General features: G+C 46.4%; 3 protein-coding genes across 7 annotated transcripts in view; all 3 read left to right on the top strand.

Moving 5' to 3' along the window:
- Positions 1-10,291, top strand: part of HMGN5 (high mobility group nucleosome binding domain 5) — a 13,694-nt gene extending 3,403 nt beyond the window's left edge. The window contains exons 5-6 of one of the 2 annotated variants that reach the window (XM_082323176.1): positions 3,524-3,667; positions 9,300-10,291. In XM_082323176.1, coding sequence (XP_082179302.1) covers positions 3,524-3,667; positions 9,300-9,323 — 168 coding nt within the window. In that variant the 3' untranslated portion in view covers positions 9,324-10,291. Of the gene's footprint in view, positions 1-3,523; positions 3,668-4,971; positions 5,641-9,299 lie in introns of those variants that run through there. The other variant, XM_082323175.1, reaches the window with a different exon arrangement.
- Positions 10,292-34,345: 24,054 nt separating this feature from the next.
- On the top strand, positions 34,346-96,837 carry BRWD3 (bromodomain and WD repeat domain containing 3). Of its 4 annotated transcripts, none has more exons than XM_082323482.1 (40): positions 34,346-34,611; positions 34,709-34,767; positions 34,913-34,942; positions 35,236-35,295; positions 43,995-44,145; positions 46,652-46,750; positions 53,516-53,676; positions 55,514-55,735; positions 57,357-57,457; positions 58,167-58,237; positions 59,410-59,510; positions 61,304-61,344; positions 65,470-65,574; positions 67,055-67,208; positions 67,686-67,820; positions 68,663-68,791; positions 69,200-69,425; positions 70,122-70,292; positions 72,148-72,331; positions 72,848-72,941; positions 73,587-73,736; positions 74,563-74,639; positions 75,639-75,816; positions 76,418-76,534; positions 76,993-77,100; positions 78,638-78,762; positions 78,963-79,045; positions 79,472-79,583; positions 79,947-80,008; positions 80,099-80,254; positions 81,561-81,681; positions 82,423-82,548; positions 82,638-82,719; positions 84,284-84,340; positions 84,851-84,991; positions 85,254-85,406; positions 87,413-87,576; positions 88,139-88,236; positions 88,768-88,920; positions 90,137-96,837. In XM_082323482.1, the coding sequence occupies exons 1-40, from the start codon at positions 34,575-34,577 to the stop codon at positions 90,919-90,921; spliced, it is 5,379 nt and encodes a 1,792-aa protein (XP_082179608.1). In that variant the 5' UTR covers positions 34,346-34,574; the 3' UTR covers positions 90,922-96,837. The 4 variants fall into 4 exon arrangements, with proteins under 4 accessions (XP_082179608.1, XP_082179607.1, XP_082179609.1 ...); XM_082323481.1 differs by having other exon boundaries at positions 88,762-88,920; XM_082323483.1 differs by lacking the exon at positions 35,236-35,295 and having other exon boundaries at positions 88,762-88,920.
- A 3,120-nt stretch (positions 96,838-99,957) lies between these two features.
- Positions 99,958-100,839, top strand: LOC309595649 (syntaxin-1B-like; the record flags this gene model as incomplete). The annotated part of the gene is made up of 1 exon (XM_082322882.1): positions 99,958-100,839. The coding sequence occupies one exon, from the start codon at positions 99,958-99,960 to the stop codon at positions 100,837-100,839; it is 882 nt and encodes a 293-aa protein (XP_082179008.1).
- Positions 100,840-142,528: the final 41,689 nt, after the last annotated feature.

The raw sequence follows: 142,528 nt of genomic DNA, 5'->3' as shown, positions 1-142,528 counted from the left end.
AACAGTTTGAAATTTAAAAGGGGACAGTTCTGCAATCCATGAGGTATTTCTTTATACTCCCTTCCTGCCACAAACTTCCCCAGCAGTCACAGTTTGCAGTGCTTTTTTTTTAGATGGATCTGTAAATCTTCAGGTTGTATTAGGATTTTGCAGCTGGGAAAAAAAAAAACAAACCAACAAAACTTCAGTGTTCTTTTTAACCTGTTCCCATCATACATTTTCCGTTGTGGTTTTGGATGGTCATTTGAGCAAAGCACAGGTGCGAGAGATGCTTTAGCTACCGAAGGCGATGACGGGCTGGGGACCAGGAACTCTTTTCTGTACGTTTGGAAGGCCTTGCAATTGCATATGGCACAGCAGACTTCCAGGTGATGAAAACTGTTCTGCCTCCCAAGTCTTGCTGTATGGAGCAGCAGAGATGTCACGAGAAATGGCCAAGAAGGAGAACCCTGCTTGTTGTTTTAGGGACCCCGCATCTCAGCTCTGGAATCTCAGTGGTGTGCAGAGCAGATTTTTCACATCTGCGTCTTGGTCGTGCAGCCGGATTTCTAGATCCCATTCCGGAGCGGCAGGGGAACCTAGGACCCCTGCTGCTCCACATTCCTGTGGTGCGAGCGGCTGGCACACTCTGGATTGCATCTCCCTCTAAGTGGCCGCTCCCCTGGGAAGAGGAGAGCCTACCGCTGGTGGTTGCTCTTCCAGCCCAAGTGCCAGAGAGCTGGCTTGGGGACCTAAAAGCCCCGAGTTCAGCCTCTGCTGATGGCCCGTACAGAGGTCAGTGCAGTTGCATGCAATGCACGTTGTTGGTATTTTCTTTCTTTCAAGTTTGCTTTTTTATTTTTATGGAAATATCTCGGGGTTTATACACAAAATCTGTGTTAACTTAATCTTAAAAGTTGTGAAAATAAGCGTTCCAAAGTTAAGGACTGTAAGCGACTGTCAAAACTTGGTCCCTTACTGCACAAGCGGTATGGTGCGGTCTCCCTCTGGGATCATACACGGCTTAGTTCTGCTCGGAGTGGTGCCTTGGTCATTGCCCCGCACGTTTCCCCCCCAGCGGGATTTGGAAAGCGTTGGTCCTCTTGCTTCTAAGGCGCTGGTTTGAGGCCGGGATACCTGAGCTGCATTTTGGGTTCTCCAGAGCTCCTAATACTGGATCAATATCTGTTCAAACGGGGATGTAATAAGAATTGCACAGGCATCTTTAATTCTTGTTTCCCCTGAATGCTTAACTTCACAGCCTTCAGGTTCTTTGAATGTTTTTTGAGTGTCAGGATAGATTTCACCTTTTAAACTTAGCCATGTTGAAAAACTTAGAGCTGGGAAAAAAGTTCTGTCACTTTATAAACCACGTGACCTTACTACTGAATTGATGTTGCCACCTGTATAGAAAACGTATTCAGGAAAATTAATACAACGGTATTAGCTCAGAACTAGCTGAGAGGATGGAAGAAGCTTGGAAATTGAAAAATAACATTGTCTCCTTGTGTATTTTTTTTTTCCTGGACTCACTCGGTTGTAGAAGGGGGCTTGATGCCTCACAGAATAGCCATTAGCTTATCCCCAGAAGCCACGGATCTCTCAGGACAGAGCAGAGATCCCGGGATCCTTGCTCGCAGCTGTGTGCTGCGAGACCCTTTCTCTCCGGTCAGTCCAGCCATGAAAGCCAGTTTCTGTGGATTCTCCACAAATGCTTTCTTAATTGGGACTTTACCAGCAAAGAGCGGGCTACAGAGAATCACAGTTTTAGCTCTGTTAATACTTGGTTGTCTTTTTTTAATGGGGTAAGGGGAAAGATACCCTTCTTCAAACAGCCCCAAGTCTTTAAAAATCCTTTATGGCTTACATTGGAAGAGCAAGCGACTAACGCGCCCGTGCCCGTCAGCTTGGAGCACACTGGTGCTGCTGGAGGGAGGAACCCTTCACAGCGGACTCCTTAGGTGTGCTTCAGAGGTGTGATGAAGTCCGTTCAAGGGATAGAGAGCAAACCAGTACCATAGCACTACTGCGATTCTAAATCTTACTGCCAAACACTACCAGAATACTTTGGTGCTGATATTACTGTGATATTCATCTTTTTTCTGCCTCTCTTGAAAGTTGGAGGACTGTTCAGCCAACAGAGGGGAAAAAGAGTGAGTGGAGGCATATTCTTCTCTTTCCTGCTCTGGTGACTCTCTTCCTTCTCTGGGAAAGAGCCACTCCATGTCGCTGATAAGTCAGTCCCCAGAGAGGAGGAGAGGTTTGTTGTGAGCGGGCACAGCCCAGGAGAAGGGGGCTCCTAACACCGTGCTGCGGAAGAGTTTCCAGCTGGGCTGAAATCCCCCAGCAGGGTCAGACTGGGGAGTGGGAGGTCAGAGAGGAAAGAGACCCTCACCCACTCAAATGCTGCTAACCTCCTGTCTTAAATTTTCTGCGTTATTATAGGAGTTGGTGTTAATTTTGGTGAATTTTTAAGCATCGGTATCATTGAAGAATCAGGTGACTTTGCCCCTTATACTCTGTATCTGAGTTTACCCTTAGCAAGCAGCTCATTTTTAATGTGAATTAGTTTTGTACACTAATGAGCGAGGTGTTGAAATAAGAACGTATACTTCTTGTAACTTCTAGTCACTGAGACAACTCTCATCTTCTGAGTAGATACATATGTATATATTCAGTAATTATCTGTTTGTCTTCACTTACGTAGTGAAGATACACAGATCACAGAGTATTATACATACAGAGTAGTAATTTTGCAGATATTTATGGTTCCTGTGTTGGAACTAGGTTAATCAAGCGAGAAACTAAGCTAGTTTGCTTAGTGTAGTTACTTATTGGCAGCAAGGGGCAGATCCTCGGAAGTGAAACTAATGAGAGTCGGGCTAGTTACTGTGTTGGGGTTGGGATCTGACCTCGCCATATAGAAAACTGTTAGTACAGAAGCTGTAGCATCAAGTTTTGTTTTGATTTAGCCTGATCCATGTGTAAGAAACAGCGCTTAAATCACAAATGCAAACTTCTCGTCGTTATTGAAGTGATGCTGTTGAGCCCCCGACTTGTTTATCACACCAATGGTTTATTACAGTGAGGAATATTTCTGGCAGGGAAGGGGGAAAGTCCTTTGACTACAGCTTTGTTACAGTTTTCTAAATAGGCATTAGTAGCACATCTGAAGTATTCTGGTATTTCCACTAGTGGTACATGTTCTTTTTGTTCTGTGGTATGCCTTTCAGCAGCACAGCAGAAATACAGGCCAGTTCAACTCCAACATTTTTTAGCTAATTTAATTGAATGCCTATTTAAAATAGGAATTCTTTTAACCCCAGCCACGGCTGCTTTTATATTATGCGCTTCCCAGTAGCACATTCAGGAGAGAACAGAAGGAAAGCACTTCTCCGTAGAAACTTTCATCTCATCGCTGTCAATAGGAGGTTCTGTGTGTAGAAGCAGGTTGTGTAGACGGTTTTAGAGTTGAGAATGTGCTTATGCAGATGTAGGAGGTGGAAATCAGCATTTACCGTATCACGGTCTGTTTTCTTAACAGAAGGAAAAGGCAGCAAATGATAAAAAGGAGGACAAAAAGGCAGCAACAAAAGGGAAGAAAGGAGCCAAAGGCAAAGATGAAACTAAACAAGAGGATGCTAAAGAAGAAAACCACTCTGAAAACGGAGATACCAAAACTAATGAGGTACTTTAGCTACTGTAAACACGGGAATAAACACAGATGTATTGGTAATAACGTCCGCAGGAGCTAACGATTGGGCCTCCGTGTCAGAAGGGGGTGTGTTTCACTGCCATCCTGTAAAGACAGACCCGCTGCAGTATCTGCACAGGGCAGCTCCCAGGGAGAGCCTGAAAGAATAGCATTCTCCTTCAAACTCCTTCCTGCTCTGTGCTAGAGCCCTGCCACAGGTGGTCTGTGCTATCGTAGTGTCCCTCTCAGGGCTGGCACAGGAGCAATGCCGAATATTTGGGGAACAATAGAGCTCAGTGAGATTGCTATCCAACCCTGAGCTGACTTTGCATAGCCTCTCTGGACTGCGGGATTGCCTCTTCTGCTCAGCACGGGTTGGTACTGTGCCACAAATCTGGTTCTAAGTTTTACACAATTCTTTAAAACAATTCTTCGCCTCAGAACAATTCAACAAGAGATCTGCAAAATAAACTTGGTCTTGTCTCTTGATCTGCGAGCCTCTTTCTTACAGGTTCTTACAGCTCCTTACCTGAGAGCTGCCGTTTGCTAGGACTAGCTACAAGCTTCAGTCAGCTCCTGATGGCCTTTTCCTAGCAGATTTCTTGCTGATAGTAGAAGCGCAACGTTTGCTCCGGGCTCCCTTGGCCCCTGTAGGCACAGACTAGCCTGTTGTGTTCTCTGTTGCTTTTGATTTACAGTGATCTCTCTTCGTGTGTTGAGTATCATTATCCAGTTAATGGGTCGTTTATTCTTTCATTTTTAAAACTAATTCAGGAGCTTCTTTGCTAGAGGTTAATATGGGGCTAATGTACTTCAAAGGATCTTTGATAGGAGCTTTGCAATTTTGATGCGTTGACTTACAAAGTAAGAGCAGACATGTTTATAGAAAGCAGGTGAGAACCAATTTCCCCAAAGTTTGGACAACAGACAAGTATGGCGGTTTTATGTGTAATTCTTACGCTTCCCTGTGACTTAGGGAGATGAGGAGTTGAACTTTCCCTAGCGTATGATTGATCCTAATCTAAAATACGTTCCACACTTCTGCCTCTTTGGGGGCACTTAACATTCCAAAATTAACTCGATCATCGATTGACGCTCATCTGTGTTGTAATTTTTAGAACTATCAGCCGACGTGGTGTTGTGTTGGTATTTTCCGTAGTAGCTGTGCGTTCTTGTCTATCTACGCAAACTGTTGTCCGTGTCTGTGCTAACAAACTAGTCTCTCTTTGATGCTTGTTAGAATGGAATCCGATTAGCATTACGAATAATATTTCTATTCTTCCCAAACACTTTTATAGGCACCAGCTGCTGAAGCATCTGATGATAAGGAAGCCAAGTCCGAGTAATGTTAACCCTGCCCTATATCTCCATCATTTGGTATCCGTACCTCCATGCTGTATTGTTAACAGAGAGGAATATTTTTATCAACTATTTTATAAATGCAGGTTTTTTTAGCATGAATTTAATTATGGAACATCTTCATCTCGGTTACTTGGGAATTAAATCCCTAACAAACAAAACAAAACAAAAAAAAAAAATCATTGTTTTTAAATTTTGTGATTGTAATAGTTTGTATGGTACATGGAAAGAATAAGTGGTGGTAGCTTTTGACTTCTGTCAGTGTGTCCCTTTTTGTGTAAGTCATGCTTACAGACTTCAGATTTTAATTTTTCCCTTGTATGTGTTGTATGGTTTCTTAAAGTGGGGAGGTCTCAAAACAAATAACCGTGTTAAACATTCCAGTGGTTCTGTGGGTTGCTTTTATAAAGAAGGTGAGCTATTTTCATGAAAAACCTAAGAGCTGGAAATCTGTTGTTTCCCAAATGTAATTTTATTTTGTCAGTTTTGAAAAAATAAATAAATAAAAGTGTAATCATGTTTTTAAATGAAATACAAACATTTCTTTTAAAAGGGCAGGTTGGTTGTATGTACCCACTGTTAGGAATTTTGCTGGATTTATCTTAATAAAAAAGACTCCTCAAAAGCTGATTGTGGTTTGTTGCTTGTGCTGCAAGCGTACTGCTGGAAAGCTACCAAATTCCAGAAGAGCGGCAGTAGCGCAGAGCTTCAGGCCGAGAGAACCTGTGCGGCCGGAGAGCTTTGGGCCGTGGCCTGGCCGGGGCTTGGGCCCCGGTCGTCTGCAGTCGTGTCAGCAAAAATGGCTTCGTGGGCCAGCCTCTCGGTGGCCAACGTGGGAGTGGATGATTTCGGTGCTGGCTTACGGCAGCGCTTTCAGGTGAAGGCTGACCTTGTAAGCTCGTGTTACTTACTCGAGTGCAGGTGGGAGCCTCGGTGTTGTCCAACGCGCCTTAAGCTTTATAGATGGTGTTATAAATTCTGAAGGGTATCACCTGGTTTTCTTTTCTGTGCCTGTTGGATTATGATTTAAAGGGGGGTTCTTTCCTCTTAGAAATATCGCAGAAGCTTGGAGACTACCACGTTTACATCAAACCCTAAATAGTATAAAACAGTTTGCTGTTGATGTAGGAACGTCCGTAGTCCTGGTTAAAGAGCATCCTTCCATAACTGTTGTTTGTAGTTTTCTTCTTGGAAACATGTATTGCTCACAAAATATTTTCTTGGACTCACTTAGCTTCTCCTAGCATGATAACATATAAGTGTACAGAAGTGCTTTCCGTTAATGCAAGCTTCGTTATTCTGGGAAGCGGCAGCTAGGCTAGGCAGTCGTTAACTGGGGGGTTAGTATTGGTTTTACCTAGCCTCATTTTTGTTGCTACAGCTGTTCTGTGCAACTTTTTCAAGGACACTTCAAATTTTCCTCTTAAAGCCTCCTGTTATATAAAGTCTCTTCACATCGACGACCAAATACATTATATATTTAATAAGAAGAAAAATGTCTGCAATGCAGGAACCTTATCTTTTGCATTAAATTGTTTCGCAGCCCAGAAATGTGAAATTCCAAGAGCTTGCATATTTTATCTCCTATCCAAAAGCTAACCCAGCATCTCAATGCATAGTGTCTCGTGTTAAATGTGTGTTTCAGGATCAGTACCCCGGGGCACTGGCTACTAGATGATGTTTAATGTGGGTTTAATTTCCAAGACCTAGAGCACCAGGGATTTTTATTCCTGCTGCAGCACCGTTCGTTGTGTAGGACTGCTCTGTGAAAGCGTCCGGGTTAACTGAGCTAGATCTTCCTCAGCAGTGAAGGTGAGGGAGTGTTTAGGGGCCTTTCCCTTTGCAGTATATTCCCTTCATCCAGCGCAGCCTAGATACGGTGACTTTTTGGCGTACTCTATAGTCCGTCCTGCGGCAAAAACGGAGGGAGAGAAGCAGCTGGAACCCCTTGCCTGGTGGAAGTGTGGTGAGATGTGGGTAAAACCCGGGAGATGCCCAGTGTCCCAGCTTGAAGACGATCCAACAATAGTTCAAATGTCATCCTGACACTTCTACATGTAAAAATTATTTACTGAATTTAGCCTGCTTTTGAATAATGGAAGATGACATAGAAGCACAGCGGCGTGCTTTGGACACGTGGTACGATCGTTTTTAGGGTCTGACTGAGTGCTGCTTGAAGTCGATGAGAAACGCCAACGGGCCTGTATTGCTTCAGGGAGAAAATGCCTATCGGAATGAAATGTTTCGTACTTGCGTATTCCCCCCGCCTCCGGTGGTTTCTCTAAAAGGGCTTAAAATAGCAAATGCAGTTCTGCAAGGAAGGTGAGCGCCTTCTCCAAATCTTGGTACCGTTGAACTGTTTCTCTTTGGCTTTAGCCTCCAGTCACGGAGCGTCTCAAGCACTGTTATTGAAATAACGGCAGACACTACGAACACGGTTGATGTTTTCTTCTTAGCAAAGGGCTCATCCATATGCCGAGGTATAACCAGCCCCTCGGACGCTGACTGAGGTCGTTCTGTATGGCGAGTCGTGCTTCTCCGTTTTAACATGGAGGTTGTTACGCAGAAACATACAATTGAGTGTTTGGTTTTGTTTATTTCTTCCTCTCCTAGTGCCAGGGCGAGAGTTGTTCTTAATTCTATAACTATTGTTATAATCAGATTCCTGTTTCAAATGAGTACAGAAAATTGCTTAAGAACTTTTCAGACAAACCTCCTTGCTCAAATCCATAACTTCTCGGAGCAATGGGGTATTGAGCGAGTTGCACAACCGAATAGATCGCCTGCCTTCTGCCAAACCCTCCTCATCTGTTGGTCCTGAACCAAAAGCTAGCTCCACATCAGCTCCCAAGCTTTGCTTAGTTTATGGTTGTCCGAAAAGCAGAGGTTTCGAAGGGAGAACACTTTCTCGCTGAGCAGGCAGCTGGGTGTACCTGCCTTCGGGTTTAGTTGGACTATGTGGAGAAGCTGCCTTCGCCGGCAGCGCTCTGGGTGCAAGCGGTGCACGTTTGCCTATTCCGATGCTGGTTATGAGAGATTGGTACAATTGCTGGGCAGGCCAATGGGCTGCGGGAGTTTGATTATCATTATTAATTGTAACAATTACAGACCTTAGATATGCGACGTGGCAAACAGGTTCATGGGGCTGTTTAGCCTGGAGAAGAGGAGGCTGAGGGGAGCCCTCATCGCTCTCTGCAACGGCCTGAAAGGAGGCTGGAGCGAGGTGGGGGTCGGTCTCTTCTCCCCAGGAACAAGCGATGGGATGAGAGGGAACGGCCTCAAGCTGCGCCAGGGCAGGTTTAGGTTGGATATTAGGAAAAACTTCTTCCCCCAAGGGCTGTCAGGGCCTGGCCCAGGCTGCCCAGGGCAGGGGCTGAGTCCCCATCCCTGGAGGTATTTAAAAGATGGGTAGATGTGGTGCTGAGGGACATGGTTTAGTGGTGGCCTTGGCAGTGCTGGGTTAACGGTTGGACTTGATGAGCTTAAGGGTCTTTTCCAACCTTAACGATTCTGTGATTCTACGATTCTATGAGTCTAAAGACAGCGATGGTTCTGAGGTGGCATAGTGATAGGGGGAAGAGATTTAAAGCGAGGCTGGGAACAGCTCGCGATGGTGAGATGCCCGTATGGCTCGTCAGTTATTGGACAAGATACACGTTCAACTGTTGACTTGGATTTTGCAGTGAAATTTGGTGAAAGGAGGCGATAGTGCTGGTTATAATGCTTTAGAGATTCCTTGTCGTCTGAGGTAGCTTGACAAACTGTCCTGCTTAGCAAGCAGACAGTGAGCACTAGCGATGCTGTTACCTGCTAAGCTTAATGAACCTACGCATCGTTAAACCTCGCACGCAGAGAGAACCGCTGTGTCAAGGCGAGCGCGGCCCGTCGGCGCGGCCCGCTGCGCTAAGGAGCGTTGGGCATTTGAGTGACCAGGTGGTGGGGTGCCGAGAGGACAGCAGGGTGGTTTGGGTGGGAAGCGGTGTCCGGGGCCACATTATCCCCTCCAAATAGCAGCGCTGATGGCGCAGAGCTATGGCGTCGAGGTTAATATAGCGAGGTGACAGTGAACGACGACCCAATTTTAGTGCAACACTGGAGGGATCACGTTAATGCTTCAGACCCGTCTTATTGCTAAGGAGGTTCATCATAATGGCTTTATTTAGCAGCAATCATTGGACAAAGCAAGGCTCTTCACTAGGATTTTTGTTTGGTCGTTCTCGCCAGGCTTGGTGCGTTAATACGACTCACGATGTAACTTCTGGTGCAGGCTCCCAGTGCAGCACAGGGCTGAGGTCACTCCGGGATGCCTCTAAGAGAAGGTACCGAGACGTCCCGTGGCTCACAACGATGCGTGTTCTTACAGGACCTTCAGCAGAACTTGGGCAAGCCTTTGCTTATTGCTTTGTCAGAACAACGAAAGGCTCAGAGAAGCACTGCTCGCCCTCCTGGAAAGGGAGGTTTGAAATGAAAGGAAGCACCTCTAGGCTTCTCCCTGGTGTCCATCAGGAGCGATGGGCTGGAGCAGCACCGGCGGAGGAACGGGAGAGAAAAAGCACGGCTGCCATCAGCAAGTGGATAAAGAAAATCACAGGGAGGTCCTTGGGATTTTAAAAAAAGAGGGGAACTGGGGGAAAGAAAACAAACCCCAACCCCCCCAACCCACGTACAAGGAAGGCTTTTGTAGGTACGCCCTACATCCACCTTCGCTCCTTTGCATGAAGCGGCTGCACGCAAAAGCCAGAAAATCTGACGGGTCTGATTTTCAGATCAAGAGCAACTCCCTGGTAGTTAATGGAGTTACATTGGTGTTAATCTGATGAAGTAGAAAGAAAATTGAATCCCCTGAATAGAAACGGATGGCTCTTCTTTCTAATTGTCCCAGTGGTGATGTTCCTTCCCCATGCAGCTGGCGTGGGAGCCCCTGCTCTGAAACCTGATGCCCTGGACGGGCTCCGGAGAGCCGAGAACACCCCTCGGGGCCCTGCACGGCTTTCCAGGAGCCTCTCGTTTTGAGAGAACAACGTTAACGTGGCTTCTGGCCAGAGACCGTCCCGGTGCCCGAAAGAGAGGAGAGCCGGTCACAAGCCAGCGCGGAGGTGGGTGACAGAAGTCCTTGGTGTCTCCTTTGGCCACCGGCCTCTGCTTTTGAAGGAGTGTGATTAGGATTGGGCCTGGGGCGACTCGAGGGGGAGGGGAGAGGACCAGCGTGCTGCTCCCGCATCCTTCATCCGCCCCGATTGAGCTACCTCTGCCAATGCCGCCGGGAGAGGACAGCCAGGGGCCGGCGGGAGAGGGTCTCGGCGGAATGAAACGCTGCCTTCCTCCTGTGGCACCAGCCGGGGAATTGCTCGAAACGTGTCGAATGGAAATATGGAAGTGATGTCCAAATGCATTAGCCTGAACTTCAGATTGACGTAACACCTGAAAGCAGTGGAATGAAGTAGGTGCTTATGGGATATAAAAGGAATAAAATCGCGAATTAGAAAGCTCTGTTTCTAAAAGAGTGGAAATCAAATTGACACCATAAAGCTCTCAAAGGCATGTTAATACAATTGGACACATCTTAAACGTTTCCAGACGTTCTTAAAAAAAGGGGGGAAGCATAAATAACGCAGGCAAAAATGCTGTATTGAAACCTAAAAATAGAGTGGTCAAGATTTAAACCAGGTTCATCTCACTGGAAATAGGAAATTCGTCTCTCCCTCGGAGAGCCCAGCTTGGTGGCACCCCTCAGCCGGGCTCCCCCGGCGCAGCGCTGGGGCCGAAGTCCCTCTGAGAGCAGAAGCGAGGAGCGTGCAAGGCGGAGGCTGCCCCGGAGAGGTGCGAGAGCTCCGCCAGAGCGCTCCCGCGGGGACATTTCTAAGGAATCGTCCCAAATTGGAAATGCCTGCCAGTGCCGAGGCGCAAACCGCTTCTCCCCGCCAGCGTCGGCCTCCCCGGCGCGCGCCGGTGGGCGCCGGTACCCGCGTGCCGTCCCAGGGCACGGCTCTTCGGTTTGCCTCCCTCCCGGCCAGGCGCGGTGCGTTGCTCTCGTTAGGCATGAAGGGTAGCGCAAGCCTGGAATTCGCAGTCAAAGCTGTTTCTAAGTTATCTGAGAGCCGAAATCCAGAAAAATCGCCGGGGTTTTGTTTGTTTAACATTAACGATTCGGGGAGGGGGTGGAACTACATTTCTTGGAGCTAAAACCAGATGTGAGACATCTTAGCCACAAAGCTTTCTGGTTCTCTTCTGTTTGTTTTCCCCCTGGTAAGATAAAAGCAACTGCAGAGGAGGTTTAGATTGCGGCAACTCTCGGATTTCATCCTGGCTACAAGGGTGCTGGCAGATGCTGCTCTGCGAGACCACGACTGATCTTTTTGTGTTGCAGTGATTCGGGGGCTGCCGCTCCCCGAGGCACACGTCCTGTAGTTAGAGGGAGGCTGTCGCTGAGCCGAGGACTGAGCCAAGGACTGAGCCGAGGCCTGAGCCTCGGCTTTCCAGCCGGGCTGAAAGTTTGCTTGATTTGATTTCTTCCTTCATATAACCGGATCTACCGGAGGATCTACCTCTACAGAGGTGCCGGCCATAGCTGCACCGCCAAGTCGCGGTTCCATTTTGCACTGGAAGCATCGTCTCTGCCAAGGAGGGAGAGGCTGGAGTCGCCCCCCCAAGCCTCGGCAGCCCCGTCCAAGGGAAGTCCTGCAAGATCTGCCTTCCCCTACGGCCGCCTCCTATAAATCTTTCCATGCTGCAAACAGAAATTTGCAAATCTAGGCCAAGCTTTCCCCGCTCCGGTTTCACCACCCATGCTGTTATAGACTGGTTGTATCAACGCAGCTCTGTGGAGTAAACACTGACTTTTCTGCTCGCTGTTTATGCCTATGTAGCCCAGTGGGGTCCTCCTCTATACCTGGAACGTTACCCTGGGAGTAATTAAAATAATTAACAAGTGTAATTAACTGTTGGAGGCTAAAGGAGAGTTTTAGCACATTATATCAGCAACAATTAAATAAATTACCCTTTTTGTCTTGCAAAGAATTGACAGACGGGGGGGAAAAAAGGAGGAGGGAGATGTATAGACTCATGCGGTGGCACGGAGAAAGTGAATAGGGGTCGATGGCTCTTGTGCTGGAAGACAAAGCGAACAAAGAGGCACCAAATGAAATTACCGAGTGGCAGATGCAAAACGAACGTATTTCACACAATGTGTAATTAAGCCGCGGAACTCATTGCCCAAATGGATCCCAAAAATCGTAATGATTTAGTAAGTGATTAGACAAATTCTTGGAAGAGGACCCGGTGGGGCTGTCTAACACAAAGACGCGTCCCCGGTGCAGGACGAGCCCAAGTCGCAAACCGTGGGAGGCTGGGAGAGGACCTGGGGCCGTCCCCTGGCTCTGCCCTTCCCCGTCACCTCCGGCACGGGGACACAGGCTCGTACACACCTTCGGTCTGAGCCCCGCCGCCGCGCTCCTGGCACCTCGAAAGGAGGAAACCTTGCCCGCTGTCAGACTGCGCACGTCTCTGGCTGTCGGTGGGGACGGACGCACAGCGGTGACTCCAGCGTGGATGTAACCGAGGAGCCGCAGAGTGGCGAGCTGCCGTGCGCGTCCCTGCCGAGCCCTGTGCTGCTGGACCGTGGCTCCTCGGCAGCCGACGCCGAGGAACGCAGCTGCCCCGTACGTCCCCCCTGCCAGCGTGTGCCCAGGAATCCGGTTCTCCGTTGGAGCTGCGTCACGGGCTCCTCCTTAACCCCCCTCGCGCAGGGGAGGAGGCACGGGAGGAAAAGGGCACCCCATTCCTCTGCCCTCTGCAAAACTCCTTCCCTACCTGCGTCCCCCCGGGGTGGCGGGGTTGCTTGGTGCTGCCGCTGGCCGCTGTTGCGTAGGCTGAAGGTGAGGTGAGGGCCACCACGGGGTTGGAGGAAGGTGGTCCAGACACCCAGCTCTCAGCATGGCTGAATTTGGGCTCATGAAATATGTCTAACCCTCTTTTTGGCCCATCTTGACGATAAATCTTTCTAGCTTCATTTAGTGCTCTAGCCTCTAGGTGGTGGTCATGTCTGAATATTCTTGGATAACTGCACTGCAAACATAACTTGATCATCAGGGAGGACCCCGAGAGTGGGGGTTAATCGGCTGGTTGGGGGGTTGCCGGCACTGTGAGCCGGAGCGGGCACCACAGCTCGCGACGGCTGCTGCCGGGGCATCGGCGTATTTAGCACCGTGCCACCGGGGAGGCTGCTCACAGGGCTGGGTGCGTGGTGGGAGCACCCGTGTCCCAGCTCCCGCAGCAGAAACGCCCGGTGAGGCTGCACAAGGGCAGCAGACGCCACCGGGCCAGCCATGGCCTGCACCGGGGCTGCAAAGCAAAATGCAGCCGTGAGTCTCCTCCATCACTCGGAAGCACGACGTCCCTGCGAGAGCCTGAACCCTGCGGGGTGACGGGCGCTCCTCCCTGCCCTGCCCTGCAGCCTCTTCGGCGCGGAGGCTTCGGCTCTGCGTGTCCCCATCCTCCGGTCCCCACCGTCAGGGGCCAGAGGCTGAGTTTTGGGCAGCCAGCCTGCTCTCCCTCGGGATGCCGGCGGGATGCCCACGCTTTCCTGCTGCTCCGGTGACGGGGACGGTGGCTTGTGCCAGTCCTGCGATGGATAAGACGCAAGCAGGTACCCTTGGTTCATTTTGCACGTCCTGCTTACTGAAGGACGTGAGCTTGGAGCAAAAGAAACAGCGGTTTGTAGAAATCCAAGCGGACACGAAGATGAGGTCATCTCGTGATGGCAGTCAACAGAAGTTTCTCCATCGGGTTTAACACGGTGAGGATTTCATTCTCTAACTCTTTGTATAAATTTAATGCGGTGGATAAATGGTGATAGGAGAGAACTGTGGGAAGCAGGGCCGCTGACCAGCGAGGCGGCAGGGTCACCCATGGAGGGTATGGAAGGCAAAGCATGACAAAGCCCCCCTGGTGCCCCGCTCCTCTTCCGGAGGTTTTCCACCTATGGCAGGGGGAAAGCAGCACCTATAACTTGCTATAGGCTGAAATCTAGGGAGGATCATTGGGGATCATCCTACATCTACCGCTTCTGCGTCAAGTGCGCCAGTTCGGCTCAGCTGCCTTTTCTGATTGAAATCTAATGCCTCTCATATGCTCCAGGCCTCATAAATAGATGGGCTTTCTTTTAATTTCTTCCTTGGACTTCTCCGTCAACGGGCAGCTGGAACCGACAGCGTCAAGGCGGAAAACTCGGCCCTGCCCGGGCTGGTTAAACTTCGGTAGCACCAAACCCTCGGCCATCCCGGGACTCTGGCTGCAGAGCCCATCCGTTGTAACACAGCCATTATAGCACTCGCTGATTTATTTTTATTTAGTATACCTCAAATTTATCTTCTAGGATTTGCATAAAAGAAACTTCTTTAATAAAACAGAGTGACCATACAGGAGCTAGAAGAGAAAAACATGAGACAAAGGGCTGTTGCAGAACGGTCTCTTGCACATCCAGCCCCGCGGCCTCGCGTGTCACGGGAAATTCGTCCGTCTGACATGAAAATGGGTTCGGAATCATTCAAAGAGGAGACTATAGCTCGTCTTTCACTAGAGATTTATTTTAAAGATCCCTATCTTGGCCTTAAATGAACTGCAGGTGCCAACTTGCCGAGCTGTCCTTTGATCTTGGGAGTCAGCTTTGTCCCATTTTCTGCAGAAGGAGCCTCTGTTTTCACGGCCACGGTGAGGAGCTGGGACGCACACGAGTACGCGGGCGCTCGGCTCCGTAACGGGAGATGCGCAGCCCGGTGTCGCAGCGTTCAAAGCTGCAATTAATGGGAACGAGGGAGCCTCGCCTCGCACCGGGAAGAGCCTGACGTTACGAAAACCAGGCTGGAAATGATCTGCGCTGAAATACCACGAGAACAAGGTCCTGCAAGAGCAGCCTAATGAAACCCAGAGCAGTGAGCCCTGGGAGTCCTAGCGCTGTTCGCTATGAACAACCGAAACAAAACAACCAGATTTCTTTCATAACTCTCTCGGCGTGCAGCTGCGAGCCCGGCGGTGAATTCGGGGCAGACGGCGTCCTGCCGGCGCTGGGCTCCGTCAGCCGGGTCCGACACGCCGCCGCGGTCTGTACGAACACGGTGTGGAAACGTTACCTCGAAACAACTGGTTTACAGGCGCTGGGGGACACGCGCCGGTGACTGGAAGGAGTCTTGCTTTGGGTTTGCAGAAGAGGCCCCGGTTTGTGCAGAGGGCGGTGGCGGTTGCTTGGGCCATGGTCAGCTCCCGGGGACGTCGGTGGTGGCCGCGGCGCCAGTCGATAAATGAAGAGGGCTCTACGAAGGCCTCTCACCAGCACATTTTCTAAAGGCCACATATATTTTATGGAGCGGATAATAATTGCTCCATATATCTTCTACAGCCCATGGGGTAGGCCATGCACATCTTAAAAATGATTTTTTTAAGTGCATGTTTGGACAGCCGGCAGCGTGAATTGGCTTCGAGCCATCGCGGGCCATCAGATGAGGAATACGTGCCGCAGCAGCTCCCCAGTTAGTGCCCGGGTTGGTTAGAGCGAGTGGTTGCAACCTACGGTCCCCACACACCGCCTTTCCAGCGGCTCCGGCTTTGCAGCCGGGTTCATGCCAGGGCTGGAGCCGTGCCTGCAGCCTGCAGAGCCGCGTGCGGGTCACAGACCCCTCAGCGCTACGTAGATTGGCAATGCTTCGCCTTTTACCCATGGAAAGCTCCAGTCATAACTTAAAATCACTTTATAAACACGATTCAGTGCTATCACCCCTGGTTTTAACCCAGGAGAAGTGCCCGCGTGCTGCGCAGGTCGGGAGCCGCCTCGGCTGCGCGCGTGAGCCGGCCGGGAGGGACGCGCCTGTGCCCGGGGCTCTGCGGGCCGGCCCGCGCAGCGGCTGACTTCAAAACTTTCCGTCGACACAGATATTTTGTTGGGGCAAAAAAATCGCCTTTTCAATTTCCCCTCCCGTGTTTCCGTGTTCCCCGCTTGGCCTCGGCTCATCCCATCGGGAGCATCGGCGCTGCGGGAACAGCGAAGCCCCGCCGCCACGTGGGCTCCCAGCCCGGGGTCTCACTTCCAGCCCCATCCGTAATGCCCTTATTTTAATATAAGTGTATAGAAATATAATATGTATAAAAAGATATTAAAATGTATATAATGTGGTCGTAGGCCACATAGTTTAAAACAGGAGTGACTCCCCGGTGGATGCCGACAGCCGCGGCTGATGTCCCAGCCCGCAGCAGCCCTGGGGGCGTCCCTCGCCGCGGGTGCCACCGGGTGCCCCGCCGCCGCCGCGGCCTCTCCCCCGGCCCGGTTCTCCTCGCCCGCGGCGAGGCCGGCGGGTGCAAAACCCGGCCCGTTTGGGGATCGCCCAGTTCGAGCCCTCGACCCTCCGGCTCGCTTCAGTCCAGATCTGCATGACAAAACCAGTGGCTCGAGCTCATTTGGGTGATCGCTGGCACCGGGAACCTCACGAGTTTCATCCAAAGCTTGGACGATTTTAGGGTCTGGGTTTGTATTCATTAGAGCATTGGCTGACAAAGCCCATGACATCATCCCTTTGGAAGAGCAATTCTCTGCAGCTGCTTGTGTGGCGCGAGGGGTTTTGTTTAAAAATAAGACAGATTTTTGTTTCTTTCTTTGAGGGCAATTTCCCTCCCAATTGCTGGAAAACTGCATGCTGAAAGGCTTAAAAAGTGGCAAGGAAAAGGGCAGCGCGCAGCGGTTCGAACCATTCATTTTCTTTTTTTTTAATTTCCTTCCCAAAGGGCTGGGGGGAAGGAGCCCCGTTGCCCCGCGCATCCAGCGCGCCCGGCCAGGCGTGAAAGGCGCAGCCAGCGCCGTGGCGATGGCAGATGGCACGGAGCGGGAGGCAGGGCTCCGTCCCCGACTCCGGACCGACCGCGCTCCTAATTAGCCGGGGAGCAGAGAGTAATTAAACGCGGAGGTAAGGCGAGTGATTACTTTTCCTGGGTGGGTGTTTGCGGGGAGAGCGGGCAGGGACGGGGCGCGGGAGCGGGGCTGCCCCACGGCCGGACGGCGCCGGAGCCGCGTTAATGCCGGGAAATGATTTTCATCTCGCTCAGCCCTCCCGCACTGCCGGGGAGCGGGGAAACCGCGCCAGCTTCTCCTCCTTCTTCTCCAAATGACCAGGGGCTGCATAAAATGAAATAAAACGTGGCGTTGCGAGGAAATGCCGATGGAAGGGAGAGAGGCGGCGTCTGGACTCTGTGCCGCGGACATTAAAACGTGACACGCTCAATTATTTAGCATTGCGACGGCACCTAACTATTCGATGCACCGACTTGAACTAGCCCGATGGCAGAGCTGTACCTTTTCTTTCCTTCTCATCAGTTGTTCTGGAGTATTTTCTTAGGCTAGATAACCTCACTGCTTTTAATCCACTTTCCTTGGTTTGCTATGAAAGAAGCAGTTGGAAGTAACTGATTTTTGTTGCTGTCGAAACAGGTGCAAAGCTCTCACAGAGCGAGATTCATAGGGTAAACTGCACACGCAGTACTACGGAAAATATTTAAGTTCTTCATTCACTGTAATGCAAAGGGAAGATCCATAACTCGATAGCCGTGCGTGGCTGGGTATCGCCTCGAAAAAGGCAGTTAATGACGGCAGGACGCCGCTCCCGGGGCGAGGCACCAGCCGGTGGCTCGGGCCCGGGGCTGGGGTGCCCTGCCCGCAGCTTGGCCGCCCCGGCCTGCGTTTCGCCGGGTGCCGAGCCTGGGGCCGGCCAGCGGCAGGGCCATCACGCGCGTCCCCCTCCGGCTCGCAGCCAGGCGGGGGCTGAGCTCGTCCTCCCTGGGCGCCCGCGTCCCAGCGGCTCCCACCTTCCCTCGCCTCACCCCGGCCCTCCTCTGCTCCCTCCCTGCAGCATCCCCGCATCCCGGGCTGCGGGGCGTCGCGCGGGTGGGCCCCGCGTCCCCGGGGACCGGGCAGATCCGCTGCCCCCATCCCGGTGACCCCAGAGCGGGGCGGACAAGCGACGTGGTCCCACATCCAGCCCCAGCACGGTATTTTCTCCGGAGTCATCCTTGGGAAGAGCCTTTTTTGCAGCAGCGCCGGCAGAGCTTGCAGCAGCTGCGCAGCCCCTGGGCTTTGCAGCCCGGGACGGGGCAGGGGCTCCGTGCGGCCCCGGGGCCGCGGTGCGGGCGAGGAGGGTGGCAGAGCGGGCGGCAGCGGCGAGGCGATGCTGCTCCTCCTACGGCTGCCCCAGCCGGGGCCGGGGCCTTCACGCTGCACGGGACCCGCTGCGGCTCCCTCCGGCTCGGTGCCGCTGCCAAAGCTCGGGGAGGTTCTTGCTTCAGGAGTTCGGGTTCCATTCGAAAAAGACACCGTGTTTATAGTCCTCAGCGGAAACTCTGACAACGGAGTATGCCCAAAGCTCAGGGAGCAAATAAAAAAGGGAATGGGACTTTTTTTCTTTTTTTTTTTTTTTTAACCCAAAGTATGGCTTAAAATCCACGACTGGAAGGAGCTCACGATTTGGCTCCGAAGGCCGGGGCCGGTCTGGCGGAGGGGCAATGCTCCAGCCGGGAAGGGCCCAGGGCTGCCGCCGGCCACGGCCCCGGCATCCCGCAGGGAGCTGCGCCCCGCAGCCGCATCCCGCGGCAGCCTGCCCCCCCGCCGCGCGTCCCCCGCCGCGCGTCCCCCGCCATGGGGGGAAAGGCTTTTCTCAGAAATTATGGCTGTGCTCCGAAAGCAGGGTGGGTGCTGGGGAATTTTTATTCCAGAATGAGAGTGTGAATTGCCGTAGAGGAGTCAAAGAGGAAGAGTTCTTCTGCGGCCCCCAGCGCCCTGAGCCGCACCTTCAGACACATCTCTTCCCCAGAGATCAAACCCGCTCGTTTGGAAAAATCCCTTTCCAAAAGCGTCTGGAGCTCGGTGGGGGAAGCTGGGTGTCCCGCGGCGGCGGCGGGGCTGCCGGCACTGGCCCTCGCCCGGGCTGCGGTGGCGGCGGCCTTGGCAGCACAGACAGACGGCAGCGGCCCCTCCGTCCCTGCCGCCCTCCCACGAGCCTCGGCGCTGAACCGACAAGCAAGGGCTTGTCTGAGAGGCCTGAACGCCGCTGGGAAAGAGCCCGGCGCTTCGGTTTCCCTCGCTGGGTTAGTCCCGGCCCCCGCCATCGCAGCCGACCCTGGGGACGCTCCCAGCTGCCGTTCACGCCGAGCGCCCCAAAGCCAGGAGCCGGGCTGCTCGGGGCTGGGAACCCCCGGGGCTTCGGGGCGCTGGGACGCATCCTGCGCCCGCCCGGGCAGTGGCGAGGACGGAGGACGGCGAGGGGCCGTGACGAAGGAGGAGGATCGCGGCGAGCTCTGCAAAAGGAGCTGGATTTACCGTGGGAGGCGGGCAGGGAAGCGGGGGAGAGCGATGGCTTTTTGGGGAGGAGAGGTGACAGTAGGAGTCTCACCGTGCCCCGGGAGGAGCCGAGTGAAGCAGCAGAGCATCAGGGAAGCGCTTCATTACTTTAATTGTATTTATTTTTGCGGCAGCTCATCGCTGCACAAACTAGAAGTCCAGACTTGCTTACACAGCTGCATCTGCCAGCGATTCCTGCCGGGCCGTGCTGAGGGTCCTCGGGTTTTATGAACGGGCTGAACTTTGCCAAACGAATGGGAAAAATCGTGGCCCTGCAGAGCCTTCAGCTCTATTTACGCATTTAAAGTCAGATGCCCTGTACCCAACGCACACGGCGCGGCTGGGTTTTGCGTAACGCCGGCTGCCGTTTTGCTTGGCTTAAACCAGCTCCGGCTCCGGCCCCCCGGCGCCGCCGGCGCACCGGGTACGCCGCTCCGCCCGAACCACCATCGAAGTCCCCGGGGATACGTGTGATTTCCAGGCTAACACCCACCTCTTGCAGCTTATCGTCCAGATGATCTCAACACCAAATGTCACCAGATCTCTGCTTCCTTGCCGAAAACGCCGGATGATTTTCATTTCTTTTTTGTACTGGCTTAGTCAAGGCTGGCTGCGGGGCAGAAACAGGGGCGCCGTGCTTCCCCCGGCCGTGTGTGTTACCCCGTAAATGCTCTTTGCCTTTGAGAAGCAGGAGAGGAGCCCGACGGGACAACTCCTGCTTGCTGCCAGGCTTTGACCCACCAAGGAGCTGCCGGCGCTGCTCGGGCCGGCCGGGCGCGCAGCCTTGCCCGCGCCACGGCGCGTTTCCCAGCACGCTGCCCCCGACACGGAGCCGGTCACGGCTCTTCCCTCCGGTTTAAAACTGGCCAGGACTATGGGAAAACTCGGGAGCGTTTCACCAGCAGCGGCTGAACCACCGCGGTCCCAGCCCGGCCGGGATGCTCGTGGGATGGAAAGAGCCCGGGAGAGTTTGGCATTCCCAGATAAACCACTGGCTTTCCACCCATTGCTCCTATTTAATGCGGACACGATGGCAAAACAAACCTGGCTGGAGGGAACAAACGCAGAAACGGCGTTTGGGACTGTTTGAAAGAGATTAACGCTATGTCCATGAAAAATATTTAACAATAATTACTCCCTGCTCATTGCCTTGGGCTTCAGGTGTGAACACTCCGGATCTCGCATCTGTCGGAGTAACTTCTAGGTATCAGCTACTACAGGGTTTTCCTGCTCCACAGCAAGTGCGTATTCACGTCTGTCTGTAATGGTGTCCGTGATTTTTAATAAAAGCGAATAAGGACGGAGGCGAGGGGCAGCGGCGCGGAGGGCCGGGGCCGGGGCCGAGCGCGGCACGGCAGGCGGGGAGCAGCGCAGCTCCTCGCTAGCCCCAAAGCAGCCTGCATCTGCGCCTACCGACGGCTGTAAGGGCCCGCGCTACTTCAGCTGCTAGAGCAGGGAATCTCGGCAAATTATGTCAGACGAGTGGGCTCTTTCTTTCCCTGAAAAATAACCCCCAAAAGGAGGGGGGCAGGCAGGCTGATTGGCACCGCCGCACTAAGCCTATTTACTGTACAAAGGGGATTTAACTCCGAATTTCAAGCGCAATTTAAGGGTAATGCTGAATACGAAAATGGTCCTAACATCACGCTATTAGAAATGGGTATAAAATGCATTGGAAGTCTAAGCCGCTGATTTCTTTTCCCTCCTTACATTGCAAAACCCGCCCTGTAATTGTCGTGTGCGCGAGGTTATTTTTTTTCAAATCCAAACAAATAAGAAAAGACCCAGAAAACGGAGGCAGAGCTCAGCTGCCAGCCTTGCCCTCGGAGCCGGCTCGGGCGTGCTCCCCGACCAGCGCGGGCCCCAGCGGTGGCCGTGAAGGAGCAGAAGCCCTCACCCGGGGTGCTGCCGGCCGGGGAGCACCCACAGCTTCTCCCCGGCTCTCCCGCTTTGCCGCTGCTTCAGCGAAGCCAGCAGAGCAATTAGCTCAATCATCCCCTTTTTGGGTTTCGCGATCAGAGGCAGTGCCCCACTCAGTTCCTAATAATGATATTAATTTTTGGTTGAACGCGGTGCTTCTACCGCTCACCTTTCCTTTAGGAAAGGCGTAAAACAGCAACCAGGCTTCTTCATGGGACCGGCTTGCACCGAGGTTGGGCTGGGCCCGAACGGAGCCGGGAGCTGCAGGAGAAAGGCAGAGCCAGGGGAAGGCAAGCAGAACGGCTCGGGAAGAAAGCGTTGGCTTGGGAAGGGATGCTTAGGAGAGAGGCTTGTCGAGGGATGTCGGACTTCGGGCGCAGGGCCTCCTGCAGCCCGTGCAGCATCTGTCCCCTTTCTTCCCCTGATGTAAGAAACCCTCAAGGCTCGATTGCCGCCATCCAAAAGGGACACGGCTGGCGTCAGCAGGGGAATCCCGTCTGCAGGGGGACCGGCGGAGCGAGCGGTCCGATGGCAGCAGACTGGAGCGCGCCGGGCAAGGGCCGCGCAGGCACGGATGACCTGAAGGACTGCAGAGATACGGGGAAACGTGGCGGCTGCTTTCCAGGAGGAATGCAGGGGAGGCTTCCCCAGGCGGGGTGGGAGATGTCCCACCAGGGAGGTCACAATCTCCGCTGGAGATGAGGTGCGCCAGGAGACGCAGCTGCAGCCCCTCCGACTGGGACGGGCGGGATGCGGGGCGCGGGTCACGGAGAGCATCGCCGCCCGGGCATGGGCACCACCACGGGTGATCATCCCCCATAACCCGAAGGCGACAGGGAGGCCCCAGGGGCTCGGGCGGACGGACACAGCACCCATCTTCAAAAATGAGGAGCGGGAGATTACAGACCAGTCAGCCCAGCTCCGATATCTGGGAAGGCAGTGGGAAAAAATATTAAACAGTCGACTTACAGAGATCCTGGAGATGAACAAAATGATAAAATAGCAGGTGGTATGGATTTGCCAAGAACAAACCCCGTCAAAGCAAACTAATTTATTTTTTGACAGGATAGTGGGCCTAGTAGGGACGGGAGCAGCAGCGAATGCGTCGTGTCTTTTGAACAGTGTCTGACAGCATCTTATGCGCATTCTGATAAGCAAAGTAAAGACAGAGCATATATTTCTATATAAATATATAGGGCGTATCTTATAAATCCATAGAGCGTATTTATATATAAATATATAGGGCATATTTTATAAATACATAGAGCATATATTTATATATAACTATATAGGGCATATCTTATAAATACGTTGAGCATGTATTTAGAAAGAGGTGACAGGTCAAGAAGGAGAAAATCACTGAAATCGGTGCAACGTGCTCCTCCGAAGGGGAAGAAACGCAAGGGGCGTGGACGGAGCCGCTGCGGTGAGGCTGCGGTGAGGCTGCGGTGACGTTGCGGTGACGTTACGGTGACGCTGCGGTGACGTTACGGTGACGCTGTGGCGGTGGAGCACAAGGTGCAGGACTCGGGAGGGTAACGTTTGGGCAAATGTTTCCAGCCGCTGAAGATGCAAACGGCCCCAGAGAAGAGGAGCGTGCCTCTCGGTCGCACTCCGGGGCTGGAAACTCTGCGTTTGTGGCGAAGTCGCAAAAACCCTCCCACCTGCTCTTTTTTATTCCCTGGCTTATCAGGTACCTTGGGCAAGTTGGCTTTGTACCACACGCTCTACACAAGTAAGATCAGCCTCTTCTGAGCCATAGAGATGTTCTTCTCCACTGAAAGACAACGAAGAAAGTGCTCGGAGACACTGCTGTGTCCATTTATTAAGAAAAACTGAGATTTTCTTCACTTCGTCTTAATTGAAAATCATCCACATCAGCAAGGGAGGGGATCTTCTACCCCAGCCTGGGAGGAAAAGGAAGGTGAAGAGGCCCGCACAGATCATTAGCGGGTTCGCTCTCGTCCTGGCTCAATTTCAGGCCAGGACACCACGCTGTTCCTGGTAATTGCAGAGTGGCGACCGAAGGCCATGAGCCATCTCCCCCAGAAACGTGCCCCCGTGTGCTTCATCAGAAGAGCCCGCCGAGGCAGCGCTTCGCTCCTTCAGGGACGCCCGGCTCCCGTGCCCGGCCCCGCTCGGCGGCGGACCCCGCTCACCCCCTTCACGGAGAGCGCCGGGCATCGGGCCCTCATAAACCGACCCAGTCTGTAGCGCCGCTGGCATCGCTTGGGGCGGTCCGTGTGGCACTGGCGGTTTGGTTGTGTTCCCTTTCATGTCATTGCTGAGGGAAATGCAATTTTTCTATCTGCATCAGCGTCTGGTAATAGGTCAAAAGTTCAGGAAGCTAAAAAAAAACCCTAAGATCTTTCCTTTCCCGTTCCCTGAACACGTAAGGTTGCTTTCCAATGCACATTTTATTTTAAGGTGAGTTATTTTGTTGCCATAGTAATATTATTCAGGTTTTGAACGGCTACCGTTGTGGTTTTCTTCCAGGCCAGACTTGTCACAAGCAGCCAGCATCCCGAGCCCCTTCCCAGCGAGCGGCTTCCCACGCTGCCGCAGAGCAGCCCGAGACGTCGGCTCCAGCCCGCACGAGGCTGCACGGCCGGTCCCTGCTGCGGCCCGGGGCGCGGGGACCCCAGGCAGCCGGAGGGGACGGCCGCGCGGGCGAGGAGGCCGGGGCAAAGCATTCCTCTCCTCGTTTCTCACCCTTTCCCCCCAGGCCCTCCCCATAAGACTTTGAGAAGGTCACAGATAACGCGGGGGCTTTACTAATTAGCGCTTATTAACGACGCTCATCGGGCTGGGGTGCAGTTGCGCTGGGCTCTGACGCGGGCAAGAACAAACCCGTGTTTGCCCCAAAGAGCTCCAAATCTCTGCAAATCCTATTTGTCGCTACGCAGGTGTCTCATTTCTTTACTCCAAGCCTAATGAATTAATGTCATTATCAAGAGGACTGTACTAAAATAAAGACTTTATGTACGAGGGTCTGTGATGATGTTAAGAACGGCGCAAAGAAAAGGGATTCCCTGGTAAGGAAATATTTCTGTGGTCATTTGGGTGAAAAGGGTTCTGTAAATGTATTGGGAATTAATATTTAATTTTCTATATTTAAGTATTTAAACAAATTGTATAATTAAGATATTAAAATATTTAAATTTAAGTTGGAAATGCTTTTTTTGCTATAATTCATTTAATTAAAGCAGGCACAGCGTCCCACATCTTAGCCTAAAACCTATTACATGGGTGCCAGACCATATACATGACCGAGAGCCTGGGCGCTTGCTCCACCGCGCAGTCAAAGCAGTTCAAGCAAAGCCCTTTTAAAGGACTGTTTGTTATTTTTTTTTCTCTTTTCAATTTTGAATAAACCATTTCCAGATTAACAAATCAAGGCTACGTGCACGTAGAAGACCTGAGACCCATGTAAGCCTTCCAGAGATTGATGCATCTGGATAAATCCAGCACGGATTAAAGCAAAGCTTTCACTGCACAAACTCTCCCTCGAAAGGAGGAGGATGCCGGCGACACTGCTGTCCCTGGGAAAGGGACGGAGCCGGGAATAGCGGGCAGTAAATACCGAGCGCCGAAGTCAGGCAGAACGGTTTGGTGGCGGAGGCGTGGAGGCAGGGGTCCTGCGCCGTACGCGGTTCTGTCGCGCCGCTCGTCGCCGGGGGAATTACCGACGCAGAGCCGCTCGGGAGCGCTCCAGCCGCGGCAGCTCCTGCCGTTCCTAAGATCACCCCCGGCTCCCCGACAGAAAACCCTCCGACACGACGCCGTGCCTGAACACAATAGCAGTCTAGAATAAAGCAACAGCCTTAACAATGAGTTTCTTTGCTTTTATAGGTTTTAGCGAAGCCCATTGTGTTGTTTTAACACCCTTTTTTGTATTTAGATTTCTAATGGCTTTGACGGGGGGAAGGGTGGAAGGGGCGACCAATTTAATTCGATAATCCCCCTAAGCCTCGCTTAATGCAGTCACTCTGGTTTGCGTCCGTGAATTTTATAGTGGTATTTTGGGTGGTTGCAGCATTGCACTGGAAAATATCCCATCATTTATTTTGCAGCTATTCGAGGGAAATGGTTCCCAGTGCCGGGCAGCCCGTTCATTAAATCCATATTGTCAAACGAAACAAACTCTGCCACCCCAGATGGGGCTGGACCTCAGGGCTGCCACGCTGATTCCTGCGTAAGGTGGCTCAGAGTCTGGGTGCAACTTGCCAAAATGAAGATTAAACCACGAGCAGGAGACTTTTGCGGTTGGTGAAAAATCTCATTTTTGGCTGAGGCGGCGGCTGGGGCTGCAGGGAACAAAGCCAAGTCCCCGGCTCGGGGATGCCTGCGTCCCCCGGGACGGTGCTGGTGCAGCAGGATGGGTCCTCCTGGCTCCCCGAACGCGACCGGGGCTCAGGCCGCTTGCCCTCAGGGTGGAGGGGATGAAACTGCTGCGGGAGGAAAGGTCCAGCAAGAGATTTTGTCCTGTTGCTTTCTTCTCCCGCCAGGGAGGGAGGGCTGCAGTGTGGGTTGTTTTTCCCCATGCTCGTAAGAAAGACAAGACGAGACTCTTAAAGAGTATCGAAGCATCCCACGAGCCTCCGTTCTCCTTAAATTCCTCCGCCGGTGCTCAGCTCCCAGCATTTCTCTGATGTTTGCTGGAACCCGATGCGTTCAGCCAGCAGTGAATAAAAACGGGTGCCAAGAGGTTAGCATCACTCCCGATGGGATTTCTCGAGGCCCCATTGAAGGGTGTGCACTGTATCTCCCAAGGAAATGTTCCTCGGTCGTTCTAGAAGCATCTCAGAAAGAGTTGTAGTAAAGACAAGATGGAGAAGTCACCTCAAAGTGAAGATCACTAGAAGAGGCTTTAAACTGAATAAATAAAAATAACAGGAACAAAATTCCTGGCTGGGACAGCATTTTGAGAGTTCCAGAAAAGTGCTCAAATATGAAATTGTCAGCCTACTTAAGCCAATTTGAAACCCCCTGTCTAAATCAGGCCCGAGATTTAAGGACAAGAACGACAAAGCACAAATAGAAGGGCATGGGGGGCTGGTATAGTCGATAGCAGCAGCAAGAAAGTCAAGGTGGGAAGAAGGGTTTGGAAGAAAGGTCAAGGTCTGAAAGATGTTACCTGTAGCAAACGAAGTCACCCAAACGTGTGGAAGGAGCAAAGAAAGGAAAAGATTAAGAGACTGAGATCTGCTGGACTGCCACAGAAACAGAAGGGAGAAAGGTGTCCAGAGAGACATCGGAAAACACGCGGAGAGAAGAGGATCTCCAACAGGAAAATGGCAGGATCCTCGAGACCTAATGAACTGCCCAAGAGTGCGGCGAATCAACAGGAGACGGTTTTTTTTTCACCTCTACAGTCTGTGCAATTGCCTTCCATGCTTACCTCGTTATAATCCAGCAATAAGAACGAAACACCTCGGGAAAACGAAGGCCGATGACGGAATTCTGTCCTTTGGGCCACCACTTGCCTTTACATCTTCACCCCTCATCTGCCGGCCTTGCCTGTTATTTTCCATCCGCCACCAGCCCAGCACTCAGCCACGCAGAACTCGGGACTTCACAAACCCCAAAGCAAAGCTCTTTTTATTGGTGTAAAAGACATGAACGGGAACAGCCAAAAGGGCAAGTACTTGCAGGGGTTGAAAAACACTTCACTGAGATTAAATTAAATTAGTCCTTCTATCAAGAAAAGCTTGACGGGACCTTCCAAGAATGTAAGTCATCTCCAAATGGAGATGACAGAGAAAATGTACGTTCTAGAGGGCTATATCTCAAGCCCTAATAAGTTAAGGCCAAATAATTAGAAAAAAAAGGGAGATTCTGAAAATCAATCTCTTGAGGATATCAGAGGGAAGACTTTTCCCAAAGATAAGAAGCTGGAAGGCTACAGGAGAATGTATTTGTCCACTAAATGATGGAAGTACGAGAACTAAATGAAATATGTGGGTCACTCTTTACTACAGAGGAATTTATGGAGGTTTCCACGTTGAAATCTTTCTTTATGAGGGACAAGATGGAGAAGTCACCTCAAAGTGAAGATCACTAAAAGAGGCTTTAAACTGAATAAATAAAAATAACGGGAACAAAATTCCTGGCTGAGACAGCGTTTTGAGAGTTCCAGAAAAGTGCTCAAATATGAAATTGTCAGCCTACTTACGCCTAGTTTGAAACCCCCAGTCTAAATCAGGCCTGAGATTTAAGGACTAGAACGACAAGTGAAACTAAACTTTGGTGGATGCAAAACCATGCAAATCACTACAAACAGACAGGAGCGGGCTCTGACCTGCTATCGCTCGCTGAGGAGGTCTTGGCATCGCCGCGCCGACGTTTCCATAGAGCTAGGCGCAGCGCTCAGGGGCAGTTGGAAGGCAAACAGACCATAAGGAATTATTAGAGAGGACACGGAGAACAAATAAAACCAAGTGTTGTTACGGCACTGCGCGAGCCCGTGGTGTGCCCATGTGTTTCAGCCTTCTCTTCGCAGGATGGATAACCCAGAAAAGGTGGAAAAACACAAGGGGAGTGGTCTGCAAAAATCACCTTGTGGGGTTAAATAGAGTAGGGCTTTCTTATTTGGAAGAGACGCCTTAAAGAGAATATGACAGGGGTACCCAAAGAGCATGGTGAGGGGGGACGGCTGCTCCTTGAATTGGTTTTGGTTTTGTCACCTGGGTGTTACGGCGTGACTCACAGAGCCCGTTTCGTTCTCCTCATCGTCAAACTGGAGCATTAGTTTCATTACTGACCTAGAAAGTTCACGATAAACTCACACTCCTGTGGGCAAACTTATACAAGACAGTTTTCTAATCCATCACCTCATGCAGTAATTCATATTTAATGTCTATTTTTTATAAGATGGTGTTTAAAAAGTATTAACAAGCTTATTTACAATGCCTACATGTTATGGATATCAAGAAATATAAATAATACCTCAGATCATTTTTAAAATTATTTTTATTTTAAAAAAGCAGCACTTTAAAAAACTCTCGCAAACGCTGTGCGCTCCTTCAGAAAAGTAGCTGATATTTCTGTGAAACTGATAAACAGAAATAAAACACATAAAAATCCTCACACCTTAACAGAGAAAGGGTATGGGATATGCAGGGACATAATTCTGTTTAAACGATATACTTAGCTGAGAGAGTTCCAGTAAAATTTGCAGGCCCAGCTATGCGGGGAGAGAGGCGGTGAATTCGCAGTCGCAGTCTGTGTGCCCAGGCTGTAAGGCTCGCGGGCGCTTCCAGGCGAAGTCAAAAATGCAGGATTGGGCCCTAACCCCCCCCCAAATCACAAACCAAACATTAACTGATTATTTAAAAAAAAATTTAGCAAGATTTGAAGTTGCTGAATTAGCCCCACCAGGAAATATCAGGGGGGATTTCTGGGGCGAGAGCCCCTGTAGGCATCACGACCCCCAGGCGGGCAGCAGCCGTGGCCATCCCACCAGAAGGGCCGTGCCAGGCAGCTGGGAAAGGCTGGGGACGGGGGGCTCGACCCCAGCCGGGGGCTCCTGGGGGCACGGGATCAGAATCAGGCCCTTAGGGATAGAGCCGGCCACAGTCGTAATACCAACAATAACAAAAATTACCTGGTCACGTACGACCAATAGTAATTTTCCTGCTTATAAACTCGAGGTGTTAGAAGCACTTTCAGGTATAATGTTGAAATTCAGTGACGCTGGGGTAGATTTCCCTGGAATACTGACATTATTTACCCGGTCCTCCTGCTTACAGAGCTAGGAGCGTACAGGTACACAGATCACTGTTGCCCATTTTCATATGCATTTCACCCGTATTTGAAATTTTGCATTTCTACGTAAAACACAGATAGATGTTTACATACTATTCAGAGAGAATTAATTTATTTGAAAACTAGGCAAAGACTAAGTTCCCGCAACTGCAGCGGGGATGTACATACCGTCTGGCCGATCAACAGCTAACACCAGTTAATGGCTGCCATAAGAAATATGAGATATGGATCGGTCCGCGGAGTAACAGATGATACTGGTCCAGGCAGGTGGCATTTTAGGCTCTAGCGAACGGATTTTAAGATTCCTAAGAGGAAGAAACACCGTATTTACATCATGCAGAACAAGTAATCTATCAACTGAGATGAACTAATATAAGAGAGAATTTAGAAACAAAGGAGAGTGGCGTCCTGACTATTTCTCAATAGCCTTTCCTATGGGATAGTATTGCACCCGACTCCCGGGTATGGGGCACCATCTAGAGGAAAGAAGGGTATGATGCAGCAGGGAAATTAAATATTAAATTTTTAAAAATAGCAAAAAACCTAGAGCAGATCTTGTATAATATCTAACAGCTATTTAGTTATTATTTAACAGCTGTTATCAAGGGAAAAAATGTAGGAAGGAGTGGAAATTGGGAGAGTTCTCCCACAAGACAGGAGGCTGGTTTGCAGACAAGACTGCGCTTAAGCAAAACCCGGGACTGGTATTATTGCTCATTATTTTGCACCTCATCTTTATTTAGAATAAATAAGCTATGACAACAAAAGTTAGTTTTGAGGTTGCTGCATTTAGAGATCGTCTTAAAGTAAACCTTGACTTTTCAGTATCCGTATTTGCTTACAGCTGCATAGTACAAGGCACCAATTCCTAAGATCCTTCTAAATAGCGCTTATTTTTGTATTGGTTAAGCAAAACCTCGGATTTAAGTTCTGACACAATTACTATCCTTGTTTACCATTTAGCTGCAAATGAAAGGCCCAGGGTGAGCAGGATGTACATAGAAATGCGCATGGAAAACACTCAAAAAAAAAAAAAAAGCTGAAAATGCTTCACTTGCTCTAGTGTTTAAATCCCAACGGATTCAGACATACGCACTCCCACCGACGCTTACTGAAAAGGAAAGGTACAATCCAGGTACAACCCAGCACACCTGCACGACTCCACTCTAAACTTTCTTTTTTTGATTCGCAACTGTACCTTTCTGCCTGGTTGTGAAAACCTGCCATCACGTTTTTACACTATGTTAAAGGAGAAGTCAGGATTTGACTCACTGGGACAGCAGAACGATAAATAGAGACGCATTTACCTGGTGTTACAAGCTGACTATAGGGAAGTTGATTTAATTTTGTAGTCAAATTAAACAGGGGTAAACTCTGCTGGCTCGCATTTACCCTCAACTACAGTGATAGGATGGGATGGACCATTTCGCAGAGGAGGTACAGGCTGCCAGCGGCTAAGGTATGGCTTATTGTTAAGTGCCGAGAGGTTTCTACAATAGCAAAGGGGTGGAAACGATGGGTGTTTGAACATTGCCGGCAAGAGTTGGCAGAACGGGGCTTCTCAGAGGGATGAGGCGCACCAGGTTAATCACATTTACTTAATGTTGCAAGTGGGTTGGGCACGTTAGTGGTGCAACGGCAGAAGAATGAAGCAGTTTTTCCGAGGGCTTTTTTCCACGCAGGTGTAACACGCATACACGGAGGTGCTACGCCGAGGAACCAGGGACTTCATGGTAACAAGAGATAGCAATAAGAAGGAAGAAAGGCAGAATCAAGCGAGCCTATGGAAGTATGCAAAATGCATATACACGCATGAAATGAAAATCTCCCAAATCAGCCTCACCTGTGACCCGCCTCCATAACCTCAGCAAGATCTCTTTCAGAGAGATATTCTCCGAGATATTCTCCCCGTTCAGCACTTGTTATCCACCTCGCAGGCTTTCTGCGGATCAGACAGGTTTCTGATAATCTGCTCGCTGCCTTGCCAGGAGGCGTGGGGCAGAGGCAGGTAACCCTGCGAGGCCTGACAAGTTTGGCCACGGCAGAATGGGATTGGTTCCACTCTGCGGGACGGCGTGTGAGCACGCATCTATCTAAAGGTTTCTACTCCTAAAATCCTTTAAAGGCTTTAATTTTTGGGTATTTATTTTTTAAAGAACGGTATGGAAAGAAACTGTTACAATCCAGCTTCTTCCTTAAAGCGTCTCTACTTCTGAATACCTCCGTTGTTCATTAGCAGAGATTACCACGCCAGTTAGTACGCTCTTCTTGGCTACTCGCTGCCGCTGCTGCTGCTGGCATTTACATAACAGACTTCTGCTTTGGAGAAAGATGAATAAGCACAACCATAAAATCTTGCTTTCACTAGGAGATTTACTATCATCCCCCAGCGTGCTGCCTCTTGGATGCAGAGGATCCAGAAAGAGATGAGTCACGGAGCTGCAAGATCCGCGTGCGGCTGCAGTGTGCTCCCGGGAATGAAAGCTACGCTTGAGGATGGGCATTACTCACCAGTCGGATGATTCCGTAAGGGGAAAACCTAGGAAAAGTGGGAAGAGGTATCGATCACAGTCCCTACAGCAGCCTTAGGGAATAATAAAGCGACTGGGACGACGTTAACGATAGGAAGCCAAGGTGCCAGGGAACCAGCAACACGGGTTGAGGCTTGGGAGTCACCGCAGAGCCGTGAACCACAGCCGTGATCGCCGAAGGGCTCCGGCCAAGTTACGCAGCGGCTGTTTCGGGCATGACTAACGTGTTTGTACAACGCAGGATGCCCTCGTCGGCGTACCTGTACTCTGCAACGCATCCGTAACAAATAGCTGGGTGATTACTAACGCGCTCCTCTCTCGTCGGTGCGTGAATCCAACCGAGCTGCGATGAGGGTGCAGCGTTTGCAACGCGGAGCGCTTCTCAGCGTGCAGCTGGGAGGTCGTGTATTTGTAAGCACTGAGGCAAACGGCACGTGGCGAGATGTCCGGGTGGAACGGCGTGGGAAGGACGCGAGCGAGGGACAGAGGAGCTCACTTTGGGAGCATTTTCTGTCCCAGGCTTTCAATTTGAGAGCCCGTTTTTGTTACTGTAGGCATTCCCAGCAGCTCTAGATAGGCCCTAAAAGAATAATCCTGCCTATTGTGGGGCTGCAGCTTCACGTGTTGCCACCCCCAAGCTCAAACAAAAGCAAATCATGAGTACAGAGGTTCAGTAAGGCGCTGACCGAAAGGTGCCACAGAAACACACCATATTCATAAAGAAGTAAATCAGGTAGCTGTTAGCACTAGAGTACACCAGGATGTGGTGCTACACAATATTTATGGTGCTGTGTTTTCTCTCGACACAGAATTCTATTTAGCTCACAAAGACTGAGATGTACTTTTGGGGCATGTGATAAAACATCATCCGTGGTTTTTTCTTTGCATTCCCGTCATGCATAAAAAGATGAGCTTGCAATTCTCAGTTTTGAAGACAGGTGGGAGAAAGATTACCTTTAAAGATAGTGAATATCGGCATGCTCTTTTCCTAGCTGACAGCTTATTCTGAGGACTGCAGTTTTACACTGCCTCTCTCAGAGGAGGCACCCGTGCTGGAGCTTCGGAGGCTCCAGCGTAACGCTGGGAAGGTGGGAGAGTTGTTACTATCGGAACGCCGCTAGAAGTGAGGTCTGCAGCTTGGTAAGGCGGCCCCTCGCGTCTCTGCTAGCGATGAGCTGATCACTGAACCTGCCTTGAAACAGATTCCGAGAGCTACCATGGCGAGGGACTTTTTTTTAATATTTAAACACTCATTAGCAGCTTGAGAACGTTAGAGGATGAAGAAGAAATGCGGTCTACGCATCACCCAGTTCATCCGAGCTCCTGGCACAAAATAAACAACCTGCACAGCCGTATGAAGGGGCAGGCGAATGCAGGCGACTCATGCGGAGCAGCTGAACGCCAGGTACCCGACTCCTTCCCCAGAGAGCTGCTGGCGCTTGGTCGGGTACCCTGAAGCGTCCCGAGAAGAGGCTGCCAGCAGGAAGGACCGCATCCCGACGGCACCAGCAGGAAGCACTCTGAAACAGCGCTTCACAGAAAGCCTAGTCATGAGTAGGTGCTATAAATACATGCTAAAAATGTATTTATTCTTAATGTTTCAACGGCATCGATTTACGATGATTCAGCTCCTGGTATTCAAAGCAGGAAGATGAGTTGTCTTTTTTTATTTTCCAGTTATGACAGCGATTGTTACACTGCCAAGGCTCAGGGAGTCCTAATACCAAATGCCAGGTATCTATGGTGGCAAAACCCAATTTTACACTAAAGAATGCTGTCAGTTTGCTTAATATGTTAATATTTTCGCTTAATAAACTTACTGCTAAAGTGACATAAATTTCTGGAGCTTTGACAGGACGCTTCCCATGGAAAAACTATTTGTTTCCCTGAAGAGTATCTACAGTGACTGACATTGAACGCTTTTTTCCTTGAAGAGAACAGGTGCCCCACCCATCATATTTTCATTTCCCGGACACTGGGAGCAAACACTTTTAATTTGGCTCCTCAAGCCGCCCAAGACCCTCCGTTCCGTACCCCTGGCAGGCCGTGCGTGTAGGCGTGGGTAACCCGCGCCCCTCGGGGCGCCTCGCTGACCGGGCCCGCCGAGGCGACAGCTAAACACCGAGACGCTTCCCGAGTCACCAAACACCAGGTGTCTGTCCCCCAACGCTTCCTCTTGCGCACCTTCGCCTACATTTACGGCGGGTTAAGCAATTTCACGAACACGGCCCGAGAAATGTGTGTTTTTGTACCTCCGGCACGTCGCCGTCCGGCTGTTCCCTACCTAATGGATTGCCTCCTGCGCCTACGGCTGGGCCGGTCTCCGGGGGAGCCAGCGTGGCCGCCTTCCCCCCGCCCTCCTGCGTCCCCCTGCACCCAGCACGCGTGGGCTCCCCGCTCGCGGCGGCCCTACCCGCCTGACGAAAACCTAAAGGCTCCCGAACCCCTGCCTTGTTTGTTTGCTTGTTTGCTTGTTTGTTTGTTTAAAAAACCCACTTATTTCAGGAGGCCGCCCCGGGGCTGCAGAGCCGCGCTGCGGGGAGGGCGCAAGGCCCGGCCGCCGCCTCACCGAGCCGCCGCCCGGAAGCGCGGCCTGACGCCACCAGCGCCGCCTCCGTTGCGTCACCGCCCCTCCCTTCCGGCCGGGCGCTTCCGCCCCGTCGCGTCCCCGCCCCGCGCCTGCCGGCGCCGCTTCCCCCTCGCCCGAAGCCGCGCACCGCCCCCGTGCGGCCGGCGGCGCGCCCTGCACCCCGCTCGGCGGCTGCCGCTCGGGCCGGGATATCTATGGGGCGAGCGGCGATGCGATGAGATGAGCCCGGGCGGGAGCCGGAGCGGGGCCAGCGCCGCGGACGGGCAGCGGGGCTCCTCCATGGGGGCTCGGCCGCAGTAGGAGCGGCGTCTCCCCGGGGCGCGATCCGCCATCCTCCCCTCTCCCTCGGGCCTCCTGAGGAGGATGGCGACGGCGGCCGCCCCGACCCAGCTCGAAGCCGGTGGGTATCGCTGGCGGCGGGGGCTGCCCTCCGCCCCGCCGGCCGCCCCCCCGTTGTAACCGTGTCCCCTTCTCCCCCCCCCCCCGCCCCTCCGCAGAGCTCTACTACCTGATCGCCCGGTTCCTGCAGTCCGGACCCTGCAAGAAATCCGCCCAGGTGAGCGGGGAGCCGGGGGCTCCGGCCGGGCCGGGGCGGGCGGGGACGGGACGGGACGGGCCGGGGGCAGGAGGACGGCGGAGGCGCTGCGCTGCGGGCGCCGGGCTCACGTCCTTTGTGTGTCTGTCTGTCCGTCTCTCCCCAGGTGCTGGTGGAGGAGCTGGAGGAGCACCAGGTAAGGCGCCCGCCCCGGCGGGACGGGGGAAGCCCTCGGGACGGGGACGGGGTGTGGGGGGGGGTCGGGGGCTGCCCTGCCCCGTGTAACCCAGCCCGGCTGCTGCCGGGGCTCCGGGAGAGCCTGCGGGAGGCGCGGGTGCCCCCGCGGCGGGCGGCGGGGCCGGGGGGCAGCGGCGGAGGGGCTCCTCCCCGGGGCGGGCTGGCACCGGCGGGGGCTCCCCTCGCCCGGCCGGGGTCTGACGGCCGCCTCCGTCCCCGTCCCTCCTCCCCTTCCCCGTCTCCCTCCCGCAGCTGATCCCCCGGCGCCTGGACTGGCAGGGCAAGGAGCACCGCCGGAGCTTCGAGGACCTGGTGAGCCAACTTCCACTCCCGACTTCCCCGACAAGTTCCCCCCCCCCGCCTCCCCTCAACGCCGCCGCCCCGGGCGCCGCTCCCCGCCCGTCCTCCCTCACAGGGCTGCGGGCTGCGCCCCGCCGAGGCCGCGGCTGCCGGCGGGCCGCGGGGGGTGCGGAGGGGAGGGCCGGGGAGGCGCGGCGGGGCCGGGCCGGGCCGGGGGACGGGGACCGGGGCGGCGGCGGGGGCTGCTTGGTGCTGACTGACTGCGACGCGCTATTGTGGGGCCGGGAGGGTTATCTGAGGGCACGTACCGGGGCCCGGCCCGGCGAATGGCGCCGCGTCTTACAAGCCGGAGAGCGGCGGGAGGAGATGGAAGGCGGCAGCTGATTGGCTGCGGCGCCGCGGAGGAACTGGCAGGGAGGGCGGGATGGGGCGGGGGGCGCGGGGGGCCGCTCCCCCCTCTTCCCCCCCCCCCCGCCGCCCTGCGCGCCCCTCGCCGGCCGCCGCTCCGCAGCCGGGGCTGGGCCGGCTCCCCCGCGGCCTCCCGGGCCTCCCCCGCCCGGGGACGGCGGGGCGCTCCGGCCGGCTTCTGGCAGCGCGGCGGCAGCGGCCCCCGCGCCCCCGCCGCCTCACGGGGCGGCGGTTTGACAGCTCCCCCCCCCCCCCCCCCCCGCCCCGGGCTGACAGGGCCGCGGGGCTGACGGGGCCTGGCCCCCCCCCGCCCCCGCCGCGGCGGGGAGGCGTCGGCGTGGCCGAAACACGGCGGTCCACGGGCAGCCGTGGGCTGGAGGAGGCCGCCGGCAGCGGGTTCCTGTCATCGCCCGGCCCCGGGGGGCGGCGGGGGCCCGGGGGCAGCACGGCGGCCGGGCCCGGCCGGGCCGGGGGGGTGGCATGTCGACGTGCCGCCGGGCCCGTCGCCGGGCAGAGCGGCTGGGCTGCCTCAGGGATGCCTGGCCTGCGGCGGCAGCCCGCGCTGAAAGCCTGCTCCGCGGCGGGGCCTGCTTTGGTGTAAAAGCAGGGATTTTTAGGAGATGTTCCGTTGAAACTATTAAATGCCTATGAAATATACAGAGTGGCTACTTTTGCTAGATATAAACCGTATGAATATCTGTCATTGAGAAAGGTCAGCTTCCCTCTGCGCCGCCGAGGGGCCGGGTGCGTGGGGATGGCCGTTCTCCCTCCGCCGCCGTGAGACGCGGCGAAACTGAAAAGTCATTTCGATTTGTTTCCGAAGGGTGCAGACGGCCTTGTTGTCATTCCTAGGAGCTCTGGGTAATAACGTGTGGTGCTGATCTAGCACTTTGCAGTTGGAATGCTGTGAAGTCATTAATAGCTTTTATAATATTGATATACTGCATACGTGTGGTTATCGCCGTCCGCTCACCTGGAAGGAATTGAAAGTACGTCCTTGCCTTTCCCATCTCGCACAGTGCAATGGCGATGTGGGATTTTGACACGACTGTTGCTCAAACTGCTTTGTGGCTTGCTCAAGAGTTAGTTTTCCACTTTAGCAATATTGTAGAAGCTCAGATGGAGGTGGGAGAGCTCCTTGCGTCGAGATGAGGCATTTGTACCTGCTGGCTTTCCCTTTCCAAAGTCTATTAAGAATTTAAGACGAATGTTATGCTTCATCATACCTCTTGTGGATAATTCCGGGACTGTATATTGAGCGAACAGACATGGAGTAAGTACTGCATTCAGTAAATTTTAATGCTGTATGGTCTTCCTAGAGAACCTGAAATCTCACTATCGGCTGTTTCAGCTTGTGACTGCACCCGGTACTCGAGAGGAATATTAACAGTGGCAGTATGAAGTCTGGTTTCAGACATACTGGTTTTGCTTAATCGGTTACATTAACATCTACATTTTTTCCTTTCATTCTATGGGGCACGAATAGAAAAGCCTTAAAAACTTTTTTTGTGTGTGTGTGTGTGTGTGTGTATTAGGTGGCATTGTTGAAACCATGTACTTTTCTTTAAAATTTCAGAGACAGGAGACAAACCGTTGTAAAGTGAGGCTTGGAATCAAGGGGAAATTGCTTCTCGCTGTATAAAACTATCAAAATTAAGTTTTTTTTCCTCTGTCTTAAACTAATCAACAGTAATCAATCCTTTTAGATTGCCTTTTTTATCTAGTATTATTTAACTGCTTATCGTGATTTACAGTAAGGAACAGGACTATAAATGAATCATTACAGCGAGACAGGTTGGTGCTAGGTAGGACGAACTGAGCTTGTCTCTATTAATGCTCTGACTGAAGCTTTCACTGTTGAGGATGTTGAAGAACGGCCTTTTTTCCTCTCATTGCTTAGAGTCTGATGTATTTGGAATTTGGACCTTGGGTTGCATATGATTGTATATTAACCTGAACTACTCGATTTCAGTGCTAGCTAGCTGTCTGAACGTCATGTTTCGAACAAAGCCAGGGTTGTGAAGAACCCAAATAACTCTGACCTTCGTTTTAGTTATCTGTCACATAATGAACCAAAAATAAATTATAGATGCTAGCAATTGCAAATAAAGTTTTTTCTACCCGTTTCTCCTTTTTGAACGCTTACAGACAGAAAACCAAATTCAGGTACAATCACTGCCTAGTGCAGGCCTGAGATGATCCAACCCAACGAGAGTTTACAAACCCAGAGAAGTCTGATTTTTTTTCTTTGTTTGTTTGCCCAATATTCTGCCTTGGCAAATCTGACAAAGTATTTCTTGTTCTAATTGCTGACGTTTCAACTTTGTTTTCCATTCTCAGTTTGACTGTTCAGATTAGCGTTGGTATTTTTCAGAAAATATGCTGATAGACTTGCCATTGAGTATGTTGTTGCTCGTAGGGCTTTTGGAAACGATAAAGATGTAACAACCAGATCGCCTACTAGGTGGCTTTTATCTAGGGAATGTTTACTCCCACTTCACTCGAGCTTTTAGTCAAGATCTGAAAACTCTCTGTTGAGATTTCTTTTTCTTTTTTGTTTGAACTTGGTCTTTTCCTTTAAATGTCAGGTACCGCAAGGCAGAAGAGTAACTTAAGACACGCTAATAAGAATCGTACGTAGCGAGCAAAACCACGCAGAGAATACTAGCTTACGTGCATTTGTGTTCCCTTTGTCTTTTCTGCTTATTTCCACTTTGGAGTACTTTTTATGTGCAACATGTGGCTGGCTGTCTAGGTAATCGTCCAGGTGTACTCCGAAGCGGTTTGTACTTTGTTATTGACTGCTGGTGGTCTTGAGACATGAAACGTGTTTGTAAAGGGGAGGGTCCTGGCTGTCCTGATGAAGGCCTGAAGCATGTCAAACTTGCACGCCGTTAGTACTCCTATTTTAAATTAACCGTGGCAGTTCAGCGTGGAGTCAGCTGTTGTACAGACGAGTCGAGCTGAAGCGACTCGGATTATCAGAACAGTCTCCAGTGGACTGCTGTTCGAAATTATCTTTATTTATTCCTGATAAAGATGACTGGCTCTGGTCTGGTTTTCAAGAACTTTTTGATGGGCTGTCTCTTCTGGCTCAGGCCGTTTTGGTCTTTGTGCAGAAGGTATGTGTAATTTCAGGAAAAACAGAAAATCGGCTGTTGTTGGACAGTGGAGAATTTGCATCCGTGAGCGGCTGTGCTGGTATGGAACAGCTTATGGGATTTGGCTTTGAGTTTCTGCCTTGCCCATCTGCATTGATTTAAAACTAGCTACGAGTCTGAGGTGCTGTTATTTATAGATATTGCCAATCCCGGCATTAGCAGCGGAGAGATGTTAGGGTTTTGTCACCTCAGGAAAACGTCACCTGGTAGTACGGTAGTTCCAACCCGTGCTCTCTGGGGAAACCGAGTGGGTAATGGCTTTTTAAATTCGTGTGCATTTGCATACTGTTGACATCTTGTGCAAGTCCAGTATCTGAGCTTCCTTTTGCTGAGATTCCATATTTGAGATCTTGAGTAATTTCCTGCTTGCTCAGCTGCCTTGGTCCTCTTGGTCTCCTCTGCTGCTTTTTGATACAGTTGTCAATTGATTCTTAATTGATTGTTATTATGGCAAACGAGAGAAGTGTCGTAGGACTGCCTAGAGGTTAGAAATCTGCTGCTGCTGCACAACTGCCTGCCTGCCTGCCCACAGGGACTGGCGCGAAGGAGCCTCCGAAGGTCTGCGTTGCTGCCTGCGTTGCTTCCATTATGCAGCTCCTGCGTCAAATTTAGTCCGTGCTTTGAAGCAATGTTTCGCTGGGCTTCCCAAAAGGGATGTTTCAGAGCTGTCGGGTTCCGATCCCTGGGAAGACAGACTTCTTATTATAAGCAGTAATCACAAAGAGTCTTTTTTTATCTGTTTATTTCCTGTTTATTGAAACCTTCCTTGGAGGAGAAATTGTCGGCAGTCATACCAGTGGATTTTGTTTGTCTTGTTTCAGGGTTCAACAAGCTTCTTGCCTGTCATCTTAGCTGTCCAGTGAGGAGCCCGTGCTCAGTAGCCTTTGAGATTACGTGGTAATGCTTCCAACAACAGAAGCATAAACAGGTTTAGGGGTATGACTTTCTCCTAGCCCTGACGTGACTTTGCTAATAGTTCCTTACTTCCAGCTGCTTATCACTGGAGCAACTTATTTGCATATGGGGTGAGGCAGTCATGACTCTGTTACGTTCACCCATGGTTGTTTACGTAGATTTTTTTAAAAGGACGGATTCGCTTTACCCAATTCTTGAAAGTTTTTAGATCCGTAAGAGCTGTGTGGTTACTGTGTCAGAGAACTCTTCCGTGGTACTGTGGCATTCTTGTGCTCTCACGTTTTAACACTTATAGGGTCTTTCACATCTTAAGGCAACAGAACATTTCTCTCTTTATAATTTATCCCGGGGTGCAGAACTTGCTCTCGCTTAGCACCTTCCCAACTCTTCTGCATTATTTTAACATGCTCTTTTAAAAGGTCCTGTTAAGCATGTTTTTGGCCTGTATTACTCGTCTCTATTTTTTTCTAATTTTCTAATTATTTTCTAATATTCTAAAAATATTTTCTAATATATTTGAGGAGGTGATAATATCCTCGCCGTTGTTTAATTTTGCCGCATGGGGTTTGGACTAGCATACACTAAGAGGTGTGGCTATAACTGATGCTAAGCTTTGCCTTTTTCCTTCCTTCTTTTAATGGAAATCTGATTTGGGAGACTTTGGCTTTTTTCAGCTGTACGTTTGCAGCTTCATGTTTTGGAAAGATACTTAAAATCCATTTACAGCTATCTCACACAGAGGTGAAAGGCAGGATTTTTGTTTCAAGTTCTTTTGGGAACCTGCAAATAGAGTTGCTTGTTTTGCTCCGGGCTGCAGTTTAAGTATTTTATCTGGAATTTATTAGGGGGGGGGGGGAAGTCTCCAGGAGAATTTGCTGCTGTTGCTGCCTGCCTGTGTAGCTGTTTGGTAGTAACAACAGTGATAATATTCAGATTAAGGACCGCTTATTTGGGCTGTTCTGGCTTGTAGAAACCTGAAAATGTGCAGGGGAAGAAGTGTGATACAGCCTTTCTTCTTTAGTATGGCATGGTTCTGATCGCAGGTGGCAAATCTGGTGAGTAGGCCGCGTTAGTAAAGTGAGCGGTCACTTTGATAGGAGCCTAGTCTGTGCAATATGCTCCGCGTTAAATGTCGCTTAGAAAAGTTTACAGTCTAATAAAACCGTGCACTAAAATCTAGATGCTCCAGCAGCTCACTCGTGCCGATTTAACTCTGGCTCCATGATGGATTTGCCAACTTTCCTGGTCTGGACAGCGATCAAGCAGATGTCTGGTATCCTGAGCTGCTTAACGTCTGGATGTCCCAGGGCAATTACCAGCAGGCATGTGGAGATAACTGCCACATGCTTCGTGGGTATGGCGCATCCATCTTTCATCTCTGAATGCTGGCCGGTCCGCACATGTGCTGATGTTCGCTCCCTTTGCTATTCTGTATAAAACCGTGGCTTAATCTACGGATCTTTAAGCAACAAAGTCCCTTTCCGTTTCTGAGTAGCTGCGCCGAGTTAATCAGGACTGCTTGTTGAATAACTTGTGCTCTGTCTCCACAGTAGAGTATTTGCAGCCAGGCTTAATTCAGCACCTCTCTCTAGACATAGAATAGCGGTGATAACTTCAAACACAGCGTGCTCCTGAGTGAAAAGGGAAGCGTTCTCCTGCATTACACTAGGAGAATGGTTTGGACTTTCTGTGAAATTTTTGATTTCCAGAGTGGTATGGCTTGGGTTTTTTCCTACCCTAGAAGTAAAATGTAAAATTCTACAGCTTCTGGATTGGTTACTCTTTTTAATCTTTTAATCTTAAGCTTGATAAATTGTTAGGATTGGCAATTGTTGACTGAGAAGCGTGTTACTAACGATCAGAGATGTAAAAAAGAATTTCATACTCAGATTTTATTGCAGCTTCTCTCTTTAGAATTGCCTTTGTTTCAGATCCTTTCAGATCCTTTACATATGGAAGGGAGGCTAGCACAGGATAATAAAATATTTTGTAGCATGAACACATTTATAATATTTCAGGAATGAGTAAGAACGATAGGCAAATACAAAAGTTCAGATAATCCTTTTATCTCGTTTTGACTTCTGTTATATCATGTAATTTACAGTGAAAGACAATTCATGCTTATACGCTGAACTTCACTGGCTGTACAGGTGGGAAGGTACCAATGTAATTTTGGAACTCTGTGATTTTTTTGGGGAAAAAAAAAAAAAATTAGACCGACCGGAGAAACCGGTCAGTGCAAGAGAGCGTTCACGGGGTCATTCCTTGATGCTGACAGTATGAAAAGTCATGGAATGGGACCACGTTAATGCAGTCATGGGGTTTGTCTTTCCTGCAGAGGTGCGATTCTGCTGTTGCCATCAGAAGGCCAGAGCCACCTCTCTAACATGCGGTGACTGAAAGGGTGTGTGGAGAAGCCTGGCTCTCTTCTGTAAGAGTTTCCATTCAGATTGGAAGACTCTTTGGTCTCTAATCATTAGTTAAATGATAATTTGTATACTTCATTGGAAAAGCCTTTTTTTTTTTTTTTTTGTTTAAACTCTTACTTGTGGGATGGTGTCGATCCTGCTTGTGATGCAGGTGATTACATTATACAACCCATGACTCACTGCGTTGGGCCCTGTAGCACCACTGCTGTTGCCCAATTGGAACGAACGATTTCCCAATGATGTGTAGTAATAATCTGTTTGATGACATAGTTCAGTGAACAATGTTTTGGCAGCAGGTCTGAGCGAAGTACTTACCTTTTCCTCCTTCCCGACGCGTGCCGCTCCCTCCGGTGTGCTGGGGCAGGAGCTAGGCACATCCTTGGGGTCTGGGTAGGCAGGATAGCTGGGCCTGTCTGATGATGCTCTGCCGTTGAAAGAAGTGGTCCTCCTGTTCCTTGCTTTCCACCAGCTCTGACTCTTCTCTGAATCACAGTCAGCTTTGCTAAACCTGGCAGAAAACCTTTTCCTTCTTCCGTCGGGTGAGCGTTCCTAGCCAGGGGAGCTGAAAGGGCTCCCTCCGCAGTAGATGAGCACTGGAGCTGATGCAGAGGGGAGCTTGGCCATGATTTCAGCCGGACTGGGGAATCGTTCTGGCTCACTGCAGCTGCACAAAAACCTGCCCTGCCGGGAGGGAGCTGCATGGGTGGCGAGCGCTCGCAGCCCTGGCACCGGTGTTGGCCTGTGACTGGACGCATTTGAAGTGGTCATGTAGGAGAGAGGGGCGTGTGCAGGCGCATGCCTGCTATTATTTCTTTACAATGAGCACAGTTCTGGCCCTTTCAGATCAGCTTTAGGATTATTTGGCATTAGTTTGTGGCTTGGTAAAACAAAAAACTGGCTTATGACAATCTCTTTCTTCATAATACTGCGACAGATACAAAAGTTGTAAGTAATTCTAATACAACTATTTCTTCCATCTTCACTCACAGGTACTTAAGAGCTGAGTGACCTCTTACTGTTGATTTTTAAAAAAGGAGATGGATGTGGCTGTTATGTCCAGCGTTGAAGGAGCTAAATAAGCTCTGATGTTGAGTTTGTGCTGCCAGCTAGTAAATATAGTAGAAGTCAGGCAAGTGCAGGGCATTCTGCATAATGAGGCACAATTTATTTGCTGTTTGAGCACACTGTCGGAAAAACTATTGTCTCTGCATAGAAAACAGTCTCTGTCTAAAGGGGAAAAAGAAGAATGTTTTCTCGAGATGACAAATTAGGAGCGGAGCCTACACGTGTGGGTCTTAAAGATCCTTATTCCCAGTAACTGAAAACTGGTGGCTGGGTGTTGCTTTTAGGGCAATATTTAGGATTTTTAGGCTTTAGCACATGTGCTTCTTACAGTAATGTGAATGTCTGGCAAGGGTGTTTCAGCTAAGCAAGAAATACTGTATGTGAAAAGAATGAACTGAAGGGTAAAACAGGCTTAAAAAAAGTCCCCAGGCAATACTTTGTTTGATCAGAGTACTGCGCTGGGAACTCTGAGTTTCAGGGCCTTTTTGTTTGTTATTAAGGGGTATCCTAAATTACAACTGTAGCTGCTACCACCTGGAATTTCTGGTCTGGCTTTTTCAAGACTCCGTGTCACTCTAAAAGACATCTGTGGTATAATTAATTCTGAGGGGTTTTCAGGGGTTTTAGACTTGATTTCAGTAGCTTTAACACTTGAATATGAACAAAACAAAGAAATACTAGTAGAAGCCAGAATAAAACAATTCTCAAACGTCTGCATTATTTATATGTTTAGGTGGCTGTCAATGCACACATCCCTCCGGATTATCTTCTTAGGATCTGTGAGAGACTTGGACCCCTTTTAGACAAGGAGATCCCACAGAGCGTCCTAGGTGTGCAGACTTTGCTAGGCGTCGGGCGCCAGTCTCTATTAAGGGCAGCAAAAGGTAAGATTCTCAATTTGTGTGTGATTGAATTTTATTTTAATGATCAAAACCCCTTTTGTTTTGGTTCATGTTGTGGTATCTGTGCGTGTTCGCATGAACCCTGGTTTGTCTCCTATGCTTGTCAGCTCCTGCTTTCTCGTTGCAGTCTTGCTAAAGTGCAGTTATTGCTGGCCCTGTTGCATGTATCTTTGTTTGGTTGAAAATGCCATTTTAAGCCTCTCTTGCTTACAGTTGCTTGCTTACAGTTGCTTGCCTGATGTTGTTACTTGCTTCCCCTACCTTCCCTTCTCAGTATGTTGGACTGGTGTTTGTGTAAATGATGTGATGGACTGGATTAGAGGTTCGATCCATCTGAAAAACAGCCATTTTCTTTCATATACAAATATACATGCCTGTGTCTAAAATAACCCAGCAGTCTATGTATTTTGCTGGGCTATTTTTTGGGCTGATTTGTTCCATTTGTTCCGTTATTTGATTCCCTGGCCGTGCAGGCAGATGTGTCAGCTTGATGGGCAGGGTGGCGTTTGGGGCAGCAGGGAGAAGGTGAGACTGAGGCTTCAGTGATAATTCCTGCTTGTCCTTGCTTAAAGTTAATTTGAACGAAAGCCCCCATTCCTTTCATGAATAGAGCCCTGGTCCTATTCCTTTTGAAAAACTGCTCTGCTTGAGATAATGATCCTGAGAGCACGGTTTTGTGTTAGAACTAAGCAGATCTGAGAGCCATCTGCTATTGAAAAGAGTGGTTCCTCCCTTCCCTCCTCACTCCGTGCCCCTGCCACTTCTTCTCTGAAGGAACCAGAACTTACTCGGTCCTGTGATGTGCTGATTCACAGCGCTAAAATGTTGCAAAATTTGTTATTGCTGTTAGAGTGAATTAAATTAGCTCCTGGAAGGATCAGAGTGCTGGAGGTGACCCAGGCAGCAGGAGCGCCATTCTGGGAGAGGAGGAGGGATGGGAGAGCAGGACCTTCCTGTTGCAGTGGCAGTTGAGCACTTAATTTACCTCATCCTGTGAAGTCACACGCTGCTGCTAACAAGGACTGTAGCGTTCTGCTGATCCACTGGGTATCACCTGGAGGGACGTGCTGTTTGCAAGCGCGTTTCCTTATGCAGAGTTTTGGGACCAAGTCTTGTTTTGCCTATGCTTTGTTATAACTGGGTGGAGAATTTCAGGTTTGCAGGGAGGCCTGCAGAGAAACATTTCTTTATTTCACATTCCGTTTGCATCTTAGAAGAAAACAGCAACAAAAATGTAAAGAGAAAAATAAACATTTTTGTGCAGGGAAACAGAAGTTTCTTAGGCGAATTAGAGGACAGAGGCTAGATGAATCACTGAAAGGTGTAGTGCTTCCTAGGCCGTGTGATAAATTTCTTGCAAAGAGATTTCTACTAGATTTATGGTGGGGATTTTTCCCCTTCAGAAAAAGGTGCTGTGGCGCTGTGCCATTTGGTGTGTAAACCACACTCGCTAATATGAAACAGCATACCTTTCTCAAAGTTGGCATACACGGATTTCCGCTCCCCCTCGTTGTGCATCAGTATGAAGTTTCCGTTTACCGTTAGTATTTCTAGCTATTTTGATCTATTTTAGCAAGTATGAGTGCTGTTTTTAATGTGTATCATTGTAATACTTCGTGATACAGTCTGGGTTTTAATCAGAAGGTGCTCTCGGGAGTCTCTGAGTCATGTAAGCTTGTGTGCTTCATATTCAGAGATCTGAATGGTGATACACAGATCCACCAATCTGTGGCACTATCCTTCTGTTTCAGTCCTCATTCACCGTGGAAGCTCATTTCTCTCCTTCCAGATGGCCAGAAATGGAAGAAGTCCAGGTCTAATTTCTGAGGCACTCTGAACAGTCTCAGAAAAATCACTATTGTTCTAGAGGGAAGGCTCTCTGAGGCCAGTTGGCAGCAGATAGCTGGAGAGTCTTTAAAGAAAAGTCTTCATTTTAAAAACAATGGTTTTTTGGGGAGTGGGGTGCAGAGGAGAATCTGAAAGGAGGGCATATTGCCACCAATTGCAGGGAAACAGATTTATTGAAAAAAAAATTCTCCCTTCTCCCACTTTCAGGGAGCAAATGTGTGCATGTGTGTGTATTCTCAAATGTACAGTTCATAAGAAGAGGTCCTGTATGTGTTGGGATCGCAAAAGGACTAAGAACATACCAAAGATCAGTCCTGCCTCGATACAAAGTGCACCTACTTTTTTTCATTCTCTTATTTAGCTTATCATCAATTAGCTTACCATCAGTTTAGACTCCCTACTCACCAAAATGAAGCAAAAATAAGCTGAAACCATTTACAGTCATATTGCTTAGGAACTAGAAATCAGAGTAGCAATCTTCTTTAAGTGTTAGATCTCTGACAAACTATTTAAAAAGACAAATCTTTATTTTGGGATGCCGGGAGTGGCGCTTGATGCTCTTGGTTCTAAAAAGAACAGGTTAGTTGCACCCGGTTTGGCTGATTGTTTCACTAACCCGCTGTTAATCTTTCCGGTACAGACTTCAGGCATACGCTATGGAAAGGATCTGCATTTGCGGCTCTTCACAGAGGCCGGCCTCCCGAACTACCTGTAAATTATGGGAAACCACCAAACGTGGGTGAGTTTTGAAACATGCATAAGGTGTTTTTTTTTCTTCTCTGTATTTGTATTAATCTTCCAGCTGAAAGTTACTCTTACTGACTGAAACACTACTATGGGGTTGCATTAATGGCTATTTCGACATTTCGCCATGAATTAGTCTAAACCAGGATTCTTACTGACAACAGAATAACCCTTTTTGCATTATTCAGGCTTGAATCTTCCATAATGTACGTACTCATGTTAAAACATTGTGGCCACGTTGAAAAGCTTTGCACGTCAACTTCCCGTTTGGAGGGCAACGTGCTTGAGTACTTTTGATGATACACATACATAATATGTACATATGCTTCTAAGATTGAATAGGCATGGTCCAGGAGCCTGTAGACAATCTTCTCGTTCAGGAATCTTAGCCAGAACAAAGCGCCTGGCTCCCAGGGAACTTTTTTGATTCAAGAATTCATTTTAGTTCGATTTTGAGAGAAAGCAGACTGCTTGCAACATCCCTCTCCAAAAAGGAAATAATCACCAAACCAACATTTGTATTACTTCAGTTTTAGTTGTCCACACAGTTAGATAAAGAACTTGTATAAAACTCAGATATCTGTAGGCATTCAGCTTACGTATCATCAAAGAGCTGCTCTGTTTTGCTTAAACTGGAAAGTATTTTCCTTGTCTGGTCTGAACTTTCATTAACTAGTTTTATAGCAAAGAAATTTGATTCTTGCAGGCATAAAGATAAGTCCTGTTGGTCACGATTTGTTTCTTATTAGGGTATCTTACCTGTATGTACCCTGTAAGTGCTTGTGCAAATGTATAGGATTTTCCTGGTTTGTTAGGGAATCCATTCACCTATGTTTCTCCCTCTGATGTTTCTTCCGTCACCCCTTTGGAGATGCAGGGATGATGATGGCAGTCTTCTGTTGCTGCCATGTCTGTTACTGTTATTTGTGCTTCTGCACTTTCTCTCTCATTACTAAAAATTAGTCTTTGTCAGACACGAAAGTGGCAAAGCCTGGGCTGTTTGTGGTTGAAATCGATAGCACGCTTTGCATAAGGTCTGTGGTGTTGTGGCAGCAGTGTGACGGAATAGCAAAGTTAATTATGGGTCTTCTGTATGAAAAAGAAAGGGATATTTGCCTGGAACTAGCGCATAGAGAACTATTGCATTAGTACTTTTCCTGCGTTTGTCAGATAATTTATGAGTCATACTGTGGACATTAAAAAAGAGAACTATTTCCATATATTAGTGTGGTTACTTCTGTACGTATCTATGTATTTATTCTTTTAGGCTAGTTCTGCAGTTACTTTATCGTTAGCAGTTGGGCTGATGGATTGCTAATAGGCTAGATGATAGATTTATTGCACGCACTCAGCTTCTATAGTTGTATTTCTATAAGGGCTCCTGGATCAATTCTTTCGTAAGGGGAAAATCGGACCGTGTGTTTTTGGAATATGCGGTGTTATTAATGAACCATACTAGCAGATTGGGCTTCAGCATTTGTCATGCCATCATGCCAAAGGTTTGTGCTGCTTGCCTGGTGGCTATTTAGTGGCTTACCGAACAGAATGATTTGTTGGTTTTGGTGTTTTCCTATGAATTGTTTTTTTAAGAAATGCAAAGGTGTTGTATGGAAACGGGTCTCTTATAGCCAGGAATTAATTTTTCTAAGTATTGGTTCCCAGAAGAATAGAGTCCTCCTTGGTGTAGGTGTATAAACTACTGGTAAGAGAGGAAAACGTGTATAAAGATTAAAGTAAGAAGTTGACTACACTTAAGCTGTACAGGAGGCTGGAGTTTGGTTTGGGGATTCCCCATTCTCAATCCTGAAGTGGAAGTCACAAAATTCTGTGTATATTTGTGCAAAATGGGTACTTTTTCTGGTAAGCAGTGACAACCACAGATGCTGCAGTGTGTTTGCGTGTCTTGTTTTAAAATACAAGATGAAGAAGTACGTCCAACCTCTTCAATATTTTGGTGCAATTGTGAATTCCCGTACTGTGCTGGTTTAGTCAGATTGGGTTTTCTGGAATTACTTGCTGAAGTAGTTGGGCTGAAGTAATAGACGGCCGTCATAATGTGTGTTCATGAGTGAGATGAAGTGATTGTGTAATTGCCTGTGGAGACAGGTAAATAAGGTCTAGAACTAGCAGCTAAAAGTATTCTTATATCGTTTCCCTCCCAGTGATAAAGATTTAAGCTTGCTGCCACAAGTGTGTTTTTCTGCTGCGAGAATGGGGTTGCCTGGGGTTGCCCTCCCAGCTGGAAGAGGCGGTGGCTGCAGCGGTTTGCCTTTCCGTCTGGATGGGGTTGGGATGGGACCTTGTGATCTGTACTGCAAAATAAAAGGTCATGCACAGTGGAACTGGAGCAAGAAATCGGCGTTGCCTTTTGCCAGCGTGTTTGTGCAGAGCTGGGAGTCTTCTGGCTGGGGGAGTCTCCGAGAAAGTGCTGACCCGGGGAAGCTGTTCTCGGGAACGTGGTGTTTGTGTCTTGGAGGTCTGTGGTGATCTGCTGGGGGAGGAGAGGGCGGGAAAACGCTGTCATGGCTTTCTGCTGCTGAGACGATAACACAGTGAATACGGGGAGGATGGTCTTCTAGGCTGTTCCTTTGCAGTTTTTGGAGTAGTGGTATGTTTAGGACTCCCTTTGTGCTCTTCCAGTCAGAAAATGGAAAGATTGGTCATACAATACCTCGGCAATGGGATTTATTCACGTACGATAAACCTGCTTTGGAATACGACTTCGATTTTGTCAGAGACTTTTTTTTTGCAGGCAACACAAAGCAGATTAGAAGGAAGATTGTATTCCCTCTTTAGCTGATTACTAGAGCTATTTTATCCTGAGTATGAAAATCTTTACGTGGGTAACTGTTGTTAGTGAAAACAACACAAAATTTGGAACCAGAAAGTTCATAGCGTAGTCTCAATGAACAAGCAATGCAGCTGGATGGAAAGTTACAGTCAAGGTGATCCAGCTACCTTAGGCCTGCCAAATAGCAGTGCTGTGATGAGGTCAGAAAATCAATGATGTTTCCTTGCTGTAAAGGAGTTCCCTGAGGTCAGCAGCTATGAAAGCTGGAACACTTTGTCCTTTTGGTGCTTTCACTGGGTCTAGCTGCCTTTGTGGCCACACGTCCACTCTCTCAGAAGATATTTTGCATGTGTGAGCCAACTGTGTTTATTTCCTAGTGTTCTTATGAAATCCAGACGTGTGTTTCTTCTGCACGCTGCGAGTGGTACCCAATCTTCATGCTTGATCAGGCCCTGCAACGGCGTCGCAGCTTACTCGCCACGCGTCCCGGCTGTGTAAAACGTTATGTCCTCATTACAAAGTTATAGTGCTGATTTCAACAGGTAAAACAGTGTGATGGGAAGTCATCACCCTTAATACTAGAGAAACTATTTTTAAAACAAACGTTTGTACCAGTATCCCGTTTTCTATTTTTGCTTGCAAAAAATGGAGCGAGGCGAGGGTTTATAGGGAGAGGAAGAATTCAAGCAGTTTGAAAAGTACTGCAGCCAGCTGACTTTATCCATGCTGAAATGTTTTAATTCCTTCTGAAGTTGTGACTTGACTTTGAAATTTGTGATGACTAATGATTGGTTTTTAAATTTTGTTTTCACTGGTGGGTTATTGTTGCAGGGTTTTGGTTTTATCCTTCCTAGGTGAGCTTTCTTGCAAGAGTTTTTCCATTTGTGCTGTTATCTCTAGAAGAACTTCATCTGAGAAGGCGGCCTTTCCATTTGTGGACAAAACTAACTTACTTTTCTTAACAAGAAGGCTAGCTATGCACACTTTTTATGTGAAATAACATCAGTACAGTTTTGAAAATGTTTTCCTGGCGGGAAGTAGCGAGGGGGTAGACTTGGCAGCTGTTATGCCCAGTATTCCATGAAGTACAGCAGCTAATTAGATAGGTTGCTAAAAGTTTTTAGGGCTATGTTGCTAATTCTCTGTGTCGGAATCAGGGTTTTTAAAATGCTTTTAGGCTTTATGAGTACAATAACTTCATTGTACTGAAGAAAGCAAACTTCACGGGGCTTTTTGTTACATGTGGGTAATTCCCTGTTTAGATATTGTGTATTAATCTTCTACCAAAAAATATGAGAACTGGAATTGGGGATGTTTTCTTTATTTCATGGGGGGTTTTTACTTTGCAGTTCCTTTGAAGGCAGCGATAGGTTACACAGTGTGGGAAGACACAAGCTTTGTGTGCGTGGCATACGTTTCTGCTATACCTTAAGCAGTTTTATAGCGAGGATCAGGTACATTGAATACTTGCTACTTTTTGTTCAAAGAAAGATGCCGTTGCTTTGATAAAGGTGATGCTCCTTACGGCACAACAGTAGTTCGGTACTTCTCTGAAACTCCCGATTGAAGCATTTCATAAGCAGTGCTTTTTATTTTTTAATTATCCGCGGGAGATTGAGGAGTCTTGGCCCCGTTGTGCAAACAGCGAAATAGACACAGAAAAAAAGTGAAATGACTTTCCCATCCTCTGAAGCTGAACTATTGCAAGGCTGGGAATCGACTGGAAAAGTTAGGTGCCGAGTGCCAGACGAGAGGCCGTGCGAGGTGCCTGGCTGTTCGTTATACCTTTTGCTGTTCCCTTCGTGTGATTTACAACAAACAGCGGTGGTAAATTTTCAGGGTTGCATGGGAACGCTGTAGTACACGGAAGGTATTGTGATTATTGGGAAAATTTTTGAAATACGAGGATACCTTTTTGATTCACACAGTTCCTTGTGTGGTTAAAAAACATGTTCAAAGGCGTTTGAAATTGTTTAAAGCCGGATACACTGTTATTATGTATTTAAATGATTTAAGCACTGAAAGGCACAGCAGAATTACCATATTGCTAAATGACTACATCTCTGTGTTGGCACAACAGTGTCCACAGTGTGAGGGAAAGGGAGGTGTAATATTTTTAAGAACTTAGCTTTTAAGCTGGCGTACTTAAATAGTAAATAAAATAATGTGTAGGCAAACCTGACAGTGCCTTTGTACAGCATTTATCTCTACGGGATCTCTGTGCCCTCCTGTAAGAGGTGAGAAAAAGGGTTAAAGATTTCATTTTTACTTTGCTAGGGGAGACAGTTTCCATTTCACAGTTCCAGTGTAATATCAGGTATCAGTCGACTAGAAGGTAGATAGTAAATTAATTTGGTTTAGTGTGTTTTGGTTTTTTAGTACTGCTGAATATGTGTTTTTCCATGAAAAACAAATATTGACTGAAGATGAGGTCACGCTGGGAGCCTGATGACTTTTGCAAGCACCTACACCTTTTATGTAACTTTTTTTTCCTAGTATGTAGTGTTTCAGTTGCCTTGAGTGATTAAAAATAGTCTAAATTTCAGAGCATGAAACCGAAAAAAGAAAATACTTTCTGTAAATATGGAAACCGTTTATTTTATATTTATTTCCTTGCCCATTTATCTCTCTGCTTGTGTATACTTAATAATTAAGTCTTAGAAATGTACAGAAGTGCGTTACAGGTTAGTAGCCCTTTGAAATGATGCTTCTTGACTTTGTAGATTTTTTTTTTTTAACATATGCCATAATCTTTTTTTGTGTAGATAGGCAAGGATATGATGATACAATTAAGAAAATGGGTCAAGTTGTTCACTGTACTTTTAAGCTAAAGGACTGAAAGGCACACGAGAGCCTTCACAAGTAGCCTGTGAAGCCCTGCCTACTTCAATGTGCAGTAGACAAGATAAGGGTTTCTTCAGGGAGGCTGCTATCGCAAGGACTCGACAAAACCCGCCAATATAGCAATGTTAGATCTTTAAGTGCCATTGGAAAAAAGTCTCAAAACATTAAAATCAAAAGGTCAAGCGGTATACATCAGGATAGGTAAAATTAAATACCCCAAATGATCTCAAATTATGCATCAAATCAAAGACTACAGTTGGGATCTTTCTGTATTCTGCAGCCGTAATGATCTTCATTTGGTGGTGTGTCCCGCAAAGGCCCACACCTGCCTCTCTTCTCCTTCCCCTGGCGGGTGGAAGGGTTCGTAGCTATCCTCGGTGAGACTGCGGACAGCGCTTTTTTACGCGATGTTTTTGTGCAGTTAGATTTCAGACTGTTCCTGTAAGGACCCCTAGGTTTAGCAATATAAAATAATTTGTTGTTGTTGCTGTTTTTTCTTGTGCCTGCCATTCTTTTGACTGGGGCTTTTTCCATCACTGCCACGTATTTCTTATTCTTCAATTACATTGCCGTAGAAATGCAATGATGTTGCTGCTGCTGCTTTTAATGAGAGAGGTTTTGTGAGGAACATGTGGCAGACCATTGACCCTCACGTATGATCTGGAACCCATTCCAAAGAAAGATTTCTATCACAAAAAAGCACTTAAAATAAACTATTATTATCCTCTAAAAATAAATTTTTTGTAATTGCTTCAAGGAAGCAATTATATGTTACTGATATCAAGTTTTGCAAATCCATATAGAATAAATGTATCTGTTGCTTGTTCATGAATTGAACATTGGAATAACTTCTAGCTGTGGTGGGAACTTTTTATTTTGCTTTAATTTTGTTAAGAAAGCAGGTGCAGTGTGTGGTGTGGTAGGGGTTGAAAAGCTTCATCAGGAGCGGGCTTTCCTTTTAGAAGACCGTACTGAATGTTCTGATAAGGTGGAAGAGGATCAGATTTTTGGATTATAATAATACAGTTGTTACCAAACATTATATTTGTTTTAATATTTATTTACTTTCAGTCCTGGACAAAATTCATGTCTTAGTTTTCTTTTCATTTTGTTTTTCTCTCCCAGTAAATATAATTTCTGCCAGGCAATTAACCGGATGTGGACGTTTCAGCCACTTGTTCCCAACGTCCACCTACCAACACATGAAGATGCATAAGAGGATTTTGGGACATCTATCATCTGTTTATTGCATAGCCTTTGATCGCAGTGGGAGAAGAATTTTTACAGTAAGTTTAAAAATTGTCCTTTTCTTGGAAGATTGCTTTGCTTGGTTTGATTTCTTTCTTTCTTGAGTCCCTCAACAGCCTCTTAGTTACTGACTGAGATGCAGACACGGCTTCCAGAAAAAGAAAGGAACAAAAAAATCTTGAGATGTATGGAAACCCCATCTCTTTCTATGCTAGTTTTCACTTTTCACTTGACTTGGTATTTTAAAATTGCTCACGGCTCTGATAGACTGAAACTTAGTCAGCTATTTGCTTCCCCATGTAGAACCTTACATCAGGGTTGTTCCGGTCCAGAGCTTGCAGCTCTCACGTGAAACACGCGCTCGTTTTTCTTTATTTATCATCTTTCTTACTGAATGGCACCTGCAGTATTCTGGGATTTGGAATTAATTTGCATGCTGCTTGCTGGGTTAAATCTTAACACTTTTTTTAAAACTACACTTTACCTTTCGGTAACCTTGGAAATGCTGGCAATCCTTTCCTTACATTTCAGTAAAACCTGATTGATAAATAGAAGACCTCATTACTTCATCTGCAATTTACTTCTCTACCAAATTTTCTTTCTAGATTTTGTAGTATGTCAGTGAATATATGAATATTATTTTAAGTTTTTCTCCAGAATATATTAACATAACATTTCTGTGATGCTGCCCTTGCTTTTTGTTGTGCATATTTAAAAATTAACAGATTTTTCAAATGAATAATGCATCTTTAAACTGTTAATGTTAATCCCTGTCTTGTCTTGTCTTGTCTTTGCCCTTGTCTCTTATCAATAGGTGTTTAGAAACAGATTACCTGGCAGGCCAATTGTTGTCTTTGTGTTCTTGCGCGCTTCTCCGCTCATTATGAATAGGTCAAATAGAGATGTTGTTATGATAATTACGCTGCGGCATGTGAGGGCCTTTCCCTTTTTGTTTACACGATAAAGAAATCTTTCTCATCTGCAGTTATATGAGGAATTGAAAGTCATTTGTGTTCAAATTTACCTGCAGTTAATAAAATGTAATTTAAACTCAAATGATGTTGATATTGCAGTTAGTTTTATTGTGTTCTGTTTCTGAATATATAGTGGCAATCCTAGCCACTAGTATTAGTATTCTTGGTAGTATCTGAATAGTGGAAAGGTCTGTGAACTGTCCAAAAATTCTTGGCGATATTGGGATTGAGTATGAAATTATGTAGCGGCTACTATAGGTAAAAGTATTTTACAGTGGTCGGCGTTGGATCTGCTTTTGAATTGTGTCCTGTCCTGGACTGAAATCTCGCTGGCGTAGTATTTCAGTTGCACATGATGCTGCACGGTTTCTCTCTTCGAGTGGTCCAACTTTATTCTGTCCACAAAAATTGAACCTCATGGTACAGCTGCCTTACAGCTCTCGGAGCATGGCAGGAGCTCTGAGATCCCTCAGATGCTTAAGTGCTCTTTTTCCTTAGAGCTTAAGTCTTATGATCACTTTGATTTTATGCTGGCTTGATCCGGCTCACGCAGATAAATGTCTTTTGGTAGTATGTAATGAAATATTTTATCTTCTTAAATGGACCTTAATTATTACTGAACCGTAGCGAGAAGAGTTGTATTAGCAGCAATAATCATATCTTAGTATGAAACATAGGACAGTGGCTTCTGTTTTATAAATATCGCAGTCCCTGACCCCACCAGATGATTCCCAAACTCAGACAGTTGTGCCTCTGTGGAATCCCACTGAAGCTGCTCTTCTGGCAGGTTCGTGGCGCAATGGTGTTTTAGATACTTGTTCATCTGCAGTGTGCCTGTGTATTATGTACACATAACACGTATTATTTCACATAATCTTTGGAAATTTTTGTGTGGCATTAGGGGTCAGATGATTGTTTGGTCAAAATCTGGGCTACAGATGATGGGCGCCTGCTCTCAACGTTGCGAGGACACTCGGCTGAAATTTCTGACATGGCTGTTAACTACGAGAACACGCTGCTCGCTGCAGGCAGTTGTGATAAAGTAGTCCGAGTATGGTGTCTTCGAACCTGTGCCCCAGTCGCAGTGCTGCAGGGCCATTCAGCTTCCATTACTTCCATACAGGTAAGGAATTGACCTTTTTTCCTAACCCCTTGAATTAAAATGGCAATAAGAGATGTGGATTAGCAATCAGGGATAAAACTTATATTTTCATCTCTGTTTGGCAGTGTAGATTTGCCCCGACTCGAGGGTGTTTCCTGGCAAACTCACTCCTGCTCAGTGGCCAGTACTGCCTGAGGGGATGGTCCCACTTCTTCCAGTGGCCTTTAACTGTGTCGTCCCACTGCTTCTCCCTTAGATCTAGCAAATGCGTGCCCACCGAGAGCATCGCATCATTTAGCCGAGCCAGGGAGACATGGCTGGCCTCTTCGGTGGTAGTCCTTGCACAGCAACTGCCCCAACAATTGTTTGTTCGTAGAGAACGTTTCTTTATCAGAGGAATACTGTCAGCTAAAAATCCTTATTCCACCTTTCCCACTTGCTCGTTACCTTAGCCTGTACCGTAAGGAGCTGTTCCGGATGCTGTAGCGTACACAGGCGCTGCCGCAGCCGCAGCACAGAGCGGGGTTCCCAGAGAACCTGCGCTCGTGCCCGGGCGGTTTCAGTTGGTGGCAAGTGCCCAGTGAGCAACAGCAGAGCAGGAAAAAAATGCCTGAACTGCCAGCCCTCAGTTCTCCAGTGGTGGCACAGTCAGTAACGGCTAGCAAGTTGCAGTTTATTTGTTTTAAAAAAAACCACAACAGCCAGGCAGAAACCTCCTACGAAACAAAATTCCAGGATAAAAAAGACAATCCCTGCAATTTGGCAGGTTGTGCACATAGGAGGGAGAACGAGCGGGGATGTTTGGCTCAGAATCCCTCTCTTCTGGAGCCTTGCTGCCTTTGATTCATCGCAGTCTTCGCCGCCGTGCCAGTAGTCCCCGCGAGTCTCATTTCTCCCCCTCTTGCCTACGCTTCCAATTTTGTCTGATTTCAACTATGTTGCAAGTTACTTACTTTAAGGTGATTGTTTTGGAAACATGTTTTACAGCCTGGTTTTGTGTCTTGTATATTGTTTGTTTACATATATATATTCCTCACAAGCTTTTTGTAAAACTCTGGTAGTTTAGAAAACAATCAGTCATGGCCTTTTGAGAAAACAGTGCTTGATTCCTTTATCAAATTACCATGTAGCCAGAGGATTAAAGGTATCGCTGCGGTTATGAAATTAAAGTGAGAGACTTGGGAATGAAAAGCTCTCCTGCTCCTGGGAGAGGCAGAGGGGCGTTTGAGGAAGAGGGCGGGCGCGGGGGTCCTACTGTGCTGCGGTTCTTCCTTGGGCTTGGGTGCAGGAATCATTTTTGTCCTTGTTACCATGTTTGATCCAGTTTTATCCGAGAAAAAAGCATTTCCTCATCTTGTTGCCCCATTGGAAGGGTCTAGGCTTGTTTCATTTCTCCAGTTTGCTAGCTTTTGTGTGGGAGAAGCAAAGGCTTGCTAGTCAAAATGTAGGTATCTTCCATTCCTCAGCTTTATTTTTATGGAAGTTCAGATCCTGCGCTTATCCCTCATACTGCTGTCTGTACTCCCAGGGAGAAAGCTAGTACGTTTGCGAAAAAGATTCTTGTCAACATCCATTTACAAGTTTCCAGCATGTAAGGGGGGAAAGAAATTAGCTGGTTTAACTGTTACAACTTTATTTTTAGTTCTCTCCAGCAAGGAAAGGAACAACACGATACCTCACTTCTACTGGTGCTGATGGAACAATCTGTTTCTGGCAGTGGCATGCTAACACCATGAAATTTAAGTAAGCCTGTTTAGATAATTATAATTATCTTAAATAAAGGGTGAATTTATTTTGAGTTTTAGCGTGGCGAGGAATGCTGGGATAATTAAATAAGGATGTGTTCCTTCTCAATGAACTCGTTTCTTGGGATGTGCTCGCCCGTAGACACGCTGTGCGTGAGTGCCGTACCAGCGTGCGGGGCAGGGAGCGCGCGCTCACGTGTGGTGGGGAGTCCGTGGCATTATAACCCAGGGAGGAGGCAGAGGTCAGGGCTATCGTTTCTGGGTTTTGTGCTTTGCAAGCCAGGGTTGTCAGCTTTTATGTTTAGGACTAAATCCTTGTTCAAAATATACAGGCAGAAGAATTTCTTTGCTTTTAATCAAAAAGAACACACATATATAGATGGTGTCAAACCCACACTTAACAGGGAGTAAACGCTATTAGACTAATGGTTTGCCAGGATCTGTTTTAAATAGATTTGAAGTGGTGAGTATCATGACAAATAAGTTAAACAGTCTTTTCAATTTAGAAAACGATGGTTTTCTTACTAAACTAAGGAAGAAAATTACCAAAATGAAAAATAAGCTCTAGCAAAGTTAGGAGAAAATTCTGAAATAAAGAGATTTAGGATGAGCACATTGACCGTAACCTGCTGAGCAGTGCCCTATTCTTGTTGAATGGCATTGGAATAAAGTAATGAAAAGTAAAAATGTTGTGTTGTTACATATAGGGATCGCCCTGTGAAATTTGCAGAGAGGTCCAGGCCTGGTGTTCAGATATCTTGTTCATCTTTCAGTTCCGGTACGTATGCGTTGTAAGGTAGCTGAAAATATTTTATGAACTATAATTCCTTTGGTGACAGGACTGTTACTTCTTTTTAAATACAAATGGTGTTAAACACTTTTTCTGTTAGTTTAAGCACTGTCAAATTGTGATTGTTTGAAATTTTCCATGCTAAGCGTCTGCCTCAAGCTACTTTTTATCTTTTTTTTTTTTTTTTTTTTTTCTGTAATTTAAGCAAAAATGTCTTGACCACTTCCAAGGAAGACTATGCCTTCAGTCTGTTGTTTTGCACATTAGACCTTTTTCTTTGTAACATCCTTTTAAGGTTTTATCTTGTGAAGTTTTTGAGTGAAAAGTTCTTGAAGTCTGGCAGAGAGGCGGCCTCTGTTCCGAGGTTACACTTTTGCTAATCTTCCAAATTTGGCTAAGTTCTAGGAGGATCAATTCAATGTGTTTGAAAATACCAGCCTAACTGACATCCTTTTGTTGCAGCTTTGAATTCTCAAAAATAGTGATTTTTACAAGCCAAATGATGTAATTTCTCATTAATTTTTGCTATCTGAAATTGGACGCTATTCTAGAGCCATGTGTGCCTTGCCCGCGTTCCTTTCTTAACACCAGAAATCCTGAAATTACTAAAACCATTTCAACGCAGTAAACTACACGCTAGCGCCCTTTTTGTGCGATATTGTAAACAGAACAAACAGTACAAGGAAATAGCTTAATCCCCAACTCCTGATTCAGCAATACTTTCTCCGATGTGCTTCCAATAGGTAGGGAAGATGTGCTTAAATATTTCCTTTGATATTTACCAGTGCGAAGATGAAACTATTCCCCATGTAATTTTCCACATAGGCTGATGGAGAGCGCTGTGGTAATTTCTGAGGGAAAGCGAAATAGTTTGTTGGATGACTGTTTTAGCTTGCAATATTCTCTTCCTTTGGTCAGAAAGGTTTGCAGCTGGAAAATATTGTAGAGCTCAAAGTTATGCTAAAGCTGATATGGTCTGAGAAAATACAGATCAAAGCAGAAGTTGTCAGAGTTAACTGCTTTGTTCAGGACGTATATTTTGATTACATTGAAATTTTCTGTTTAAAACCGTAGTTTGCTGCTTTGACAATAAAGCAGTAATTAAAGCTAGTTGTTCCTTGGATGGCTTTTCTTCTCACGGAAAACACTGTCTTTCTTAGGTGGCATGTTCATTGCAACAGGTAGTACTGACCACGTGATAAGAATTTATTATTTGGGCTCGGAATCTCCGGAGAAAATGGCTGAGTTAGAATCTCATACGGTAAGAGACGACTCAGAAAGCAAATCTTTTTTTCCCCCGCTTAACCTTATTTCAGGAACTTCAATTTTGTACATCCTATTCAACTTGTTTTCTGTCTTTAGAGTTGAGTTGGCTCTCAACACTGTGGTATTTAAATGCCTGAAAATTTGTGGTATGTTTGTTTTTAAATTCCTCTGAGGCAGGAGATGTGTGCAAAATATGCTTTATGTATTTCATTCCCCCAGGAAGCTGAGGGACTAGATGATTTTCCCATATTCTTGAAGAAAGTCTGTGTTGGAATGAGGAATTGAAACAGTTTTCATGCACGATCCAATTTTTCTTTTTAAATTTACTATTGAGTATTTAACTTGAGTTGTGACCACAAATCCACATAACAAAGTAATTCTGGTTTTAGAGTGTGCAGTCAAACTTGAGATCGTGATGGTAATTTCATTTAGAAAATAACGCGAGCTTAAAAGTATCCCTTCTCAGGTAATGCAGAAGGGTTCTTGTAAAAACTCAAACTGTTTTAAATATCTGTACAATGACTTTGATGTTGGTTTTTGAGTTTGAGTCTTGATAGCTTTTATTAAAACGGTTGAATGTCTCCGTTTCAATGAAACCCTGTAAAGAAGCGTCACTAAAACAGTGTCAAATCTTTCTTCATTTCTTAGTTGTTACCGAGAGCAGGTGATGATCGCATTATTTATTACATGCATGGTAAACAATATATCAGAAAGGCAAGCTTATAGCAATGTCGATAGGGCTGTCACTTGTGAGGAGTTTGGAGCGTTTATCTTTGAGCCTTAACAGCCCAGCTGCCCACCTTAACAATATTTTATGGATTCAGGCTGAGGTCTAAACTGATTCACTGAACTTCAGTGGGAGTCATGGGTCTCGCATTGAAGTCTCAGAGCTCCAAGCCAACAAATCTAACAAGTATTTTGCTTACAAAAGAAAAAATGTTCTCTATATTCAGCAGTCCAGGTCTGGAATAAACTGTAATTCCTTTAATTTTTGAAAGTCTGCTCTTCTTAATACCACAGACTGCTGTCGGCCCACCCCTGGAAAAAAATCACACTTTTGGACACTTGGTTATCAGGAGCTAGAGATGTCAGTGGGATTAAAGACAGCAAGTGCATGTAGCCAACACAAGTATTTAGCAAAATAAAAAAGGCAAAACCATGTCTAAAACATAACATTTGTTTCTCAACGATGTAGAAGTGGAAATAAAGCCAAGGTTTGCATTTTTTTTTGATGAAATATTTTGATGTGCTTTAATGTTAGGTCTAAAAATTGCAATCCTGCTGCGATCATTTATTTGGTTAAATGATTCTTTCTCCATCTTGTTGAGTGCTGTACCTACTGGGCCTTGTGAGCTCCTGGGCTTCCTTACCCCTGCTAACGCTGTGGAGTCTAAAAGGTGCAGAGGTTCACAGGCAGAACTTACCCCGGGGGGCGCGTGGTCCTGTGCCGCTGCGCAGGCCAGGACGGAGCTGCTGCAGCTTCTTCCTCCTGGACGTCTACGCGTCGGGGAGACTGAGTGGGAAATTGTGTCTGTCTCTGAGCTACTTCTGGAGCAACACGAAACCATCACCTCCCTGAAGTTTTCTGTTTCAGTGTTTAACACAGCATGCCTGGGGAAGTTTTCACTTCAAATATGAATTTTCTGTTCTTGAATTTGTAAGCATGTTGTAGGAGACGTATGGGAAGATGCAATTTGCTAAATAGTAGCTCATAATTTAAGATCTTTTTGGATGAGTTTTTTGGCTTACAAAGTACTTACCACTATTTTTTTCCTCCCTCCTGTTTAGGACAAAGTGGTTGCAGTCCAATTCTGTAACAATGGTGACAGGTGAGTGGCTGTCCTGGGATTTTGGCATGAGACGTACGGTATTTAATTTTCCAAATAACATTTCAGAGAAAATTTGGTGCAACAGGAAGGCTGCACACGGGCTCTGATTAATCTTAGACAAATTATTTAAAGTATGTTGCAAGATGTGTGTCATGTCCATGAGCTTGGACTTGTCCTCTGCTGTAACAACAAAAACATTCTGTAACTATGCTTTTGCAGCTAATTGGAAACCAAATTTTGTATTCTTTCCGTGTAAGAGTGTCTTACTTCACAGGTAGCCTTGCTAAGTACAGAAGGGGTTAATTCTGGAGTAAGAGCATTATAATAAATGTAGTTCTAAGCAAAAGTTAGAACTGTTACACATCCACAGATGGTCAGACAAGTAAGTCTGCAGGGAGCTGTGGTCTGATCTCTCTTGCAAGGTGCTTTTACCTGGTAAGATGGCAATAACATCTATTCATTGTTCACAGTGGAATCAGGGACTTGGTTTCTCAATTACTTTTCTTTCTTACTTTTTTCTTTACTAGAATATCAAGTTAAATGTGGAGGGGGAAAGCTTGTTGGCTTTACCATTTCAGTCCTCTTAGAGCAAGATGAAAAATAAGCCCATATACATATTTATTTGTCTGTGTGGCTCTTGTTCGAGCTGGTGACTTTTGGGCATCCTTTTTTCTGGAGCTGCAGGAAGCCAGGGGGTAGCATGGCGACTGTACCACGCGTCTGTTTGCCAGCCGTAGCCAGTGCCGATGGCCAAGCTACCAATGACTGTAGCACTTTTGGTAGCTGCTGCATTCAAAGGAGATAAAATTCCCGTGTTTCCATACTGGGGCACAGATGAGGAGGCCACTTTGCTTCTTTATCAACTGCTCTTGCTCTCTCCTCTCTGTAGGAGGTCGTAGGGGAATGGGACACTCTGACTTCCAGAGAAGTATGCTCTTAGATCAGCATCTGAGCAATGCTGTCGGCACTGACCGAAGGGACGTGCAAAATCAGTGCAGTCGTTTATGAGAAGCAGATAAACGTGAAAGGGGAAATAAGACTTGGTGTGTTGTCAGAAGTGAAATGGAAGGAAATCAAGGAAATAATGGCATCTAAATGATGAGCATCAAGGAAAACAAGGAACTGTAGAACTACCTTTTATCTTGTGGTTTTTTTTTTTTTTTTCTCATTACTTCACTGTGCTCTTATTTATGATCTGTATGAGAATCATGTTGAAGCTGGTAGTGTTGTTGATAGATTATGTATGTGTTCATTTCTTTCTTAAAATTTACTTCTCTTGCGTATGTTATCTGTATCATTTATACCAGCTGGGGACCGGAAAGCAGCCAATAATTAGCATAATTTGAAAACATTTTCCAAATAATATGACATTGCTGATATGTTGCTGAAACATAAGGCCATCCACCCTTTACTCTCTGTCGCATTTAATTCCTCGGTGAACGATTTCTTCTGCCAGTCCCTCTCTGGGCACATTGGATAAGTAAGTTGTCTCCTCTGGTGCTCAGAGTTCTGAAAAATATGGGAAGAGGGTTTGTTGTCACAAACGCACTCACAATTCATGAGAGCTCAACTTCTGTGAGTTTTTAGAGTGGTAAACATGATGTGATGAATAACCAGGCCCTCATCCCTCATCTTGTATTTTTGTAACTTTGAAATTGCCAGAAAAAAACAACCCCAAGAAACCCGATTTATTTCCAACGGGGAATAAGCAAAGAACAGCTCTTCAATGGGATGTAAAGGTGCGGTTGATCCTCACATCCCAAATTTGGATCCAGTCTACTTAGTAGATAAAATTCCCCTGCTTAATTTATCTGCATCTGAGACTAGAACTTTCCTTTACACATTCTTCTCATTACAATTGTTTGGCATTTCACAAGGATTTGGATATTTTATGTAATATTTCAGTAGTGTCCTAGCATATTTTTGTAGTGTCTCCTTGCAACCCACTATCTTTAATTTTCACTGAGTCACCGGCACACCTGGATAACATAACATAACATAACATCACCACGTGTGATATTACATGGGCTATCCGTAATGTTTCCTGGAGCGAAGACTGCGTGAGTCTGTGTTCATTTACGTCACTAACAAAGAGCTACAGCACGCACTTGGACCAGCTGCTGGAGCTGGGTACGTGGGACAGTTACTCTCCACGCACGTCACATACTCTCTGAGCACTCAGTCCTCGGTTGCTGCCGCCTGCCCAGCACCAGTTCCAGAGGCACGGTCTTAAGACCTTTGGGTCTTGATGAAGTGATCTTCATTGGTCTGCTTTATTTTTCATAATACTTTACTTATCTCCAACGGCGTACCTGGCAAATACGTGGATTTCTAGGCAAATATATGAATTGCCAGTTAATTAGTTTAGATCGTAACAGTAATCCTGTGGTCTTAAAATTTATGAAGTGAACCATTCCAACCTGCAAAGCTTTCAGTTTTTAAAACTGTGCAAAGTCGGGATGCTGTCTCTTATGTACGAGTTAAAGTCAGGATGCTCATGATAAAATCGATAAAGGTGCCTATAGGCATGTCCGCGTGTCAGACGTCTGCAGCACAGCTGTGTTGGAGAGTGGCGTGACAAGCTTTGATTAGCGATCAACATCTTAATGTTTTTCAATGGTTTTATGCCAGCTTTTGCTTCTATTTCTTATTTTCCTTGGCAGAAGGTTTAAGGGATGTGTGCAAGCAGGAGCCTTCCAAGCAAAACTGTAGCTTTGCCAGTGGAACTGCACCTGTACTCCGAGATCTTTGTCATGTAAAATTATGTAGGAATGTACTGGTATAATTGTACTAACAGTTCCTTCCAAAGAATGTGAGAGCACAGGTCTCGCTGGGGGTATCAGGGCACATAGTCACTGAAAATTATATGCTATAGTGATGCTTTTAATGGAAAAGCGATGGCTTCCTTTTCGTTTTAATATAAAGAAGGATAAAGAAAATAAACTTGTCACAAGCATTTTTAAACACTTTTTCATCATGAGGGAAAAATTCAGGGAAACTGAAGAGGTGAAAGAATGATTTGTTGAAATAAAATTGCATAGGCTTGCCTTTTTACATGTGATTTTGTATATAAATGGAATATACTTTTAAAGGTGTTGGCCATCCTGTGAAAATGTATTACTTGAGGAGCTTTTTTGAAATTTCTCAACAAAAATGATTTCTGTGACATTGATAGCCAAAGCGTTATGATGTAGTTAAACGCATTTGCTGGATGCTTGATTTTTTTTTAATTCAAGGAGGAGTTTAAAAATGAAAATGCTCATGTTCAGCTCCACAGGCAGGGCTACCTACTTGTGTTCAACTTGGGTCTTTCCCTTCTCTGTCTTCACCCTCTCCCTAAGTTAATGTATTATAATTTATGCTAGACTCCTGGCATGCAGTTTCTTTTTCTTTGCTGCCACTATGAACTGCTCAAGGGATTTGCTGATGTCATTAAAAAGGGAATGTGCAGCTTGTATGAATTACGACATTGAAGTCATTCCAAGGCCATCTGCTAGCTGTAGCCAAATGTAATTAACGTTGTGGGATATAAACTCTTTTGTACCGTACATTATCTGATATGAAAATTGTAACCTCACTGTCTTCTAATTACATTCTCTAGATCAGAGATGCACAAACAATATAAAGAATAAGCGTTGGGAAAAGATTAAATACATTCTAGCTTCTGTGCTGGTGCGAATGGGTGTGCTCTCGGCGTGCCAGAGTTTTGTAGCTGCCTGCTTCCCGTGGCAGGAGTTCATGGATATTTGATGAGTCGTTAAACGCGCCTGTGTGTGGGCATATATAGAGTAAGACAAGAATATCTACACACACTTCCAAGTATATATATACTTGTGTACATGTGCCTGTGTGCGTGTTTGTTGCAGAATGCCATAAAAGTAAGTGCTTGTAGCGACCTTTCCTAAGGTGAATGACAGTCCTCTGCCAAGCTCCTAAATATTCTTGCCACAGGATTTAGCATGCCCACACTGTTGCTGAGGATGGAAAACTCCATAGCGAAGCTACTGAATAGTGAGAAAATAAGATCCTAAGATGGGCATGTGGGTATTAGACCAAAAGCAGCAGTGACTTACGCTTACTCAGAATTTCATAACTTTTTTTCCTTTTTTTTTTTTTCCCCCATAGCTTAAGATTTGTCAGTGGAAGCAGAGATGGAACAGCCAGAGTGTGGCACTATCAGCAGCAAGATTGGAAGAGCGTAGTCCTGGATATGGCTACTAAAATGACAGGGTAAACCAAACCGAAACGGAACTCACCTTATAGCAACAGTTACATGCAAAATAAAATCTTCCATCATACTGAAAACTATTTATTTACTGGCATTTTTAATTCATTTCAGTGCATGTTTTTTGTGTATTGAAAATGCCATTGCTCTATCTGTTAAGTTACACAATTAATTAGCCCCCAAAAGACAATATTAATACATTGGTACTTCCTTACTCTAATAGTCGGGGAATATTTAGTATTTTATATACGGAGTGAGAATGTCAAATAGAGTTCATCTCGCAGAAAGAGGTTTTTAGTAGAACCTCATTGATCATATGTTGAGCTGCATGTTTTTTAAAAAATGTCCAAAACAAGAGTTAGTTTCTGTCATCTCTCCGATAGCAGCAACTGCCATAATCAGTTCCTCAGGACGTTAGTGCTTATTTTGTGTTATATGCTGTGCTATTTTGTTTTTTTGTGCTGTGGAATGCAGTTAAAATTAGAAGAAATAATAAAATAAAAATAGAGAAAAATGAGCAAAACGTATGATAGGAATGTAAATATGAACGTGTCCAACAGTTTCTAGCATCATACAGCCACTGTTAAAGGTAATTGATTGTTTCTTCTATGATTCCAGTTACTATTCCAGTAAATAACTTTAGTAAATAATTTTAGTTAAAAAAAAAGTGTTGCCCATTACAGCTTATTTACCCACCTGAGGACAAATGACAGTAAGCAGAAAGTTACTGAGAGATGTGACAGATTATTTTTCCTAATGACATTCATTTGTAAACACATTTTTGGATTTCTTATTTCATGCCAAGGCCCGAATTGCCTGGCAACATTTTTGTAATATATATATATCCAGAACGTTTCTTAACATTGTATTTTTCCTTAAGTTTTCAGGTAAGAAATGAGATGTGGTGATTTGGTTCTCCCGTTCAATTAGGGTTTCGAGTGTTTCTTTTTGAGATCCTCAAGTGACTTCTGTAAATGGCCTTGTAATTGAATATGCACAGTAACAAAAAGCAGGGATGGAGAAATCCATTAGGCATTTTGCTTTGCAGAATTCTTTATATTTCATACAGTTACATTTTTAACAAGTTAGCTGTCAAAGTATGGTTTGGATTTAGTTAGCAAGTTTTTGCTCATTATAGAGTTTACTCATATTGATCACTGGTAAGAAAAATGCCTTGTAGGAAAAAACTTAATAGAACTGAATAGCTTGAAAGAAAGAATTGGGGTAGGCAAGGACGATCACTTAAAAAGAACAAGAGAAACTTGTCCTTTTTAAGGAAAAAAACTCTATAAATCTTAGTGGTACTGAATATTTTCTCTATCTGTTTTTTACCACTGCAGAAGCCATCCTTCATTCTCTTGCATTAGCCAGTAGCCACGGTGGTGGCAGCCCTGCTCTCCCTAATTTCATACTGAATTAGCGCTGTTAAATGTTTCCATATGCAGTTACTGATGTATTTCTTCTTTAAATTATTAATTTCTTTAGAAACAATGTAGCATCTGGGGAGGACAAGGTGACTAAACTGAAGGTTACTATGGTGGCTTGGGATAGATACGATGCCACTGTCATCACTGCAGTCAACAATTTCCTTCTCAAAGTGTGGAACTCGTCCACAGGGCAGCTTCTTCATAGCTTATCGGTGAGTGAAATTCCTGTGGTTTTGTCCTGAGGTGTTTTGTGTTTTATCCTGAAGTATGCCGCCTGTCTTAGGCTTGTTGGGAGGACCACGTATCATGAGGAAAGGAGCTGATGACCAAAATGCTGCTAGACCCTGGTGATTGCTGGCTGCCCGGGGAGCCCTTCGGAGGCCACCGTTTGTGTCCAGATTAGAGAGCTGCAGCTGTCCTCGCTGCTGATTTCTCCTTCCTCCCTGTCCCTCTCCCGTCTCAGCTGTGTTGAGCTACAGTCCGAGGCACTTACAAAGTGGGCAGTGATAATGCCAAGCCTCTGACAGAGATGTTGACTAAGTACAGACACAGTTCCAGGCTAAGATCCCTTGAATTGAGCTGTCGTGAATGACTACCTGAGCTGAGATGTCCTCACACTAAATGCTAGCACGTTTGGAGATATTGCATGGAGAAACATTACTTTCTCTTTCACCCTGCTTTCATTGCAGGGTCATGACGACGAAGTTTTTGTTCTGGAGGCCCATCCGTTTGACCAAAGGATTGTACTTTCAGCGGGTCACGATGGAAATATCTTTGTTTGGGATATAGACAAAGGAACAAAAATTCGCAATTACTTTAACATGGTAAGAATGATCAGGGAAGGGTGGGGTTTTTTTCACATTTGCGTAAAACTGTTCTTGAGGCAAAAGGAGATTTCATTCTATACCTGTTGTGACCAATGTTACAACAGGATTAGGGGGAAACTTCTACATATTAAAAATAACCAAACCGTACTCTTCAGTAAACAATACCAAAGTCTTTTTTGCATATTGTAAGTGTAGCAGCAAGACTTTCATGGGATCAGTTCCACCTGAATATTATTCATGGGTACGGGTATGGTTATACCATGCAGAAGATGGTAGTGACTCCCATGGTAGAGCAATGGAAACCAGTAAGCCTGTGTGTTGGAGCCCAGTGCTGTGGTCTAGGAAATGGTATGGTTGGCTCTGTGCCGCATCTGTCTTAATGCGCCCGGTGCCAGGTTTGTTGGTTTGGTTCCAGTGCTGAGCAAATGCAGCTGTACTGCTTCAGGAGCTGAGCTAGCCTGCTGGCCCACGGGGCTGTGAAACCTGCTTCTGCGGAGCCAGTATGGGTCTGCAGCCTTCGGTGCAGGCTTGCCCCATGTCTGCCATTGACATAAAATGTCGACTTCTAGGTAGTTGTTTCAGAACAAACAAAAAAAAAACGTACAAAAGTTGTACTGAAATTTCAGGACAAAGAGAAAATGCAAAGTTTTACTGCATTGTTCGGTTTAGCTTTAATAATTAAGTGGACAAAAATATAAGTGTAAATCAGTCTTGAGCGAGATGAGAAATTACACAGAATTGGGATTCAATGCTTGTTGGAGCACAGGGGAAATTTTTGTAAAAACTGCTCTTATAGAGAATGCATGATTGTGACAGGGATGCTCTGTGCTCGTATACAGATCGAGGGCCAAGGCCACGGAGCTGTTTTTGATTGCAAGTTCTCACCAGATGGACAGCATTTTGCCTGCACAGACTCTCACGGACATCTGCTACTATTTGGTTTTGGATGCAATAAATATTATGAAAAGGTGGGTTGAATGAATTTTAAACTCTTCTGTGTCTTGACCTGATTTTGTCTTAGAAGTATTTGTGTTACAGTTTATTCCCTCCTCCTGCCCCAGACAAAATAGTAATTAGATCGTGAAGCAGTTGCTGTTTACCTAAATCAAAAAGGTTTAGACAAGAGAATCTCTAGACAGGGGAACAAAGCGTTACCTTCTATCTGTTCACCTCTGCTGGCATATTTTACTATTGAATTTTTGCATCAGGCCTTGGTAATAAAACACGTTTGTGGTAGGAATCTGTTCTCTGTCATAGCATTTCTTCTGCTGATCCTAAGTGTAGGAGTTGTGGTTTATGGGTTTGGGAGCCATTCCAAAGCAGCAAGACAGCTGCAAATGGCCATTGATTTATTTACTAAATTGCTTTTCTTGCAGATTCCAGATCAGATGTTCTTCCATACGGATTACCGACCACTGATCCGTGATGCAAATAACTATGTGTTGGATGAACAGACTCAACAGGCTCCGCATCTTATGCCTCCTCCATTCTTGGTGGATGTTGATGGAAATCCTCATCCCACGAGATTCCAGCGGCTGGTGCCAGGGAGGGAAAATTGCAAGGATGAACAACTTATTCCTCAGCTGGGATATGTAGCTAATGGTATGCTGTCTAAAACTCATGCATAATACATGTATGGCACAGTATTGAGCACCGGCTCACTAGGATGGTGCTATAAGGATTTGTTTGTTTCAGTTGTCTTCTGAAACTAGTGGTTTAAATTCAGAATAGAGGTAGAAGGGAGATGGGGTGGCTTTACGGCACAAAGGAAGTGTATGGAATCGGCTTGACTGGAGGCAAGACGAGGAGACTGCGGTGTTCCAAAATCTGTGGACTGCTCCCAGGTACTTGGCTGTATGCTTAAAGAATTGTCCCGTTAACCTGGGTGTAACTGTGTGTGTGAGTAAGGAAGCAAGAAGGTAAGAAAGACATTGCAAACATAGCTTTTGGTTTTTAAAAGTTTTTTTTTTTTTTTGCCTTGTAGATATAAACTCTTGCAAAATGCTGATCTCCAGAAGAGATCTTTCATTATTACCCACTGAAGCATAATTTCTTTCTGCTGTTTCTAAGGGTTTGTGTTTGTATTTTACGTGTGGTCTGTAATTTTAGGTTTTTATCGTAACGTCTCTTTTAAACTTTGCCTCCATTTATTACATGAGAGCAGAAGGCCAGCTGGTGATCAGATGTTTTGCAGAGCAGACAAATAATTGTGCACCATTTTAAATTTGATTATTTGTATGGTGTTTAGTAAAACAAATGAATCATTTTATAAGCAGTTGTGGCTTTGTTCTTGTCAAGGTGATGGTGAAGTAGTTGAACAAGTCATCGGGCAGCAAACTAATGACCAGGATGAGAGTATCCTTGACGGAATGATCAGAGAGCTACAGAGGGAACAAGATCTGAGACTAATTAACGAAGGCGAGACTCTTCCAAACCCTCCACTCAATAGATCCCACTCTGTTAATGGAGGTAAGCGTCCCTTCGTTACCTCCGTCATGTCTTTTCCTAAAGCACAGTAAGGTACTAATCAAAATGTGTTAATGTAAGTTCTGAGACTATGTCTTTGAGGATGCTTTTCTCTCTTGTTCTTATACACGTCGTTAACCCGTCTGGAGCAGTTGGACATTCTGATGCTAGCAGAGGAATTAAAAGTTTAAGGTGCAGCTGAGAGCACACAGTGGTCTAACTGGGCTGTGTCTGATTACCTAGACCTATTAGACTGTAAATATTCCTATTCTAAACCTTTCCTAAAAAATAAACATAAAGTTGCTGTATTGTCTTGGTGTCAGTCACTGCGGAGATGATAGTTTGTAACTGCGTAATGTCAAGGTAACAGCATATAATTAGAGAATGTCAGTGGAATACAATGTTGTGACAGACTAATGGCTTCCCGTTGCAGCATAAATGCTAAGGCTGAGCATCAGTGTTTATAAAATAAACGTCTGCTCTGTCTTAGTGTTTCCTTAGAAAGCTCGAGATTATTCTCCTGGTAAGTGTTCTGCTACTGTGATTTTATTTTTAAAACACAAAGTGATTAAAAATTTAAAACAAGCTCAATCAGATGTGAACAGCTGACTGTGAGGCAGCTGACTGGGTGCAGTTGATGTTAAGAGAGCAGATGCTGGGGACTTGTGCTGCAAGTCATCCTCAGCTTTTAAAAATTGACATCCGCTAATAAATCAGTTCTAGGTTAAGTGACTGATTGCACGTGTTTCAATTAGATTTCCTGGCAAAGCTCATTAGGATTGCTAGATTTGGAGTTGCTTGTCTTTAAATTCAAGAAAGAATAGGAAAACTATTAGTGAAAAATGCTGAAAATACACTTTTGTGTTGATCTAAATTGGTATTGTCACGAAGGTGGCCTAGAAGCCAGCTTCAACTCACAAGAAGTCTTTTCTGCTTCTTATGATGGGTTGATGTGTTGAGCAATCCCAGTTGTCAATTTTATTTGTATATCCCTGTATTTGTGTGAAAGGGTATTTCCAGATAAGAATGGTATAGAAATTAAAGTACTGTGACCTTACAGAATTTGCATTGATCAGTGGCTTTGCTACACGAACTGCTCATTTGTGTAAGTTAGAGTGTATGTAAAGTACTTGATGTTTTAATAGCCGAATACTTTTATATAGGTTTGCACAACCGTGGATGCAATTTATCCATACGGTTAACCGTATTTAAGCATGTGGAAATTGTCTTGATGCATTCCCAAATGATGAGTTAAATTAAAGCAATGCTAGCAGTGATTCTGATACTATCAGCCTTTTTGTCTCACTTTGCTACCTAAAGGTTCAGTCTCTCTTTTCTCCTGAGCGCGTAGTACTGCGTGGTTGCGCCACCTGATGAAAAGCCCAGAGGAGGGGCAGTGCCTCTGGCACAGCAGATAAGCGTTAAAAATACAGAACGAATGGAGGTACAACAGAAACCTTAAGCCTTGCAGCAGTCTATTATTTTAGATGTCAGCCTCATCTCTTCTTGTACTATAGAATTTAAGATTTATGATTTCGGAGCCTTTAAACAGTTGACCAGACTTCGATTTGAAGGTCACTTAGGTGCCTTTAAAACTTTTCTCATAGATTATATTCTTTGCTTGCCTCAGATATCTCTAAGACCTAGCAAGCCACAGTGATGTTACTGTAGCATATGCATCTCCAGTAGTCCAAGGCCAATACACAAAAACGTTCATCTGAAACAAAAGACAAAGGCGCTTAACATAGAATAAGTGTTGTGTATTGCCAGAAAAGAATCTCTGTGCAGTCCCTAAGCTTGAAATTCTAGATTTTATTGATGGTTTGTAGAAGCGAAGAAAAATGTTTTTCTTCCGTAGCTCTTCGAAGCCCAGGTTTGGACGTTACGTCTCCACCAAACGTTGGTCTCCGGAGAAGTGGTCAAATTGAAGGGGTCCGGCAAATGCATCACAATGCTCCCCGAAGTCAAATGGCAACCGAGAGAGATCTCATGGCGTGGAGCAGGAGGGTGGTGGTGAATGAGCTTCCTCCAGGCATCAGCAAGTAAGACGCTAAGTGAGACAGGAAAAACAAGATGAAATTGCATTGTGTTTAATGATTCTTCCATACACCTGTTATGGGTTTTAAAAATGATTTTTCTGAAATGTGTTGGCTTTTGGGGATGGGTTGGTTGATCCGTTTGTTTTGAAATCCAGATACTAGGATTAGAGTGGTAGCCTCTGGTGGAGAGTTGAGAATAGTAATTCCTTCTCTTCGCAATTGAATCTTTCTTCAGTTGTTCACGTGCCGCATTTTCCCTGAAGCTTTATTTAAAAAAACACAAAAATAATGTTAATACATTTCAATTTTCTTGAAAATAATTATGCATGCCCAACTAACAAGTTGGCTTCCTTAACCTGTGATTCCAGGAATGAAGTATGTGTGGGTGCTGCTCGGAGGACTTGTGCAGAGATTTCATACAGCAAGGGGATCAGAAGTATTTTAATGTGCATATTAATGAAACTGTCAAGTTATATGATGATTTATTGAATAAAATGGATGTTTCCTATGTATAATTAGGGTCCAGGAAGAATGTCGAGCTGCCAAAGGTGAAATTGAAATTAATTTATACACTGTTGAAAAGAAGAGAAAGCCATCCCACACCTTACAACGGGTGAGTTAATTCAGTAGAAGAGGGAACCTGGGTGTGAAGCAGTTCTGAGCACTGAGGAGAAAAAAAAACCAAAACAACAAAAAACCCCAAACTAATTTTATTAAATTATTTAGAAGATCAATAGTACTAATTTTTTCTGGCTCTCTTTCTCTGTTACTGTAATTTGTCTGTCTTTTATATTGTAATATGCAAGTAGCAGTGGTAAATCTCTATCCTTACGGCTTCACTAGTGGGGAGATGCTGGGAAAGGAGAAGAGCAGAGCCACGGTGGATGTTCAGTTTGACTTGTGGAAACTAGGAGAAATATTAGAGGTGCCACAGTTTAAGTGGCTAGCTTTTATCTTACTCAGAGACTGCAGGTATTTTTTAGAAACAATTCTATTTCTATCAATTCTATTCATAAGTTGCTTTATAAGGACTCCTACTTTAAAAAGTAGAATTGATACTGAACCAAAAAAACACCTGCATGTGCACTGAAATGAACCGCAAGTGTGTAAAAAAAGTCTTTTCTAATTCTAGGTTTCCTAGCTGTCGTTTGTAAATGTGATACAATGGACAGTCACTTTAATGAGGCATTTTTTTACCTGTATAATTCATTATTAAATCTCTAATCTTCTTTTTGTCCCTGCTGTCCTGTGATGAAAGAACGATTACCAGCCAGGAAGTGGAAGGTCTTTGAGAAGAAACCAACGCAAACGCCAGCACGCCTACCAAACGCGCTCCACGATAGAACACAGCCAGCAAGGAGCGAGTCAAAACGCACGTGCACGGGAAGAATCAGACAGCTCCTCCGAGGTCTGACACGTCAAGTGATTCTTTCAATGGGTTCCCCGCTCACAAATAGCGTGGTTTGACAACGGTTGTGCCGAGAGCACTGTTACCATTAAGGCTCTGAGTTTCTCTACCTAGGAAGAAACACTCAAATCACTGAGTCGTTTGGATTTTTGGTGTCAGTGTAGTAAGTTGATCTTGGAAAGAGAAGGATCGTTCACCTCAATGCCAGTACAGTATTCAAAACTAGCTTAAGACAGGTTGTGTATTTTTGGAAATTTGAAACATTTTCAAGTAAATTTAACTGGGTTGTGTTAAACCACTTGCTATTTTGGGAATTCATACTGCACGTATATTCTAGGTCACTTCGGTACTTTGATTTCATCTGCATCTGTAGGCTGCTGTTGAAAGAGATTGAGTATTGGTATTAATCATTGATATTGGCAAAGGAAGAACTTAAAATATACCAGATTAAATATAACTTGTTCTCGTTAAGGAAGCATGCAAAGTAAAAAGAGACAGAACATTGTCACTTTGTAAATGCACTGAACATACAGAATAGCTATAAAGCTGGTCACTTGATACTAAAATTTATTAATCAAGCACTTAAATAAGAACTCATTCTATGCTTCTGATACCATTAAAATTCACATCTCTTCTATAGAAATTATAGAAGCATATAGTATAATATTAATTAAGATAGAGAAAGAAATTGTGGACTGACTTTAAGCGAACTAGTCCTTAAATACAAAGCTTTCCTCAGGTGACGAAACTCAGATAACTTGCTTGCAAACAAAAATGATACATTTTAAACTTGGCCCAGAAGTGAAACCTCTTGTTTTTAATACAGGAAGATGAGACTGTTGGCACAAGTGACGCGTCTGTGGATGATCCTGTGGCAGCATGGCAAAGTGAAAGCAGTTCCAGGTAGCTTTACTGCTCTCTTAATCGTTAACATTAGTTGATTATATAATTTAAGTAAGACAGTTGATATTGTGATACTGTGACTAGGAGTCAGTTCCGATTTGTGACACCTTGTGACAGATTGAAGCAAAGTGTTTAGTACACTTAGGCAGTTTAAAATGGTAACCAACAAAATTTGTGGAGTCTGGGAACAGACAAATACTTTTATATATTTGAGTGACTAAGTAATTGTGAAGTTTTTATAACAGTATTTAACAGAAAACCAGTGTGAAAAATCCTTAATTTTGAAGACTGACTTTTTTTCCCCCCAATTCTTCAAGAAGCATTTTATACTGTATTTTTTTGGTGGGCTTTTTTATTTTTATTTTTTTTTCAAAGTAAAGAACAATTTTGAAAGACCATTTGTAAGAAAACGTTGTCTTTAATGAAGAACTTCTTGAAAAAATCAATGCCGATTAGTCATATGCAATAGAAACATCGATAGAAGTGCATACATATCTTCTGTTCAGTATTTCCTAATTTTTCTGTTGTCAATATGTGTTTGTGTACAATATCTACAGTCTCTTTGCTTATTTTTAATGTTATGCTTTTATGGCTGGAAGGGCCGTGAGCTAATATCAATACTGTATGTGCGTTATTTGGATATTGAAGAAGTCAGAACTGTATTTATTGAAGAGTGCTCTAGTTTTCTAAATTTTTCATGCATTTTGTGCAGTTATTCTTATGAAGACAGTCTATGAATCAGTGAGATAATTAGTATGAAAATAGGTATCAGCCATAACTGTAGTTTTACCGTGAGTTTGCAATTGATAAAATAATTTGCTGAAATACACAAATGAGAGAGCGCTTAGGTTTTCTTGAAATTCACACGAGGAGGAAATTCTGTGCTAATCCTGACATCTGTTCCACATAACCAGAACAAGTTGAATGTTCGGACCTTTCACTCCATTGTGTGAAAACTGAGGTGCTGTTTTCTTTCTTACAACTTTTTATTGTCTACAGTGATTCATCAAGTGAATATTCTGACTGGACAGCAGATGCTGGAATTAATCTCCAGCCTCCAAAGAGACAAACCAGGCAGGCAGCTCGGAAAATCTGTAGTAGTTCTGAAGATGAAAATATGAAGGGAACAAAAGGACTGGAGCCAAAACGAAGGAAACTTAAACAGCCTAGAAAAAAGGTCAGCATTTTTAATTTTTCACGGTCTTTTTAACTTTATGAATATAGATTTTTTGGAGTGGTTGTCTTCAAAGTAAAATTTTTCACAAACAAATATACAGTAAGAAAGATCCCATAGATAGCCCAATAATTGTAATACCAGAACAATTTTGTTTTGTTTTGGTGCTATGGTGACATAGATGTGCTTCCATTTTCATGCAGGTAGTTCTCCGTTACAGGTGGGATGTTTTCTCCTAGATTTATGCTCTTCACTGCAGTTCGATTTACTCCAAGGTGGTTTTGTTGTAAAGTTATAATGCATCTGTATTGTATCTATGTTGTCAGGTTTCTTTTTCCTAGTATTTTTTAAAGAAGACATTGAGACGTTTCTAAGGAAAGAAATATAATCTCTTTATTCGTGAATGTTTTAATCTTCTATTATATTTATAACAAATGTGTCTTCTTCCCTACTATTTACTGGAGGTTTTTGGAAGGTTGACATTCCAGCATTTGCTTTGCCCTTATATCTAGTTCTCTTCAGTAAGTGCTGCGTCATCAGTTTTTCATATGTTCCGCCATAGTAATTACAGCTTGCATTCTAAATTTAATGTCATATATTTAAGAAACCAAGCGGACTGCTTTCGATGGAAGGTGAACCCAGTGAAGAATGGCTTGCCCCGCAGTGGATCTTGGATACTATACCCCGCCGCTCGCCTTTTGTCCCACAAATGGGAGATGAGGTAAGGAGTGTAGCAATTCTGCAATTCCCACCTAGGCTGAGCAGCTTGTCTTGGTCAGGGCTATTAAATCTAGCAATAATTTTGGTGAGTCGTGCTCAAGATAGGCTGGGTTTTGATAACTTTTTTTTCCCTCAGGCAGTCAGTTGTTTACAGATAGCTGTCCTATGTCTCTTTTTGTGTACGTGTAACTTATGAGTAGCGGGAAGAATTGATTGTGCATCTTCAGACAAACGTGCACGCTTCTTAATGATCCCAAGTTTGAAAGCACATAGCAGGAGCTGCTTTGGGGGAGGATATAGATACTTTAAAGGAGAAGAGTGCTTTATAATGAAATAAAGAAGTGTGCAATATGTTCTGAAAGGGATGATGCCTGACATGTTTGTAGAAATTTTAGAATAAACAGGAAGAGAACTATCAGTAAAATAAAATAAACTTTTTTTTTAAAATTTTCTTTTAAGATCATATACTTTAGGCAAGGCCATGAAGCTTATGTGCGGGCAGTAAGGAAAGCAAAAATTTACAGTATTAACATGCAAAAACAACCATGGAACAAAATGGAACTCAGGGTAAGTTAAACAAGTACTTCAAAGAGCTGAATGTCTCTGTAATGTTAAATTGACATTAAAAACCAGCATGAAAAATATGAAGAAAGCATTACTTTAAAATGTTAATATCAAAATTAAAATTGTAAATCTGAAAATTAGTGTTTTCATTAACACAAAGCCTTTATATCTATTAAGTTCCTGATAATGGGAAGCCACAAGGATATTAAAGAATATGAAAGTTTATCTAGTGTGGTATTCTTAACTGATGGATTAAAAAATTTAGAATATTAAATAAAAAAAAAGTCAGAGTGACAGTAGTTAAGCACTGGAACAGGTTGCCCAGAGAGGGTGTGGAATCTGCATCCTTGGCGACTTCTCACAGCTCAACAGGGCAAGCTCCGAGTGGCTTGATGGAACTTAGTCGGTAGCCCTGCCGCAAGCAGGAGTTTGGACTTGGTGATTCTCAGGGGTCACGTTCAACCCAAATTATTTTACGACTCTGTTTTGTGGTTTTTTGGTTGTTTTTTTTTTTTTTCCCCTTAACCCTCATTCATGCAGAAGTCGCCACTCCAGAGCTGGCTGTAGTTCTGCTGGCACTCTGCAATGGCTCTGGTTATTGTTTCCAGTGCTGTGGTGCAAAGACATCATGGTGTAAAGACCGAAGTGTATGCACAAGCTCTGTTAAACAGTGGATCTAGCTAAACATATAATTGTGTATGTTCGTTAATTCTTGGCAGAGCCAGACAACATCTTACAATGTATTTTTACAAAATAAAAGTATTATGGGTTGCTTGGGTAGATACTAGGTTTACATAGTTATGTTGATTTTTCTTATCCTTTTGCTTTGAACCACTGAGTCCCTTAATACTTAATCCACAGTATTGCCATATTTTTTTCTGCTTTACTCAGATTTCATATTGAGAGAAGAGCACGTATATGTGCTAATATTCATATATGTGTATGAGAATGGTTCTATTAATGGAAATAATTGCATTACTGGAAAAATATCCAGTTACTAGTCCTAGGTATTCAGTGGTTCTAGCTGTAATCTTCAAAGGCATCATCAGTTTGTGAGGCAAAGGAAATCGTATTTCATTGAGGACAGAAATCTTACCACCGACTGATGTTGGACAGGACGTTGCACATAAATGCTATTGTTGAATTTCCGCTTTAAGAGGAAGAGTTTCCTTTTATTTCCCCGGTATGTTGCTGTTCAAGGGTGAGAGGCCCTGGGTTTGGTCAGGTATAACCTTTGGTGCTGTCAGTGTGGTTAAAACCAGAGTGGTATGATCCTTAGAACCTTATTGCAAAAGTTAAATAATTTGTGAGTATCCTGTTCACAAATCTACCAAGGGAATGAGCATCTTCTATCTTTTTTTGTTTTTAAGGTGACTGATTGATTTTTAGTGTTTAGAAAAGAAAACTTTTATGGGTGAAATTACATGGGCTGTAGAGGGGAAACATACTTGTTTTTTATTAATAAGTTTGGTACTTTAACATGGATGTTTTTGTTGTTAGCAAGTTAAAATAATACTGTTCCATGCTTATTGATAAATAGGAACAAGAATTTGTGAAGACTGTAGGAATTAAATATGAAGTTGGGCCTCCTACGCTCTGCTGCTTGAAGCTTGCATTCCTAGATCCAATCACAGGCAAAATGACAGGAGAATCATTTTCCATAAAGTAAGTAACTGAAATGCTGATGGCATTCTTCCAGAGGTTTTCTTGCAGTTTAGACGCTTCCCCCTCCCCCTTTCTTTTTTCTCTTGCAAGGCACGGTGATGGCATTAATGCGAAAACCAAATGCCTGAAATGTTGTGTTTGGAGCCTGTCTGTGTTGTAGGTGGGTAACAGAAGCAATGTTTTTTGTCTGTTTCATGAAGGTACCACGATATGCCAGATGTTATTGACTTCCTTGTGCTGCATCAGTTTTATAATGAAGCCAAAGAAAGGAACTGGCAAATAGGTGACTACTTTTTTTCCACTTCCATATGTTTTGCAACATTTCTGCAGCTGTTTAATAGGATGCAGTGTCTGTATTACATGATATAAAGGGCTATGCCACACATGATATTATAGTGACTATTGAAAACTTTATTTGATGTTCGCTACAATTCCTCTAGCAGAAAAAAAAAGAGAAATGAAAGTGTTGCAAGGCCTGTGATAGCAGAAGAATATCCTGTTATATTGTAATTCGAGGCATGGAAGCAGCTGTGACTAATTAACCAGGGATGTGAAAGTCCTCCCTGTAGGGGAAGGGCTTGATTCCTGTCATGCAAAATGTAAGAACTGAAGTAGTGCGTTTATGAAACATGAAGTCAATTCTCTAAAAAGAATTACTTAACAATTATTTATGTTGTTCTTTTGCTGAATGCAATCTTTTTCCTTATAGGGGATAGATTTCGCAGTATAATAGATGACGCTTGGTGGTTTGGAACTGTGGAGAGTCAACAGCCTTTCCAGGCCGAATATCCTGATAGTTCCTTCCAGTGCTACTGTGTTCAGTAAGTATTTACATAGCTGTAGTGTATCACACAGGTTTACATGCTCTGGGTCTCCTGGACATGGACGTGCAACTTAAATGTGTACCTCAAGAACTAGGATCCTTTTTCCCGTTTAAATACATAATCAGCCACTTTGGTTTTATTTATTTAAGTATTAACTTATTCCTAAAATAACACCTCTAGTGTAAACAGCAATGCAGCGAATATATAGGAGATACCAGAGAAAAATAAGGACTTTGAATGTAGCTAGTGACATGTCTTTTTTCTAATAGGCATGACCTTTTTGTTTTAAGTCTGTTGGAGAAAAGCTGTATCATTATAGTCAGCTTCAACTTATGCATTCCAATGTATTTTTTTTAATAGCTGGGACAATAATGAAAGAGAGAGGATGAGTCCATGGGACATGGAACCAATTCCAGAAGGAAGTAAGTGTGTGTTGAATTCATGTCCATATGCAAAGTAAGTACGTTTTTGCCACTGCTAATACTTACTGTTGTTGAATTCTTCGTTTTTAGCTGCTTATCCGGAGGAGGTGGGTGCTGGAGTTCCAGTGACTCCAGATGAGCTGACAGCTCTTCTCTACAAACCCCAGGAAGGAGAATGGGGGGCCCATTCCAGAGACGAAGAATGTGAACGAGTAATCCGGGGGATTGAGCAACTTCTTTCCCTTGGTATGTTTGAAGGGAAAAGGTGGAAGGATTAAGAATATCAGCGTGGCGGCACATGACTGAAGAGTAGATAGGATGGAGTGTTGGGAGTTGGTGTGGAGTATTTGAAATGTGCTCAACTAAATCATTGAAATTAAATTTCATATGGTGTCCCTTTCAGTTATACTCCCTTTTTTCTCGGGCTTGACCTGCTTCCTTTCAGCTTAGTGGGGATTCCCAGTGGGTCACATCTAGATGCAAATGAGCAAAACATTGAATTAAACCCCTCAAAAACCAAGCAGTAAGTCCTCACCAAACATCCTCACCAACAAACACCTTGTAACTAGTTTGTAGCAGTTTAATAGCACGCTGTGATTTAAATTCTATCCTGTATTTATACACAAGCCATGTCTGTATTCTTAGTTTATGTTGCTTGTTGTAGTATTCCTGTTGTAAGTGCATATGCCATGTTGCTTTTTAGCAATAGGGTTGGCTGCTGGCTTGCTGTTGTGGTTTAACCCCAGCCAGCAACTGAGCACTGCCCAGCCGCTCGCTCCCTCACCCCCGGTGGGATGGGGGAGAGAATCGGAAGGGTAAAAGTGAGAAAACTCGTGGGTTGAGATAAAGACAGTTTAATAGGTAAAGCAAAGGCCACACACGCAAGCAAAGCAAAACAAGGAATTCATTCACTCCTTCCCCTCAGCAGGCGGGTGCTCAGCCGTCCCCGGGAAAGCTCCATCACGTGTAACAGTTGCTTGGGAAGACAAACGCCATCGCTCCGAACGTCCCCCCCTTCCTTTTTCCCCCAGCTTTCTATGCTGAGCATGACGCCATGGTGTGGGATGGCCCTTTGGGCAGTCGGGGGCAGCTGTCCCAGCCGTGTCCCCTCGCAGCTCCTTGTGCCCCCCCAGCCTGCTCGCTGGTGGGGTGGGGTGAGGGGCAGAAAAGGCCTTGACTCTGTGTAAGCACTGCTCAGCAGGAACGACAACATCCCTGTGTTATCAACACTGTTATCGGCACAAATCCAAAACGCAGCTCCGTACCAGCTACTGTGAAGAAAATTAACTCTATCCCAGCCAAAACCAGCACACATGCAAATCTCAGATGCCATACTTAACCAAAACATGCTTTTTGAAGAGTAGGTAACAGACGGTACAAGAGGAAGAATCCTGCCCTTTGCGTAATGACATATCCAGCTGTAGATCTGCATTGCTTTTGCTGAATTCTTAGAAAGAAAACCCAGAAACCATTATGAGGAATCTAGTTATAAAATAACTTTCTTTCTGGTATCTTCTGAGGCATCTAATTAGTTTGATCTTTTGTCTTTCAGACATTTCTAATCCCTTTGCTGTTCCAGTGGACCTTAGTGCCTATCCCATGTATTGCACTGTTGTTGCTTATCCAACTGACCTTACCACGATCAGGAGGAGACTTGAAAACAGGTTTTATAGGTCAGTTGAATTTTTATTTGTCTGTAATCTACATTTACTATAGCCCCATCGAGGACAGTATGTTCAGCTGAGTACTATGTAGTGCCACTTCAGCAATATATTTCTTCAATGAGCCAAGCATGCGATCAGATTGTCTTTGGCTTGGGCAAAGTGAGTCTTGCTGAATAATAATAAATGCTTTTGGCTACATTGTTAAGGCAAAAGCTGGTGTATCTGGATCTGGAGTGTCTTTTTTGTTTAACATACTGAGCCTTACTCTCTGGATGCGTTGTAGGCAGAGCATATATGCCTTGTCTGTACCTCCACTGCCTTTGAACCAGATGCTTTGCTTGTATTGCCGTTGCCAGAAGTGAGCTAAACAGTGCTGTAAACTAGAAATCTCAGTTTTTCCAGTGAACTTGGGGATAAATAATGCCCTGCTGTTTTTGTTCCCCTCTGAGGACCGCTTTATCTCTAAGGCTTTCTCTAAGTGGGAGCAGTCAGCAGTCTCCTTCAGTAGGTTTGTTTCCTCTTTCCATTCCATTCGCTGGTGATTTGAAGAGGGACATCTTCTTCCCACAAAGCTGGCACAGCCTGGCACGCTGGGGCACTCAGCAGAACAGAAACTTGGTCTCTGGCAACCTGTTTCCCCTGGACCTGGATTACCTGATTCCTTTTTTTACTGAGGAATCCTACTGGACTGAGAAAGAAAATAATGTACACCTTCCTCTCCATCCCTGTCCTGTTTGTTTTTTTCTTCAGGAGAATCTCTGCACTGATGTGGGAGGTACGATACATTGAACACAATGCCAGGACTTTCAACGAGCCAGACAGTCCCATAGTCAAAGCAGCCAAAATTGTAACAGATGTCTTACTTCGCTTCATTGGGTAGGCATGTTTTTTACTTTATAGCCCTGCCACCTTGAGCTTCTGAGATATTTGATTACGTATTTTTGGCTTTTGTTGTTGTCCTGCAGGGATCAGAGTTGTACTGATATATTGGAAATATATAACAAGGTGAAAGCAGAAGACCTAAGCAGTACTGATGAAGAAGAGGAGGTAAGACCATTAAGTCTGATCGTCAGAACTTCTTGCCTTTTTAAAATTCAGCACCTGGAAGAAGTTTGAGTAAAGATTTTTCCTGAGTTTTTATTTTATGGGTCGTTGCACTGAGTTTTTGAGATGAGCCTGTTTAGGCCGTTTGTGTTGCTCACCTGGGGCAATAAGCTCCCTTAAGTAAGTACAAATGATTCTCGGAACTGCCTGCCTTTAATCTTCTCTCAGTACATGACGTTTCGGTGTGTGAGGAAGTATCAATAAGTAAGGGGGACATGAACTGGAGCTATGATTCAGTCTGCCGAACCAGAAAGACAACAGCTCTATTGTCAGCGAGGCAGCGGAGCTGGTTTTCTTGTGTAATTCTGTGTCATTTCCCATCAGTCGTGCCATGGAGTGGAATGAGAGGTAGAAACCAGGTTCGCTATCACTTCCTTTAACTTTTTCTCTCTCCTTACGCCTTGTGCCCTTAAATGCAGTTTGTAAACGTTTTGAAATACGCAAAGCAGTGACCTGTTATAACCTAAGTCACTTGGGTTTGTTTTACTTTTTCAGTGTTGCTTTCTAATACATGAGCTAGTATAAGGTTTAGTTAGGAGGTTTCTTCCCTCCTCCCTTCCCCCAGACACACTCCATTGTTTTGAAATATTTAAGTTAAACCTGATGCCGCTTGAACACCTGTATGCTTATGGCTGCTGCTGTTGTCTTGGATTTGTATTGAAACTTAAAGTCTATACTACAATGTAATAATATAATTGCTTTTATAAAACCGAAGATGATAATAACGGCATCTATTTTCATAGACTATTAAAAGAGTATTTTGAAGACAGTGAGGGATTTCCATGACTTAAATAGCAGACCCTCTTTTCCCAACTCAGCCTTCTTGTGCCAGTTGTGAATCTCATCTGTTCCATGTCAAGCAGTGACCAAAAGTGTCCAAAATTGCTACTATATCACCTTCCTTTCTCTCCAGCCTTTCAAAGAGTTGGTTTATAATATGTTTTGGTTTATAATATGTTTTAAAATAAAAAAGAAATTACTTTTATATTCTTTGTAGGAACTTCCCGGTCCTCTCAAAATGACTTGTTTTTAATTACTGGTAGAAAGCTGTGTACAAGGAGTTTTTGTTGTAATTTCTAAATCCAGATTCTGAAAAGAATATTACATACACTTGATGTAAGTAAGGCGCTACGTGAAGCCTGGATAAACCCAGTACTGGTGCTCAGGGCATGAACGTTTAGGCAGGGGAACACAGCTCTGCAGGACTAGGACTTTGCTGAGTCTTAAGGACTGAAAATAAGCCATTCGTATTCCTCACGTGTTTATATAGAATTTCTGTGGAAGCAAACTTGGAAAAGAGATGAAACAGCTTATCCACCTCATTTTTTGTTTTTAAGTTACGTACGTTCTAGTTTGAAGCTAGTTTCTGTTTTGCTTCAACCATTCGCTGCGTTTGAGTAGTTGAAAATTGTGGTGGTTGTTGTTGGCTGCTTGGTTTTAAACCCGTCTCCCATCGCTGAGGGTGCGTACAAGCGTGCGTGTGTGTAATCGTTACCTTTGCCTTTAGGTGGCAGAAGTAGATGTAGATTCAGACGCTCCAGGAACTTCCTCTGGGAAAAGACGAGTGAGTAAACATTTCTGCTTGGTCTAGCTTGCGAGGGAGATGGACCAGGTACCGAACCGCTCGTTTAGGTCCGGAATGGTTCCAATTTGTCATAGCCCGCAGTCTGGGGGGCTGTGGATTCAGTTGCATGTGTGTGTAAGTGTGGGCAGACTAAGGAAGTTATTGTGCAGGAAAATTTACTTAAAGGCTGAAGAATCTTTTTTTAATTTGATTTGAAAGATTCAATTTTCAATCAAAATTGGATGAAAGCTGACAAAACCAGCAAGCCTGGATCTGAAATATTGCATACCTCTCACGGGTTTCAGTGTTTATGTATTACCAGCAAAGGCATATTTCTGCTATTTACATACTGCATATTGTTGTGCCATCAGCTATGCTTTAATCTTACCGTAATTCTGTTCTTAATTGTGGAAATCAGCTTTGAATCATAATACTAGTAAATTAATAGGAACTTAAAGTGAAAATTCTGAATAATCTGAAAAATGATGAAATACATCTGTTTCCCTGCAGGTAAGACGACGAATAAAAAGACAGCCCATGAAAGCAAGTCCTGATGCTTGGAAAGAGCAATGCAAGCAGTTGTTAAACCTGATTTATGAGAGAGAGGACTCGGAGCCTTTTAGGCAGCCTGTTGATCTCTTCTCCTATCCTGTAAGTATAGCTTCCATATTCAAAATTCAAAAAGCCTGTTGTTCATCCTTTGGCAAAACATCCATGCTGGGCACGTGGCTAACCTCTCCCTTTCTGAGCTGGAACACACCATGTTCTGTGCACGGGTGTTTTCAGAGAATTATCTGCTGTAATTCTTAAGTAGAAATAATTACTTGAGAGCCACTGTTGCGGATGAACACTTGGGTGTTTTTATTGCTGTAGGATTTGTCAGCCTTTATGATTTTCTTGTGTATTCTTACAGGATTATCGAGATATCGTAGACACTCCTATGGACTTCAGCACTGTGAAAGAAACCTTGGAAGCAGGAAACTACACTAGTCCCTTGGAATTCTACAAAGATATTCGTTTAATATTCTGCAACTCTAAAGCTTACACTCCTAATAAAAAGTCTCGAGTAAGTAATATATTTTAATCCCTTCTTTACAAAGCCCCTGGCCCTACGTGATGAGTACAGGTATAAGGTCTGCATCTGGAGAGCAAAGCATTGCATGCCAAATCACATCTCTGAAACACGTCGTTTAGCATAGAGAAGAGTGCTGGTCACAAAGTTGCCTAATATTTCTGGTGTAGAAACAGGAGCACTTATAAGCTATTAAGAAATGTATGCCGTTTGGGACTAGACTGAGATACTATTACTTAAAGCACAGTAATACATAGAATTTAATGTTACTGTAAAATTGTCATGTGGCACCTCACATGGTGTGACACAAGATTTTATTATGCTAGGCGCTGTCAAGCGGGAGAAGGAGCAGAGCGTGCTGCTTTCAGCAGCTGCTGTGAGCTTTCAGCGCACGTGGAAACGGTGCTGGATGGGAGGAAGCAGGAGGTTGTGCGACCTTACTCGTCACTTGAGGAGTAATAGTCTTAGCTCGTCCGTGGAATAACTGCTACTGTGTTTTGTGTAAGCAGGACGATGAGAGTAAGCTTGAAGTAGGATGATGCTGTGGGAGAGGGGAACTCCAGCCGAGTGGTAGCATGGGAGAAAGCACAAAGTTGCTGTCGCTGAAGGTGGATTGAACTCTTGGTGTTGAATAAGGGCTGAAAGGTGGGCTGCGGGTGAGCTCTGAAGATAACGATCAGTAACTTTTGCTCACTTAATTAGAAAGGGAGTCTGTAGGGGATGGCAAGAAGACAGGTGATTTGAGGGTGTTTTATGTGTGCTTGATAGCAGAGTAAATTTGGCGAGTTATTTACTGCTGCACACTCCCTGGGAACTTCCTTGCGTATTAATCACTGAACAGCTTGTGAGTCAACTCCCAAATTACTTCAATAGAGTGGCCCATCAATATCCATTTGCTTAAATACCGTGAAGTGCCTCAGCGAGATGATCCTTGCTGGAGGGCTGGGGCACTCAGCTGGGCCTTCTGCCACTGCCGGTTCGTCTGCTGCCAAATGCGTGCCAACGTCCTGAGGTTTTCTAGCCCGTTTTACCGTCTTTGCAACAACGGTGTCCTGAATGGAGGCGAGAAGGGCAGGGTACTACGTACCAGAGTTAAAGAGAGAGACATTGCTAAATTATAAGGGTCTGGGCAAAAATTAAGTTACATGAATGTAAAGAAAACTCTGTATCAAAGAGATTTTATATTCAGACAGACTGCAAGAAATGGGAAGAGGTCTGAGTATAAGGTGATGATAACATCTTCTGGGTGGTGTTTACACAATTTTCAGAAGACTGAATGCAGCAGAAGGGTATGAGTATGAGGAAGGAATCAAGAACATTCTTTTATTTATGCTGAGTTTGAACTCTTAGTTTGTCATAATTCAGACACTCCCAAGGTAAAATCTTGAACAGAAGTAAATACAGTCTGAAATATGGAGAAGTAGCCATGAGTGAATTTGTGGATGAGGTTACACAGAGGCAAGGCCTAGAAAGAGGACAGGAAAATGGGTTAAGGATTTTGACACCTGGCTTACAGAAATTAGGAATGAGGACATTTTTGTTGGCTTCTGCGTGCAGCTCTGTAGGGGCGGTGTAAGGACTCGTCACTAGGGAATTAAAGCAAAAAACAAAGGTGAGGGGGCAGTGAAGTTCAATTGTTTTTCCCTTGATACATCAAGTTACCTTATGGCGTGCTTCCATGCTTTATGGAGATTAAAAAAGGAGGCTATATTTCAGTAACCTTCATTTTCCTTTAATTCTGTAAATATTTTCTACTGTAAGTAATTAAATCATTTTATGAAAACCCTTCCTGTTGCGAGAATATGCATGCACTATGGAGGGAAATTATCTGTAAAGAACCTCGTAGTTGAATGTCACCATGAATTTTTCTTTTGTGCTACAAAGTCTGGGCATCTTCGTGATTTTTTTTTTTTTTTTTTTGGGGGGGGGGGGGGAGGGAGAGGGGGCGATCTTCTAGTTATTCAGCTTCTAATAACTATGACCATGCTTTCTCACTCCAGATTTACAGCATGACACTTCGACTATCTGCCTTATTTGAAAATCATATGAAAAATATAATCTCTGAGTACAAGTCAGCAATGCAATGTCAGAAGAGGAAAAGGCCACGGTACCGAAAACGGCTAAGAAGCAGTAGCAGTTCACCATCCACTAGCAGAGCATCCAGGTAACGTAATGGTAGTGAGACTTGCTATCAGCGTCGCTTGAGATGACAGCGGTAGCCGTGCCTTCGTGAAAAAGCAGCCAGTAACAGTATTGCTCGTTTCCTGATGCAGTTGCTCTTTTGGGTGATAAAATCATGAGCTCAAATCCCATGCTCAATTTGTAGTTTGTGCGTAATTCTGGTAAGTGAAAGACTATATACTTAGAAGTATTCCCTCTGGAGAAAATGGAAGAGCAAGTTTCTTTTTGCCTTTGTTTAGTAACTGTTGAAAAAAGTGCTGTATCATACTTTCCTGACTTCTGTATGATACATTAGCTAAGTAAACAATATTTGTTTTAAAAGGTGAGATAAAAATCTTGTTCTTGCAAACTCATATGCCTTTATCAAACAGAATGTTATTGTCACTATATTTAGTATTACGACACCTGTGCAAGCACTGGGAAGGGATCATTTGTGTTATGCGTTTGCTGCAAAAAACGAAGACACTTTGCAGGGGAAATTGGTTTTGGTTTTGAGTCTTTTGGCACTAACACTTTTATCTCTTTGGGATATTTTGTGTCTTCAGCCCAAAAGGGAAACAGAAGCAAATGAAGATTCAACCTAAACCCAACCAGAATACCTCACTGCCTTTGACTAGAACTAGTTCTTCAGTTTCATCTCATGGTGAGGAGAAATTTTCTAAAATGCGTCCTTTCTCTTGCAGCAACTTGTATGTGCAGAATGGTGAAAAAGCTGAAGGATGTTTAATGTTCAGTTTAAATCTTTTATATTCATGAGACACGTGCAAAACCCACCTGTTGAAAGAGCAAGTAGCAAGGTCATGTAAATACGTTGTCTTAGATTGTGTTAGCTGCACTTGGCCCTCCAGCTGTTGGTAAGTTATTGGTGAGGGTCAGAGAATAGGGAACCTGGGTCTGTCCTTGGTGAGACTAATCTAGTGACAAGAGCCCGCGCTTCCCGTATACGGGCTTTTCTCATGCAGCGATTACAAATACATTAAGCTTACTTTGGCTTACACCCCGGAGGAATCTGTCTCTTCATGGCTGCAGAGGCAGCTTGGCGAGATTCACCTCCTGAGTTGGGCTGTTAACTCAGGTGATACAAACCTTCCCCAAAATGCCTTGCTTTACAGCCCTATAAATAGAGGATAAAAGTTACTCTGTCACGTTAGTGGTGTCCTGTCTGAAGTTTCAGATACAGCAGAAGAACCTCTGGGTTCAGCCACTGGTGAAGAGATGGAAGGCCAGCCGTCTTCCTCGGGCTCAAATGCACAGAACCGAAGTGGAAATACCATTGATCCAGGGAAAAGTAGACCGATCAGGAGTAAATCTACCCCAGTGAAACAAGGTGAGAAATAATAAGTATTCTGTTCTTTGAATGACTGGTTTCACTAGAAATGACAGATGTTGCTTCTGTCTGATGCTTATGGTACCCTTGCCTGAGTCTAGCATTATACTACGTCCCCAAACCATACTAAAGAATTCATTTTACCTTACTTCTTACAGTTCTGTGGTCTCTTGTCTGAAGTGTGGCATGCACACGATGCCACGTGAGCTTCAGTGAAGTCTTTTAAAATTTCTACAGATGGAAAAAGCTTGATTGCTCTTAAATTTCTTAAGAATGACAGTTTCTTCAGGAGTTACAAAAAGGCAAACCAAACCAAAAGAATCCCCACCCCAAAATCTTGTCCTTTTATTAATCAAGTTGAAACCAAAGATGAAAAAAATTAAAACACTTAAATATTTTTATCATAATCAAGTGGTTGTGGTTAGAAGGGAAACACTGTTTGAAAACCGTGGTATTTTGTCTCTGGGTCATGTTAATCAGACTTTCCACTGAGGTAGGCACTGGCTGAAACCCTGAAGCGTTTGTCAAGCCCATACTACTGTGCTGTAGCAGTGTTGTATGTTGCAGGTGAGCTTTCCGTATCCCGTGTTAAAGAAGGTATTTAATCTTCATTGTCAGATTCCTAACTCCGAAAACATGTAGTATTTTGGGTCCCAAGCCAGCAAGGTACTTTATATATTTTTAATTTAAGGTGTTCAGCAATCCTGGTGAGCTTTCTTGGGTTATTTACTGTCTTGAAATTGTGCTTGCCACAAGCGTTCCCTGCACTAAGCCTTTGGAGAACATGCGTTTGATGGGGAATAAATACTACTTGCAGAGTGTTATTTTAACATATATATGTTTGAAATGGATTTTAGAGATTCTTCTGCCTTGGCACCCCAGGTAGGCTTCACCTGACTAAATGCTAGATGTTTGTGTCTGACCTAGTCACTCTGGGCTCCTTTTATTGACTGGATCTTCACTGAACTCTTAGTCGAGAGAGTCTGCAGTCCTTGCTTCCAGATAAGATGAACTGTGTTTACTTTGACTGATAAATTTTCCCCTAGAGCCCCTGTTTGTCTCCACAGCATATAAAGGTCCTCAGTGGCAAGTAGCTGAGAGCTGGATCATCCCCAGAGCACACCTCAGAGGCAGATGAGGCGAATCCCACTTCTTGTATCCTGTTTGGCTCAGGCGTGATGATGATAACCGATAGGGTTATTTTGTGTTTGCTTAGATCACTCTCCTGATGGACCGCTTACAAATGGTGATGGCAGAGAACCTCGGACAGGAGTCAAGAGGAAGTTAATAAGTGCATCAGAAGAAGATGAGCATCTGGAGGAGGCGGAGGAAGAGGAAAAGAAGAGAGAATTAAAGGAAAAATCTGGCTTATCTTCATCAGAAAGTGGGGAATCGGGATCCAGTTCAAGTTCTGAAAGCAGAAGCGGCTCTGATTCAGACTCTGAATCAACATCTAGAACAGATCAGGATTACATCGATGGAGACCACGACTACAGCAAAGTTGTGCAATCCAAAAAACCCAAAAGAAAAATCAAAAGAAAAATCACCGGTGGGAAACGGAATTGGCAGGGCAGAGGGACAGGGAGGAGAGGTCGATGGGGGAGGTGGGGGAGATGGAGTAGAGGGGGAAGAGGTGGTAGAGGTGGAAGAGGCTGTGGCAGAGGAAGAGGTGGCGGCAGGGGAGGAAGAAGAGGCCGAGGAGGCAGAGGAGCCTCGCGAGGAGCCACCAGAGCGAAACGTGCCCGAATTACAGATGATGAATTTGAAAATCTGTTTGGAGGACAATTTGGCGAAAATGTGTTTGGAGGGCGGTTCAGCAGACCGCCTCGAATCAAAACAAGGAACGAGGGCAGGAGAACTGTCTTGTACAACGACGATTCTGATAATGACAATTTTGTGCACACCGAGGATCCTTTGAACCTTGGTACTTCCAGGTCAGGCAGGGTGCGGAAAATGACAGAAAAAGCCAGGGTCAGCCATCTCATGGGATGGAATTATTGACAGATGAAAAACTTTGGAACAATTTTAAAAGAACTTCAATGGCCTTCTACTGCAGGGATTTTACCAGAAAATCTACCAAGCAAGTTGTGCGGGGACTCCACTCACCTTTCACAGTGGTGCTTTTCCATTATGTCAGTTTGCGTTTGTTTTGAAACTTCAGATCGCCACACTTCATTGGTCAAAGCAAGCCTTATTCATTAGGCCTTAAATTACAGAAATTCTTCCCCACACACTATGAGTTCATCACATTAAAGAGGCTTCCAGCTTCTCAACAAGAACATGACATTTTGAGTCACGGTTGTGACTTCTCTCCCTTGTTTTGTTTTTGTATTATAGAAATAGCACCTTCTTACAGAGTTTTTATGTGGTTTCTGCCATAAATCCTTATACACAGTAATAATTATAACTTTTGCACAATACACCAATCCTAAAGGCAGCTATAAAATGTTTACAGTTTCTATATTGTAAGAAGGATCTGGATTATTTTAATCTTCCCAGGCCAAACGTTCATGAATTGTGCTGAACTGAAGTATGTCTATACTACAGTTACGGGGGTCCTGATGTGCTTTCTATCGGTTCTCTATTCATGTACAAAGCGACAAAGGGTTGGTGCCTTGTAAATATGTAGCAAACCTTTGATGTGGTGTGTCCTATGTGTGCATTAACTTTATTAAAAAGAGAATACTTGAGAAGTATGAATATCTAGACAAAAGGTGCCAAATGCAAAAGTTACTTGCATCTATTTTCTTTTTGTCCTCTCATATTTTTATAGTATTAATAGAGATTGTGCAGCTAAGGGGTAACTTCAACATTTGAAAGGTTCCTCCTCTTCAAAGCATAACGTGATTTTTAATAGTAGCTCAGCTACCTCTATTTACAACTACTGGAAACTTAAAAGAAAATAGATGCTCTTATTCAGTACGTGTTGAAGAAGAGGCAAGGAGGAGCGTAGAGGGATGGAATTGCTCGCGAAGTTGTAGAGTGACTATATCTTCGTTATACTGACACAATGAAAACAAAGCTAAGCAACGCTCAGAGTTTTCAGAAGCAGAACGTTTTCAGCAGATGGCGATTTGTTTGCGCAGATAGGCCGACTGTCTCCCGCGCATTTCTGCTGCCACTTGCTCGGTGCAAATCTGCGTCTGGTTTAATTTGCCCCTGAAGGTGAGGAGGGAGCTGAACGGAGCTCTGGTACCTCCGGTGGCTGCCCGTACGGATGAGCTCCCGTTCGCGGCCTCCGGACGGACTCTTGTATCTCAAGCTTCCAGAAGAGAATTCGTGTTGCACTGTACTCTTGTTATCCTGAAAAATGCTAACTTGAAAAGAGAAATCATTTTGGTAGTGATAGTGCAGTATGTGCCGACGTTTGTGGTCTTGCTCCTCGGTGAACGGAAACTGGTGTTCGGCGTGGGCTGAGCCGGAGCCGAGCAGCCTCTGGCTGGAATATATGTGGGACTTCAGTTCCTCCCGTTGTCTAAGCGCATCTGACAGTTCTAGCTTGCTTAACAGAGTGCGTTAGATTACCCAGAGAGAACAAACGAAAAAAGAGACGAGAGAGTTTTGGTGGAGGTTTTCAAGTTTGTTTTGTTTGGTTTTTGATTTTTAAACTTCCATCCGGTATCCTTAAGTTCTTCTGTGCACGGCTTGGTCAATAATTCTGGAAAACCTCAGGCAGCAAAGAGTGACCCGTGTATATTCTCAGATGCAGAAGGAATTTAATTTTTGACTTTCTATATTAAGCACTAGCTATTTTATCTCGCTATCCAAAAATTCTAGTTAGATGCAAAATGACTTGAAAAAATGCAGAGGTTTAGTTTTGTGATGGGGGAGAGTATATCCTAAATTGCTCAGAGCGTTAATAGGAGTTTATGGTACAGTACAAAAATCACACTTTTTAGTTTTTTTAAGGAGCGTTTTGAATCGGCCGTCATCCGTTTCTGGACTTGATTCGGTTGTGTTTTGATGGGGGGGAAAAACGGTGCAGAGGCTCTCCTAGTTCTGTGTTGGGCTTTAAATATAAACACCTGTCCTATCATCTCTCTCATATGTATGTATATATATACACACACTTATATATTTATAAGAAATGTATTATTTCTTTGACTGATTGGTCCTTCTACGTATGATAACCAGGAATAGCATGTATGCATCAGTCCATAGTCAGAATCATACCCTTTTAGATCAGTCCCGTTGAGCTAATGTAAACACTATGGTTTCTGTCCTAAAGCCTGAAAATCTTGAAGTGCAAAAGAAATGCTTTTCCTCTATTTCTGACTGGCCGAAGATCCACTTACTTATTTATTTTGTGTAAGGGTTGGGGAGAGATAAAACACGTGGATTCCAGAGAAATCATTTTATAAGTTCGTGTATTTTAGCAGCAATTAGAATAATATTAAATATGTTCTTAAATGTATCTTTTCTATGTAATGAAGTACTGTGAAGATAACAGTGAAGCATCACTTTGCTGTGGCGTAAGTATTAATCAAATGTGTTACATGATTAAGAGCTAGACAGCAGGGTGTGCTAGAACAACAGCTATTGCTTAGTGTAAAAAAAAAAAAAAAGAAAAAAAAGCTTTTTTTGTGCATGAGAACCTTTCATAAGCATGGAAGAAATAACTTGTTTTTAGCGATGTTATTTTTACTTGGGTTTATATCTGGATTCTTTCTCTGAGTTAGGCAATTGATTTCACATAGCCTCGTTCTGTGGAATAATTATAATTTCGTAGTAACTTGGACACTTTCTCTCAAAACCCAGATCCTGTTAGGAGCCACTTCTGGTTGCAGAAAACTGAGCATCAGCCCCGCAGGCGCAGCAGAAGCAGTAAAATGAGTTAAACCTCGTACCGTCCCGCTCCCTGACCAGACCCCGGGCGCGCTCGCGAGGTCGCCGGGCTGCGCTGCCCGCTGTGTTGCGGCGCCAGGAGCGTGGTCTCTCTCCTTGCACTTCTAACAAAAACCCCCAAAACTCTGCCTAGGAAACGGGTTTGAAGGTGTGGTTATGTGCCAGGTTCCTGAGGGCTCAGCAGGCGCGCGGGCAGGCCGGGGCTTCCGCTGCTGCTGTCGGATGACTTCTCGGGCGTCGGTGCTTCAGAGTTTTCTCTGGATGGGCGGTCGTGCACGATCCCTCTCCCGAGTTGCCGGGGGACTCGAGGGCATTCGGAGACGCCCTGGGAAGCGGGGCTGGCGCCCGCGGGGCTTCACTCGCGGCAGCTCCGTCCTCTGGGGCGACGGGGCTGAAAGGCTCGGGTGCATCTTTGGTCTCGGGTTCTCCTGGCTGCAAATCTGCTCTCTCCGGAGCGCTCCCGTTTCTTCCCGCGCCAGGGCACGAATGACAAAGCTTCTTTTGCACTAGTGATGTGCTGCTGTCTCGGTTCAGCCCAAACTTTGCCTGCTTTCTCTCTATCACCTTTTGTTTTTCTCTTTACCGTGCTCCACCTCTCTTCTTTGGCTTCCCTTCGTTGCCCCTGCAGGTTATTTATGACACTCTTTTGGAAACCTAGGATATCTTGATGAATTTTGTTTTGGCTAGAGTTAGATTTAATTGTAAGATTTAATTCTTTCTACCCCTCTTTTTCCCCAAGACTTTCCACATTTTTTTCTATCTGCCTTCCTTTGCTAGCAACATTCCCCAGCTGCTGGAGGTGGATTTAAGGAAGATGGCAAGTTTGAGGGCTGGCTTCTCGCCCGCTCTGCGCCTCCGTGGCCACCCATGCCCGGCGTGGCGCTGCCCGACGCGCGGCGGCGTAAACCCACCCGTGGTTCCACCCAGCGTCCCGTAACGCCGCGCTCCCTCTCTGCTGAATCGCTCCTTTTTTCCCCTTGGATGTGAACTGCGGTTCACCTAACCCTCGGAGAAGTTGTGTGCTTCCAGCCTCACGAGGTATTTCTGCTTTAAATAACCCATGAAACTTCCATGTCGGTGCTTGAACTTAGATGGGTCTGGGCGGTTTTATCACTCCTTTCCATCTTTCTCCATCAACTAAGCAGAGGCCACCCTCCTTATCCCAGCCACCCCCACCCTGCAGATAAACAAGCTAAATATAATCACGAAGAAATAATTTGCGGAGGATTTTTGGCTGCTTAAAATTTTGCGTCCTGTTGCGGATTTTAATTTTCCCTGAACGTTTGCTTAAATGTACGCCTCGGCTGCGTCTCCCGCGCGAAAGCAGGCGGGCCGGGTGGTTCCTAAAGCGCTGAAAAGAAGTGGCACCGGGTGCGTAGTAAGGGGAGTTTTCAAGTAATTTAAAAAACGTGGAAAGACCAACTGCGATGTGTTGCTTTTGACAACGTTTGGAGGCTCTCTTGGCCGCAAAAAGCAAGATGAACCTTGCCAGGCGTTGGAAAGGGCTGCTCCTGGGTGTCTGGAGTGGTTTTGACAACCGGTCAAAAATCACAAGCATGAGAAAATAAGTTTAAATCACTAATTTTGGATAAGAACTTGATTAATATTTCATCTTTAATCCGAGCGGTGAATGACAGGGAAAACGGGATAGCTGCAGGTTTAAGGATGCCTTGTCAGCCCCGCCTTGGAGTGTCCTGCTGTCGTTGCTCCGTGTCATGAATTCAGTGTTTTAAAAATGGATTTCCGTGTTTACATTTCTCGATTTTTTTTTTTTTTTTATTTTGTTTTTTAAAACCATCATGCAAAGTTTTATAAAATGCTAATTATTTACATGATAGACTGAAGGAGCAGTTAACAATCCAAGGATAAATCTATATTTAGTATTGTAGGGAGCTGTCATTGTGTTCTTACAAGTATGTATTATAGAAAATTACTGCGCATGTGCGATAGATAATTTTCAAATATTAGTATATCAGAGGTTTACACATTGAAAAAAAAGAACTCCTTTCTGTACAGTAAGTAACAGCCTGCAAAATTTAGTCTAAAAGTTGTCTTTTTTAGTATTAGAAATGCAAAGACCTGTTGGAAGCTTGTACATTTTTACTATGTCATGTTCAGCCCACAGCAAACTTACACAACTGTGCTATGAATCCCTGAAAAATTAGGTTTCCAGTGGAATTGCTGTCACAGCCTTAACTCTAGTATTATAAAAATGGTGCTTAAATACCTTTATGCGCACGGATGCGGGTACCTGCCGAGAGTTTGGGAGAATTGAAAGCAAAACGCGGCCGCGTAGTGCTGCACTTGTGAGTTAACGCTCCCGGTAGGTAACCGCGGCCGCGTGGGGAACCCACAGGCCGGGAGATATTTGGGAAGTCTTTAAACCGGCGGGCAATTGAGAGCAGTTTCTCGGGTTTGGGTTTTTTTAATTGGCAAGCACTGCACATCTTCCCGATTCCCGGGCCTGTGAGAAGCGGAGGGACGGGGCGCGGAGCCGCCGGGGCGCGGGGCCCTGCCTGGGTGCCCGCAGGAGGGGCCGGGGCGGCCGCCTGCCCCGCCGCCGCGCGCGCTGCGCCGGGCGAACCCCGAATCCTCCCTTCCTCTCCCAAAAACGCCTCCGCGGAGCGCGGCGGCTGCTCGGGTACGCTCAAAGGCTGGTGGTTGGTTTTCTGTAGAAATACTAATACAGGCTCGTCACTCCTCCGCGAATCACTCTAGCAGACTTCACGTAGAGATACCAGGTGATGTTGGAGCAATGATATTCACGTGATTTAGGCTCTCCATGTTCTGGATGATTTAAAATACTCCAAAAATGCACAAAACTATTAGAATTATGTCTACTTTCTATATTGATTTTTTTTTTTTTTCCAGGTGATATTTATGCCCATATCTTCACATCCGCTATCTCAGGTCCCTTTAAATGAATACTTCAGGGATTTTGATGCCACTTGTTGGCAGACCAAATGTAATATTTATATGCAATGAGCTGTTAGTTTTTGTATTGTACAAATGTAAATTTGTAAAGATTTTTTTCTAGAGTTTTTTTGAAGTCACTTATGTAATCTAGGATGTTTCATTTTCCAGCTGTGGGATTGTCTTAATAAAAAAAAAAAAAGATAAACTCTTACTTTGGTTTTGCATTGCTTACTAAATAGTTTAGACATTAAAAAGACCACAAATAATTTGAAGTTGAGTTTTCAAGGTAAAAAGAAAATCACTTTTTGATTCAACTGGGTCATTTTGTACTTACAAAAAAGGAAACGTTTATGAATTGGATGTGGAAACGTTTATGAATTGGATGTGGAAACGTTTATGAATTGGATGTGGAAACGTTTATGAACTGGATGTGGAAACGTTTATGAATTGAACTGGATGTGGAAACGTTTATGAACCGTGTGGATCTTGAGCAGGCCAGGACGGAGAGCCTCACCTCGGCCAAAGGCAGGGGCGAGGGCTCGCTGGGTGCTGTCACCCAAATCATCCCCCGACCTGGCTCCAAAATACCGTTTCCTTGGGCAAAAGGAGAGGAACGGCTGGCGCTTTCATGGGGAGCTGGGTGGAAAATGCTGCCGCGGGCGATGGCCCGTGCAGAGCCTCCCCGAGCGGCGCGGGCGCAGGGCAGGAGGGTGCTGGGTGAGGTCCCTCCGCCGCCGCGGGACGCGGGGCCGTTCGGGCGGCGAGGTTCAGCCGGAGGAGGCGGTTGTGCCTATTTTTAATGCAAAACAAGGAACTACTCCTTTTTCATCCCTGTTCTTGCCCTTTTGTTAATAGTAGCGATACTGTTGTTTAAACAGGGCTTTTCCTCCGGGAGGGACGGCGCCGGCTCCGGCTGCGGGCTGCCTTGGCCTGGCGGGCAGAGGCCGCCCCTTGCCTGCCCGCGGTCAAACTGAGTCCGGTAAGGCCGCCGCCGCGCCGTCCCCGCGCGAGCGGGGCGGGATGGGGACGGTCACGGGGCTGCGGTTCCCGCACACGCCTCGGAGGCCTTGAAGCCCTGGCACCCGTCAGGCACAGGCGGTTTAATGCTCAGAGCCAGCTATCGCCGGGCACGGAGGTAAGGGCGGCCTCCCTGCGGCTGGCCTCTCCTTGCCGCCCAGCTCTCCGGCCTAGCCCGCCGCGCACTGCTCTCCCAACCCAGGACTGGCTGACAGCTGGCTGAACATGAGCCAGCAGTGTGCTCAGGTGGCCAAGAGGGCCAACGGCATCCTGGCTTGTGTCAGGACTGGTGTGGCCAGCAGGAGCAGGGAGGTGATGGTGCCCCTGCGCTGGGCACCGGTGAGGCCGCCCCTCGAATGCTGTGCTCAGCGCTGGGCCCCGCACCCCAAGGCGGCCATGGAGGGGCTGGAGCGTGGCCAGAGCAGGGCAGCGAGGCTGGGGCAGGGGCTGGAGCACAAGGCTGGGGAGGAGCGGCTGGGGGAGCTGGGGGGGCTCAGCCTGGAGAAGAGGAGGCTGAGGGGAGCCCTCCTCGCTCTCTGCAACGGCCTGAAAGGAGGCTGGAGCCGGGGGGGTCGGTCTCTGCTCCCCAGGAACAAGCGATGGGACGAGAGGGAACGGCCTCAAGCTGCGCCAGGGCAGGGTTGGGTTGGGTATGGGGAAAAACTTCTTCACCGAGAGGGTGGTCAAGCATTGGCCCAGGCTGCCCAGGGCAGGGGCTGAGTCCCCATCCCTGGAGGTATTTAAAGAACGGACAGACGTGGTGCTCGAGGACATGGTATAGATGGACTTGGCAGTGATAGGTTGACAGTTGGACTCGATGATCTTAAGGGTCTTTTCCAACCTTGACGATTCTATGATTCTATGATTGATTCTATGATTTTGGCTTTTCCCCTCTTTCATCTCTTGATTTACTTGACATTTCATTTTATTGTGCTGATTCAAATGGGCCAAATGGAAATTCCTTTCAGCTGTGAATGAATATCTTCCTTTTAACGCAACGCTCGTACTCCAGGCCCCAGGAACAGAAGGGCTTTTTTTCCTTGGCCTTGTTGGTTACAGAGAGCAAAATTAAACTTGTATGGCGCAGATGCTGAAGCCGCCCTGCTACGTACCTCCGTTAAATGGCATTAGCGAGAAGAAATTACACGCTTTACCTTCGTCAAACCACCCTTCGCTGTCGCTCCCGTAGATATTGTACCACAGGTGTTATATACTTTATATCATCATATGTTTAGGTCTTATATGATAATACATGCTATAAAATATGTGATATAAAATATCGATGTGGTAAAGAACAATTCAATTATTCTTCTAATGCACTTTGGAAAGGCACTTTGTAGAAGTATGATTTTTTAACGGCAATTTTTGAAGATGTTTCAGAATTAAATTGTGATTTTTATGCATTTCAGCAGTGTCTGGTGTAAATACTACCGCGCCCTGACGCGCAGGGCAGCTGTGGCATCCCAGCGCTCGTTTCCCGCCTGGAAAACCCGAAAGCACCCTCCTCCATCCGCCGCTGCCGCGATGCTTCGCGCGCGCAGGGCCCTGCCCGCGGCGTGGGGGTGAGAGGCAGCCCCTGGCCGGCCCTCGCAGCGGGGGAAGCCGAGCTTTGCCTCCGTCCCATCGTTTCAACTCCAAATGGGCACTGCAATGGGATGATTTGCCCGTCGGTGGTTATATCCTCATCGAAGCTGCTCTTCAAGGCTCGTTAAGAGGTCTGAAAAGGAGTGCAATGGGTGTTTGGTTAAATGCCCTTTCTTCCCTCGAAGCTGTTTGAAGGCTGTTTTCAGGGTGCGGGACGGAGGTGCCGCAGCGGGGCCCTGCGGCAGGAGGGGAGGCTGGGGCAGAGCCGCCCGGGCGGCCCCCTCCTCTGCCCCCGGACTTTTGGGGTTTCTTTGTCTCTCAGTGAATAAAAGCCCTTTGTCTTAAAACCTGGAGAATGGGACGTTGAGCCAGCAGAGCCTCTCCCATGACGCAGGCGTTGGCGGTGCTGGCAGCTGTCCCACCCCGGGCTGCCTTCCTCCCGCTCCGTCTCCTGTCAGAACCCCTTTCCCCTCCCCGCCGGCGGTGCGGTGCGGTGGGGTCCGGCCCGGCGGCTGACGCAGGGCGGCCTGCCCGCCTCCATCAATATTTGCTCGGGCGCTGGGAGGGAAGGTTTTAACAGCTCCTGCTGACGCAGGGAGCTCCAGCCTCGCGTCTCCCCTCCCGGGGCTGATGGGTCGCCCGTCCCACGGATGGTGCTGGCAGCCGGCGTGGAGCATGAGGGACCGGCTGGCGGAGCTGCGGCGGCGAGCTGTGGCCGAGGGGGACCTGCACGAGGACGCCTTGTGCTTCGACAACCCGGCGTTTGTTGGGGACGATGCCAGCCCTGTCAGTCGGGTGCTGCGGGAGGCGGCCAAGCTCTGGCGGGCGCTGGAGGGGCTGGAGCAGCTCTCCGAGAGCATCAACAGGCTGCAGCAGACGGTGCTGTGCTGCACCTCTGAGGAGAGCATCGTCCGGGAGAAGCAGGGGCTCTCCGCTGCCAGAGCCGCCTTCGCCCGCGAGGCCATGGCCCTGCAGCCCCGGCTGGGCGCCCTGCCGGCGGCGCCGGAGGAGGGGACGGGGCGAGCGGGCCCCCGCGTCCGCCAGACCCAGCTGTGGCTGCTGCTGCGGCGGTACCGCGCCGTCCTCGCCCGCCACTACGCCCGCGAGAGCCGCTACTGGCAGAGGCTGAAGGAGCAGATCGGGAGGCAGGTGGAGCTGGCAGGCATCGACCTGAGGGCTGAGGACTTGGACCGGCTGGCCGAGAGCCCCGAGGCGCCCCGCATCGTGGGCCGGGACCTGGGGGAGCTCAAGGCCAAGCAGCACCTGGCCTTGGCCCAGGCGCGCCAGCGGCAGCTCCTCGACCTGGAAACGCAGATGGCGGAGCTGCACGGGCTCTTCCTGCAGCTGGAGGGGCTGCTGGCCGAGCAGCACGGGACCACCGACAGCGTGGAGCAGCACGTCCTGCGCACCCTCGACTACGTCGCCCAGACCGGCGGCGAGGTGAAGAAAGCCATCAAGTACCAGCGGCCGTCGCGGCTCTCGGCCCTGCTGACGGCTGCGCTCAGCCTCTGCGCCTGCTGTACCTGCCTGCCCTGCCTCAGCGGGGCCGTCCGATGAGCCCGAGCCCCGCCGGCAGGCTTTTACAGCAGCTCTCAGGGCTTCCCCCCGTGTCTGTGCAAGAAATGGTGTCATGAGAAGCTGCTGCTGTCTTGTACTTCTTGCACGACGGTGCAGGGACCGTGCACACCTTGAGCAATGGTGCAGGGACCATGCACACCTTGCACGACGGTGCAGGGACCATGCACACCTTGCACGGCAGCACGGGGACCATGCACATCTTGCACACTCCTGTGGGGACCGCACCCTCCTTGCACGATGGCCCAGGGACCACGCACGCCTTGCGTAACGGCATGGAGACCGCGCTTGCGCCGCAGGACAGGCACCCAGAGCGCTGCAGGGCTCAACGAGGGAAAGCGCTTTTAATACTATGAAACCTAACTTAAAAACTTTAATGTTTCAATTTTTTTTTTTTATTTAAAGGACAGGAAAAAAAGATGCCTGTTGAAGTTTTTGGCACATTTGTTGTTATAGGTGAGGGGACTCGATGGCTCAGTGCCACCATGGAGCAGCATGAAGGCTCCTCCACCACGTCTGAATCTTTATTCTCCACACTTTCTCCAATTTCTACTTCCTGGGCAAAATTCCTGAATTTTGTGTTTCCCTCTTCCCTGGAATTTATAGCAAGCACAAGTCAAACGGCACCGCTGCCGTGGGAGCGCCGGGAGGCACGGGTGCGGGTGATGGAGGGATGGAGCTGGGACGTCCCTGCACCCCGGGATGCTGTCACTGCCCAGGCACCCCGGGGCTGCAGCCCCCTTGCCCCACCGCGTCATTCCCGGGCAGCGCTAAGAAACCCACCAAAACGGTAGAGTTTTGTGGCTGGACCAGAATTTTGGCGTTCCCTCCCGGCGCCGAGGCTGGGGCTGTGCTCGGCCCGGGGCTGAGCTCCCGGAACCGCGCTGCCCGCAGCGTGCGGTCAGGAAGGAGGGGGAACCCCGGGAAGCGAAGGGAACAAAGTGTTGCGGAGCCGCTCGTGAAGCGAGGACGGGCCGTACGGGCACGGGAGGAGGCCAGAGATTGAGTTTGTTGGTAAAAACTAGACACAACCATGTAATTAAAGATGACGGGAAAATGCGAACACACAAGGGGAGCAAATGCAGCCTTAATTGCACTGAGTTTGGCTCAGCATCCTGAACCGTGTTCGATGGGACGAAGATGGGAATAGTGGGAGGCTTTCTCAACAAAGCTTCATGGAGGAGTGGCCTTCTCTTGGTTCATTTCTCTCCTCTTTGTCCAACAGCCCCAGAGGAAGTTTCCAAAGTGGAAATCAATAAAGGCAGCGAGCAGAAGGACGAGCTTTATCCACGCTTGCCGTGTGACGGTGCGGTGCCGCGGTGGCTCCGGCTCCCGACCAGCCTCTCCAGCGTGGGGCAGGGACGGCCTGCCCTGTCCCACCTCATGTGGCCAGGCCGTGGGAAACGCCGTCTACATCTTATATTAAAAACCACATTTGATGTGCAGTTGCAAAAGCAGCCTCCTGGGAAGCACTGAAGACTATTTACAGACTTCCAGGACATACAGAGAAGGGAAAAACCTCAGTAAGGTAGGGGAGGTGGCAAACCCAAATGCAGCCTAACTTATATTTAACCGCGCTTTATGCAACCCCGGCACGGCTCCGGGCAAACAGCGTCTCTGCAGAGCGAGCACTCGGGAGAGCCCTGGCTGAGCCCTGGCTCGGGTCCCTGGGCAGCAGCCAGCGCCGGCAGCCCTGCAGGACTGGTTGAGCTGCTCAGTGAATGATTATCCATAAAGCGCAGGAAAAACACCGCGATATCGTCCGTGCTTTCAGCCAGGGCGCGTTCCAGGGGTTTTCATGGAGCTCAGCCTCCGCCGGAGCCCGGCGCGGAGGTGACGGACCCCGAGCGCTGGCTCCTTTGCTGCTGGGGCTGCAGCTTTTGCTGCCGGGGCTGCGGCTTTTGCTGCCGGCAGCAGCAGCTGGTGGCACGCTCTTTGTGGCATACAGGATTAACGAGAAAATAGCCCTGATTTGTGTTACGAGGACAGGTGAGGAGTTAAAGTAGGAGAAAAACAGGAGAAACTTTGTACCTCGGAGCAGATCTTCCCACCGATGGCTTCAGCCGTTTATGAGACTTTATGAGTTTATTCTTCATGTGTTTTTCTGATGCTTGGTTGCCTTTCATTAAATACTGACCTCAGATGGAGACTGATTACTGTATAGCAAAGTAATTAATAATATTGTAATGTGGGCATGAACATTCAACAGGATGGGAAAGTTTCCTTTCTCTTCTGAGTAAAGGTTGGCACTTCATTTGGAGCACGTTTGCTTTATGAATATTCCCGGGGATGATGAAGCCAAGGTGGAGGACCTGCTTTAATGATTCAGAGAATATACATGAGGAGGCTGTTTTAATTATTTCCCAAATGAGCATCATAAATTTAGGAAGTTCACATTTAAGGGGAAAACGAGGAGAAAGCCAAACGCGTTAAGTTAAAATCAGGCTACCCAAACCCCTTAGCTCTGTTCTGTAACGGCATGCCAAGGCTACAGTTATGCCTAAGATATTTTAATGTTTCTCGCTCAGATCGGATTATACTTTTTTTGCCTTTCTTTCCACCTAGAGATCATTAAGGAAGAACACGCTAATACCGATATTCTGAAAATGATGCTTTTACCTTGTCCGCACGAAGAAAACGAGCCCTACCCCAGCCTTGCTTGGTGGCTGCCATGCCCGCTCCGGGCCCCGGGTGGCTCGCTGCCCGTGGGGACGGACCTGGCGGCGCCTCTGCCAGCGGCTCCTTGGAGCAAAAAGGTGATTTCTGTATTAACCCGACTGCAAATGGATGCTCAGAATAAGATTCATTAAAAGAGGAACCTTTTAGTAAAATGCATTAACAGGAGCTGGCTTAAAAGTACAAGGAGTTTGTAAGTGTGCTGGCAGCATGCGCTGGTTTTCACCTGCGAAGTCTCAGTTGAAGAAACACCACTGAAAATATATCTTTAGAAGAGTATAATATCTTTTGCTGACATTTAGACAAGCAAATAATTCTAGCACAATTTAATCGCCCTATAGGACGGTTTTTAAAGGTAGATTACTGCAGGTTAACAGCCTCTCCTTCCCGCTCAGAGACCCCGCGAGGACTCGTGCGCTCCCGGTCAAACACTGCATTTTTACCCCTTCAGCACTGTTGCTTTTTCACGTCACAACAAATACCTCCCGAGCAGAAGAATTTCTTGTGAATGCAACTTTAAAAGCCTCCTGAGCATTGAATAGGAGCTAAGTTCCCCGAGTCCCGTTCAGTTTGCAGCATCTGTTTGGCCAGACCTCCAGACACACACATTTACTGGCAAAAGTGGAAGGGAAAGTTGCATCCATGTTTAGGACTCTTAATTCCATTTTGCTGTATTCCAGTTGCCCTTGAACAACACACCCTGGCACGAGAGCAAGGATAAATTCTTAATTCAAAATATTTATATATTTTAATTCAAGCTGAGAGATTTAATGAATTATATTTTCATTTTCCTCAAACTATTCCCATTGAAAACCATCACTCAATATTTCCATTTCCACAAATTTTCCGAGAAGTGGGGTTTTTTTGTTCAAAAAGACTTTGTATACCAAATCACACTTGGTATTTTTATTCTGAGTATGCTTAACATCAAATCAGAAATTCATTCCTCTGTGTGGGCTACCAAGTTATTGCGATGCTTCAAAACACTTTTCACATTTCATTCACCAATACAAAAACGTGTCAGCAGTTTAAATTGACTTGATTTGTTTTTCCCCAGTTTTTCCTGCATTTTCCAGTGAATCAACAGCTCTATTCATAGAGCTCATCAAATATCTGCTGCTGCCGCCCGGCTTTGAAAAACGCGGAGATCTGGCTCACAAGCCTTTCTGCAGGAGTAGGGATCACTGCCAAGAAATCCAGGGGAGCCACTTCTTGTCTTTCTAGCACCAGTTGGGAACGCCATCCTTGGCTTTTATCGGCAAATTGGGCTCATTTCAGTGTCCTTTTGGTCCTTACTTCAACTGGATGTCTTTGGTGTCCCAGCAGCCTGATCTGCGTGGGCAGCATGGCGCAGGTCGCATCTCAATTTTAGATCCTTTTTAAGGGCATTTCTCTACCAGGCATGAAATAAATGGTGTTTTCCAATATTAAAATACTGCTGTTGGATTTCCCTGGCAAGGATGAAGTTTGATCGCCATGCTTCTTCCTGCAGTCAACTCATGCAAAACCTACCAGAAAGAATTCAGGACGAAGCAGTTCATGTTTTTTACAGGGGTCCCTACCTTAGAAAATCCACTCCTTTGGTTTGTTGACCTGCAGCTTTCAGAACGAGAAGTTTCTATGAAGTTTTCTCTAACACTGCCTTCTAGTGGGTCCTCACAGATGTGTTGCTACAACACACGGGTGTAGAGGGGAGCACTGCATGTATCAGCATTTCAGACCCAAGTTTGCGGGAATAAGCCGGGCCTTGCACAAAATTGCTTTGATTGACCAGCACCGAGCAGAGTAAATTTGAAAAGACTTAAGGAAAGGGAGATACAGCCTCCTCCCGAGGCAGTGTCTGGCCAAGGGCTACGTCCCTGGTGGGAAACAGGGAAAGGAAAGAACACAACAATCAATAACGTTCACCGAGATATTCTAGGTGTGGGGTTTTGGACAAAAGGTCAAGCCTAAATGGGGTTGTGGGGCGAGTGGAGGGGGAATTTGGCAAAGCTCGGACCCAGGGGTGCCGCTTGTTGTTTATTCTCTCTCCAGTTTGGGGGTGAAAGCCCTTTCTGAGTCCTGAAAGGTGACAGCACCACGTCCCCGGGACCCTGAGCATCCCTGTGGGCACAGAGTCAACGGTGAGAGTAGCGATGGGGGTACGTGTGGGTGATTGATAGCAACCCTCTGCCTCTTCTTGGTGAGACCAAAACAATAGTATTTTTTTGTGATTTTCTTTGCATTCAGCGCCTTTTCAGCTTTTTTTTTTATTAACAATGAACCTCTTCTCATTCGTTCGGTGAAATTGCATTGGCAGAGCCTGAGCAGCTTTGCATGAGAAAGATGCACAATGAGCCGTTGTGAGAGGAGCCGTGGAATAATCATCTTGCGAGCGCTGAATTCAGGCGCCAGGCTGGGGAAAAAAGGACACGCGGAGAGCAGAGTCCTCACGGGTCCTTCTTGTGCAGTTAAGCCCTGGAAGCAGGGGAGCTTTGCCCCGCTCTGTAAGCCCAGGCTGCGGGAGGTGGTCGCGGTGTGGGGCTGGGGCTGGGGGACCCGAGGGCTGAGCCGGCCTCCACCCCGGCCCAGGAGGTCTCCTGAGGTCCCTGCCTGCCCTGCGCTCCCAAACGTGCCCATCTCCGTGGCTTGGGTACGGTTGTTCCCAAGGGGAGACGCTTGGTGCTTCCTGAGCTCCCCAATAAATCCATTTATTACCTATTACAAAATCAGAATAGGGCTATTTTTCTTTATTCTTGTTTTCTTCTGTGTTGAATGTTTCCATTTATTTTGTGTGTCAATCTTGGCATGCAAAGCACATTTTTTTACCATTTTTTTAAGCGAGGCTGTGACAAGAACATACATTTTTATAGTTCTTAGAGAAAAAAAGATCTCCACAACTCTGCTGACATAAATGATGAACTGAAATCTTTCAAACTGATCACTAATGAACACACAATTTTTGCATAATTTCCTACGCTGTCTTGAAATGGTTGTGTCACCGATTAATTTTAAGCAGTAAAAACAAGTCTTGAATTTACGGCAAGACTTATTTTTGGTTTAAGGTAAGGTGAAACTCTAAAATCTCGTATTAACAGTGAGTAGGCTGGCTAGATTTTTTTTTAATACTGAGGGCAGTGACTTCTATTCAAGTTACTCGACCCAAACTTCTCATAGGAACGTGTACGTTTAAAATTCTGTATTTTGTGGTTCGTCATCTAAAAGGGTGTCGCCTATGTTAACAAGAAGGTTGCTCCCACAGGCAATAATGCAAGGCATAAATATGCGTGTTAATAGGCATATATATGCCTGTTCCAATCCTTCGGCTTCTTTGTAAAATCAGGGGGATAAATCAAATCTGGGATTTCGATGGGGCAATGCAGTAGCGGGGACACGCAGAACACGAGACGCTCGCACCAGCACAGCCCTGAGCTGCTCTGCTCGGCTCCGGCTGGCTCAAACCATCGTGCAACCAGCAGGATGGGCAGCTCAGACTGGAAATTCCTCTTTACCAGAGCTTGAAGCCTTGTTTGCACAAATCTTTTTGTTTTTCCGAGCAGAGACCTAAGAAGTTCTTCAGTGGGGCTGATTTACGGTCTCTGCTTGGCCGGGAGGGCAAAGTACTCACGATGGGAGAGAGAGAAAAGGGATTCGTGACAATTTATTATACTCACAACTCTCCCATCACGCCACTTCTGAATGGAAAGGATGGCTGCGCGTCGCGGTCTGCCAGGATCTCACATTAGCATCAGAGGATGAGACGAGTCGATAACAGCTTCTCCGGGCATGATTGAGTTCTTAACTGCTATTTCTAAAGCTTCCAGACAGACCCGGAGGACAGTTGGATGTTGTCGCCAGCAATCTGCATTACTGAAGCCCGTGGAGGCTCGGGAGTGAGTCCCGCACAGGGCCGGGACGGTGGCCGTGGTGCGATGTATACGCGATGGCAATGCCGTGGCCTTTCTTTGAAAGGGGGTGCAGAGCTGCCTTTGCTGGCCGGGGAGTGCTCAGTGTTAACCCGGGCTTTAAATGGCCCCTAAATGAAAGTTTCGGTGCAATCCTAACTTCACGGGTAGTTTTTCATTCGGCTTTTCATGACAAAGCAACCCCTCTGGCTTTGTAATTTGGATCAATGTCTGGTTCTCTGAAAATGGGTTTTGGTTTAGTAGTTTTGTCAATTCATATGCAGTCTGGGTAGCCAACCACTACAAAATTTCCGTTAATAATGGCAGTCTTAAATAAAGCCTTTCACTCACTCCGAATAAGCAATTTTTTGGGTTGGATTAGCAGTGAGAGGAAAAAAAATTGACTATGAATTTCCTCTAGAAAATTGTGTTCCTGTTCCCTGACATTCGATTGCGCCAGCTTTTGGGCAGGTGACCTGGAGCCCCTGCGTCCTGTCGCAGTGTGCGGATGCTCCTTGCAGGAGCAAAGTCACGGCAAGCGTCGGCCGGCGGGGCTGCGTCCCTGGTGCCCCCAAAACGGCCTCAGCCCACGGCACTCGCTGCATGCGTGAGGCTCCCAGCTCGAGGGAATGCGGTTCTGCTCCCTCCTATGGGCCCAGGCACTTTCAGCCTTCTGGAAATTATCCTTTCTAAGGTGTCTCCCCATTTCTGCCTGGGTTCCTTGCCTGCTCTGAACAGAATTCAGATTCAGTGCTTCGCTCATGGCTTGTTTCTCCTTGAAACCTTCCTTGGATTTGCTCATCGTTGTTTGTACACAACCCGCTTTTTGTCTTTGACGGGTATAAATCAAGTGCAGACAAAGCAGGGAAAATGCCACGGTTCTCAGCTGAACCCCCGGTGATTTGCCATTGTAACTTGTTGCTAAATATTATTGAAAAGAATTCCTGTTTATTCACGATACGCCGCGTGCTGGAGCGGTGCGAGGAGAAGAAACATCTAACGCGATGTTTGCGGGGGAGCTGCATTGCATCAGCTGCTTTTGGGGGTTAATTAAAGGATCGGAGCTGCTTTCCATCTGAGCTTTTTTTTGAAGTATACGGGAGCTGCATAAATGGCTCACAGCTCATCCTTAAAGATTTCCATCCATTTAATAGGTATTTTTCTATACTGTTTTATAATGCAGAATAAGCCCTTTTATAGCTTGTGCGAAAACAGGTTCACGGGAGCACGGGCATGGGAAATAAGGTTGGCAGAAGCTGAAAGAGAACATCAAGCACCATGGAGGTTTTCACTGTAAAGGATCACCAGCAGCTTTAAAGGCAGATTTTATTTAAGGGGAGGAGGCTAACAAGGTACAGCAGACACAGAACAGACAAAAACCTGAATAAAGAGGTCCCATTGAGCGCGTATGTTGAAATCCAAGTACCAGAACAACTCGCTCCTGACGTCGGCGTTTCATTAGTGGGAGTAAACAGGAAAGCGGCTGGAGCCGGCAGGTACAAATGATCTACATCGCAGAAAGCCATTCCCCGTCTCAGGCAGGGGCTGGATATTCTGGTGCCTTAAAATAGAGCCAAGCGAAGGCCTGAGTCACGTCAGCCACCGGGCAGGAGCGCGGGTACCGGCCAGCGGGATGGGAGAAAACTGCCTGGTACCGGGCTACTCGGAAACTCGCCGTCTTTTTTCTATCATTGTCACTTTATTTAGCGACGCTGCTTTAAATGCATGCATTTCCTAAGAATCACAGTTGATGTGAATAAATAAAGCTTTCCAGTAATATTTTCAGGTCATAACGTCATGTGAAATAATTCAGCTCTCTTGACTTCTTCGCTATGTATGCTGCTTGAAAACCGTAAGAAATGATGGTTTTTAAAAAAAATCCCTCTGAAAAATGTTGACTATAAATCCCCAAATATACAATATTTGGTACAAATATACAATATTTGCTGTACCTGCATGTGAAACATGAGTATTTCGGGCCATGCCGAGGCAGGAGGAGACCCCGGGATGGGGATGCAGCAGTACGGCACCAGCGGGTATTCAAGGCATGAGGCTCGCCGTCCTTGACCGTGGGGAAGAGCCTTGCTCCCTAATTCCAGTTTACACCCCATTTCAATCCTTTAGTCTTGCTACCACTGTCTATTTACAGCTGTGTAACGTATAAAAAAGATATACCTGGAGGAATTGCAAGCTTTTTTTCTACCTTGAGGTATGCCTCTTTTTGGGTGCATCGCCGTTCTGGCGGGGGCCGGCTTGCTGCGCGTGGCGCGGCACGGCACGGCGCGGGGGATCTACATCGCTCTGACTCCTCAGCGTGGTTTCCAGCCAGAGCCGCAGGTAGTCTCACGGCACAGAATAATCACCGGCTACTTAACCTTGCTGTTAAAATACACAGTGAAGTGGCAAGGGCACCTATGTAATATTTTCTCAAAATAGAGAATGGTTAAAACCCACTACGACAAACCGAATTTGATTGACATTTGTGTGGACTTTCTTTTATCCCTGGCACAATCAAATGGGAGCAGGATGTCGCGGTTTCTTTATTAGGGAAGTGTTTTATTTTTGCCTCTACAGATGTGCACGTTAGCATTCATTGTCAAAACACATCTGCTCAGGGAGCCCACTGGATCCTCAGACCTCAGGCTTTTTTCCTCTCTCTTTCTATATCTTTATTGTCATTTTAATTATTATTTCAGAAGGCAAAAATATGGAAATCCTCTTGCAGTTTAAAGACAGCTGCAGGCCCGGGGTGGTTTGGTGCCCTGCTAAAGAGGGAATGGGCAGCTTGTGGGTGCTAATATGAATTTCTGGGACTCTGTCACCCCTTTTACAGAGCAAACATGCAGCAAGGGATGCTCGTGACTTGCTTATCCTTGCAGTGTTGCCCAAGTATTCTTGCTGTGGCAGAAAGCTGTGATGTGGGAGCACTGCCTCCGGCGAGACCCGCTCCTTCGGCCGGCTGCCAGCGTGGTCGCAATCAGAGCAAGCTGTGCCCTGCTGCCAGCAGGAGTTGATTCATCCTGACTCATACCTGCGTGTCCTGCTTGCGGGGAGGAACACAGCGACGCGGTCGGTGGCGGAGGCAGTGTCCTCCCTCGAGCGGGTCCAGCCCCTGCCTCCTTCACTGCGCACAACGGACCGTGTTCGCCCCGCGCTGACCTCAGCGCGTGAGTCGGGCAGAGCTCAACAGATGCGTTTTCACGCGGTCTGCAGATGTGCCCGCCGGCTGCGCGCGCGTCCCGGTGAAACACCAGCTTTTGCCCTGAGTGCAGAACTGCGGCGGCAGCTGACGTAGCTGCTGGAGTTGCCCTTTAGCACTTGTCCCAAAGCATAAAAGAAATTCACCTTTCGTTATTGACCCTCTCTAGAGCTCGGTCAGGAGCAGCGCGCATCCTTGCATCACCCCCCGTCCAAGCCAGCCTTTCCGCACGCAAGGAAAGGCACTGGTGCGACGGGGGGTGGCTGTCTCTGCTCCGTGTCCGTCTTCCCCACAGTGAGGTCTGGGTCCCTGACCTGTCACCAGGGGCCATGGCCTGGCCACGAGACCAGAAGCCGTTAATCCAGGTTTCCTTAGTTGAGCAGTTTTTCTCCTTGCAGCGTATAGAAACGTATCCCGATGCAAGTTCTTTCAGACGGAGCGGTCTCCAAAGCAGGCACGTCTGGGACAGTTTGCCGTTGTGACTTCTTGGTTTGCTCCAATGGCTGCTTGACGCGGTGGGTTCATGAATACGGGCTGGAAAACATTGAAGGCCTTTCTTTGGTCTTCTCTATTGAGAAGTCCAGGGCCATTTCTATGCTCTCATTTTGGCTTAAAATACACATAATTTTTTCCCTTCAAAAAAAGCTAACAGGTTTTACACTTTAGAGCAATTTTTACCTCCCATTTGTAATGACACACAGCCATTTGTAATGAGAGGCAAGGCTATTTTACAGCTCAAGTTTGCTGTCTGGATTGGAGGAGCCTGTGAGAGGTACCCTGCGGTGCTTGCATTTTATGGGAAAAGGATGTGGCCTCTCTGCCCTCCAGCAAAGTCCCAGTATTTTTTATTCTTCACAAAATTAGGGCGAGTGAGTGCCATCATTTCCCTTATATTCCTTAAAAGAGAATCCTATTTCCAAAATATTAGGACAGCAATAAACCTGAGACCCGTAGAAAGCTTTGGAGGCTCTAGCTGATGGCTAGTGAACATCTGTTGGTGGCTTTCGGATGAAATTGTGGGCAGAAAGCAACAAAACAGGAGCAATCAATATTGTAAAGCATGATTATTAAAGTACATTGTTCCGTGGGCCACAAAGAACACTTTTTACTTGTATTTAATATTTGACACGCAGTTAAGAGCTTATGAGATGTGAAGTTGGAAAACTGGAATTGATTTCCAAAAGCAACTCTCTTCTCCTCTCATGTGTGCTTGGATGACACGGGGTAAAGCTCAGCAAAGCCAGGTCCTTAGGCCTTCACTGCCTTTTTACCTTCAAGCTACATTCTTCAGAAGGTGGATATTTCTGCATTTAAGTCTGATGTTGGGCAACTGGGAAGAGAAATAATCATGTCAGAGGGACGAAGGTGACCTGTCAGCACGGGCAGCAAGTTGGAAGCCTTTCCACGGCTTTCCACACTAGGATGGTGTAACCGTGCAGTAAAAAGACTATTTCGCTTGTAATTTTACACTCAGCTCAACTCCGAAAGGGCTACTTTTTAAATCATTTGCCCTGTTTTTTATACGGAGCCTGCCAGGCTTCAGAATAACTGAAGTGGAGAATATTAAGAATAGAGGAGCAGGGAAGATAAACAATCTTGATAGCACCGTACATATGCTGCTTGTTCTGTGCTGGAACGGGAACATTCAGGCGTTTTTTCCAAAAGAAGCAATTAGCACTTTTTAAATAGCTATATTATGCAGTCAAAAAAGATTGCTGTGTTTACTGCAGTTGGGAATGTATTAGGTTTATTCACTATAACAAAATGGATTTTGTTTAAAACAGGGAACGGACAAAAGACTTGAAAACCAAACTTTTGTTGAAAGTTAGTGAAGGTATAAATCTGCGTGAAGAAGGAACCTAGATTGGTTAGGGTGGGCAGCAGATATTAGTAAGTTTGCTGCAGAAGTTTCCATAGTTATTTAAGGTTTTCATAGTTCTTGCCCCAGCATCCTCGGAGTTGAAATGTTTCCAGAAGCACCATTTCAATATGTTGTACCCATCTTCAGTGCACAGGTAGCAGACACGTGGTACATAGAGATGCGCTTCCTACTCTAGCTATACGTAGTCGATGGGTATAACACAGCAGTCGGGACTCCCAGAAAGGATGAGAAACTTCCCCCATGAGACTAAGGTCAAGGAGAAGATATGAACGGTGAAGGCAAAATGCAGATATTAAACGTGGCCTGACATATGGTTGAAGATAATCAGAATAGAAGTGAAAATTTAGCACAGTTCTTCACCTCTCCATCACTGAAGGTCTCTCCTGGAGGAGCCCTGTACTTACTCTTCTAGTCAAACCAGCCTGACGAACAGGCACATGGCAAGCTGGTCTCCCAGCGGCTGCTTCTTCAAAGCCCGTCGAGTCGGACAGAGCCCCTGAGCAGCTCTGCTCCTCTTGCAGCAGGCTCTGGGGAGCTGCGTGGTCCTCTGGACTCCGCTGTCACCCACCCCTGGCAGTTGGGTTTCCTCAGAAACAGTGGGATCCACTCTGTTCTTCTGCTGCCTTCCCACCTACACCATAAACCCCAACACCATGAACACCCCTGTTCATGCTCCTTACCTGCCCTCCCTTCTCGCTGTTTTCCCTACTTGTGCCCTGCTTTCTCTCTGCTCACAATCCACAATTCCTTTTCCAGTAATGTCTCTCTCTCCCTTACAATTTTTTCTGAAGTGGGGTTCTTTTCCATTGAAAACTGTAGCAGAAACAAATGAAGATGCAAAAGCGCCAAAGTACCTTACACCATGCCTCTCTCAGATCTGTTTGCTGCGTCCACATACTTTTTCGCTTCTTCCACTCTTCCTCTGTCTGTTTTTGAAGGCAAGGAGTAGTTTCAGCATTGGTTCTTTCTCCTGTAAATGTCCCCAGGCAGAAACTTATTCCGCATGTCTGGAAAGTGCCCATCTCATCAGGCTCCCAGTTTTGCATGGACCATTGGAATATCTTTACAACACGGATAATAACAGGCAACACCATCATCTGGTCATTGTAAGTAAATCAACCTTGGCTTTCTAAAGCCTAAAGCTCCAACCTGCAATTAGAGTTAAGTGGCTACGCCACTTCAGCACACCCCATCTGCAATGCAGATGGGATTTGGTGGTTATAACCATCAGCACCGTACAAGCACCGTGGTACTTCAGCCTTATTAATAATAGCAGCAGCAGGAAATCAAAATCAAGCAATGTTGGTTGGAAGGGACCTGTGGGCCTCATCCAGTCCAGCATCCTGATGGGTGCACGGCTATGGCCAGCGCCAGCCCGGGTCAGCTGGGGCTTTGCTTGGCCAAGTCTTGACGACCTTCAGGGATGGAGACTTCACGGTCCCTGGGGAAGCCACCCCTCCGGGGGTCTAAGAGACAAGTCTCTGTTAGACGTCTGGCAGATACTGGGAAAATTCAGTGCAGGTTGGCTGCAGCCTGGGACTTGAGACTTCTCCTCTATTTTTGTTCCATTTTCTTGTATTTTAACCATGCCTAGTTAAAGTTTAAAAAATGTAAATAGCGAATAGAACAGATGCGCAGGAGAGAAATACAGTATTTTTTCCTTTTGTCTCAGAGTTGTTGAGAAAGCATTGGAAGAAGATTTTGAAATAGGCACACCAGATATATACCGCCGTACAAGAAAGCATGCCCGCTCTCTTGTGCTGTCACATAATAGAGTTAAAAAGAAATAAGTCTTATTTCCATACTGAGTCACTGCTTGCACTTTGTTTAGCGACTGTTGAATCGAATTTCGTTTCAGCTGGTTGTGAAGCAGGGACAGGTGCAGGATATCGTCTTTTTGTTTTCGCGGCAGATGCAAGCAGAGGAGAGAGCAATGTGTTTCTCGTCCATAAAGCAGCCACAGAATAATGTTAAATTAAGACTAAAACATTTCTGATGAATAAAGGCAGAAGCACAAAGTTCCAGGAAGAAAATACGTTCCACAAGAAACTGAAGTTTTCAAACTTGCAAAATATGAATTTGTTATAAAACCAGACATTTATAATTTATTTTAATGTTTTTGCGACTTAAGTGGCAACCGACAACAGAGGCAGGAGGGAAAGGAGAGATTTTCTTCCAGTGCCATTTATGCCCCTTTATCACTCGACTTGGGCAGCTGAATGCAACCATGAGAGCAGGGAAGGTTTTAAAGAAATTCAAGCAACATGTGCTGTTTTTTAGGGCTGAAATGGCCACAGACACGGCCTCGTATTTTGAGCTCTCCTCTGCTCTGCAGATCCTGTCCTGCAGCCGAGCAGAGGGCAGACGGGGCAGCGTGGCCAGCTGGGATGTGCAAATTCCCATTGCTGGGATGCTTGCCTGGTTTTAGCAGCCATACCTCCCGTCCCGGGCCGGAGGAGCCGAAGGCGGGTGTTGCTGCCGCACCGCTCCTGGCACAGCCACGAAGTCACTCAGCCCAGCACATCTTTGTGCCAGGACGTGCAGCCTGGGCGTCAAAAGCTTTTTATAATTAATGGGTGTGCAGCAATGATGAGAATCCGTGTCCTCCCCTCCCCGGTCTCCATCCAGGCAGGAACCAGAAGAGCTGGTGGGACCTCTTCTTGCGCCCACCAGCAAAGCTGTGGGTTCCCGGGTACGTGGGAGGTATTATACAAACCTACGGACCTCGGCGCTAGCAGCGTGCCCAGCACACGGCTGGGTGGTACCCTTGGGCCATGGCTATCACAGCCATGGCTATCACAGCCATTTCTCACCATATCCCCCGTTTCCAGACACCACACCATAAGGGAGTTGGGCAGATGCTAGTTTTCTCCTTCCACAAACATTTTTAAGGTCTTGAAATGTCCCTGACCCATATCAGAAAGTTAAAAAAATTCAGTTTCTTTCAAGTGTTTTCATCGTAATCTGTCTTTTCACATGTATGCTCTTGCTAAATGTGGTTTTGGTTGGTTTGGGGGTGGGTTTTTTTTCTTTAAATGAGTACTTCTCATTTAGAAAAGGCTAAAATAAAAGTTTGCAGCAATTTCAAAATAATGGCTTGAGAAAAGCAATGCCATGAATAAAATTAACCATGAAAGATTTGATTAACTGATTAAAAATGTTTTGAAAAATTCCTGAGCAATCTAACATTGGCAAAGCTGGAAGATACTTTTCACTCTTGTGCACTGGAGCATCCTTCTGGGTTTGGGGGCAGCCGATTTTGGGGCAGGTGGATGTACAAGCACCGGCTTTGGAGCGAAGGCAAACCCGAGCGGTGGTTTCTGGTGGGCTCCGTTCCGGGATTCACATCCTGCCGCAATTTATCCGGCCAGGGATAAACTGTGAGCTGTAATTTCACTCCAGTTCGACCGCTTCATTGCTTTTTCAGCTGGCAACATGCAGGGTCCCAAAATTACTCTCCTGTGTAGTGACAACACATGCAGCCACTTAGCCGCTTGGCAACACCGAGGGTGCTGATGAGACTCCTCCAGCCCATCTGCCGCGTGGGTACCGAGGACTAATGTCTCCACCGGTGATGACACAAGGTATTATTTATGTGTGGATTCACACGTGCTCCTCCTGGAACAGCCACAGCAGATGGACCGCTCCGGAAAGCTTCAAATCCCTCACTTAGACACCTCCTGAGCTGAAGGATGGGGAGTGACTCTTTGGGCAAGGGATGCTGGTGGAGATGAAGGCTGGAGCCATGCCTCCTCCTGGCTCAGCGTGGCCGCAGGGACGTCCCCAGCCCCATGCCGGCGGACAGCCCCATGCCCTGCCCTGCAGGTGGCAAGGAAAACCTGGCCAAAAATGGGGGCAGGTCTGGAGATGCATTTTGGAGGCGAAGTGCCAGAGAAGAGGAAGGAACCGGGGGCAACGCGGTTGGTTTGCGGGGAGGCTGCACACGCTGGCATGCAGGGTGCGAGCGAATGCCGGGGCTGAAGTCCTGGCTCATGAATTCAGCCTGCACCGTCGCCCCGTCTCTGCCGCTGCTGATGGCCGTGCTTCAGTGCACAGATGAAAGCTGAGCCTCCCACTCAACTTCACCTCAAAGTGGCTTATTTCCACCAGCCTTCAGTGTAATTAAAGTATTTCACGCATAGTAATTGTTGCACTAATTAAATGTTGCTGTTTATTATTAAATAATGAAACTCATTAGCATATGCTGTGCAGCTGAGATGCTCGCGGCTGAGCGCCGGTGCCTGGCTGTGCCGGACTCACAGGTAACCTGCAAATTCACTGCTCCGAAACTGGATGATCCCCATTTTTTCCAGTTTGTGCTGAGGGTACTAAAGCATTTTTACTTGTTTGGCCAAAAGTACTTTAAATTGGGAACATTTTAATAGACTGTGCAGCAAAACATCCATATGCATGCTGGTTTGGGTCACTTTTGATCCCTTTATGGTGTTCCATAGGCACTGGAAAAATCTGATATCTAGCACATTCCCAAGGGGAACATTTTTGCATTTGTACAAAACTAAATTGATTGCAAGCATGCAGCCAGTACTATGACAAATTTAAGCTTGTTATTTTGCTGGTACATCATATAACAATGTTTTTATGAGAGCTGTATCGTCGCTACACGATAATTTTCAAATTTCCTGAGCTAAGCTGAGCAGCGGAGTATTAAAGATTCATATATGTTGAAATATTCACAGTACAAAATCTTAACACACACACACACACACCCAGCACTAATTTAAAACATTCCAGCCATTGGGTCAAAATAGAAGCTGGGAAAATAACATGAGGCAGTGCTGAAAATCCAACTTGTTTTTACCACTCTGTTGCACATAGCCCTGGTGAATCAGAAAGTCCTGTTTACTCCTCATTTCATGTAATTTATTATCAGAGGGGCCAGCTGGGACCACTGCAGCTAAAGGATTGTCAGCATTTCCATTACCAGCGCTTTATAGCTCGGCCATAAAAATTTACTCAGAATCGTGATGGTCCAAGTCTTTGCTTAGGAAGAAATTTTTTCCCTCGAAACTTTATTTTAAAGTGATTTAGGAAATGCTAAGTTTTAGGAAGGGAAAGGGAAAATAAAAATGTTGATTTTGCTGATGGCAGATGCTTTTTTACACCCTCCAGAAGCAGGGTCGCTGGCAATAGTGGCTGCTATGGGCTCGTCCTTCCTAATGGCTTGCTTGCGACCCTGCTTCGCCCTGGGAAGCTCGTGGTCTGTTTGGCAGCCGGTGATGCTGGCACCGCCGTGCACGAGCGAATGCAAGCCTCGGCGTCGGGGATGCCCTCGTGGCATGTGCTTTATCGGGGGGCATTTAATAGCAGAAACTGGGGGGCAGCCAAATGCGGCTCCCGGGGAGGGAGGCACGACCTCAGCACAGGATGGTAGGAGCAAAACCGCTCAAGGTCCTCCCAGCTAAGCACATGTTCTTTGGAAAATAGCTTTGTATCAGGAAAAAAATGGGGCAAAAACGTGTCTTTTGCAGTCAGTTTGCAGAGAGTCCAAAGAAACCCTCCAGTGCCAGGGCGGTGGTTCCTGGACAGCCTGGGCACTGGGGCTTGTGTTTCTGCTTCTGCAGAAGGGCAGGGGTTGAGCTGGGATTTACACCATGCTCAATGATTCCCTTTATGTTAACGCTTGAAACAAGCCATGATATAGTGCCTTGAAACTGCACTGAGAAATGAAAACTAAGCATGATGAAAACTGGAGCAAACGCCCTTTTTCCTGAAATCCATCCCTGAATACAATAGAATAACTCTATTCGTAAAATGGCAAATCATTTCCATGCTGGAAAGCACTTTGCTGGTGTAGTTTTCTAGCAAGGAAACAATGCATGCAATTCATACAATAGCTAAAGAAAACACGCATTTGAAAGAAAAGAGTTTCAGAGGCTCAGCACAAGCATGCTGAATGCTTCTTTAATTCAACATACAGCCTCGGAGCACTGAAACGGATCATTGCAAGACATTATGCCATGCCCTGAATCAATAGGTTAAAGCTTTCTCATTCACTTTGTACTAGTAGGTCAAATGGAGCTTATTTTTCCCTTCAAAACCACCTTTCATCTTCCTTTTGTGGTATCGCAGAGGAAGGAGCTCCCTGCAACCTGTTACATTTGAAATTATTTCCTATCAAATTCCTACTATTTCCATGCCTATCGAATGTCATATTCAGCATTGATCAACACATTCGGTGTTGATTTCCTCCGCTCTGCTTTGAGCGCTGGGAGGAGAAGAGGTTTGATCCTGCTCTCCTATTCACTTCCCACAAGCGGAACCCATTAAATGAGATTAGATGCCAACTCGAAGTGCACAAATGATTCCTCTTGCTACTAATAGCCTTGATATTACCAGAAAATAATTTTGTTCACCCCTTGCCGACCAATCCAGGTCCTGGGGTCGCCCATGTCAGGCAAACATTTGGGAAGTCCCTTACACTACGCTGACATTAGCTGATGGAGAAACGCCAGGATGCCCAGGCAAAGCCCATCTCCTAGCACTGCCTGTGATCTCGCCAAGAAAATAAAACCAAAAATGAGTGTTATGCCTGGCAGGGCAGGAGAAAAGTGGTTAACTGAGCCAGGCAGCGGCGGGGGCTGCCAGGAGGGATGCGGGGCTGCAGCGCATCCAGGGATGCACATCGTGGGCTGCGGGGCATCCAGAGGAGCTCCAACGGCACACGGGACTGGAGGAAATCAGTGGCACGGCTTCCACGCCATCAGAAGGGCTCAGACCCTCTCCGGAGGAAGCACAGAAACCGCCGATGCTTCCGATCACTTCACCAGGGCGGTGGGTGGTAATCCATCTGCCTATCTCCAGTTAGGGATTATAATGCGTCATGGACTATGTATATAATACACTGCCATCCAAGTATCTTCTGCCCAGCATTGCTCGGACCCGCCGTGTCCCACCTGCAACTTGTAATTCTGAGCAGATTTTGGGGAAGGCTGGGGGGGGGAGTGGTGCTGCCAAATTAAATTCATTTCTTATTTAAAATAGACCTTCCTGGGATTTTGCTTCTGCGCTAACCGTGTGTGAGCGTGCTGTACCACTGAAGGGTGTGGGGTTTATTCTTTCTTTAAATAAAAAACTAATGAAAACAAGAACCTATAAAGTTAGAGGGTCGTAATGACTCCGTTGTCTCTGGAGAGAGGCAGTTAGCTCTGTCTGAAGCATTTTTATTACCTATAGCTGCAAAACACTTCTGTGCTCGCAAAAATGGCTACGTTTTAGTTTGGTAGTGTATGGTGGAGTATTGCAATTATTTGAAAGATAGGTTGATATTCTGTATTTTCATGTACAATTCAAAATGCAGAAATACACGTCAAAACTGAAAAAGACTCTTTTTGCTTACATAGCATAAAAGCAGCCTCCATCGCCACCAACACCGTAAGAGTCACGCAGGAGCTGATCTCTTATCTTAATGCATTTTTCTCAAGACTTGCCAAAAAATGAATTTTTAAAAGATTTTCCTTTATCCATCCGTCACAGTCCTGCATCCCGGTAAAAGCTAAGCTACGTGCTCTGAGCCCATAGACTTTGGGAGTTGATATGCACCAAGATAAGACAAACACCTGAATATAAAGAAGAAATATCAGTTAGACACAGTACAAGAGTCGGGAGTCCTTTTGCTAGTATTGACACGGGTATCCAGAGGAATTAGGGAGTTTTCACAGAAAACTTTGGGAAAGGTTTACAGCAGAGTTGTGCTGGCAACCTCCTTTGCTTCAGCACTGCTTTACTATATTCCAGCTCACAACAATATACATGAATGCATTATTTCCACCACTATTTCCCCCAGGAGCGGACAAGAAACAATTATTTTTTTTTTAATTTTAGCTCACAAGAAATATGCTGCTTTCAGCAGCCACGGCTGTACATGCTAACGCAAAAAGCAAGCTCTGCATGCAGATACTGGGCTGCCACTCTGCTCTGGTTCTCCACCATGTGCTGGGTCGGTCTTGATCCTTCTTCATTACTGAATAACGGACTTAAAAAGTATTTTTGTAACAACACCTTAAAAATTGGCAATGGGAATATTAAATTCCGCAGCGGGAATTTATTGCCTGGTTTTAATCTACTTTCAGTCCCCAGGTTTCAAATGCATGTGCAGATCCATGCAGCCCTCCTGGTCCTGGAGACAGGCGGTGTGCATCCGACCTGCCGACATCCCGCTGCCGCCTGCTCCATTTATCACCATCAGCAGGGATGCTTCTCTGCCTGCTGAGTTTCTTGATACATAATTGGATCAAAAGCAGGTATTAAAGGGAATATTTCAGGATGGTGAAACCATGGTCCTGGGTGGCTTGGGAGAAGCAATGAGGACACTGTTAATTGGGGAATTCCCAGTTAGAGGATCTCAGGGTCAGCAAAGCTGCGTGGCAAAGAGGAAAGAGAGGGAATAGGCTGAAATTGTGGAGCAGACACTCGGCAGTAATCCTCTGAAGTAATTCTTCCCCTGACAGCAGTCGGGGATGCCGTGCTGAAAAAATAGCAGTAGATGGCACCAATTTTTCCATAAGGATTATGGGTAGGGACAGGATGGCCTAGTGACATAACAGCATTAATTGGATCGTCTTTCAGGGGCAGGGAAAATTGTGTAGACGGAAAAAAAGATGCAGCTTATAGAGGCGGTTTATAAATAATTACCATTTACATGCTCTAAATAGCCTTGTCTCAGAAGAACGAGGCACGAGGCTGCAGCCTCAGCGCTCCACCGCTGCTCACTGCGATGCTGCGAGAGCATCAGCGCTGCAACGGGCTCCACAGCTGAACCAGAGAGAGAAGTGCCACTGCTGATGGTTAAACAAAAAATTACCGCCAATACCCATCTTTGGAAATACCTGGAAAAGTCTCGGGGCGGGCTGGCTGCTCCCGCACGCAGAGCTCATTTCGTGTCCGGCCAGGCTGGAATTTCTCCTGTTCCATCCCATCCATCATAATTTTATCGCTGTAAACTTAAAAGGAGTTAGATTACTTCTGAATCGATCCCCAATTAATTACCTCTGCTGAACATTGTACAAAGGACCAATATTTTATCTCGTTCTCTGCCCATGTGGCTGATGCGCTGGTAATGGAAATCTTTGCCTACAGGCAGTGTATTTCAGTAACGACGGCAGCCGAGTCTTCTGCTGCCCATAAAACTCAGAGAAACTCAGAGATATTGCTTGCATTTTCCCATATTCTTTTTTTTTAATAGATGTCTGGATTCAATCAATCATAGCAAATGTCTTCTCTAAGTTCCTTGTATATTTTTTAAAGGTCTGAATGGCGAAACTCCTTAAGGAAGTGATGGGAACATGGCTGTAAACTGGCAATTAGTGGGAAGCAACACTCACTCATGATTTTTTAGTAATTTCTACGAAACATTAAGAGTCATATTGCTGAAACCTGCTTATTTGTCTTGCACTGAGAGCTCATCAGAAGCACTTATATTGCTAAATTGACCAGCAAGCCACATTTATTGGAGTAATTTAAAATGAAAAATATCAAGTGACTTATAAAATGCAGATGCTCGGGCAGAGGCTTTTACATTTGTTAGATTTTCATCTTCCTGCCACTGAAATCATGGTTAAAACCAACAACTTTAGTGGCAGCAAATCGTATCCCAGCGGCTTATAAGCTTACAGCACACAGAGCCGATCGGTCAGAAGCCTGAAATATTTGTGGTATTCCGAGGGACAAAAATAGGACTCGGTCACCACCAAGGCACCACCAAGAAGGAAGGGTCGAGGAGCAGCCCTGGTCCTCCATGCGGCTCTCCGGGGGTCTTGTCCTCCAACCAACAGGACTTTTTCCACCAAGTGAAAGGAAATAAAACCACCCATAAGATGGAGACTCTTGTCTCTCCCCTGCTTTTCTGAGTCTGCTAATGAGAAAGCTAATTATTCCCAATATTGGGGTAACAAGAGAGCAGATGAAGGGGGGCAGCTTCAGGGCTGGGTGGTTCAGGAGGCATCCCAGCGAAAACAGAACAAAACCAACTTGTATGCCTGGGCCCAGCTTGTGGTTGTTCCCTTGAGGCTGTTTCATGCCCTCAGTGGAGAAATAAATAGTTACAGAAACTGATACAGGTTCACAAATCCTGTTATTTATTTTTTTTGGCCTCTCAACCTCCTGTGATTCAATGAAACCTGTGTAAAATAGGGATACTGCCACCAGCTTAGGAGGGTTATGAGGCTTAATTAAAGGTCTGTGAAATGCTTGAATAAAAGATATTGAAGAGCAAACCCCTAATGAGAGCAGATTATTTAAGGATTACTGAACACATCCTGGTCTGGAAGATCAGCTGAAACTTGAGCCCCCCATGAAAGTTTGGGAGCTGTTGGAAATCGGTGCTGGAGACAAACCAGCTGCACCCTGGGCTTCGCCTGGAGCTTAGGCTGGGGGGAAGACGGCAAAACTTCACACCACCAAAATCCATCGTGGTATCTCACTTGTGGCTTCTGCAGTCTGGACCAGACCTTAAATACTCCGTTATGGTAATTCTCCTCTGAAAGAAAAATGAATCTATGTTGTCTATATTGGGATGTCCTTTTGAGGAGTGGAGATAACAGCCTTTGAGCCGTAGAAAAATACATGCCGGGGTTAATGACTTCTAAATGCCAAAGAGGGGTTATGTTTGTGGATGCTGCACAGCAGCTAGCTTGAAACATAAAGTCTGGCCTAGACTGGCATGTATTCAATTAAGCTTTCCTTAATGCAACCAGCAAGAGGTGAAAAATAACATAGACCTGACGAAAAACATTCACCATGGCTACAGGACTGGCTCTGAAATGCCCCCCTGCGCTAATGAGTCATTAGCATAGGAGTTAGCCTTTCACGGAAGAAGCTCTCCGTACTTATTTTTGCTATGTGGCTCCAAAGAGGACTCGTGAGGCTGTGTCCCCAGCTGGCACTGCCACCGAATACTGGAGAAGGGTGAAATAGTTCACCTTTACCAGGCAGGCACAGACTTTCCTCTGAGAGCCAGAGAACGGGCGTCCTCCAGTGTGCCGCAACAAACCTCCTAAGGACTTTGGAAAGTTAGAGCCTGTGAAATAATGCTTCCTTGAATACAACTCCTATCATTTACTTTACAGGAGTCCTTTCCTTTTAATGGAAAGAAGGAATATAGCTCATTGCAAAGCACCTTCTTTCAAAAGCATCTCTCCATCCCAGTTCAATGACTATCGAACAAGGAGCCCAAGTGACACGCATGACTTTACCACTGGTAAAGCCAAAGATGGCTAATAAAAATAAAAATTTAAAAAACCCAACTTTTGGGACAGGAAAGAGAAAAAACAAAACCCAACAAACCAAAGCAAACCAAAAAGCCAAACCCCAAAGCCATTCTGTGTTGGCATTTGCAGAAGTCTGTGCAGAGACAATTAATAATATTTGATCCTGGCTTTGTGTCAGGCTGAAGTGGGTTTGGTGGAAGATGAGGAGGGATGTGACCGCTTGAAACCAGCACCTGGAACTGGTGTTGGCTGAAAGGGGCTGCGGTGCTGGGCTGAAATTACACATCAGCCTGCCTTGCGAGGGTCTGTGCAGACAAGGCAGAGAAACCATAGCAGCAAAGAGGAGTTTGAACATTAGTTTTGGTTGCCATTTCTACTCTGAAATCTGCATTTGGAAGCCTGAAGAAAGTTACGAACAAATGGAAAATATGTTTAATAGCAAGGAATATAGATTAATAGTGTCTTACTTTAGTGCTTTCTTTCACCTAAATATTACAGGCGTATCAAAAGAAATGTAGCTGTAGAAAGAAAGTAGAAGGTTGTCAGTTGTGGCATGTAGTGATTTTTATCAATTGATGGATCAAAGGCGTTTTCTCTGAAGAACAAGCTATCCTCACCACGTTGGGGACATGCCCAGAGGCTTGGCCGCGGGTCAACGGCAGAAGAGCGTGTTCGGGCTTGCTCTTTCCTCCTGCCGCAGCAGGGCTGGGCAGCCTCGGCCCTTCCCCGTACCCGGTTATCCTCCTTGCGCGTAAATAATTGAGTCGTACGGTACAGTCAGGATTTACACACGTGTTCTTATACCTGCAGGTATCCTCCGCTGGAAAAACCAGTTTAATTGCACTTCCATTTTATTATTTGATCTCTTTACTGTTTATAGTGTAAACAAGGAAGACTGGGATTTTGGAACAGACTCCTGAAAATCTCAGTTAAAAAGCCGCTACTTTAAAAACAATGTTTGTGAATTAAGATCTCCAGAAATATGGTTCTTTTGCTCAGCTGCTGTAAATACTTTATGAAAATGTCTACTCTGTCAAAGAGAGTATGAATTTGCTGAGTGTTGAACGGAGCTGCAGAAATGCATATTAAAGATTCACAAACCAGACCGCAGGCTTCATTCAAGGGAGTCTTTCTCATGATTTTTTCGTTAATCGTATGCTTTGTGGACATGAGAATATTTGTATGTTCCTTTGACTAAAAAGCTGGTTTAAAGCATAGCTTGATGGTGTTATTTGACCAGATATGACTTTCAAAGCCGGCAATTAAGAACTGGGGGTTTTGGCAAAGGCATTGCACCCCCACTGCTGAAATATTCAAGGCTTTGTGCTTGCACTGGGGTTTGCCTCGCTTGCGAAGGAGCACACGCTGGATGTAAGCTCTGCAGCTCGCCCCAGATGCCTTGCGACGGGGCCGTGCACAGTTTGCAGGGCAGCCCCGGGCACCCAGCTGCAGACGGGGACATCTTTTTTCCACATCTCCCTCATTGAATACAAATTTAAGTAGTCTAGAAATGGAAACTGAAAAAATCCGTGCTTCGGGATGGGTGGCCTGGAGATTCTTGCATTATTTTCGCGCCCTGTTGCTTGTGTGGGTATACGGGATCGCTTGGCCCACGCCGCTATGGGGTGGGCACCTTCCCACCGGCGTGGCCGTGCCCGGGCTGCTCAGCCGCGCGTGGCAGCGCTGCTTATCTGCTACGCTGCTATTTTAAACAATACGTGAGATTTTGAGTTGTATTCCAGCTATCTTAGGTGCTTATTTTTACAGTAGCTAAGGCCAGTAAGTCCTAAACTCGTGCATATTGTGTGTAACACAATGCATGCTTATTCTAATTAAATCCTGAATGCTATTTGTTTATGGAAGACTAAGCTATAGCTATATCTGATTTTAACTTGCCTGTTTTTTTTCCCTAACAAAGCATGATTTATTTGAATGGATCCTGCAATCAGTTTCTCAGGGCAGTGTCACTCTCTGCAGTCATGTGGAGCGTTCTGTGTCTTACCGCGCTTACATTTTTTTTAAGGAAAATGAAATCTTCCACAGGTATTAGCATAATTTTTTGTGAAAGCGACTGTGCTAAAGTCATTGACTAATGCGGTTGGCAAACCAGAATATTTTTTCAGAGAGATTACTTCCTTCTGGGGTGATATGCAAATACAGTCTTCTTTTTATTCAAATATCTTAGGAATTATCAGTGGGAAATTAGTTTGTGATTGTTCCTGAATCATTCTACAAGCGACTTGTACGCTGACTGCATATTAAGAGTAGTTATTTATAACAATAAGTCAACTCAACAAAGGTCAGATAATATAGTAACAGTACTACTGGATTCACATAAACGTAATTCATTAAGGATTAACATCTATCTAGTAGTAGAAAAACACTAAAGCAGCTACTTTGCCTTCACTAATTTCTTTAGGATAAATATCCTTTAGAGTTTTGTGATATTTTATGTATTGTCTGTGTAATACAGATCCAAGGAGATATCAAGTATCGACAGGGATGTTTTAAGGTCAAGCCCCGGGTTTTTATGGAGCACCGGGGGTTGAAAGGTGATGAAGCGCAAGCCCTCAGCTCTCTGGCACCACTAAAATCAGCAGCCTGTGGTGATCCAGCATCCAGAAATGGAAGGTGCCCTCTTTGTAGAGGGCCTGATCATCATTTCAGCAGGTGCTTTTAACATCTTCCGGAAAGCACAGGGTAATCAAAAGCCAAACCCGGCAGCCGAGAAACAAGGCAAGCTCCCAAAGAGCGCAGAATTGGACCAAGAGTAAAACAGGAGCTGAGCTGAAGTGATGGCTCTTCCAAGGATGCTCCTGCACTAACACAGAGATCCGAGAGCTGGAGGGGCTTTTCCAGGAAAGGAAAAGGTGCTTCTTGAAGAATCGTAGTATACAGCTGGTTGAATAGGGGTATCTGATGACAAGATGACAGTTAAGGTGACCAGAAACATGCCAATAGGAAAGTTTTCTCAATGTGTTCCACAGTATACAGCTAAATAAAGTAAAACGTGACAATATAAAGGTATTTTCAATGGTTGCCACACTATACACATTGCCACGTGGACAGTGTCAGCCCTGTAGCAAGTGTGAGCCAGGGAGACTTGGAAAGCATGGTCCATCTGCTCTCACTTCATACAGCCCACGAGCGACTGGTGCCCACGGAGGATTTCCCCATGCAGGAGCGCTCCTGCTTTCCCATTTCACCGTGCAAGATTTCCTTGTGCCTGGAAGCTTCCATCTGAGTGGCAAGAAAAAGCAGGTTTAATGTTGACTTGACAACATCCCATTAAAATTCAGTTGGAGATGTATCCTGCTTAGGTAAGGTGCTTCGGTGGCAGCTCACACCCTTGGGAGTATCTCTTGAAGGATGGACACCCTCAGGTACAACTGAAGAATAAGATCTTTATTACTACAGACCGGGTAAAAGACGAAGAGATAACGAGGGAGAAAAAGGTAGTCTTTATAGGCTGAGCAGAGGAGAAAGAGATATTATTAGTGGTTTGAATGACCTGTCTGCCCAGGGCATTGGAAGTCCACCAAAATAAACAATTGGCCAAGGACGTGTGAGTAAATAGATAACGTAAAAATTGTGTTCCTTCCTTTAATGAATGTAGTGACTGGACTTCACAAACAGGTTGTTTTGGACACTGTGTTCAGCAAAAGACATCAGCTGAGCTGCTTTGAAAAAAACAGGTTGCTAAGCGTGACCGGCTTCAAGACCGCAAAAGCACTGCTCCTTCCTGGCAGACAAGCAGGGCATGTGGCTTTAACAAGAAATTTTACAGGACAACGGAAGGTTCTTCCTTTAAATGCATTGTTACAGCCGGTCCTGCCCCTCCTTATGCTTTTTGGTTTGCTTTTCTATTTTGTTTTGTGACGTGGCCAACTTGCTGGAGTTTTTGGAAGATAAATGGTATTTTCACGTTGAAATGGCAAGCACTCTGCATGGCAAAAGCTAGGTGGAAGGAGTGTGATAATCTCCATTTGGACTTTTCCATGCACTCATAGTGAATCCTTCCTGCCCTTGCATGGCTCCTTTGCCTGTCTGTGAACCAGTACGGCCTTTGGCATTAGCCGAGAAGCCCCAAAGTGGAGGTGTCTCATCCTGCTCTGCTTTATTGGGCTGCAGCCCGCAGAGCCGAGGTGGCCCTGGTGCGGGTGGCTGAAGGTGGCGTGGGGGCTGGAGCATCGCCCTCCCGGCGGCGCCGGGCACAGACCCGAGTACAACACCCTGAGTTGTCCGGGAAAGACTGCGCCGGAGGGAGGTGGGTGGGATAGGGAGGCAGGCAGGGATGGAGGTGGAGGAAACATGTTTCTCAGTGCCAAATGCCAACTCCTTTCCCAGTGTTTCATATGTGATTGAGAAATTATCTCCGTGCATTTGTCTAATTAACCTACAGGCGTGTGAAAGTTGTGTTGTTTTGACAGTGGAGGAGGTGTGAAGTGTTATTACCAAAGCTGTAACACTAAACATTAGACTATTGTATCCCATTCAGCACAAAGCCTCATTCTCTCAATGGCAGCCAAAAAAATGAAGGTTGAGCCCCGGACAGCGGAGCTGGCGGCAGCCTTGCCCACGGGCTCCCCGCCAGGCGCTGCTGGCTCAGCGCCGTGTCCTACGCGCCGCACCGATGTTCCCGAGAGCTCAAGTGCCGAGGAAGCTACCATTTAAGAGTTGGCTTTGTTTCCCTGGATGGTTTCCAGCCTGCATCTACTCTCCACCGACAGCGTTCGGGAGTAGCAGGGCTTTCAGGAGGTGCCGAAACGCTGTATCCTTGTAAAGGCCACACACACTCCCTTCGAAGCAATTCTGGTTCCCTTTTATCACTTCTTTCATTCAGCAGAGCAAAACTTTGGCCAGTCCCTGGCAGACCAGCAAATACTCCTTCCCGCACGTATTCCCATGGGCAAAACTGGTTAGGCATCTTGAAATCTTTCTGGAGCTGCTCAGGAGAGGGAAGAGCCGAGGGATGGCTTAGGCAGGAGGGAGGGTGCCTATCTGATGTGACTGTTTCAGTAACGAAGCCATGCTAAACTGCAACAGATTTGTCAGTGCCGTGCTTGGAGAATAAGGGAAGTTTGCAGATAATTCGTAATGCAATATGGAAACGCACCGGTAGTCAACTAGGCTTAGTTAGGAGTAGTCTATCCAGTAATTTATGGACCACGTTCCGGAGACTTACTCCTGCCAAGACAACGTTTAGTCCGAGGAGTAAGCGATCGCCTGTGTAGGGAGGTCAGCCTGTGCAAGAGAACAGCACCAAGCAGCCACAGCTCAGGTCTGGCTGGTGCAGCACCAGTCCAACCAGTTTTGCTCCAGAACCACTCAAACATGGGAAGTTTTTAGTCCAGTCCTGTGATTAGGCTTCTTACTTTATTTTACCTTATGTTTTATTCTTATTCTTATTTTATTTACATTTTACTTTATGTTTTATTACTTTATGTTCTATTCTACAAAATAAAGAGGATTCTGAATCTCTGATCATCATCGTTAAGCAAAAAATTCCAAATCTGATTTAGAAAAGATTTCCCTTTTTTTAAAACATTTATCTCTCCTCAGGCATGGCAAAACTCCACTGGAAACCATCAGCTTCATCACTCGGCCAGCGCGTCCTCCGAGAAGGGGAGCCAGGCTGGTGTCCAGCATCCCGCTCTGGTCACCATGACAACATGATTGCACAGGACAGCGAAAGAAAAATCCTTCGGAAACCTCTGGAGCTCAAGAGGAATCTAAATAATTATCACCCCGGACTTCTTCTGTCTCCAGGGACGACTGCGAAGGACGGGGGTGACGCATGCTCTGATGTCAGCTCAGAGCCCCAGCGAACCCACCGTAGGAATTCGCCGTCAGCGGTGCGGCTGCCGGCTCCCGGCCACGTCCCCGGTGCTATTGGTGTCACGCAGTGAATGACAATGAGCAGAGGAAAGGTTCGCTCGGCGTTAGGACCTGAAGTGCTAATGAATGTTAACAGCTCGTAAAAGAGCCTGTGCTCCTGCATATTAATAACGCACCCGAAGCAGCAACGTGTGATTGTGCAATAGAAATAATAATTGCGATATTTAAGGGAAAATAAATAGATAAGCTGATGTGAAAGTTCACTTCATTTGCATGGCATAATTTTGCTTTTTATCTTTGTATGCGGTATGACTAAACGCGGGATGACAGGGAAAATGCGGAGGTGCGGATGCCCTGTCATTTGCAAGTATTAGCGTTCTGGATATTTCGCCGGTAGTGTTTGAAATGGCTTTTCTTTGAAAGGTGCTACAAAGCAAACGTTGGGCCGGGCAGGCTCTTTCCCCCCATGGCTCCAGATGTTCTTTACGCTGGGTCCCTTCTCGTGCCACTGGCGGCGTGCATCCGCCCAGCTGCAGGAGGAGCGGTTCACCGGCGGCGAGGCGGCACGCGGCAGCCCGCTCCTCTGCGCTGGGCTTCGTCGTCTGATTCCAGCCTCAGGTTTTAAGAGCAGAAGGCTTTTTCATTGGAACGATGGTCACAAGTGGGAGGTCTTTCTGCAGCGGTCTCGAGCATCGGTAATGATTCATTTATAAAACTTATGACACAGGTTATTTATGCAAGAAGTTCAGGCAGTGTTTTGGAGTCCCTGCAGCTATTCCAGGTCAGAGCAGCTGAATTTCAGGCGTGCGATGATATCTCCAGTAAGACAGGCTCCTCCCGACCTTACTGAGCCAGGACTGCGCCCGCAGCCCTCACCCTGGTGTTCGAAGGGGCTGGCGCGCATCTTCACTACGGACGTCACGGCGCTGGGCTTAGGGGATGAATTGGGGGTACATTACAGCTTAGCCTTCTGCAAGGAGAAAGAAGCAAAGACCAGAAAAATCAGGGGAGCAGACATGTTTAGGAGAACCCCAGATCCGAGCATTTTGGCCACGGGAGCTGCCGCCTTGCCCAGCCTATGCTGAAGAATTTCAGCAGCTACTCCAGCATCAGCTGCGTCCCTTTTTTTTTTTTTTTTGAGCAAGCAGAAAAGTAAAGGTTGCTCTCTGCCCACTTCATAATGCTCAGCTGGGAAATCCCAAGGACGCGGAGCAGAAATAATTGGATATAAAATGACAAAGCGGCATTATTATATATTACAGACTTTTTGCTGAATCAATACATGTCAGAAAGTATTTTGTAGCCCAGAGCTTTCTACGAAGAAAGTTCTCCACGGTATTCCTCTAAGTTTATTGTTTTTTTTTCCTTCTGCATAGACTGCGTCTGTCGAAGGAGCCCACACCTCCTGGAGCAGCAGCCACAGGAGCTCCAGGAAAGAGCAGTATGTTGTAGAGGAAGGCAATACAACCCTTCCCTGCTAAAATTTACTCTTCTTAACCAGTGTGTGAAGTACTTGGCCAGCTTTTTTCCCCCCACCGACACTCAAGAGAAAAGCTTTAATGTTTTTGGGTGAACCTGACGGATGAGCAGGTGTGTTCATCAGTAGTATTTTAAACCCACGTTATTTGGATAATCTGGGAAAATACTGCTGTTTGTGCCCAGGTCCCCTCTCTTCAGTAAATTTCCACCCTGATTAACAAATGGCTTTACTTAAAATAGCATTCTTCCTCCCAGCTCCTCTCCGCACTGCCGGCTTGCATCTAAGCCCTCAATTAAGCAGGGCAGTGGAGCGGGTAGGTAAAAAGAGCCCCGCAGAACTGCTTGCGCACCCATGGCATGCTCAGCACGATGGCCTCATCCTGCCGGCCACCAAGGGACCCTCCGAGAAATAACTAAAGGTGAATGCCCCCCGCTTCCCGCCTTGGCCGAACGCTGCGTCAGAGCAGGAGCTGCTTTAATTATTGTTTGATGGACCAAGGCACGGCTCAAACAGCGCGGGCGCACCCGGAATAAGCCGACAAACCAGCCCAGCAGGCATCGGTGCTGCTGCGCAGCTCTCCAAACATTTCCCCTCCTGCCTGCACTGTTCATGCCACTGAGGCTCACCTCCCTGCTCCTGAACAGCCCTCGCTTTACAACCCGGAGCAGAGCCAGCCCTATTTCACTACTCACAGCCTCCACAGAGGCTCCCTGTGGCCAGGGGAGAGGGGTCTCGCCTCAGCACATCTCATTACCAGCAGATAATGAAATGCAACAACCCTAACAATGCCACAGAATTATTATAAGAAATAAATTTTCTTTAGTGCTAGGTATTGCATCAAACACAACCCAGGTCCCGTGAGCAAAGGTCCCTCGCCTGGTGCAGGCAGGAGGGAGGGCAGGATGCCCAGCGCTGGAGCTGAGCACCCAGTATGTTGTTCAACAGGTACAGGTGATAAATGACCTGGCTGTTAATTAAAAGCTGATTATGTTCTGCAAGAAATTGCTACCAGGTGTTCTGGGTAAATAAAAGGAGAGGCTGGGCTAGTGCTTGCCTTCAGAGAGCTGGGGGAGAGGAGAGAGGGCAGGAGGGGCAGCTGAGCATAGCTCTTATGCAATGGGCTCTGTGCATAGATCTTTGTCTTCAATTTTAAGAAAATCATCTATTTACTTCATTACAGCTTTCTTGCTTGGGTGCAGTGTTGTCTCCTGGCTGGTACTGCAGGTAGATGTCCTTTTTATTTTCCTCTGAGGTTCTCTTATTTGAGCAGATCTAAACATCCTCTGGTGTTTCTGTCTTCCTGAAAAAACCCCAAGAAATCAGGAAAAAGCTTTGATACCTTAAAAGAGCTGGTTATGCTTAATGCGTGCCCCTGGTTACCTGGCAGGTGGAGCCCAGCCGGTGGGCCGGGGCGGTTCTGCGCCCCGGGGCAGCAGCGGGAGCACGGAGGGAGCCCTCTGCCCCGGCACTGCGCTCCCAGCTGGGGTGGTGACCATGCCCCTGCGCTCCGGGTGAGGTTAAAAGTTGCATTTCTGCTCTAAATGAGCAGAAACAATCCTCCTTCACAGGATGCGAAGCCTAATCCTGCTCTAAATCCTCTGAGTAGTCAGAGCCTCCAAAACCTGGGCAAGGAAACTTTTTTTGGGGGCAGCCATGGGGGAGCTAAACCATGGGGGAAACAGCCGATATCCCCCATGGGACAAACCAGCCCCCAGCCTCTCCCTGGCTGGCCGAGGTGATGCCCAGGGCCCTCGCATCCCCCTTGGCAGCTCCTCTTTTCAGCGCCATGATCCATGGGGCTGCTGCCTGCAGAGCTGCTCTGAGCAGGTCCCCTGTACCTGAAAATCAACTCTTTCTGGCCAAAATTTTGGAAACGCTCTGGCTGTTACAGACACTTGGTTGTGATTCACTAACAGACGGGTGGTTGTCTCCTCTTTATTTTCCTGCTTGGGCGATGGCAGGAGTGCGACAGACCTGAGCTGCTCCTGGGTGAAGGATGCCCCGTGACTGGAGCTCCTCACCAGCGCCTGAAGTGGGTCTGAACAACGCCCACGCACAGAGCAACGTGAGTACAAAGCCACGTGCACGCACGCTTGGTGTTTGTGCGTACGTGGCACCGTGGCTATGCACGTTTAATTTTAAAAAATATAAATATAAAAGAAAAATGAGGTTATTGGGAAGAAAAGACAACTTGGCTGGGGCAAGCGCCCAGCTCCTGCAGCCCCTCCCGGGGACGGCCGCTCGCACCCTCTCCCTGCCCGCTCTGCCGCAGCTCCGGGAGTTTTGCTCCTGCCTCCAGGCAGAGCAGGCAGCTCTGACTTGGCGAGAAAGCACACAGGGCTGCTACTTTCCACTGAGTTTTATAAATTGCATTATTTATTGCGACAGCTCTGGTTCACTGTTACTCCCCTGTAATGAAAGTCCGCTGTATTCATTTTATTTCCCCCTCAGCACAAATAACTATTTATATGGTGAGTGCAGGACTCTCTCTTTTTAAATGTTGTGTTTTACCCCAACTATAAAAAAGTTTGTATACTTTTATGTGCCTTAAAACATGCAGCAATGGGGAAAAAGGGGGACTGGGAAAAATCACCCTGATATTCATAGCACAGGTGGCAGACTTGGGTTTAGCTGTGAGGAGAACCAAGGACAAACTCAATTTGGGGACAGATGAGGGGCAGGTGTGGTGGGGGCCTGCTGGGTGCCTGTGTATTTTGCTTCCCCCATCGTGTCTGCATGCCGAAGCAGAGTATCTAGAATAACACGCAAAGTCAAGGAGGACACATTTATCTGACACAGCCACCATAATCGCCTGTCAACCTGACCTGCCATGACATGATGTCCCCAGGTATTAAGAAGTTATCTCATGCAGTGTTTTACATCAAGTAGTTATTTGTCACTCAAAGGCTTAATATCTGTTCACATGATTTGCACGGCAATATTACATTATTGTGTTCATTTGGCTGTGACATTTCGAGGAAACCAATAGAGCTTTTAAACAAGTCTCCGAGCTGCATTCGTGATGCTGATATTCTAGTTTTCTCCCATTCAGAGTGAATTTGTATACACCTCATAGAGCTGGGAAGGATTTTTAGCTCATTTGAGGAGAATTCTCATCTTTTCCATCACCCAGCTACTGTAGGTGCATTTTTCTTTTATTCAAGTCCTGTATCAACCACTGACTGTGCCAGCCTGAGCAGAGCCTGCCCTGGGAAGGGAACAACCAGACCATACCGGGCATCAGACGGTGCCGTAGCGGTGGATGCTCACGGGATTACTCTTCCAGGCTCGGCACAATTTTATTTGCCCTTTTTGAAGGGCCATGGGAAAGATGCCATCCTCCGCAGCAGCCACGCACGTGGTTAAATCCTTAATGTGATACAAGCCCCGCTGCTTTCTACCCCTAAAAGTAATTCTTGGTGAGACTTAAAATGGATAATTGACTGGAACTAGCAAAGCTCCTCTTGCTGAAAAACAAGCTGCAAGATCTAAATCAATAATATATAATTCCCCACCTTTCTTTATCTCAACAAGATGGTCCTCTAAGGAGAGGGGAAGGAGCCACGGAGTGGATATAAATGCTGTTTCATTGCCAGACCGTGGGTACCTTACGCAGTGGGGTAAATTTTGACTGGATCCTCCAGCCCGTTAGCTCCAGCGCCAACATGGTCATGCAGTTATTTCATGTCCCATCCCCAAGCGTGAGCCAAAGCCTGCTGAAGCGTTGCTATTTCTGGTCGGTGCCGCTGAGCCTCTGCGCTGCTCGGCTCGCAGCTACCCAGGTGCTTCCCAGTGAGAAATACCCATACGGTGATTTTTTTGTTAGTGTTTGGCCTGGAAGGGAGACATGCAAGCTCTTAAAGTTTGGGTAGGGAATGGAAGGAATATATGTCCTTGAAAAGTGAGAGGTGATGCTTGTGCCAGCACGCATCATCTTTGCCCTCTTCCAAGAGAGAAAAACACCTGAATCATTCACGCATCGCCTATGTACATCTCATGTCCTAAATGTAATTCTCAGGATGCCTTGAAGTGGGATGTCCATTAAAGCCGTCAGAGTTCCTCTTCTGCTTTAAGCAAAAGCAGGCTGGAGTTTGTCTTTCCATGCATTAACGTCATGTGCCATTAGCATGTACATGCCAGTCCTTGCCTGACCCCATAACGGATCAAGAAAAGGTGGATAAGATTTCAGTTTACATAATTTATTTGTAATTTCAGATGCCTTTAAGCAACAAATTAACTAAATTCTTCATTATCCTGACTTAAACAGAAACCAGCAATCATTTCTTTCCTTCGAGTCTGGGAGGATGAAGTTACTTGCTTTTAAAATTCAGTGCGTGCTTGTGGGTTTCTTTTTCCCAAGGTGTCTGTTCTCGGTGACTGAGCACCCCAAATATTTACCCACTCGCAGAGGACAAGGTGGGAAAGGCCAACGTCATTTATTTAGCCTAAATCCCTAGGCAATACACACGATGGGCTGCTCTGTTGCCATTTAAATATTTACATAGAGCTATCAGCTGCTTGACCCATTTCCTTCTATATTAAATATGTCCTCCTTGTTAAGTCAACGTGGCTTCTTCCCTTTCTGTTGCGATTTAGAGCCAAATCCAACAGTTTGCTATGATTTGGGGGGGTGGCATTATATTTTGCCATAAATAATCCTCCGGTTATGAACTTTGCTCACCATCTGATGTATCAGTATTCCAACAAGTGTTGCCTTTTCGGAGTGAGAGCCCACACTCCTCGCCTCTCTGAGTGGCCTTGCTTTAATGGTCCTTTTGGGAAGCCTGCATGGGAAGATGAAAATTGTAATATTCTGTATTTCTTAGTCTTCGTTATATTTTAATGGATTCTTTTATAGCTTTCCTGATTGGTTTTGAGTTGGTTTTTTAATACACTTCCCCCCTGTCATTTTTTTACATCTGCCTGAAGGAATCAGACGCATTCTGCAGCCTCTACCCTGCTCTCCCCTCGGTCGTTTTTCATCCAGCTCCTCAAACTGACCGACGGATCCTTTCAGTTCGGGGTTGTTAATGACTTGGCAGGATCTGGGTTAGCGTCTCCACAACAAACTCATAACAAACCTTCTCCCTCTCTAAGCAGAGCTCACCATACATGCTTTTTTTTTCTTTTATATCCTCTATTATATTATATCCTCACACCTTGACAAGAGGTAGGTATTTTTTTCCAGTGAGGATGCATGTCAGGCAGGTTTGTTCCCACGGTCTGTTGCCTCCAACTCTTGCCGTGTGCTGCCTCCTGCTCCTGAAAAACCCATCGGTGGGGATGTTCGCAGATGACCACAGGTCTCTCTTCGTCACCACCGTTAGCTGCTGCCTGGATTGGTGCGCTGGGGGTGGCTTTTTCACCCGTTTGCACAACCTGCTTCAGCCTCGGCTCGCCTTCCCCACCTGCTCAAGTGTTTTCCACTATGTTGAGACTCAAGATCCAGTGACTCATTAGGTCAAGTTTTCATTAATTCACTAGGAAAAATGTCCTCAGCTCTGTCCATGTGGGTTTATAAAGCCTTCTGGACTTCTGTAGCTGTTCTTTGGGATTCTTGTTGCAGTTTGGTTTATTTTCAAATAATTTTTTTATGTTCCACGCCCCCCAATATATATAATTTGCAAACTGTTTTAAATGCATTTGATTTTTTAAAAAAAAGCAAAAATGGGACAAAAACAGTAGACAGTTTTATTTCGGGAGACCCACCTTCACGTGCTGCCCTGGCTCGCAGGCAAGGCTTTCCCGTCCGCTCCTCCGTGGCTCCAGCCAAGCGGGCAGCTCTCCTTAACCTCGCTGGGAACCGCACACCACCTCCAGCTGGACCTCCGAGATGGACCTGCCTCTCCAGAGGCTATCAGTTGATGTTTCTTTGGATGTGGACTCAATACAGCTCTTCACGGCCATTTAAACCTCCTCCACGTGGAGCGTGAAGGTTTGAGGAAGACTTACCAGCAATCACAGAACTGTTCCCCACAGGCGAGGAGAAACAGTTTGGTTTTACAGGACTAAAGGCTTCTGAGTCCTAATAAAAAGATGTAGCAAGGGCTGGTTTTGGACAACAAACTTTGCTGAATAGTGCAACTCAGGACATGGAGGAAAAAATGGTGTTGTGCCAAGCAGGTGCTTGTAACCAGGAGGGCTTGAGTTCATGATGGCTTCTGCTTGTACTGAATTTTCCATGGATGGTGAAGGGGGAGTAAGAATTAATGGCAGCAAAATATCAACGGTCCATTAATGGCTCTGTGGCACAAGACCGACAGTGTAAGAGGCACATCGCCTTTCCCCAGCGTTACTAATGTCACCTCTCTCGAGTTCTGGTCTCTCCTGGCTCAGCTGGGGCTCCATGGAGCTGCCTGGCAGGAGCCGCTGCATCGCCCCACGCAGGGCTCTTCCCCTGCCCCAGGGGACATCGGCAGCGCCTTCTGCACTTTTGGGGTTGACCTTGGGCGTTTGACCCAGGGGAGCGCTGGGACACCCCAAAGGTGTTGGCTCGGTAATGCTCATGGCAGCAAATAGCACCAAGAACGAGCTGGATTTCAAGTATCGTTTTCCCAGTTGGCGGTGGACTCTGGCCTGAAAATCCTAAGAAAATTGGTAAGTGCACACACCTATATTCATCACACAGCCATTAACTAAAAATAGCCACTTTGTAACCTTCATAACCAGACTTTGGGAAGAAACAGCAATACATACCTGTAATAAAAGTGCTTTGCACTGGGCTGCAACTCAGCTACGTCATGATCAGAGGAAAAAGTTATATTTTATTAATTTTGCAGAAAATGTATGGTAGTTGCTGCCTAATGAATACTAATAGAACCTTTAAAGCTCATTTACCAAATACATACAATTAAAGGACAATGAGAGGCATTACTTACAGAGCACATTCGAGCATGACTGAAATATCCCATTTGTTTATCGCAATAATTGCAAAATAAAACACATCAATTGCTCCGTATTTATAAATTCAAGAGCTATTTGGGTCTGCGTGCACTCTTCCTAATGTGTAATGAAGGTTATAAAAGGAACAAGCATCTTAATGTAAAATACAAGGAAAACTCTCAAACTGCATGAAATTTGAGAAATGAGACAGTGTGAGTCAGTCATTTACTCGTATTCTCTCCCAACGAAGCGCAGGGGCGATGATGCAAAGGGGATGTGGGAGGGTTTGTGGATATTTATGAGCAGGTGCTCTTCAGCTGGAGCCAATGCTGAAATAATTGGCACCTGGGGGGAGAGGCTGCCTGGGGGATTGTGGTGGGCAGCAGAGATGCTTCTGCAAAGGGTCTTTGGATTTACACCACGCTCGGGGCCAAATTTATCTTCTAGGTTTGTTTTTTTCCTTTTTAATGTCCCCAAGAAAGGTGCTTGCCAGGTTGCGTCTGTGCCAGTGTCACTGGGTGGCTCTGGGCACGGCACGGGGCAGTAGATGGAGAACAGCAGCAATGAACAGGTTCTGCTGGTGTGTTGGGGACCTTCAGCCCCACCTCCTCCCGAGTCTTCCCTATGGGAAGGTGGGGAAGAGTCCAAACCCATGCTGCCAAATGGGGTGGCAGTGCCCAACCTCCCCTCCTGCTGCCTTTTGCCGGGCTGGGGCAGAGAGGGTCGGGACGGGTGTAGGAACAAGTGCCCTCCAGCCCCAACCTTGCCATAAAAGGTTTCCAGTCAAGAGCCACCTGCTTCCTTTTATTTGCAGGCTCGAGTCATTTTGACATTGTTTCATCTACAAAGACAAAAAGATATCTCATTTTGCTAATTCTTTTTTTGCTTTAAACCAAGAAACAGCTGCAGCACAGAGCAGTTAGTGGCGTCAGGAGGACTTCAGGGTTGTAAAGGGGTGTCAGAGGCATGTGCGTGGCTGGGTCTGGGCACGTCCCGTCTGGGGTGACAGGCGATGGGCAAGGGGATAAATACGAGCATCCCCAAAAGACTAAAAATTCCCATGGAGCTGAAACCCAAATTCCCAGAAGAATGATTCAAAATTACACGATTTGTCTTCTGCTGAAAAACACTGGGAGGCACTGGGATTTATTCTTGGTGCTTTGGGCACATCACCACCACATCTATCTCCCTCCTAGTTTACATATTCCCCCTCTAAAGCTGTGCTATCCCACCGTGGCAGCCCCCAGCCGTGCTGGTTGCATCGGTTATCATCTGCCAGCGAAGCCATCCATCCCTCCCAGGTGAGGGAAAGCAGACACACGCGGTTTTGGGTGGCAGTTTAGTAATTTTCTTTATTTTCTAACTGATTTCTCTGATTCCACTAATACGCTGTTTTCAGGTTTCTGCTTTAAAAACCCAACTCGCCCACCTGGCCCCGCATCTTAGTTCCCCTAGTTCAGAAACTGCCACCCGCCGCTCTGTGCGGGGATCAGCCTCTCAAAACACACATATCGCCCCAAAACCGCTGCCAGCCACGGCCGGGCCATGGTGCAAGAGCTGGAGCTTGATGAACAGCCTGAGACCCACCAGCCCATCCGTAACAGCTGCTCCTGGGGCGAAATGGCTTCTTAAGTCAGCAGAGCCCATGTGTGCAGCCTTCAGGACAGGGATTTAATAACTTAGTACTTTTTTTCTTCCAAGGATCATTTATTAGCTGATTACAGAGTTGTTTGCTTCTCACTCAGAAGCTAAAGCTGACATTCTTCATGTGCGTACGTGGTTATAACACCATTAAACTGTGTGAAAACCCATCAGTAATGATTTGGCCCCAGGTATGTACAATTGAGGAGGAAAAAGAAGCAGCATTTTCTGGCTCACGTGTGGACCTCAGGAGCCTGGCGGGCTCTTGTTGCAGCATGTCCCAGCTGGACGTGGCTCTTGGACGTGGTCACATCCCCCATGGAGCCACGAGTTTGTGCCAGGTGGGGAATGGTATGGACACCCACCAAAATCTCCTCTGAGCCATTCTGAAATCTTAAAATGCTGATCGGCACCGCTGGGACTGATCGGGAAGCCCTGGGTGAAGGGGGAGGAAAGCTTTTGCTTTGCTCTTGGTGGTTTGGTATTTTTTTTTTATTTAATGAATTCTTTTGTTTCAGTAGATTTTGAGATGGGAGCATTGTAGGGAAATGAGTGGCTGAAGTACCGCACATAAGGGTGGCCGTGTGAAATGTTTTGGGGCACAGTGTTTACAAAATTCAACTGAGCGATTCATGGGCAGTTTCTTGTCCCCCAAATAGTATTTTTTAGCAAATGCAGAACTTAGATTAGCCAGCAAGCCCACTCTGGGACGGGTGGCAGAAAGACCTGACACTTTGTCGTGGTCCTGGCACATCTTGTGCACGTCCCTGGCGAGGCGTGGAGCTGGGTCATTCCCATGGCAACATTGCCAGCGCTGGACCGGGGAAGGTATATACCAGTTGTTAAGTGGTACTGACACTAATGATATAATTAGCTGTGTTAAAAGTCATGTCTGGTAGCATCTACTTTGTTTCCAGGGTGACTAAAACACCGTAAATAATGATGTCCAGCAGTGTTTCCATAGAGCTGCTGTCCCCAGCAGGAGCGGGGCAGAGGGTCCTTCGTGGTCAACGGGCAGGAGATGGACACGTCAAAAGTTTCCATCCTGCCTCCCAAACCGGCAAAGCCAAGATCACCGAATCTCACCCTGACAAAGGGAGCAGCTCCAGGCTGGGACCCTTCTTCCTTGGCTTTCCACAGAGAGGTGGTGTGTAAATACACCAGGAACTCATGAGCAGGAGCCCAGACTTCAGTTCTTGCCTCCAGCCCTCCCCACAGCTGACTGGGAGGAGAGCGAGATTTTCCAGTGAAAATCATTGATTTGTCAAAATGGGGAAGAACATGGTTTTAATCTGCTACAGCCGAAGGTTTCTGGCGGAGAACCATTTCTTTGGCAGCTCGCCGCATGGCCAGGGGAGCTCAGACATCCAGATCGAAGGGCATCATTGCCCCACCACGTGTCGCACGTGGGCCCTGCCCCCTGGGGATCACCGACGTGGGGAAACCCTTGTGGCTCCCCAACTCCTTGCACCTTTGCCATGCGCTCACCCCTGGGTGTTGTCTATCTTCCCAGCTGTAGCTTTCATTTTAAATCGCAGGTTTGTTCAGATATGTGGAGTTTATGATGGATCTGATGCCCTGATAGTCCTTGTCTGGGGGATGCCCGGGCTTTAAACAAGCCAGGGTTTGGGAAGGAATCTGTCCACAGGAGAAAATTGCTCACAGGCGCTCATTTTGCCGTGTTTCCAAGAGATTCTGGTTTGCAATTTCAATTATTTTGACTCTTTGCTAAAGCAGAGGGCTCGATTCGGTTCAGCTGCTCCACTACCTCCATTAATGCTGCGTACTTCATTTTCAGGTTGATTAAATGCACATATTCCCCTTCTCATTTTAACAGCCAAGCAAACCAGTTCACGTAAGGGGGTCAAAGCAGGTGAGTGCCAGCCAGGAGCTGCAGCGGCCGGGGTCCAGCCGTGCCCCCGTGTTTGCTCAAGGCCGAGCTGCTGGAGGGGTCGCCAGCGTGGGCTCTAACGCCCAGCCCGGAGGAGGCTTCAAACGGGAAACAGGGAGAAGAGAGGAGGAGGACGACGCGCATTTTAAAATGAAAATCAATCTTGAAATCTTCCATTCATGTTAAATCAGAAGCAGAATGCCATGTGCACAAGGCTGAACCTGATCCAAACCCCATCAATATCGAAGGGAGGATTTCTAATGACTTCCAGTGGCTTTAAAATCGGCTTTTAGTGTCTAAGATGAAACTGTGACTGAAAAAAACCCAAACCCAAAGCCTCTGTATTTACTGTTCTTTTACTCCAGTCTTCCTAACTACTTTTTATTGAGCTCTACAACTTAATACTGTAAAACCATAGTCAATCTCTGTTAGCACGAGCTGCCCAAAGCCTATACGTGCACAATTTCCAGCTCTGCCGCCTTTACTTATTCTTTCAGAGCACAGAGGTATGCAGGGTAGGGGACTCCCGCTCCGGTTCAGGGGGTGGACTATCAGGGCAGGGCCAGGAAAGACTTTTCCACTGATTTTAAGCAACCTAGGAGCCCTTCAAACTGAATGCCAGCCCTCCACAAGGATTTGAAGACCTAACGCTGTTAAAGTAAACAGACCCAAACTGCTAATAAAATCTGTAATATTTTTCAAGCAGGTGTTAAGGAAAATGCCTTCAAACCAATTTCTCTTCATCGTTTTTAATTCGGAAGTTGTTCGCTGGAAGAACTGCTGCTTTGGCGAAGGCAGCTGCTGAGATGCTCCGATAGTTGCCAGGAGGTGGTATTTCGGTGGATGTGGTTTTATTTTCCTGCTGTCATTGCACAAAGTCTCTGCACATCAGTGAAGGAAGGTAGAGAAGCATGCAGGTATTTAATAAGGGATGAATTACGGAATAATAATAATAATAATTGAAAATAGCCCCATGATTTGTATTCACAGTTATACAGCAATGAGGAAATCGTTCAGTTCACCACCTCTCAGCTCCAGCAGTGACCCCGTCTACGTTCAGTGCAGACGGCCAT

The sequence above is a fragment of the Platalea leucorodia genome (genome assembly GCF_965183815.1).
Source record: "Platalea leucorodia genome assembly, chromosome: 10".
Lineage (NCBI taxonomy): Eukaryota > Metazoa > Chordata > Aves > Pelecaniformes > Threskiornithidae > Platalea > Platalea leucorodia.
Note: the sequence above shows the minus strand (reverse complement) of the source record. Positions and strands in the feature narration are given on the sequence as shown.

What these genes read in the sequence shown, in the direction of transcription:
- BRWD3 (XM_082323481.1), top strand. Translation starts at nt 34,575, where the DNA reads ATGGCGACGGCGGCCGCCCCGACCCAGCTCGAAGCCG. An exon ending in GTGGGAGAAGAATTTTTACA is followed by an intron (nt 53,677 to 55,513) that starts GTAAGTTTAAAA and finishes GTGTGGCATTAG; the next exon opens with GGGTCAGATGATTGTTTGGT. An exon ending in GCTGGGATATGTAGCTAATG is followed by an intron (nt 69,426 to 70,121) that starts GTATGCTGTCTA and finishes GTTCTTGTCAAG; the next exon opens with GTGATGGTGAAGTAGTTGAA.